This window comes from Rhinolophus ferrumequinum, chromosome 18 (genome assembly GCF_004115265.2).
Source record: "Rhinolophus ferrumequinum isolate MPI-CBG mRhiFer1 chromosome 18, mRhiFer1_v1.p, whole genome shotgun sequence".
Taxonomy (NCBI): Eukaryota; Metazoa; Chordata; class Mammalia; order Chiroptera; family Rhinolophidae; genus Rhinolophus; species Rhinolophus ferrumequinum.
The window spans coordinates 60,719,107-60,851,479 of record NC_046301.1 but is presented as its reverse complement, the minus strand read 5'-3'; the positions used below and the strand labels follow the sequence as shown (position 1 = coordinate 60,851,479).

Below are 132,373 nucleotides of genomic sequence, written 5' to 3'. Positions count from 1 at the left end.
CAGAGGCCCTCCAGGACCCAAGCAAATGCCCAAGGCTCCCCCTGCGCATACAGCAGCGTGGTTGTCACGAGTCACACCCCCAGAACAGACGCTGGTGCGGCCTGCAGACCCAGACGTGCCGCAGACACACTGCGATTTGTTCATCTTTCCAGCCAACCCGTCTCGTCCTGACAGTAATTAGCTCCCAGACTGGCGGGGAGACGGTGAACAGGCTCCGAGTCATCACCGTGGCCCCACGCCCACAGGCCACGGGCACCGGCTGTGTGTTCATCCAGGCTGGATGCCCCCACCCCCTCCACCCCAGGTATTACAGACAGGCCTGGAGAGTCAGGCTAGGGTTTCCCACCGTTCCTAGAGCCAGCCAGGGCTGTAGGAGCCCACCGAGCTGTCAAGCACGATCGTGCCCTGGGGGTTTCAGGACGTGCTTGTGTCCGTGAACTTGTGCTTGCTAACCTACCTGGGGGACGCCCAGGTGTCTGTGCATTAAAATGGTGTTTGTCCCTGCGGTCGCCCGGGCACTCCATACTAGTGGAGCGTTAGCGCGCAGGGCTGGCTGTGCGTGGAGAGGACCACGCGAGCCCTGGGCTGGCGTCGGGGGTGGGGCACCGCGCGAGAGCACGCCCCGCCCCGCGCCTGCCCGGGCGCGGGCCCGGAAGACGTGAGGTGGCGGGCGCTGGCGTCACGGGTTTCCACTGGGGCCCCCGCGCGGAGGCCGGGATTCCCTGGCACAGAAACGCCCGTGACGGCGGCGCCGGCCTGCGTCGGCCGTGCTGGGAGGCTGGACCCGGCTGCGGATGACATCAGCTCCGGCGTTTCTGGAGCGGGCCTGGGCGGGGAGGAGAGACTGGAGAAACCAAAGTGACACCGACTACCAACGCGTGCGCCTGCGCTTTGTACTCGCCCCACCGCGGGCTGAGCGTTGTGCCCCATAGCCACTAATCCAGGTGCTGCTAAGGACTCCCATTTCACAGATGCAGAAAGTGAGGCCCGCGGGCTCTCATCTGTGAAACTTCTTTAAAGCTCTGAACGCATGGCTGGCACATAGGCCGATGCTCAGTTCTCATCGTGGGGTCTTCAGAGAATCCCCCAGTCCAGAGTGAGGGCCTCCTTTGCTCAGCGCCTTCTGGGGTCCAGACCCCCTACGCGCGTGTCTCCCTCTCTCTTCTGAGTGGCAACCAGGCACAGTGGGCATGTGGGTGCCCTGACGTCCTCCAGCAAGGCAGGCGCTGGAGCCAGATCTGTCCACACCGTTGGTCTCTCCCTAGCCCTGGCCCAGGGGTGGCCAAAGGCGGTGCCTGCGTCCCCAGCCAGGGCGCCCGAGCTGCCGCTCCCCGAGCTGCCCGGCGGGGTTGTGCCCCCGGCTGGCTTCCTTTGTGCTGAGGCCTGGGCAATGGACTCTAAAAATAGCCCGGGAGGAGGCAAGGGCTATTTTTAGTCCCCGTGGCTCAGGGCCCTCCCAGTTCCTGGGTCAGCAGATCTGGGCCAGGGCTGTGGGGTGGGGGAGGGGTTCACTTTCCAGGGTCTCCACCCCTCTCGGGTGTCCCCAGCCCCAATCGCGGGGTCAGCCAGCCTGCCCTTGTGCACACAGCCAGGCCTGAGGAGGCCAGCTGGGGAGAAAGCGCCAGAAGTGGGGTAGGTGCCTTGGGGGTGGGGGAAGGGGTCGTCCGAGGCCACCTTTCCTCAAACCACACCCCTCACCCCCCCTTTAGCTGCGGGCCGGCCCGCCCTGGCCTTTTGTTGGGCAAGGAGGCTGCTTTCTATTTTGGGAAGGTGTTGGAATAATTTCCCCGGCTATTTTTAGCTGCTTTGGGGATTCCTCCACCCAAGCTGGCCGCCCCGCCTCTCCGCCTTCTGGTCGTCCTCGTCCTCCCAGCTGACCCAAGGCTCGCCTCGTTCATCAAGGGCAGACAAGGACACACAGCCCCATGAAGCATAGGTGGGAGGGTGTCTCCCCTGGGGAAGGCCTGGAGTGAGGAGACCCCATATTTCCTGGTTGTTGGTGTGGGGGTGGGCTCTCAAGGGCGTTCCCATGTTCCAGGTGAGCTAGACATTTGGGCCTCAAGGAATCTATGACTCCCTGCATCTGAATTCCACCTCCAGGGCAGGGTGGGGGCTTCCTGAAATTCTGACCTTTCACCTCCTTTCAGGGTTGTGACAGTTCCACTCTGCTGAGAACTGAACTTGACCCCCACACGAATTGGTTGGGGGCTTCCATGTCCCCAAGAGGAAGATCTGCTTGGTGAGAGTAAACTGAGGCACAGATAAGATGCAGGAGTGGCCTCATCTTAGGCTCACTCCCTGATGGTTCCATTTCCATCCATATGCTTAACAGCTGGGTGGCCTTGGCGGGAGAAACTTCACCTGTCTGTGTCTCAGCCTTGTTTGGGAAAATAGGGTAATAATCGCAATTGAGTTGTAGTAAAAATGTGAGTGAGTATATTAACCATCTTAGATCCTGGCAGGAAATGGAGCAGGTGGACACAGAAAGGATGCTGAGTCTGCCTGGAGTCCAGAGGAATGTTTTGGATTCTAGCTGGCTCCACACCTTGAGCCGACTCTCCAACTACCTCTGTATTCCTCACAGTGCAGGAGGCAGGTGAGAGTGACCACGTGCAAAAGATGAGGCCTTGAAATAATTTCAAGGAGAAATTATTCTCCTGACTGGGTCTCATGATTGGTGACACACGGGAGGCCGGCACAGTCTCCTGACTATTCTGCCTCTGACCCACACGGTATTCCACAGCTGCCTTTTGCATTCTTTCATCCGTTCCTTCACTCATTCAGTAAATATTTGTTGGGCACTGTATGAGTTTCCTAGCGCTACTGTAACAAGTCACTACAAACTTAGTGGCTTAGAACAACCCAAATTTATTCTAATCTTACAGTTCTGGAGGTTAGATGTCTGAAGTTAGTTTCACCGGGCTAAAAATCAAGGTTTCTACAGGGCTGTGGTCCTTCTGGAGGCCCCAGAGGTGCGCACATCCCTTGGGTCATGGCTCCACAACACAAGGCCTTTTTTCTTGCTCCCATCCTCATGTCACCTTTTCTTTCTAACTGACTCTCCTGCCTTCCTCTTACAAGGACCCTTGTGATGACACTGGGCCCACGTGAATAAGCCAGGATATTCTCCCCATCTTAAGATCTTTCATTTAATCCCATTTGCAAAGTCTGCAAAATACTCACAGGTTCTGAGAAGTAGGACGTGGACATCTTTGGGGGGGCTATTATCTAGCCTACCACAGGCACTTTCTTTGGTCAGACTCTGCTGGGTGCTAGACCACGACGAACAAAAGCTGAGGCGTTCCTGGAACTCACAGTCCGGGGGCCTACTGATAAATTGATCACATGGTCACAATGATGAACAAATAATTATAAATAGGGTTGCCAAATAAAATACAGCACAGCTGGTTAAATTTGAGTTTTAAATAAACATATATTTATTAGTATAAATATATCCCATGTAATATCTGGGGTATACTTATATTAAAAGAAAATTTAGTATATCTCATTTAATATTTGTCATAATTATACTTAAAAAAATTTAGCTGTATAAAATACTGCCACGCGTGACTAGACCACAAGTTAAAATTGATCAGGGCAGGGTTTTAATCAGAGGTAATAAATAAGCCGATATGTATGTTAGGATAGCTCTGGGTGTAGCATGGGGACTAGGGCTGCGTTCTCCACCTGGGTGCCCACTTAGTGCTTTTCTAGAGGGTTATTAAGTGGGCGGGCCCTATGCTGAAGGCTCCACACCTCACACCTGCACGGGTTCACCCCGCCCTTCAGCGTCCTGAGCCCTTGGGCCAATCAGAAGCGGAGCCTTAGCGTTAGGTTCTGAGGATGCGCATACCTAACTAACTCTGGGCCTTCTGCTCAGCCTCCGGGGGCGGAGCCTCGCGGAGGGCGGAGCCTCGCGCAGGCTTCCCGCGCAAACGGCCCTAGTGACACCACTTAGCTGAAGTGCACTGATGGGCAGCGACCACGGAGCTCTGGGTAGGGCTGGGCGGGCACCTGGAGACCGTGATTCGGGGTTTGGGCCCGTGGGGACTCCCGTTACCGCTCTGAGAGCCCCGGCCCGGCTCTGGGCACCAGTCTGAGGAGCGGCGCCCGCTTGGCCGCCATGGCCCCTTACCAGAATGTTGGGCGGTGTCCTCCAGACCTGTTTGTCCTTCTGAGAAAGAAGCCCCCGATCCTCCGCCTGGGTGGGGGGGGGGCTCCTGGATTCGCAGAACGGAGGTGGGATCGCCCTAGCTGCCTGGGAAGGGAGGTGGTTGCCTGGCTTCGCAGAAATGGGCCGGAAACGCAGAGGAAGCAGCGGCGGGCCCAGGCGGAAGTTAGCTCAGCCCGAAGGCCTGGCCGGCCCTGCCTGTGCCCTGCCCCCTTCCAGGGTCTGTGATGGAGGAGCGTGCCCTCATCCTTCCCGCCCTCTGCAGCGCATTGGATCACAGCAGCCAGGACAGCAACAGCGGGCTATGTCGTTTGTTTAATTAATTTATTGTCCGTGGTGCCATTTGAGTTCTGTGAGCCTGTACCTTCTCGCCAAGAGAGGATAGTCTGCCTGCGGAGATAAGACCCAGGAACAATAGTAGACATCGGTCAGCATTTGGCAGGAAATGCTCACAGGAGTCAGAGGAGGCAGTTGTCACTTCTTTGCACCACAGGCCACTTGGAGGGTGAGGGCATTACAGCACGTTAAGACTGTTGGCCAGTTTTGCTTGTATGCTCATTACGTACTTTACGCCTACTACATATCTTCACAACAACCTCCCTGCTACTAATTATCCTCATTTTACAGAAGAGGAAACTGCCACCGGAGCCAGGAGTTGCTGGAAGTCCCCCAGGAAGTTGGTGGCAGAACCTGCCCCGCTGGTTCCTTTTCCATCTCACCTGCCACCTCTTGTTTGAATCGAGCCACCCTGTTCCTCCCCTCCTCCTGCCATAGTCATGGGAAGGTCGTGGTGTTCCCTAATCAATCCTGGGCCAAGCCCCCTGCGCCCTCCAGATCTGAGGTGTCTTCTGAAAACAAAGAGTTTCCGAGAACCCACCAAGGGAATGTTTCAAAGTGTGCTAGCCGGGAAAGAGAGCAGACACGAAGGGCGCTTCCTCCCTCGGTCTGCTCCAAAGGTGGCCCGGATGCCGCTGGCAGACGGGACAAGACAACGGAAGTGTCAGGAGGAAGGCCGCTTCCACTGCTTCCTCCTGGTGGGGGATGTTGCCTGGAGAGTAAGTAGTTCCATGACCCAAGGGTCAGGCTTTGGCTTTTCTTGGCCCCTAAAACAGTGTGTTTCATGCCTTCTACAGCATGGGTGACTGTAGCGCTGACCCCATAGTTGTGCCCAGGTTGTCCCACGAAACTTTTAGACCGTGGTCTGAGAATTCCTCCTTCCCAGAGGCAGCTCCACGTGGCTTTGAGGATGGGGACGTGGGTGTTTGCTAAACTCAGAACCTTTCTAGATTCTCCTGCGACTTGGGGAGGAGGCTGGGTTCAGGTGAACTACCTGGCAGCACTGGCAGTGCATGCCGGGCTTTTCCTGAATGTTCCCGTGAGTAGGAATTCATCTTTCTCCTGCTTAAAGCTGATTTCTTACGTAGACTTGACGCTTTAAGAGAGGGAGTGTCCCTACTACTTGCTCCAGAATCCCAGTGCTGCTCAATGTGTAATTATTCGTTTTCTGGATCACAGAAGAGGAGTGAGACGGTGTCACTGAGATCATCTATGGGAACGAAGGTACGAGAAGGGATGTGGCTGCCATATGAGATCACAGAGCAAGTGAGGGGCAGAGCCGGACACCTGTTAGCCAGCCTAGTTTTCCACCTCACCCTGTCCTGTGTCATGTAGGCCGACAGGCTGTGGTGTTCTGACCAGAGGAAACATTTCTTTCTCAACCTGGGGCTTGGAGTTCTTCCCAGAGTGATACATTCTGGCGAGAAAGTGCCACATTCTTAGGGCTGGTTTGCCAGTGAGGGCTGGCATCACTCTTTCCACTGTAAACCCTGTGCTGACTTCCACACGCCAGCCACACATGTACTGCAGAAAGTGCTGAGCCTGACGTGGCCACCCAGTGGGAACCCCCATCCTGGAGACTTTGCTGCTGCCTCAAGGCCCTGAATGTGGGATATTTTTCCTCAATTCTTTGGATCGCTGGGGGACACTGAATCCTGAACCCGCTGCACTGGCTGTCAGGGCTCCAGAGCCCAGCCATTGCTTGTGAAGGACTTTCTTGGAATCTATGGACGAGCCAGGAGGGTGGGGACTGGCAATGAGGCAGGCTCCTGCAGGACGGAGGGTGGCAATGGCTGGGAGTTGGAGCTGGCAGTGCGTCAGAGGCACAAGCCCCGATAGGACTGAAGTCATCACTTAGAGAAACACTTCTGCTTCTGTACCGCAGCCTTGCAAAAGTCTCATTTACCCTTTCTTTGGTACAAAAACAGACTTACTAATTATTATATTAAATAAAGTGTGTGCAACATGAAGGTTGGTTGGTGATCCTCTGTTACCCTTCTTTCATTTGTATCAGTTTCCAAAGGTTTCTCTTTAGTGCAGTCGATTGGTGCCAAATGTTTACGCACAGAAGAATGTTAACTATGAAAATTAAAGACGGACGAGGCTGGTGGGTGTGGGGAGCGCTGCCCACATCCCTTCAAGGACGAGCTGCCCTGCTTCTGGGAGTGTTGTCAGTGGACACCCTTCAGCTGTCAGCCCCCGCAGTAATTGCTTCAGCTGCAGAGAGCGGCCTGGCCCAAGGTCAGGATCAGGGCGTTCTGGAGGCAGCCCATTCAATGGCTGATCAAGATGGAGGCCGAAAGGCCTGCAGCCCCTGGGCTAGCTTGAGGCATTTCCACTCCCACATGTTTTGATCCCAAAAGTGCTAATAAACATCCTGAACGCAACACCATCTTCTTCCCAGAGAACCCAACCTGCTCATAACACTGACATAACCATGCTTGTGTGTCTGTTTACTGCTTTCCTTTTGTAGGGCAATGAATTGGAAGTGACAGAAATGACAGAATGTGAGGATTAGTCTTCTAGGACTACTGCAGGACCCTTAGAGTTCCTCTTGTTCTGACTTTTGGTATTTTGACGCCGTGTTATTAGTGTGAGAGTTTCATCTTGGTTGTGTCTTTTATCGTTATAAAGAACCCTACAAGGTCTCCTTGGATGTTTCTGACCTTGCTTTCAACTCTAAAATTAAGCACCAGTTGTTAGTGACTTGCCCAAGGTCACAGGAAAGCTGGTCTGTTTCCACTTGTTGAGGTTTTCTAATGTACTTTAAAGAAGAGGAAGAAATACCAAAATAGGATGAAGAAGGTGTAGCAGAAAAAAAATATATAGATTGTAGGAAGAAAAAAATAGAATACGCTATTATCACAAAGCGAGGGCAGGATTTACAAAAACAAGAATTCGTCGTGCCCTGCAGGTGGTGTGGTCTGGTGTGATGAATGTGCTCTTTCAATTTTGTCAATCTATGCCTTTCCCTTCCAGTTTCTTTTGGAGAGAGCACAAAAGTCTAGAGATGTTATCGTCAGTCACAGAGTTGAATATAGGTCTGGATCTTAATTCAGTGGTGTCGCCACCAAATTCACGCCTCCATCCTGCACTGTTCGGTATTTTGTGTTCATAAATTAAAAGAATAAGCATGACGGGCCTGAACAGCCACTGAGCCACTGACCAGGCTGTGAATGCTGCTGTGATGTTGAGAGTTTTTATCTTTAAAAAGTGATCCTGAGTGAAAGATTAGCCTCTTAATGTCATAAATGCAGTCATTTTGATTTGAAAGGTTTTTAAAAAAAATTATACCATCTCCTGAGCAAAGAGGTTTTGTGAACTAGAATGCAAGCTCAGTGAACATTTTTTGCATTTGTTGAAAAGCTGGTTGCATTGCAGGAGGGTTACAGGTTCCCTTGTTCTGAACAAACCATCTTCCAACTTCCTGCATCGAGAGGCAGGGCAGGCTTCGCGGGCGTGCGGACTGTGCAGCTGCCTGGGTTTAAAGCACTACTGTTACCATCTTGATATTCTTAACTTAAAAAGTTTTTCAATTACAGTTGACATTCAATATTAGATTAGTTGCAGGTGTACAGCGTAGTGGTTAGACATTTGTATACCTTCCAAAGTGATTCCCTCCGTTAAATCTAGTAACCCCTTGGAACCATACATAGTTATTATAATATTGTTGATTGTATTCCCTGTGCTGTAATTTACACCCCCCGAAATTCTTCATTTTTGAACAAGGGGCCCCGTGATTCTGTAGCTGGTCCCACTGAGAGGCTGCGACTCAGAATTTGCCATTTCTCCCCTCTTGGTTTCAATGAACTCTTTGAAGGAAGATTCTGAAAATTATACTGGTGTCTTGAGTTTGTGCAGCGAGTGTGCTGATGATCATTTTGAATTTCTTTGTTTACTCTCTGCGGGGCAACGTATGCTTAATTGGGGGGTGCATTCGCACTCAGTTAGGGCATACCCTCCCCCCGCTCAATGCCAGCAGGCCGGACCCCGCGGCCCCAGGCCTCCTGCTTTATGGGACAGGACGCCTGCATTCCTGATGCATGCGTTGCCGTCCATGGCTTATCTCAGCTTCACAACATTCAGTGGGCTTCACCAAGTGGATAATGTCACGTCTCCGCCATGACCATGCCCTTCACAAGTGTCACTGCTGCACCTCTTCTTCCTTCCCCCAACCCCTGATCTTTTTACCTTCTCCATGGTTTTGCCTTTTCCAGAATGTGATAGAGTTGGATTCATACAGTGTGTAGCCTTTTCAGACTGGCTTCTTTCCCTTAGTGTTTCCTTGTTTCCAGCTTCTAGAGGCACTGCGTCCCTGGCTCGTGGCCCCTCCTCCACCGCCACACCCAGCAGGGCAGCCTCTTCCACCTCTGACTCTGAGCCTCCTGCCTCCCTCTTATGAGGACTCTGTGATGACACTGGGCCCCCTGGAATCCAGGGTCGTCTCCGTCTCAGGGGCCTTGACAATCCCACCTGCAAAATTCCTTTCATCCCATGTAAGGGGACAGAGCCACAGGCTCTAGAGTTGATAGGATGTGGACACGTTTGGGAGTCACTCTTCTGATGGCACAGCTTGGGTACAGGTTGCTGTTCTAGAACTTCACAGCATGGAATCACACCGGCCATCCTCTGTGTGAGGCTTATTTCATGGGGCACGAAGTTTTGGGAGTCACCCAGGTCACTGAGCTTCGCACTAGTTTATTCCTTGATATGCTGCGTGGGATTCAGGAGCATGAATGGACCGATCACAGTTTGTTCTCCACTCACCTGTTGCTGAACACCTGAGATGTTTCCAGGTTTTCACTATTATGAGAGCTGTTCTGTACATTCCTTCCAGGAGTTTTTGTGGATATGTTTTGATTTATCATGGGGAAACACAAGTGCAACTGCCGAGTCATAGAGATGTGTGTTGTTTGATAAGAAACGGTCAGACCTTTTCCCAAAATGGTTGTAGCATTCACTCCCCGCAACAAGCGCGGAGTCCAAGTTGCTCCACACCCTCAACAACTCCAATCTTTTACATTTCAGCCCTTTAGGTGGATATTGGGTAAGGTTGTGTGTTTTTCTTTTTGTGGTAAAATATATGTAACATGAAATTTACCGTCTTAGCCAGTTTTAAGCGCACAGCTCAGTGGCATTAAGCACATTCACACTGTCATGCAGCCGTCCCCACCATCCATCTCCGGAACTTTCCGTCTTCCCAGACTGACACTCTGTCCCCACTAAACCCTTATTCCCCTGCCCTCCCCCAGCCCCTGGCCCCACCATCTACTTCCTGTCTCTGTGAATCTGACTCCTCTGGGGACCTCGCATAAGGGGAATCACACAGTGTTTGTCCTCCTGTGTCTGGCTGATGTCACTGAGCATCATGTCCTCAGGGTCCGTCCACGCTGTAGCGTATCAGAGTGTCCTTTATTTCCAAGGCTGAGTAATATTGCAGTGTGTGGACGGCCCACCCTTGTTGCCATGCATCTGCCTCTGTCCGCCTTTGGCCTCTGTGAGTCGTGCTGCTGTGGACACGGGTTTGCAGGTTATCTGTTCGAGTCCCTGCTCTCAGTGCTTCGTGTGCACACACAGCAGAGGGACTGCTGGGTTACCTGGTAAGATTTAGGTTTTTGAACTGCCTTCTAATCTTATACTTTTTGATACACTGGGGATAATTTTTATGTAGTCGAATCTGTAAATGTTTTATACAGAGAAAGTTCTCTGCTTTGAGGCCAGAATCACCCAATTGAAGATATATTATTAAAACTTGAAATCTTTGTGGCCTGCTGAATTGGGCCACGACTCACTCCTTTTCCTGGCTGTCTCCGGTGGTCGGGATGGTGTCTGGGTGATGGGCAACAAGACTGCAGGGGTGAGATTAAGATCTTCTCAGGCTCCCAGGCCTTCAAAGAGCGAGGCGTCTTCTCATGGGCCATGCCAAATAGTCCAGAGCCATGGGACACATGGATCACTCATACGCAGACTCTCGAATAGCCTTTCCCCTACACGCTCCGACTACAAATCACAAAGCCCATCGAGGCTGAAGGCTGCTCGTGTGTGCTGCTGCCTGAAGCGGGTCCCATCCATGTTGCCTCTTCTGGGGGACAGATGGGGGGAGTGGGCGGTGGGGGGCAGCCCCTGCCCCCCCCCCCAGCAGCGGCCAGGGAAAGAGTGGAGGACCCAGAGCTGGGAGAAAAGGACAGTGAGCCTTTTATTGTGGATTAATTCACTTTGTATTAACAATTCCACACAATATTAAAACACTGAGAGAAAGTGGGTGTGACACACCTGGAATTTTTAAAAAATAATAAAAACCACCAGACATCCAAACGCAGATGGGGAAGAACCTGCCAGAACCACAGATTGCTTCTGAAAACTGGGAATTGGTTGTTACAATGTTTGGCAATGGGTTCCATGGATTGAGAAGGAAGACGGCCAAGTGTCCGACATACGGCTTGTTTTCAGGGGACCCTGTGGCAGGCTGGCTTCTTGTAAGTGCTCTGGAAGGACCTTCTGTGGCCTCACCTTGGCCTGGAAACTGCCCCTGGTCACTCATGCTTGGGGTGAGGGCCCCAGGGCCTTCTCCTGCAGCCTCAGAGCTCAGGGCAGGGCTGACTGAAGCTGTTCACGGGGTGGATGAGCTGCCTGGAGGCCCAGCGCTGTCTTGGACAGGAGGCCAGCTGGGACATCAAAGCCACAAAGACAGCACCTTCCCACCAGCCCTGGTTTACATCCCCTGGGGCTGGGGATTACAATGCATCACTTAATTCTTAGCCTCCAGGTCACCTCTGGGAGGTTGGGGGAGGGGTACGCAGACTAGCTTCTTCCTGGAGTGGGGGGTCATCAGATTGGGCAGGCCCACTGGGCACACTGAACCGGCTGCAGAGGACAGGGAGGCCCCATGTCTCACACCCCTGCCTGCTGTGTATGTGTCCTTAATATTTTTCCCCCATGACATGGTTGGGAGAGGATGGTTTCGCAAAGCTCATGCTGCCACCCCGCCAGCTCCCTAATGCGAAGGGCTCTTCCAGGCCACGAAACGCCCCATAACCATGTTTTCATGGCGGACACTGGTGCCAGGAACGCACAAGCAGCATATGTTGTCATGAGTGCTCTGATGCTTCAGGTCTAACTACGGACAGTGACAATTACTTCAAATGAAAAAATAAGGAAAGTTTTGTTTTGTTTTTCCTCAGCCAGAAAGAAAACAATGGTGGGGTTTCTGCCGATCGCCACTTCCCTGGGGTCCGAGGCTGTGGGCACCTGATGGCCAGGCTCAGGGGACAGGGCACTGGGCACCTGGGGGAGGCGCCAAGCAGGTGCGGTGATAGGTGGGTAAAGGGCTTCAGTTTCCCCACACCACCCAGTGTCTGACTGGGAAGCCTCCCCGGCCCAGGACGCAGTTTACTGCAGGGTTGGGGGGTGGGAGACACGTTGGGCGACTGAGCGCAGAGCAGCTGATGGAACTGATGAACTCAGTTTCAACCCCACCTCTGTCAGCCAGGGGGCCTGGGCTTTGCTTCCTGCTGGCTTCTCTGGGGTCACTTGGGTGGGGACACAAGGTGGGGCTGGGCAAGGCCGGGGGTGGAGAGAGGGGAGACTGGGCCCCAGGGTGCTCCTGACACTGATATCAGGACCTCCCACCCTCTTTGGGCCTGGTGGCCAGACAGCAGGGGACGCAGGAGGAAGGATGGGCGTGCAAGGGTCTGATGTGGCTTCAAGGGATTAAGGCTTCTGTCACAGAGCAAAAGGGGAGCACTCATTGCTAGTCACCAGAGGGCTGGTGGGAAGGGCCCGCAGATGCCCCCCACTTCCCACCGGCCCCAGGACTGGCTTTTGTTCCATCCTGCCGGGGATGGTGAGAGGTGCCCAGCCGCCTGCTCCCTGCCCAATGAAACGTGGCTGCAGCACCGGGCGCCTTCACGGCTTACCCCCTCCAACTGCAGGTCTGGAGGTGCCAGGCTCCCCGAAGCCCCTGGTGCTCCCGGACCGGCCGGGGAGAGCTGGGTGTTGGGGAGAAGGACTCGGCCTTCCAGCCTGTGCCCTGGTGGAGCTAGATAGAGGGTCATCCACTGGAGCCATCTCAGCTCTGGCAAGATCTGAGCCTGGGTCCTGGCCCCGGCCCCGCGGCTGTGAGGCGAGGGCCTGGGTCTGGCGGCCGTCCACGACCCCGCTGACACGGGCCTCAGACTCTGACGTCCACTGGGGCCACAGGGGCAGAGCTGGGCTTGTTTCTTCCCACAGTTTGCCTTCAGGCCCAGGGATATGACAGGCAGGGACCTGAGTCGAGGGCTGTGTGGGGTTCTGGTGGGTGCAGGTGTCACTGGCAGGGGAGGGGGGGTGCTCTCAGCCTCTTCCTCCAGCTGTTTTAACTGTCCATGTAACAGAGGAAAAAGTAATTTAAAAACACGGCCCCTGTCCCCACCCCCTGATTCCATGACATCTTAAATTTCCAAGGCTGGTAGGAAGAGTGATGAACTGTTATAATTCCTCTCCCTTCCTCCAATCAGACGTTCTGGGTCTGCAGGGTATGAAAGCAGATCCCCCGTGAGTGAGGTGGGGCTGCAGGCCCTCACTGTCCAGACCTTCCAGCTACTTCCAGACCAGTTACCACCTGTTCACTCGAAGCACCAGGCGGCCTAGCCTACCAGACAGGGCCTCCCCAGGTTGCAGCTCTCTTTGAATAGTGGCCATGCCTCTGACACATGCCGTACAAATGTCATACAGCGGGGTGACACTTGGTGACACAGGGAGTGTTTCCCAAAGCCCCCTCCCTGCCCCCTAAAATCCACTTGTGTGTTAGTACACAGTACAGCTTAGCTGCATGTTCAGCCATCAAAATCTGATTTTAGCAGTATGGAATAACTTTTTTAAATGAAAAGGAGAGATTTTTCCGGAAAAGCTCATTATGTGCCACCCTCCCCGCAATTTTACTCAGCTTAAAATAAAAAACAGCACGGTAGCATCGACCTGGCAGAAGTCTTCACAAATGGGCCAGTTGTGTGAGAACGGCCGGCCAACCAGGTGGCCCAGGTTGGGGGGCCAGCGGCTAACGCACCTGCCCCTTCCCTTCTCCCAGCCCTGCTCGGTTCTGGACCACAGCTCAAGTGGCCACTGAGAGTTAAAAAAATGGTGACCACATTGCTTGGGCATCTCAGTCATTCCTAATCGGAAGTGGCTGTAAAGCCACCATCCCTCTTTTGGTTGGGCCCTGAGGGCTGCACTGTTCCGTCTGAAAATCCATCATAACCCAGAGCATACATTTCACCCCATCTGGGTGGTGACAACTTTTTGCATTTCTTTTGGCTTTAAAAGTTTCAGAGATTCAAAATGTGTTGCTTACTGAATGATGCCCTGACTGAGACGGGGGGGGGGGGAGGTGGGGGGAGAGCAAGAGGGAGAGGAGAACACACAGGAAACAGAGCTATAGAATGGTACAAGGCTTCTTGTCCTTAAAGGGGTTCTCGGAGGCGGGGACTCCGACCAGCAGGGGGTCACTCCGGGCGTGCTGCTCACAGTAACTCATGAGTTCCGACGAGGCTTTGGAGACCTGAGTTTGGGCACAAGGATAAGAGGAAAGGTAAGGGGCTGGTACACGTGTTCACAGCAGCAGGATTCACAATGGCCAAAGGCAGACACAGCCCAAATGTCAATCAACAGGTGATGGACACACACAGCGTGGCCCGTCCACACATGGGAGTGTCACCCGGCCGTGAAAAGGAGGGAGGCACTGACACTCGCCACACGTGGATGGACCTGAACACACGGGGCTCATGAGAGAAGCCGGACACACAAGGCCACACAGTGTGTGGTTCCACTTACGGGAAATGTCCAGGACAGGCGCGTCCACAGACAGGACGTGGGTCAGTGGTTGTCAGTAGCTAGGGAGGGAGATGGGGGCGTGACTACTGATGGGGGCTATTTTGGGTGATGGAATGTTCTGGAACTGGATAGAGGTGATGATTGCATAACACTGAACATACTAAATATCACTAATGGTAAATTTTATGTTCTGTGTATTTTACCACAATTTAAAAAGATTGCAAGAAGAAGGACCGAGCCTCCCTCAGCAGTTGCCCAGATTTTAAACAGAAAGGGTCTGAGCTAGATGCAGTCTCTTTAGGATCCAGCTGAAGACTATCCTCCTCAAGAAAGGGCCGGACAGGAAGACTTCTGCCTGCACATCAGTGCAATTGAGGGGGACAAGACAAGCCTGTCTGTGTCTCCTTTCTGTGCAGTCTGAACCTACTGGGGTTCAGCGACCCCCAGTGAGGGCACTGATCCTTAGAACTACCTGCACAGGGATCCCCAAGAGAGGAGGGAGGAGGGAGGGTGCCTGGGGCAATTGACATGGGTAAAACATGGTGCTGAGCATCTGGGGAGCGGAGGATCACTACAAATGGCGCCGCTCGGCCCCAGGCAGCCCCTTGGCCACACGCCCCGGTCCGCCTGCTCGTGCATCTGGGGTGCTGCAGGGCCGTCCCGGACTTGGGTGAACAGGGCATGTCCATGGGATCTCATCCCAGGGGTGGAAACTCTCTGTCCGCGGGGCTCCCCTTCTCAGTCCCCCGCTTTCTCACCTATAAAGCCAGACAACAGTGGCAGTTGTGCAGCGGTTGCTGGGTGGGACAGATGAGGCAGGCGGAGAGAGCGCTCTTTGAAAAGCCTCCGCAGTGTCTGCGGCCTGCAGAGGTGCGTCTGCATCCTAGGCCTTGCATCCTAGGCCTGCACCCCAAGGACGCCCCAACCTTGCCCTGTGCTGCTGAGGTCTGCACTCTTGCGGGTTCAGCCAGGGGATGCTCCCGCCCTCAGATAGCGACAGTTGCCACTGTCACGAGCATGAGGCTGCTCCCGGGCGGCCACCTCTGATGAGCAGACGGAGCTCGGTGTTCCAGAGTTGTATTTGGAAAGTACCCCTCCCAGATGACAAAAATAGTCTCCAGGCCCTGAAATAGCTGGTGTTGTGGCTCTGGCGTGTGGCAGCCCCCTGCCTGTCTCCGGCGTTGACAGGAAGGCTCTGCCCACAGTGCCAGGGCCACCATGCCCACAGCACATCACAGGCCACATGGCCAGGCTGGCCTTTCAGACAGGCCGACGGTCTGTAGTTCTGGTCGCTGTTTTGGGAGGACGCAAAACCTCAGGCGGGACTGGGAGGGAGAGTGGGTCACGTCCTGACTGCCCTCCTCCCAACTTTCAAAGGGGCGGCCGGAGGCTGCTCCTGAACTTCAAACGGGCGGGATGAATCACCACTCCTCCAGGGCTGGGGGCTGGCACCGCTCACAAAGCAAAACCACTTCAACCGGGCGCTTCTCTTTCTTCAACCCAAAGGAACGCTTTGAATGTGCAGAGTTCTGGTACATTCACCAACCTCCTGGGAGGCACTTCCCCCCATGGGGGCTCAGCCCTCCCACCTGACTGGGTGGAGGCCCGTGGGCCCCCCAGAATCCTTCCCCACTCCCTTCCACTACCTGGCCGTCAGGTGTGAGTCTGTCTGCACCAGGGCCGGCCCGGCCCTTCCTAATCGATTCCTGTGACCAGCCACAACTGAGGAATGACAGGTGCTCAGGAAAACAAGGTCTCAACAAATACGTGAGGTGGTGGTGGATTTTTATGTGTCCACTTGGCTAGGCCACAGCATCCAGATAGTTGACGTAACACCCGTCTAGATGTCTCTATGAAGATACTTTTTAGTGACATGAACATTTAAATCGGTGGACTTTGAGTGGAGCAGAGCAGCCTCTGCAGTGTGGGTGGGCCGCACCTACTCAGTCGAAGGCCTTAAGAGCCGAGACTGAAGTTTCCCCAAAGAGAGAATTCTGCCTCCAGATGGCCTTGGGGTCAAGCTACAAGTCAATTCTTCCCTGGGTCTCCAGCCTGCCGGTCCATCCTGCAGACTTCAGACTTGCCAGCCCCCACGGTCACGTGAGCCAATTCCTTAGAACACATCTCTCTCTATGTAGATATGTACACACAGCCTGTCAGTTCTGTTTCTCTGGAGAACCGCGACTAACCAAGCGCACAGCTGGAGCAGGGCTAAGCGAGAAGCGTAAAGCGCCAGGACCTCCTAGTTGGAGACTCCCTGGCCCTCGCCTGGCAGTCTGCAAGCTGGGGTTGGGGGCAGCAAACAGCCCCTTGGAGGTGCCTCACTGTCCTTTGCAAAGTGTACACGGGTTTCATGAGAGGGTGCCATTGAGCAGCGTCAGCACCTTTCTCATGTAAGAAGCTGTGCCTGGCCCACTGGCCCACGTCCTTGGAAACAGGGAAACTTGCGAGCCTTGGATGCTGTCCTGATGTCCCCTCATGAACTTAAAATTCATGTACACAAGCCCAGCGGGGCCCGTCCACACGCGGGGTGTCACCCGGCCGTGAACAGGAGGGAGGCGCGGCACTCGCCACGCGTGCATGGACCTGAACACACGGGGCTCGTGAGAGAAGCCGGACACACAGGGCCACACAGTGTGGGATTCCACTTACGGGAAACGTCCAGAACAGGCGCATCCAGAGATAGGAGGGAGGTTAGTGCTTGTCAGGGGCTGGGGGAGGGTATAAGGGGCAGGGATAGTCTTTTGGGTTATGGAATGTTCCGGAATTAGACAGAAGTGGTGGTTGCACAACCCTGTGAATGCACCCAATGCCACTGAAATGCACACTTTAAAATAAATGGTTAACTTCATGGTATGCAAATTATTTTTTAAGACCTTTGCTGCAGACCTGCCTGTGCAATGATGCACGACCCTACTTCGCTTTGCATGTTCCTAGTCTCTGACGGGTTAAGGTCTGTGAACAGGAACTGCTGTCCTTTTTCTTTTTTTAGCATAAAAAGCAAATATGTTTATTTCGAAAAATTGAAACAGCGTGGAGGTGAAGAAAACTCTGTCCTCTCCCTTCTCTGGACCACGTCTCTATCTTCTTTCTGCATTTGTTGTCAGAGGGAGAGGATGGGACACAAGACACAAAGCCCCTGCTTCAGGCTGGCCCTTCTGGCAGTTCCTGAGGCGACCTTCACTGGGGCTTCCAGGGAGAGATCCCAGGGGCTGGGGGGGCGAGTTCATGTTTATAAATCACCATGGCACATGGGATCATCACCACCCATCACACACGTTTACATCAGCTGCGTCTTTCTGCTAAGGAAACTGAGGCACAGAGACATTAATTGAGTGGCCTGACGTTGCACAGCGAGAGGCACAGCTGGAGTGCAAGCCCCACCTCCTGCCCAGGCACCCGCTGTGGACCCGTGGGTCTCCCCCGCCCCCACCGCTGCTTGGCTCACCTTGATGCGCTCGATTCCGGCTTCAATGCGGAGCTGCTCCACCAGCTTCCGGGCCTGGGCTATGTTGTTAGTGGCTGACATTGTCTGCCATCAGCTCTGGGCCTCCGGTGTCCAGAGAGCTGTGGGGAGGAAGCAGACAGCGTGAACCAGCTCGGGAAGCCCCAGGACCTCATGCAGCCGAGGATGGAGAGGCAGCACGCACCCCCTTCTTCCGAAGCCCCCTAGTCACCCACCCCACCACCCTGCAGCCCCACTCTGGGGACTGGTCACATTGTGTGTCCTCAATGTGTGTCCTCAAGGTTGGGGGTGGGAGGCCTGGCGGAGCCCCTCTTTTCCTGTAGTCTCCTCCTGTGGCCAGTCACTGCTTGTGACTATCAAGGGTCCCCCAGGAGAGTTCATGAAACCACAGCATCGGTTCCTAGTTGACCCCAGAGGAGGACTCGGTAGGGAAAAGCAGCAGGAGTTTCCTGACCCCTGCCCCTGCTCCACGGTCCCCTCTCCACCCAGCTGACGTGGGGCCCGGTCACTGTCTGTGGGCGGCCGTCCTGGACACTGGGGGGTATGGCAGCATCCCTGGCCTCAGCCCTCGATGCCAGGAGTACGCCCTGTCGTGATGACCGTGCTGGTCACCAGACGGGGCTGTCTCCCCTAAGTGGCAGGTCACCTGGGGAGACCACACACTGTGGCTCCTGGGTCCGTCACCCCCTCTTGGAGGGCTGGGGCTATTTCATTCGTTCCTTCATTCACATGCTTGTTTGTTCAGCAAACTCTCACAGAAAATGTCCTGCCATGTGCCAGGCACTTCTCTGAGAATCAAGCTGATGACGGTCGTCGTGTGTATGTCTGCGGGGGCCCCGTTCAGACTTCTGCCCTGTCTGCTGGCCCACTCCCCACCTGTGGCCCGGCTATTTCTGTAACAAGCCAGTGGCGGGACCTAGTCTTCCACACCTGATTGGCTGTCCGGGGCAGGGCAGGAGCAAGAAGTGCTAGATCTTGTCTTCTGCTCAGGAGTGGCTTTTGGGGCGGAAGGGTAGCCATGAGGAAGGGATTTGTGTCAGAAACTCTGGGACAGTGTGCTTCTGCAGGGTTTCCAGAGCTTTCCAATGAGCTCGGGCTCATGTTCCTCCATTAGTGTCCTGGGGCGGCCGTGACAAATGACCACAGACTGGGCAGCTTAAAACAACAGGAATTTATTCTCTCACATCTGGAGGCCGGAAGTGTGAGATCAAGGTGTCACTGGGCCGTGCTCCCTGAGGGCTCTGGGGAGGGTCCTTCCTGTCTGTCCCAGCTTCTGGTGTGGCCAGCAGTCCTCGGTGTCCCTTCGCTTGTGGCTGCATACCTCAATCTCTCTTCCTCTGCTGTCACATGGACTTCTTCTCCCTATGTGTCTGTATCCAAATCTTCACCTTATAAGGATACCCGTCACGGGATTCAGTGTGACTGCATCCTAACAATCAGATAAGGTCCCGTTCTGAGGTTACAGGTGGACATGAGTTCTGAGTGTGGATGGTGTACTTGGAGTAATGCACTTAGTGTGGATGGATGGTTCCAGATGAGGCCCCCCCACCCGCCCCGCCCCCGGCAGACCTTCAGCTCGTTCAGCTCTAGGACGAGGGGGGCTTGTCTGCACTAAATCCCACCTGTGGACCTGTCTCCCCAGAACCATTAGGAGTTGGGCGTCACATGTCACAGCTTCGGGGGCAGAGAGCCTACGCACCTGCTCCCCCACCAAGAAGAAGGCCCACCCTTTATTACAGCAACGATTCCTGCTTCGCTCTTGTTTGGGATGGCTTTTATGTTCTTTCCAAAATACATTTAGTAATTTATTTGAAATCAGATTTAAAATTTTAAGATGCCTTTAGATTCCCATCAGTTGTAGGAAATGATAGAGAGAGGCCGAGCGCCCTTTGCCCAGCTTCCCCCAAGGGTGACGCCATGAAAACTGTAGTGAGATCACAACCAGGACGGTGACACCGACACAGGAAAGACACAGGGCACTTCCAATCCTAGTGTCCCTGCTATGACCCTTTAATGGCACAGTCACACCTCCCCCAACCCACCTCTACCCCTGGCGACCACTGACAGGTTCCCGTTCTCCACGAGTTTGTCACCTGGATGTTATATACACGCCACCCTGTGGTATGTCCCTGCTTTCTCCCCTCGGTGTGACTACTGGAGCGCCATCCAGGCTACTGCCTGCACGCACGGGTGGCTGCGCCTTCTCACAGCTGACTTGTGCTCCAGGGCATGGGCGTGCACAGGAAAACACGGGCCTGTGCAAGGACATGCGGGCGGATTGCACATTTCGGCTGTCATGGATAAGCTGCCATAAGCAGTCCAGTGAGCATGAGTCTTTGTATTTCTCTGGGAAAAACGCTGAACACTGTGATTGCAGGTTTAATTTTTAAAGAAAATGCCAAACTTGTTTTTTAGAGCGGCTGTACTATTTTATATTCCCATAGTGATGTATGAGTGATGATGTTAACTTGTTTTTATAATTCAGTTATGCAAACTTTTTTCTGTTCTTTAAGGCCATGAAAATTCTATTTTTCCTATCCAGTTTTCATTTAGTGAGCCCTACGGTGTGGTTCTCAACCGGGACAATGTCTGGGGACAACTGTGGTTGTCACACGGGGGGTGCTCCTGGCATCCAGTGGGTGGGCGCCAGGGATGCTGCTCAACCCCCCAGAGTGCCCAGGACGCCCCCACAGACAGTGACGCGGCTCCAAATGTCCAGTAGGACCCTCACAGGCATTAATGCTAGAAGAGTGGGCAGCCCCGGCCCCAGGCGGCAGGCATGTAACGCGGTAACTAAGTAGCAGTCTGTGCTTCTGTCACGACACACTGTATCACTGTCCGCTTGGCAGTCAGTAGGGCCACGTGGCAACAGAAAAAAACTAAAGGCAGATTCAAGGTTTTCAAAAAATTTCTTACTTGGCAATTAAGAGGGACGGTCTATTGATCAGCACGCCTTGGACGGGCTCCACAGAGTTCCGCTGAGTGAAAATTGCCGCTCCCCAGAGGTTACACGCTGTACCCTGCCATTTTATGGGCTATTTTTGAGACAAGATTGTGAAGATGAAAGATAGATGGGTGGTTGCCGGGGGCGAGGGTGGGTGGGGGCCTGGGAGGAAAAGGGCGACAGGAAGGTCCTCGTGGTGCTGGCAACGTCACGTATATATTGAAGCTGGTGGATCCACGTGCTGCCCAGGTGACAAATGTGCAGAGAACTTAATACACACACACAACTGCAGAAATCGGAACAAGGTTGGGGGACTGTTCCATGCCAACATCCTTGCTGCGATATTGACCGGGGACTTTGACAAAATATCACCATTGGGGAAAACAGAGTGAATGACACATGGAATTTCTCTCTCATTTGTCACAACTGCATCTACAGTGACCAAAGTTTCAGTTAAAAAAAAACAACAACCCGTCCACACCACCGGCTCCCTGTGTCCGGCGGACACCCAGCCCACTTTCAGGTCAGAAGAGGCCCGAGTGTGTCTGGACCAGGCTCACAGAACCCACGTGTGGGCTTCTAGAGCTCTGATTCAGCACACAGCTTCAAAGCAGCCACAAAACATCCAACTCAGGGAAAACCGCCCTCCCTTCGGCTCAAAAATACCTAAATTACTCAGTGCTAAATATAGACGCACACAGAGAACAAACGGGGTGGCCCCAGGCGTATTTTCCTTGGAAGGCCGGGGAGTCCTGTTCAGCATCCTGAGTGTCCCCCAGGACCCCCGGCAACCCCAGCTGTGGTCTCCCTCCTGAGCACAAAGCCTGAGGCAGGCGGTGCTGGCTTCCCGCCCAGGCACGCGGCCCCGGGCTCCCTCTGGGCTGGTGACAACCCAGGCCCCGGAGCCCGCAGGGAAGGCGCATCAGGATGCGCATGCTTGTGTGTCTGTGCTATCAGTGTGTGCGTGTGTGCACGTGTGTGCGTGCGTGTGAGAGCACTGAGATGCCGAGACCCAGACACTGGACGCGTCACCGCAGCCCGTGTGGCAGACTCAAATCCTACTCCTGGCTGGTGTCACAACCAGTCACTGACTCAGACAGACAGCCGTGTCCCCCACCTCCGCTAGTGAGGACAACATGCTGAGTCAGCTCGGGGAACATTCCTCACCAGCTGTCTCTTAGCAGGAGGCACCTGCCAGCATGGGCACCTGACCTGCCCAGGGCCCAGCAAACCCTCGGAAGGTCATGGCAGGCGGTAGGTCCTTGGGAAGCTGGGGGGTGGGGCGGGGGGACAGGCAGTTCCAGGAGGGAGGGGCCAGGCGGTCGGAGCTGCAGGCGGCGGTCACATTCCAACTCTGGGTTCTGCCTCTGCAGAGAGGCTGGTTCAGGCCTGGTGAGGCCGAAGGCACGACTTGGGGTGAGTTCAGCCCAAAAACAGAACCTTAACAGATGTCACCAGGCTCTGGGCTGGCCTCCCAGTGAAGGGCTAGGAAGTCCCAGCAGGTTGAAGCTGGCTCCTGCAGAAGCGAACATGCTCAGAGCACGGTCAGTGAGCCCGACCCCGTACCGCAGGCCCTGTGACGCTGTGAGAAAAAGAGGTGGTCACCCCACGTAGTGCACTCAGCTGAGACACGCAGCACCAACGCACATGAGGATTAAAACCAGGGACAGAATTGCCCTTTCTTCAGTAGTAGCTGTGGGGATGACAAAATGGGTTTTGCCCCAAAGTAGTTTAGAACAGTTTTTCCCCCTGGGCACTGCTGACGTGAGGGTGGGACCACTCTCTGTGGGGGGCCATCCTGGGCACTGTGGAGTGCTGAGCAGCCCCCTCGATGCCAACAGCACCCCTAGTCATGACCACCACAGATGTCCCCAGACATGGCCCAGGGTCTCCTGCAGGCAGAATCTAAGGCCTTTAAGGAACTCTGCCCTTGCTCATTTAGGCAAAATGCAAATAGCTTTTTGGGAACTAAAACGGTTCAATTTGAACTGAAATGAAATGAAGAAAAAAAAACCAGAGGCATGTTTCAGAAAGGGGTTTAATTTTCTTAGCATCTAAACCCTCTGTGACTAGAAGTTGCACTGGGTCAGAGCTTCCCCATGATGCGACCAACGACACATCTAAAGGGGGCGAGAGGACAGAAGTGGAAGGTGGAGCCACCATATAAAACAGAAGACCTGAATTCTGCTCCAACCCCAAAGCTGTGTGGCTTTGGGGAAGTTACCTCCCCTCTCTGAACTCTGCTGGAATGCTCAGAGCAACACTCCCTCCATACTGGCAAACCTCCAGGTCTTTAAGCCCCTGTGCCAGAGAACAGGCTGGGGCGCGCCCCGAGGCTGCAGCCACTGAGAGGGCCCTTTTTCAGGGACTCATGGCAGCTGCCAAACAAACACAGCTGCCAGAGAGGTGGAACGAAAGGCAAGGTGACCTAGACATTGTGCCCAAGCGAATGTGGAAGGGCAGGCTTGCTGGAAGCCATTGGGAAATCCTGCTCCTCAAGATCAAGATGGCTACTCTCCTCACCTGTCTGGGGCCAGCTCACAAAGCCTACCTGGCCCAGGGGAGACCTGGCAGAGTTTGAAGTTGGTCAGATTAAAAATATGGAGTGGATAAAATTAGTGGGAGAGTCAGAAATTGAGAGTCCATTTTCATGCTTTCTGACATAAAGTGTGCAAATCCCTTCCTCTTCTGAGCCGCAAAGTGAGACTGGGTTCTTTTAAGCTCTGCAATGAATTCCCAGAGTCCACGGTGGCAGTCACACCCAGGTCACTTCTATGCCATTTTGAGAGACGTTTAGAGCTGTTTTAGCCTCTAGTGACGCTGAGCTGCAAAACTCTCTTCCTGTATCCACAGAACTTTCGGGTATCAGGAAGAAATGTGGCACTTTCCAGGGACCTCATGCCAAGGGACAGAGGCAGCTGGCCAATGGTTCTTGAAGACACACATGCAGGACATGTCTGGAAGTGGGAAACCTGGTTTTGCATCCCGGCTCTGCCCTGACCTGGGTCTTAGCTTCTTCAACTGGAAAATGAGAGGTTGTTCCAAAAGGGTCCCAGTGTGTCTCCTGTGGCTCTAAAGTCCAGATGAGCTACAACTGACCTCCTCCTAAGCCGTCTGGACTTTAGGTAAAACCTCTATCTGCAGATTGTGGCTTGCTCAACAGTACATGGTTAATATGGGCAGACTCCTGCTGAGGGCAACTGGAATAGAGACAGACACAAGCTCGGAAGCATTTGAGGGCGATTAAGATGGTGAAGAATTTCCCGCCAAGATCTGGAGGAGGATGGAAGCCCAGGAGTCTGGCTTTGGGGGAGGGTTTTTCCCAGGTGGAGGGTTTGCTGGGAGGCTGTGACGGCTCTAGTGAGCCTCACAAGGCCAGGGGCTCAGAGGTTTAGATCCAGGGCCTTCGAAGGGGGAAGAGCTCGGTGACCCCCCCCCCCCCCCCGGTCTGCACTGGGACAACAAAGTGTTACACTCTAAGAATGAGGGGATACGGGAAGTAGACAGGCAATGACAGCTACTGGAGCTCAGTTTTGAATAATCTCAGTCTCTGATACTGAACTGAAGTGACCATAGATTGCTAGCAGCCCTGGGTGCTGGGCAGAAGTAGACATCAGTCTTCCCTGGTGGAAAAAAACCCCATCACCTTAGCCTTCAAATGATTTCTACAAACAAGTCTGCAATCACAATGTGTAGCACACAATTAGAAATAACCAGGCACACAAGGAGACAAATGAACACAAATGAGCAGAAACAATGCGCAAGACAAACAGACTCACAGTGGTACCTTTCGTGGGAGACTTTAAAATAATTGTGTTAACTATGTTCAAGGAGATATTTGGGTGAGATTGGGATTTTAGCAGTGAGTCAGAGACTATAGCAGAAAGAATCTGTGGACATGTGAAAAGTGCCAACATCTGAAATGTAAGAACACTGGAAGAAATAGTACTGTTAAAGACAATTAAAGAGAAGATCAGTGGGCTGGAAGATAGTTTAGGGGGAAATATCCAGAATGCAGCATGGAGACACAAGGGGAAAGAAATCATAGCCGAGAAGGTGGATGCAGGGGATGCACTCGTAATTGGAAGTCTGGAAGGAGAGAGAGAGAATGAGGCAGAAGGAATCTCTGGATAGATAATGATGGACCATTTCCCAACACTGATAAAAAAGACCTCCCGCCACAGATTCAAGAAGCCCTGGAACCTCAGGCAGGATAAATATCTTAGAAACAGATAGAGAAATGGCCAATAAGCCCATGAAAAGCTGCTCAATGATTAGTCATCAGGGAAACAGAAATGAAAACCACAAGGAGAGGCTGCTTCATAACCACCAGAGTGGCAGAAATTAAAAAGGCTGAAAACACTAAGTACTGGGGAAACGCTGGGAATTCACACATTACTGATGGGTGAAATAGTACAACCACTTCGAAAAACGGTTTAGCAGTTTATTATATGGCTACACATATACTTAACCTATGACCCAGCAATTCCATTTCTAGGGATTTACCCAGATAAATAAAAACATATTTCCGCAAAAGGACTTGTACAAGACATTTGTACATCTTTATTTAAAACAGCGACAACTGGGAACAACGCAGATGCCCATCAACAAGAGAACGGATAAACAAACGGTGCTATCCACATGACGGAATACGACTGCACAACGGGAAAAATCAACCCTGACAGATGGAGCCACACGTGTGGATCTCAAAAGCATTTTGTCAAGCAAAAGAAGACAGACATTAGAAATGTTCTGTATCTTGATTGAGGTGTTGGTGTACACAGGTGTATCTATTTTTTCAAAGTTCATTAAACGTATATTTAAGATCTGTTCATTTTACTATGAATTATACCTTAATAAAATCAGTTAATTACAAAACACACAGACAAACATAAGTTGTTAGAGGAAAAAGGACCAAGAATTAGGCGGACCTAGTGAAAATTCTAGACCTGGTGAAAATAAACTTCAAGAATTAGGGGAAAATAAAGACATTTTCAGACAAACAAAAACAGACTTTCTCACCAGCAGACCTGCCTTATTAAAGGTAAAAATGAAAGGATAGCAGAGAAAAATGATCCCAGATGAAAGGTAGGAAATTTGAGGACTGAAAACAAATGAACAAACAAACAAAAGTTGAGGTAGGAGAGGAACTTGATAAAATGAGAAAGTTCCTGTGGAAAATAAATGAAGTGAAAAGCCTTTGGAACACACATGAGTCATGAGCCATTAATTCCAACCAGTTCGTCCACAGACGATGTCCTATGCTTCTGCTTTAAAAATTTTCTTAAAAAAAGAAATTTTCTGACACTACTTTTTACCACGCTGTTTTGATGGTTAGATTCCAGTAATTAGAGCCCTCAATATTGTTTTAGGACTTGGCTAGTGACATCTCATTTGAATCGAATGACTTTACACACAGGAAAAAATGAAGTCAGCATCTGAAAAAAAACATGTATTCATCTCCACGTGCTGCGACTGCCCCAGGGCAGTGATGACAGGACCCAAGGCCAGTCGGCCCCTCCCTGCACGGCCACCACAGTGGCCCTCAGTTTCCGTCACATTCAGAACTAGAAAGGGGTTTCATTTCCATTTGTTTCATATATAAAATTTAAAAATTCTCTGAACAGCTTCATACTATAGAAAGTAACCAACACGCACTAAACCGAGCATTCGTAAGCTCCCGATTTGAGGACCGTGGGCATGGACACACACCTGTGGGCCCGTCGCCACACTCGCGAGAATGCCCACATCCATCACGTCCATGGGCTCAGGGCACTGCCAGTTTCTCGTACTGCTCTGAAGCCAGGGGTTTCTGCTCTGTCTTAATTCACGTCTCAGACGAGGGTACTGAGGCTCAGAGACAGTGATCTGTTCAATGTCGCCCAGCTATCAAGTTGCAGAAGCAGAATTAAAAGCAGTACGAATACAGGTGCTGGGCCTGGGCAGTCCTGTGCAGCTGCCAGGGTCAGAGAAAACCCTGAGTGACATTTAGTAGCAAAAAGCCTTAGCTTGGTGCCTCCTGCACAGCGGACTGTAAGGGGCACCGGGGACCCCTGCGTCCTGGACATTTCCTCCCCAGGACTAGAGCCCTCTCCTGCCAGCTTCTGACAGGGCTGCTCAAGTGTGCACTCCCTGAAAGGCATGGTCACCTCTGCGCGACGTGGAGGACCTCTGCGACGGCTTCTCAAGGCTGTATTTCTGTTCACTTTCTCCTCCTTACGTATTTCTGTACCCTTTCTTCTACGGGGTTTTGTGGCAGCTGAGTCCTGCTTCCGTCTTGGAGTCAGACAGAGTAACGGGCACACCCTAAGGCTGCAGGACAGGCTCAGATGTTGTGGGTTCTAAGATGTCATTTGGACTCTGGTTCTTGCCAAGACACTGGGCCGTGTGTCCGCATTGCCCATGGTGGAGATGCACGCCCTTGGGGGCGGCAGGCTGAACCTCGGCATCCTAGGGTGCAAAGCCAAGATGCAGACAGCAAGCCTGGGGTGGCCCCAGCCCCTGCAGGGACCGTGGAGCTCCGCGGCTGCCAGGAAAATGGATGTGCTCCCTGCCTCCCTGGCACGCTCCCTGGCATTCCGGGGAAACTCAAACCTGCCAGGCGTGTCTCGGCTAGGCAGACAAAGGCCCACTCAGGGCCAGGCTGGCATTCCCCCGAGACTGAGAGCTGACGAAGCTCCTCTGTGGGTCTATGATGCCATCTCCACCCTCGGAGGTGTCTTCCGGCTGCACAGGAAGAATGACAGTGAGACACAATAATGCCGGCAATCCCTGTGAATTCCACACATACCTCTCCTAGCCGGGACGAGCGCCACTCCCAGCCGGCTGGATAAACCCGACACGAGCCACTGCCGGGCTGTCTGCTTACCAGAAGAGAAAGAACTGGATGCCAGCAGAGGCTTCTGAAAGTTGGCCAGTTGGGCTGCATTAAAGCAGAAGAATGTGAAAAATGCTCCTGGTGGGGCTGAGGAGGTGGGAAGGGTCTTCGAGGAGTGAGGAGGAGAGAGGCTCCTGGTTCTGGTGGCCCTGGAAGCTGAGCATCCAGGGGCTGCTGAGGACCCCTCCCAGGTGTCCGAAAGGAGGGATGCGAGGCTGAGGCCAGGCTTCCCTAGGGCTGCCTGCCGCGGGCGAACACCCAGGAAGCAGCTGGCAGTTTTGTATGGTCAGTTCTGTGCCCTGAAGGTTTGATGGCTCTGCAGACTGAGCGAAGGACAGGCTGGCCCCTTGCTTCTCTGAGGGGCATTCTCTATGTCAAGGTTCCCAGAGGCAGCCCCAGGGTAACTCCTAAGTTCATGAATAAGGGGGCTGATGGGGCTGGAAGATGAGAAAAGCGGGACTCAGGAATCAGTTCTCCCACCAACCTGCAGTTTGACTGCTGTGTCTCAGAGAGGGATGCCCTTTCCAAAGCAGCATGGCCTCCGGGCCTGGCAAAAGGCCAGTCGGGGAGCCCTGTGGCTCTGAGAGCACTCCAAAAAGGCTACACACTGTCATGAGCAGGACAGACAAGGGTGGGGTCCATTGCCCTCAACCCTGCTGACACTGGGGCCGGGTCTTTCTCCACGGGGGGCCGTCCTGGGCACTGTGGGGTGTTGAGCAGCATTTCTGGCCCCACCCATTCAGTGTCCCAGTTGTAACAACCACAGATGTTCCCCAGACATGGCCCAGCATTCCCTGGGGGAAGGATCACCCCTCAGTTGAGAACTACTGGGTTAGAACCCCTCAAGAGAGCCGCACATCAATGCTTCTTTCCTGAACTTTGCTGTTAAATAGGAGAATCACAGGAAACGGGAAATCAGAGGTTTCGGGTGGTGTGTTGCTAACTAACTTCAGGCCCCATTCGGAGTCAGGGCCTCATCTCACCTGCAGTCACCATGTGCACAGGAGGCCCCCACCTCTCCTGGGGACTGTTGTTTGGCAATTACGAGGCATGTGTCACACCCGTTAGGTCACACTGAACCTTCCCCAGCAACTCAGCAAGGGCTCAGCAGGGTTACCTGAGACAAGGTGTGGTAGGCACAGCTCCATGATGACCCCAGTGACCTTGTATAATCACCGCCCCTAGGGTGCGGCGGGACCTGAGAATATGCTGGGATTTGCTCAGGGCCAAGGCCCTGTCATGTGGCACCGAGACTTTAAGTGAGGGAAACAATCCTTGGTAGGCCTGACCTAACCAGGCGAGCCCTTAAAAGGGAGCAGAAATGATTTGAAGTTTGAAAGGGATTCGATGCAAGGGAGACCCTCTGTTACTGGCTTTGAAGACAGAGGGGCCAGGTGGCGAGGAATGGGGTGGCTGTTAGGGGCTGACGGCCAGCAAGGGCCCGGTCCTGCAGCTGCAAGGAATCGAATTCTGGAACAATCCAAATGGGGTCAGAAGACGACCTCAAGCTCCAGACAAGACATTTCAACTTCAGCCCTGGGAGACTCTGAGCAGAGAAGCCAGCGTTGCCAAGGCCAGGCATCTGACCGCCAGACCTGCGAGGCAGCACATGGGCACAGTTTTATGTGGCTACATTTGAGATAGTTTTTTCTGCAGCCCAGACAGCTCCTCCACAGGCCAGGGCGAGACCAGGATGGCGTCGTCGCCTCACTGTGGGACTAGAATCTTTCTAGTGTCCTCCACGCTACGTCGGTCCTGCAGCCCGGGCTGATCCCAGCCAGCAATCACTGCTGGCCGCTGAGTGTGGACACGACGCTGCGTGTGCGATTCCTGCTCCTCTCCTCTGTAGCAGCCCTGAGACGCAGGAACAGCACTGAGGCCAGAGGGCTTTCTGGTAGCTTCTGCACTGGTGGGCTGAGCCATTCCCTGTGGTTCCCGTAAACTGGGGCGTGAAGGCCCCGTGCATTTAATCCCCATGGCACAGGCCTCAGGGAATTCCAGCTCAGAGAGAGTCTGGCTGCTTGCAGGCAGTTAGTTCTACAACGCTCTTCTGCAGCCTCATCCAGGCAGACGGGGCTTGTGCGGTCGGCATGCTGGTGAGTCAGAGCCCGGGAAAGGTGGCCTTGCTGGGGGCGGGCGGGAAGGGCAGCAGCTGGCAATCCTAGAGGGCTGCAGAGCTTAGCTCACATTTCCTGGCAGCACCTCGGGGAGGAGGGGAGGCGGGCAGGCAGGCGGCACTGACTCCTCGTCTTCAGAGAGAACAGACACAGCCTTCATTTTGCTTTAAAACTTCCGGAACCGGTAGCTTTACAGCTCACCGAGCTTCTGAATTCTTTCCTCCCAGGGCCCCGTGGTCTGACCCCCCACCCCTGCCTGCCATTAAATAGGAAAGAAAAAAAAACAAACCCCCAAACACAAACCTCCAGCCAGATTCGGCAGGAGGACAAAGGATGAGGGTGAGGACGCAGGCTGTTCCCCCAGCCGAGCTGACTGTTCCTGGGAACGCCGTGTTCACAAGAAGAGACAGGCTGTTTTGTTGAAAGAGGAAAAAAAAATCCCAAACCAAAACAAAACGAGACGGAGGTTTGGGAGGAAAGACGGCTCCAAGGTACGATTAGGGCAAGCCGCCTTCTTGCAGGGCCGAGGAGCTGGGTTTGCAGATGGCCCGTCCGCAAGGACCTTGATCAACGTACATTTCTTGCAAGCCTATTGCGTGTACATTTCTTGCACACCTACTGTGTGCACAAAACGGCCCCACACACCTCCAGGGGTAACCTTTGCACCACAGTCCATGTAATAGAAGCTCCTAGGGGTCTCACCCCAGGCAGTCATGCCCTCCGGGGGACATTGGGCCATGTCTGGGGCATCTGTGGTTGTCACACTGGGGGTGCTCTTGGCATGGAGTGAGCGGAGCCAGGGAGGCTGCTCAGCCCCCAAAGTGCCCAGGACGGCCCCCCACGGAGATGACTTGGCCCCGATGTCAACAGTGCTGAGGGGGGACCCTGCTCTAGACTGTACAGAAACATACACACAGTGTGGACAGCACACGCTGGGTGTTAGGGGGGCATCATGTGCTTCCATGCGTCCCCAGCAGCTGGGATGGGGTTGTCTGCCTGCCCCCTGGACCCACCCCATAGAGGGGGGTCCATGGAGAGATGTGGGTACTGCGTTGGCATTTGAACTTCAGTACAAGGCAGACACAAAACCTCTTTGACCCGCACTCCCTTGACAGCCAGGGGCCGAGTGGACTAGCATGGGGAGGGAATGCCACATCAGGGCCTTCTCTGACCCTCTGTATAACTGTGACCTTTTGGTGGGATCGCGGGCGCCCTAAAACCCTAATGGGGACTTTGCAAGGCAGATGCTTCCCAAGAGAAGGCACGCACCCACTGGAGAACGGCATCTTGTGACTCTCTCTGTCACCGGTCCCTTTGTGCACAGGCTAAATCCGTCCCCAGGAAGCTATATTTAGAAAGAGCCAGAGAAAAGGGAATGAATGAGGTGCCCAGAAGCCAGAGAAAAACAGCAGCGGGACAGGCGGATGCTGCCTGCAGCAGGGAGCCTGGAGCGCGGGAATGAGCGGCTGTGGGCGCTGGAGGACAATGAGCCTGCGGTGACGAAGGGTGACGATGCAGCTAATGAGCGGGCAAGAGAAAAGGCTCTCTCTGTCCACCCGGGGCTGATGCAGTCATGTGAGAGTTTGCAAGCCCAGGAACCGGGCGGGGCCAGGGCGCTGAGCATGCATGGCTCACAGCACTCCTGCTCTCAGCTTCCTGGCACTGACAACGTGCTGTCACCCTGGCCCTGTGACACAACAGCTCGGGAGCCACTGGGCAGGAGGGCTGGGGAGGGAGGAGGGCAGATCCAGGCCTTCCCACCTTGGCTCAGGCAGGTCCTTCTCCGCCTGGGCCCAGACAAACTCCTACACATCCTGCAAAGCCCCATGAAGTGCCACTTCCTCTGAGAAGTCCCTAGCCTGCTGTCCATGGACAACCAGGCCACACTAAAACCTCTTCTGCTCCTTAGACATTCCTAAGGAACTGTATGCACTTCTTGTGACTGCTGTCACAAATTACCCCCAACGGGGTGGCTTAAAACCACACATTGATTCTCTGACAGTTCTGGAGGTCGGAAGTCCTAAAATGCAGGTGAGGGCAGGGCCAGTCCTTCCAGAGGCCCCAGGAGAACCATTCCTGGCCTTTTCCAGCTTCTAGAGACACCGCGTCCCTGGCTCGTGGCCCCTCCTCCATCGTCACACCCAGCAGTGCAGCCTCTTCCATCTCTTGAGCCTCCTGCCTCCCTCTTATGAGGACCCGGTGAGGACACTGGGCCCCCTCTAATCCAAAGTCGTCCCCATCTCAGGGGCCCTGACTTACTCCCACCTGCCGGCAAAGACCCTCTGCCATGTGAGGTGACACATTCATAGGTCCCAGGGATTCAGACATGGGTGTCTTTGAGGGCTATGGCCAGGAAGCTGGGGACCAAAGGGCCACGTGGATGGAAAGGACTGGTGGCACCACTGCAGGTACTGACTAAGGATGCTACTTGCAGGAATTCCCACTGTCTCCAACGCCAATCTTGCTCCCAAGACAAGAGCTTCCAGGACCAGGCAGCCCAGGGCAGAGCGCCTGGCCACACCTGATGGCCTGCGTGGGACACACACGCTCTCGAGGATGGACCTGGACCTGGGTCATTGGCTGCAGCTTCCTGCTCTGGGCTCTGGGTCGCTGGTCACACCCATCCAGCACACTGGGTCACAGGATGGTCAGTGCTTACTGAGTGTCTATGGCATCTGCAGGGATGCCCACCCCACTTGTGGTGCTGTTGGAAAGTCCTGGAATGAAACAGATCCAGAGAGGTTTTTCCTAAGGGCTAGTTGTAGGTAGGGTTATTTCCCATGTTAAAAATTAAAAACAAAATAAAAAACAACGCAGCCAGCAATGGGATTAACTGAACAGTTTAGAGATTTCTCACCCAGGGTGGTTCTGTCCCATAGGAGACACCAGGTGATTTCTGGGGACATCTGTGGTTCTCACGACTGGGGTGCTCCTGGGATTGAGTCAGTGGGGCCAGAGATGCTCCTCAACACCCCACAGTGCCCAGGACGGCCCCCCACAGAAAATGGCCCTTTCCCAGTGTCAGCAGTGCCGAGGGGGAGAGACCCTAATCTGAGGAATGTTCCAGCCTGGGGGCCAGTTTCCTGGGAAATGTGTCCCTTGTTTTGGTCCCATTGGGGTCAAGTGAGAAGCCTAGGTGTGCCGAGGCTGCCGACACGGTGCCCGGCACCTGTTCCTGGCTCTCACCTGAATCCTCAGTGTCCAGGCAGGTCCCAACTCTGAGGGGCCCCAGGTGCCCCCAGGTGTGGACAGGAGGCTTTGGGCTCAGATGTCAGGGTGCCCCACCCTACAGCAGAGCACGAGGACAAGTGGATGGAACCCCTACTTGGGTGCCCACTGACGTGTGTCTGGATGGAAACTTGACCCTCAAATGTGGGGGTGGGGGAGCAGAGAAGCAAATATCTAGGTTCAGGATGCAGGTTTTGGCCAGTGCAGGCGGAGAGGGCTTCTCAAGGCCACCACCAAGGAGTCGCTGGGCTGTGTCGTCATCCGGGGACGTGAATAAGGAGTGAAGGATCCATATCAGCTCTGTAGTGGTAAGCATGGCATTTGGGGTCTCCTATGGAACCTCCCAGAGAAGGACAACTGCAGCGACCCTTGCTGAGAATTCCAGTGCACTGAGCCCAGGAGGGAGCGTCCCAATGCCCAGGGGCCCACAGGCGGCAGCAGGCCCTCCGTGGCTGGCTCTGGGTGTGCAGAAAACCCCTTGCGAGAGTGAATTCATCTCAGCTGCCCAGCAGCCTCTGCCCTGAGACGAGGTTTCGATGACCCGCGTGGAATTTCTAACGAGACTGAGTGTCTGCTTCTGTTCACACTGACATCCCCTTTTCTCGTCCGTCCAAATTCTATTACGCCTCATCTTGTTAATGCAGAAACGCTGCCAAGCCCTGGGCTGCCCCTGAAGTGCTGAGGTCTCCCAGGGCACTTGCTGGAAAGGAGAACCGTGGTCGCCTTGGGGCTGGGTGCCCGTGGCTCAGAGCCTCTGCAGGACTTAGGAAGGATAGTTTGGGCCGAAAGCAGTACACAGGAAGGGTGGAGGATGCACAGAATTGGGCAACGCAACCTCTGCCAGCTGGCTCCATGAGGCAAGCAGCTGTGTTTAGGAAGCCCACCTGGCAAGGTGCTGTGGGAGACCCCAAGCGGCTGATGGCAGCCTCCAGCTGCCAGGGGGCAAGCACACAGGTATACAGTCCCACCGCCGCAAGGAGACAAATTCTGCCAACTCCCCGAGGGAGCTTGGGAACAGGTTCTCTTCCATTTGAGCTTCCAGGTAAGAATGCAGCCTGGCTGACACCTGGATGGTGGTGGCCTGGTAAAACCCAGCTGCTGTCCCCGTCCTAACTCTCCCCTGGAAAGTGACCATGGGCATGGGCGGCTCTGAGGGGACCGTCCAGATGGGCACGTGGTCACGCAGCCTGGGAGGCCAGCTGATAGTTACTTTTACATGTCCACTTGGCTGGGCCAAAGAATGCCTTCTATGTGGTCAAACATTGTTCTGGATGCTTCTGTGAGGGTGTTTCTGGATGAGACTGACAATTGAACCAGCGGACCTCGAGTAAAGCAGTAAATGCTGGTGGGCCCCGTCCAATCAGGTGAAGGTCTGAATAGCACAGAATTCCCCCTCCCCGAGCAAGGGGGAATTCTCCAGCGACGGTCTTTGGACTTGAACTGCACCACTGGCTCTCCTGGGTCTTCACTCTGCAGATTTTGGACTTGCCAGCCTCCATGATCAATGCCTTAAAATAAATCTCTCTGTATATACACCTTCTTCTTCTGTTTCTCTGGAGAACCTGGCTAATACAAAACACTAGGTACTTCATGGTCAGACAGAAATGAGCTCAAATCCTGGCCCTGCTGTCCACTGGCCACTGAGCCGTGCCGAGTCTCTCTGCTGCTAGGTCTCAGTTTCCCCACCTGTAAGATGGGGATAAGGGAACCTGCTTCCTGGGGCTCCTATGGGGATGAAATGAGACACAGCAGCTGGCATGGCCCCCGGTAGGTACCCAGTAAGCATCTGCTGAGTCGCTGAGTGGGGTCTGTAGACAGGGGAACGCGGTGGGAGGGACGAAGAAAGGGGACAGCGGTCAGCAGCCGGCATGGCTGGGCTGCCTGGGAGTAGGGCCACAGGGCTCAGCGCTCAGCGCTCACTCACAGCCACAGCCTGACTGGAGCTAGCTGATGTCAGGGGCTGGAGCTTCGTGTCATTCCGCCCCCGTCCGCTGGCAGGTGTTACATGCAGGAACCTAATCCCACAGCAGGCAGCTGAGCCTGCTCTCCTGACATCTGAGCCTGGCAGAGGTGGCCTAGCCCCCCGTGACATCCTCGCATACATGTGTGTCCCAGGGGACCCCACACTTGCTATCGGACTTTAGGCAACCGAGCCTTGCTCTGCCCGTCAGGAGAATGGGTGCATATCTGTGCTTCGCCAATAGAGAGCATGAAAGGACCAGAGACTGCAGCTCCTGGTAACCACAGGGAACCGGCCACCTTTCAGATCATCATCCTCTTCATTGTCAGGCTGGGCTGGGGTGAGGCACTCATCTTGGGACGCAAAATCTAAGGGGCACCTGTAGCTCAGCCACTGGCATAACTCAGACTTTCACGTAATGTTTTTATACAAAGTCAGAATGAATGCAAAACATCCATGTTTTGAATCAATATCAAGTTTTCGTTAGAGACAGGTCCTGATAGGGCCGGGGTGAGGGTGAAGCGAGCCCCTCGTCATTTAAAATTTTGACCTTCACTGTGATCTTTCTTTTGGCATTGATTTTGAATTTTAGAAAATATTGCTACATTAAGATACAATTTATCACGATGGGTTTTTCGGTGCCTTCCCTAAATTCTGTGCCTGGGCCGAGTGCTCGGCTCTCCTCCCCCAGTCCAGGTTCTGCCTGCGACACTTGCAGGCTGCACGAAGCAGTGTGGCACCCTTGGGGCAACTGAGACCCGAGAAGTACAAGCTGGAGGGAGGTGAGCCTCCAGGATGGTGACGGAGGAGCCCGCTGGGGACCAGTGTGTGTCAGCGCCTACAATATTCCTTAGAACCCCCATTCCCAAGCCAACCCTCCCTGCACCTCACCAGTGAGCCCCCAAAGGTCCTGAGATAAGCCTGGGATGGGAGCCAGTTCCAGCCACCCGCCTCTCAATGTCCTTGACTGAGCAAGGCGCCCCAATGCCCTTTCCTTTCCAAATGGATCACAAAACTGGTGGAAATTAGGCAACATGCTCTTAGACAAGTGACAGGTCCCAGAAGAAGCCCCAAGGGAAAGTAGGAAACACTTTGCATGAAAATGGGAACACAAACGTAAATGCCTGTGTTCAGGACGGTCTCCATCCACCACCTAACTTCACATCTTAAGGAACTAGAATGGGAAGAGCAAGCGAAACCCAGAGCCAGCAGGAGGAAGGAAATGACAAAGATGCAGAGAACACGAAACGGAGGCTAGAAAAGCGAGAGGAGAGTCAACGAAACCAGAAGCTGGTTTCTTTGAAAAGGTCGGCAACGTTGGCAAAACCTTAGCCGGGGTGATGGAGAAAAAGGAGGGAAGACGCAGTAATTTAGTTGGGAAGGGAGAGCGGACATGACTGATAGTTTTTTGGAAATGGAAAGGGTTAGAGGAGGAGCCGTGAAGGACTGCTCCCACAAATTAGGTAATCTATGGGAAACGGACAAACTGGAAATACACACGTGACCCAATCCACCACGGCTCCAGGTCCCACACACATCCCAGACCCACTTGGACGCCGGCACCGTGTGTTTCTGTATCTGTGGGCTCCGTAATCTTTGTGACATTCTTGGGAAGTGGGAGGATGCTATTTCCGTGGCAGAGATGAAAAGAGCCCGCCCACACGTGACAGCCGCTCAGAGGCGGACCTGAGGTCTGAACTCAGGCCTCCTGGCTCTGAGCCCAGAGCTCTTTTCACGGTGACACAATTCCCAGTGTGTCATGTACCCGTGAATGCTGTGGCTGTTTGTTCCTTTTTCTGAAAAACAAGAGATTCCAAGCGCATGAAGTAAAGATAAAATGCTACATACCTTTTTTAGTTTTTCCAAGAAGCACTGCTCTACACTGTTGAAAAAAAAAGAGAGAGAAAGAAAGCACGGTTAAATTTTCTTTACTTAACCATCTCCAGGTTTTCACAGAGAAATAATACTTTCCTGTTGCCAAAAATATGGCACGTGTCCTCCAGAGAAACTGGGGGCAAGAGTCCAATTTATTCTTTACGACTGATCCATTCAGAAAGACAACCCTGTTTCTTTGGGTGGGGGGGAAACAAGTCAAGTTTTCTTCTGAAACTTGTATTATTCCATTTCGGAACATGGGGACCCCAAGCCGTGGTCCAGCCCATCAGACGCGCCAGCACGAGAAAAACAAAGTATCCAGGAACCGAGACTTGAATGTAATGCGTGGTGTTTTTCCATGTCTGGTTTTTTACTTTGATGGAAGCCACGTGCCAGGGCAAAATAGGGAGAGCTGGAAAAAGTGAACTCGGGGGCAAACCAATTAACCTCATGAGGAAGAGGTGACAGGTATATGGGTGCAGGAAGGCGCGGGATCTGAGGCTGGCTGCCCGGGGCCAGGAGGTCAACAGGAAAGAAAGGAAGTCCCCGTGATTGGACCCCGGGGGTGGGTGGGCTCCGGCACTTTGGAGCTGCTCCAAGCGGAACCCCGGATAACCCTGGACGGAGCTGCAACTCTCCCTGATTCTTGATGCAAACAGCATGAGGGTCCCTGGAGGCCACCGTGTCCACCTGCTGGGGTGACCCCGAGACTAAAGCCAGCCTACACCCTGCTCTCCACGCTGCACCAGCTGCTCTAAGAATGCACTGCCTGGGGAGGCACAGAGGAAGAGGCACGGTGACCCCCGCTGTCCGGCTGCGGCAACGGCCTCCTATTTGCGGACAAGGAGGCTCCAGGCTACGGCCTGGCTGGAGTCTGCACGTGCAGATGGGCCAGACAGATGCCTGGAGCTGCGCTCCCATGGGACCCCTGCAGCTGCCGGCTCAGATCACACTTCAAAAACTGGCAGTCGACCACTCTCCAGTTCTAGGGGAGGCTGGTCCTTGGGGCTCATTCTGCTGTGGGCTTGCCCTGGGGAGGTCAGCACAAGTCCCTGCCCCTGGGCCAACGCAGGCCAGACTTCCTGAACTGCGAGGAACACTGGCAAGCGAGGCTGTTTCTCTCTGGCTCCGAAGGTCCCCTGTGGCCTCTGAGAGCCGGCCCCTCTTCCTTTGCAAACATTTGCTCTTTCCACAAACCAATGGGTTTTTTCCACCTACACAAAAGGACACACGACGGCTGCCACTCCTGGGTTACAGCTGAGGGCCACTGAGCCTCTCTCAGTGGCTGTGGGCCAGGGGTTGGGGTGCAGTGGAATCAGAAGCAGGGAATGGGGGGACTGAGGTCAGGTGGGACCTCTCACCCTGAGGCTCACCAAGGGAGGCGCAGCCTGAATGTCACAGAGACTCCAGGAAGGAGGTGACTGGGGGCGGCTTTCTGTAAAACAGGGGTCTCTCCCCCTTAGCACTGCGGACTGTCCTGGGCACTGTGGGGATCAAGCAGCCGCCCTACCCTTCAATGCCAGGAGCACCCCCACTTATGACAACCACAGATGTCTCCAGACATCGTGCAGTGTCCCCTGGGGGCAGGCTCACTCTGCCTTAAGGGAGGGCTGGGGACACACACACACACACACACACACACACAGAAACACGGCACCAAGCAGGGAGAGCTCCTGCCACAGCCCCAGGCAGCCTGTGGACCCCAATCCTGCTGAAGGTCAGCACTGGAGCTCCCTGGGCCTGGCGGGGACACAGAACCATGGCCAGGCCGGGGCGCCCGGCATCTGAGAAATCTGCACTGGGTGTGCTGCGTGTGGGCACCAGACTGGGGGTTACAGAGAGTCCGCCCTCATTATCCGTGGATTCTGAATCTGTGAATTCACCCAGTCACTAAAATTCATTTGTGACTCCCAAATCAACACGGGGCGGGGTTCAAAGTCATTCACGGACACGCTTGGAGGGGTGAAAGATCTGAGTTATGACCAGCACACAGGCCTTGCGCTGCCTCCTCTCAGCTCAGATTGTTAAACCTGGGTCCTTGTCCATATTTAGTGTCATGCTTTTTGCATTATAGTCTTTTCGTGGGTAACTGAAATGTCCCCCAAGCGCAGAGCTGAAGTGCTGTCTAGGGTCCCGAAGCCCGAGAAGGCTGTGACATGCCGTCCAGAGAAGATGCATGTGTCAGAGAAGTTTCTTCATGCAGTTTAGGTGTGAGTTATAGCGCTGCTGGCCTGTGTTCAATGTTAATGAAGCAACAGCGTATATTAAATAAGGTGTCTTTAAACAGAAACAGGGTAACACAAGGTTATGCGTCCACCTACTTGACTAAAACGTTGCGACCAGAGGCGGGCAGGAACCTAACTCTATTTTCCCACGAGCAGTGCTTCCATAGCCACTAATTCAGTGTTTGTTGTAAATAACGAGAATCAACTACATCTATCCATAAAAGTGTATATATTACCCTTCTCCATGACTCTGAAAGGAACACAATTTCATTTTAGAAAATCTGGAAATTACACAATCATCCACAACCCCAGCACTTCATTGTTTCCAGGTGTGTACACGTGCCCACCCGTTTTCACACGTGCAGGTCTGATATCCTGTTTGATCACCTGCCTTTCAATTCTTGGTTAACATTACATTGTGAGGCAAACTTTATTTTCCCACGCCATCACAAATTCTTTGAGCATCTGACTTAAAAAAAATAATCTTTATGTTGTAGTAATTTTAGACTGACAGAAAAGTGGCAGAAATAGCACAGCGGGTCCCCATGTGCCCTTCACCCAGCTTTCCCTAAGGCTGACAACTTGTTAAAATGAGGAAACAAATACAGGAGCATTACATGAGTCACATTCTACCTGGATTTCCCCGGGTTTCCCAGAATGTGTTTTCTGGTCCGAGATCGAGCCCGGATACTACGCTGCACTGAGTGACTTCTAAGCCTGTGTCTTATACTTTATGGATGTATCATAATTTATATTATTATTGCTATTATGGACATTACTGCCCATTATCGGGCATTTAGGCCACCCTGGACATGAAGCTATAGGTGTTGGGTTCAGATGCCTTTTATTTTGCCACAGCCTGAAGAATAACAAGCACACAGGCGTGTACAGACCATTCAGGTACAGCTCCGTGCACATGCAAGTGTGCGCACCTGTGTCCCTGTCACCCGCAGCAAGACACAAAACATTTCCTGCACTGCTGATGGCACCCGAGGCCCCTCCTGGACTGAGTCACTACTCTGGGGTGATTACTCTGATTTTCGTCATTATGATTCTCCTGACTGTTGCTCCTGAAAATAGAAAAGAGGGTACAGATGCTGACTGCAGGATGAGATGTCTGGGTGAGAAGGAAGAACTGCCTGTAAGGTTCTAGAAGACAGGTAGGTGGCATGGACTCGGAGGTGTGGACTCGTCAGTCTTCCCAGGCCGAGGTGCAGCGAGGAAATTTGGAGCCAGCCCCGGCTCTTCACTTCTGTCTGGACGCCTGCCACTTGCTCTCTGAACCTTGATGTCCTGTCTGTAACGTGGGAACCCCCCTGCCTCATTCTTGGGGTCACTGGGAGGATGAAATGAAATGAGCATAGTGCCTCGAGCTTCGCAAGGCACCAATTCATGGCAACAATGATAAAATATATAATACCTGGGATGCCAAAAAATGGATACAAGTGGACACTTTGGTCAATGGTGCTCAGGCAGTCGTTCGCTGTAATCAGAAGTGTCTGGACGCTGATGGGAACCACTTTGAGCACCTCTTGTCATTGCAGAATTCAAACGTAACTTGTATTCATTTTCTGTTATCGGTATGTATTGAGGATTACAATTTAAATATAGTTTTCCTTTCTTAAAATGTGTCTCTATTTTGTTGGCACCTCTGTGTATAGCCACAGGTTAATAACCCCAGATTGTTAGAAGCAGGGGCTCTCCGAGGGTCAAAGGCCGATGGGCCTGGGTCGTGGCCAAAGGCTTTCTTTCTGGGGCTGCAGCGGAGAGCCCCCCAGTGCCGGCATCTTTGGTCGGTCCATTATCCTAATTTTATGATGTTGGAGCAGCTGTGAGGGACACAGCTGGGCTGAGGTCACACGGGGTTGGGCTGGGGACGTCAGGCTTACTCAGTGTTTATTACAGGTCAGAAGTTTAATTTCTCTTCTTTCTCTATGACACTGCTCAGGAAGGTGTTCCGACTGCTTTGCACACCCGGCCGGGCAGGGCCCCCAATGCTTCTGCAGACACGTGCTGTTCCCTGGCTCACCCGTTAGAAGGAAGAGAGGAAAATTCCAGAACCCCTCGTTACTTGACTCTGCTGTTTCACGAACAAGGCCTTGCATGATATGCAAAAGTGTGTGTGTGTGTGTGCACGTGCGTGCAGGTGGAAGGGCAGGTCACCAGGTCACCGTCTCTCCTGGGGTAACCCTGTCCCCCAGGGGACACTGGGCCATGTCTGAGGACATCTATGGTTGTCACAACTGGGGGTGCTCCTGGCATCAGTGGGTGGCGGCCAGGGATGCTGCTCAACCCCCATAGTGCCCAGGACGGCCCCCCCACAGAGAATAACACAGGGGTCCTGGTTTGGTCCCTTCACAAGCACTGGTGCCACCATGCAGAGCTGCCCCTGAGCCCAGGACAAGTGACTCTGGGCCTTTGCTTCACCTCTGGTGCCCTCACCTGGGCCCTTGTCCTTGCAGGCCTCAGCCTGGCCTCCCGCAGGAGGGTTTCAAAATAGATCATCTGCTTTTTTTTTTAAGTCTCAGAAATGCCTGAGAGGAGATGCCGGTGAGGAAGCTGCCCTAGGCAGTACATGAAACCGGAAGTGCTGCAGTTTGATTTTTAGCAGCTGTTCCGGGCAGCCGGCGGGTAGTCCCCCCCCTCTGCAGGCATTTCTCCTAGACGGCTCTCTGCTTTCTGCTTCTCAGAACACAACTGGCTCCGCGCTTTCACACCCTTCGCCCACTCGGGGCTTGGAAGGGGTTCAAATTGGAGCCAGGACCCAGGCACCCAAATACTCAGAGTAGCTGCCCACGCCACCCACCCCCTGCCTGTTCTCAGCCCAGCTACGGGCTGGGGGGGGTCCCACCTTGTCCCAGCTGCAGGGAGATACACCTACAGCTGATTCTTTATTTAAAAAAAAAAAGACCAATAAATAAACATCATTTTAGTTCAGCTGAAAGCTATCCTCACTTTCAACAGCTATGACAGGATCCCCCCTCGGCACTGGGGACACTGGGGCAGGTCACTCTCTGTGGGGCCGTCCTGGGCACTGTGGGGGGGGGTTGAGCAGCATCCCCCACCCACTTGATGCCAGGAGCACCCCCAGTGTGACAGATGTTCCCAGATGTCACCCAGTGTCCTCTGGGGCAGAACACCCTTGCCCCCATTCCATTGAGAACCACTGTGCTAGGATTATTGAGCTAATTCCTTTGAACCCCTCCAGTGTATTCACTTACAGTAGGAATTTTTAACATAACTTAACTGTGGACTTACTTTTATTTTATTTTATTTATTTACTTATTTATTTATTTTTAAAGATTTTATTGGGGAAGGGGAACAGGACTTTATTGGGGAACAGTGCGTACTTCCAGGACTTTTTTCCAAGTCAAGTTGTTGTCCTTTCAGTCTTAGTTGTGTCGGGCGCAGCTCAGCTCCAGGTCCAGTTGCCGTTGCTAGTTGCAGGGGGCATAGCCCACCATCCCTTGCGGGAGTTGAACCGGCAACCTTGTGGTTGAGGGGACGCACTCCAACCAACTGAGCCATCCGGGAGCTCAGCGGCAGCTCAGCTCAAGGTGCCGTGCTCAATCTTAGTTGCAGGGGGCAGAGCCCACCATCCCTTGCGGGACTCGAGGAATCGAACCGGCAACCTTGTGGTTGAGAGCCCACTGGCCCATGTGGGAATCGAACCGGCAGCCTTCGGAGTTAGGAGCATGGAGCTCTAACCGCCTGAGCCACCGAGCCGGCCCATTAACTGTGGACTTACTTTTAAAAAATTTATTTGCATTGAGATACAGGGGACACACACTGTTGTATACGTCTGAGGTGTACAATGTACAGACCTGATACTGTATACGCCGCAATGCAACCGTCCACTGATTTTAACATTCCTGCTGATCCTCCCACTCCTCCCTGGTCCAAGATGAATTCGAGGCACTGACACAAGTGCAAACACAAAGAGGAAGGAATAAAAGGAGAGGTCACGACGTGGGAGTGACAATGACGGGAAGGACTGTTTTGTGTCCAGCTAAACAAAGGCAATGTCTGTTGGTTGTAGTGGGTTGGACACGGTCCCTCATATACTCTCCAGGAAGCTCAGCACGCAGCCTAATTTGGAGAAAGGGTCTTTGCAGATACATGATGCTAAGAATCGAGAGATGCACTCGTCCTGGATTTAGGGCGGGTCCTAGACCCAATGACTGGTGTCTTTATAAGAGAAAGGAGTGGGACACTGAGACTCAGACACACGGGGAGAGGCCACGTGAAGATGGAGGCAGAAGCTGGAGGAATGCGGCCACAAGCCCAGGGACGCCTGTAGCCCCCAGAAGAGAAGCTGGGAGAGGCAGGAAACACCCAAGCCTGGGACCTCGGGAGAGTACGACTCTGGGACACCTTGATCTCGGACTTGTGGTCCCAGAACCGTGGGAGGATAGATTCTGTTTGAAGCCACCAAGTATGTGGTCATTTCTCATGGCCACCCCAGGAAATAAATTCACTGGTCATTAAAAAAAAAAAGAGTTGGCTGTAGGTGTGTACCTGTAGCTGTGACAAATTGGAACCCTGAATGAGAAGGATTCCTTTCTTGCTGTTCGACTCACAGGCTCAGAAAATGTACCTAACCACCTGCACCAAGCACGATGCCTGCACCTCACAGGGCTCAATAAATCTGACTGTTTGCACGGGGGGAAGGTCTGGGGTTCCTCCATCCAGGACTAAATCCATAAAAACTACAGACATTTGGGATTGGGAGCCAGGCAGCCCAGGCTGCCTCAACCTTGGAATCACCTGGGGGAGGGCTGCAAAACACACAAACGCCAGCACATCTCGCAGGACAATGTGATGTGGTTGGTCTGGGTGTGGCCTGTTGGAGAGGTCCCAGGTGACCGCACTGGACAGCCAAGGGTGGGTCCCCACGTGAGGCCAGCCCAGCACCCCACAGGAAAGCCAGACCCAGAAGTTCAATGAGTTCAGCCTCCTGGATGGTGAGGGTGGGGTAATACAGCCATTTAATGACAGTAGGAAACAAAGAAATAAAAGATCAAAGTCCTGCCCTTAGGGGGACAAAGTCCTGTGCAGGGGAAGACGGGATGAGGGAGGGATTCTTCAGATGCAGAAACAATTAAAGCATGTGATGTAAGTGCTAAGTAACAAACACTTCTTTTCTGTAAAAGGCCAGATAGTAAATATTTTTGCTTTTGTGAACCACATGGTCTCTGTTGCAAAAACTCAACTCAGTTGTGCCAGAGCCACCATTAACTTCATGCAATGGGTGTGCTGTGTACTGATAAAACTTTATTTGCAGCAACAGGCAGAGGGCCAGATTCAACAGCCTGGCTGCAGTTTGCAGGACCCTGAGCTACACAGAGATGAACAGCCTCTGAGGCTAAGCAACGGAAGCTTCTCAAAAGGTTAAGATGGAGTTACCCTGTGACCCAGCAATTCCACAGCGAGGTACACGTACAAGACAAGTGACAACACACGTCCACATAGAAACAGGTGCACTAATGGCCACACAGCACGGTCCACAACAGGCAAAAGTTAAACCAACCCAAGTGTTCACCAACCAGTGAGTAGATAAATAAAATGCGGTGCATATGCACACACAGGAGTGTCACTCGGCCGTGAAAAGGAGGGAGGTGTGACACTCGCCACAACGTGGATGGACCCTGAACACACGGTGCTCCTGAGAGAAGCCGGACACACAAGGCCACACAGTGTGGGATTCCATTTATGTGAAGTGTCCAGAAGAGGCACATCTTGAGGTTTGGGGGGAGGGGATCCCCTCTGCACCTAAACCACAGGACGGTTGTGGGGGATGGGAAGAGGTAGGCCGAGATTGGGTAAATCAGGGGTAAATCAAGCAGTGGTGAGGCCACCGCCAGACACATCCTTTTTTTCAAGTCACTGAAGCAAGAGGAGCAAAGCCTGGCCCCCAAGCACAGAGGGGCCCCCACCCCGTCACTTGGCGCCCCACCCAGTGGCCTTTGGCTTTGAGTCCAGCTTCTGAGAGCACCGCAGAGGCCACGTGACCAGACTCCCAGTGAAAAGGAGTTTAAAGCAGGCCTCTACAGGATGTTTCGAGTCACTCTCTGTGGCCTTTCACGATCCTGTCCCCACCAGGCCCCATCACCGTCACCTACTACAGTGTCCGCTCGTCAACCCTGACTGAGCCCGAGGACCCTGGCAACCACTAACCCACTTTCTGGTCATTTCTGCGGGTGGCTTTAAATTAATACAATTCTTGCCAATTACCCAGTCTGGCAGCAGCAATCAAATAGAGAAAGTCCATTCTCTTTAAGCCAACACAATCCCGCAAAGCCTAAAATACATGCATTTACTCTCTGCTTTAGCCAAGCAGTGGAATATTATGCAGCTGTGAAAAAGAATGAGACGATCTATATACTGATGTGTAAAGTTCCTGGAAGGGTTTATTCGGGTCAGAAGGACTTCCTTAATTTAACAGGTACCTTACGGTACCGTGGCTCTGAGCACCTCCCCCCATCAGGTTTACACGTTGATGGAGGAGGGGGCGCTCGTCAGAGGGAAGTGACCGGAAGACACAACACCTTTCTGTGTGTGCCCTGTCCCTTCTCATCTGCATGCCCCTGGTCAAATCGCTTTTTTATTTTCTGCAGAGAACCATCTAAACACAGGACTGGTATTTACCTCCCTCATTTTGTCTGAGGAATCCGATGAAACTCAGTCTGGAAGAAGCCAGAAAAACTATGTGATTATGACAGACTGTGGGTGGTCGAGACCAGTTGCTAAGAGGGGCCACGGCCCTGAATTCGGTAGCCCCGAGGAGCCAGGAACACCCCAAATGGGACGTGCTGGGGTCTAGCCAGGAGCATGACACACCTGTGCTGGGCGGAGTCCAGGTAGAACCCAGCCAGCTTCCCCCTGCTGTGGTCCTCTTCCCCTTCTCTGGGGGTCTCTCCTCTAGCTGCACCCACCCTGCCATCCTGCCCTTACACTCAACAAGGTGGGGGGGTGAATCTATGGCACGTGTGCTGAGCTGGAGTCTGAGCTAAGCCTTTCTTACCAGGAAAGCTCAGCTTTTTATCATTGAATTAAAAAAAATTTAATTGTAGTAAAATGCATATAACATGAACTTTACCATTGTAACCACTTTTAAGTGCACAGCTCAGTGGCATTAAGCACATTCACACTGTCATGCAGCCGTCCCCACCATCCATCTCTAGAACTTTCCGTCTTCCCAGACTGACACCCTGTCCCCTTTAAACACTCACTCCCCATCCCTCCCCCGGCCCCTGGCCCCACCATCTACTCTCTGTCTCTATGAATCTGACTCCTCTGGGGACCTCACATAAGGGGGATCACACAGTGTGTGTCCTTCTGTGACCGGCTTATCTCACTGAGCATCATGTCCTCAGGGTCCGTCCCACTGTAGCAGGTGTCAGAACTTCCTGCTTTTTAATGCTGAATACTGTTGCCCTGCATGGCTGGATCACGTTTTCCTAATCCATTCATCAGCTGAAGGCCACACTTTTCGCCTGTTGTGAATATTACTGTGAACAGGGATGTGCAAACACCTCTTCAAGTCCCTGCTGGAAGAAATACCCACAGGTGGACTTGCTGGGTCACAGGATTCGATTCTGAGGTGTTCGAGGTCCCAGCACCCTGTTTCCCACAGTGGTTGCCCCATTGTCCATCGCCACCAGCCACGCTCGAGGGCACCCCTTTCCCCACACCCTGACCAGTTCTAAGCACCCCTGGAATCTGACCCTTAGTATCCTCACCCATTAGGTGGGGCTGGTGGCTCCTCCTACAGTCCTGCAGGAGACCCCGCGGGTGGGAGCTCGTGTTTGTGGGGACAACAAAGGCTGTCTCTGAGCTGTCAGGAACCAGGGAAGAAATGCTGGTTGGCCTTTGTCTTTTGCAATTTTTTTTTGGCCGTCCTTGAGCACCGATCTGGAAGGCCGCCGGGAGAGGAACAAACCAGGAGCAGGGACGCCACCCTCACGCACGCACGCACACGCACACACACAGATACATGTCGCATACATACGTGTTCCCAGAGAAGGGGTCTTGGGGCTGGTGGCCTTGGAGACTGAGTTTCCTAGCTCGACGCCGGGTGGCCCTGGGTGACGTGCAGGCATGCGGCCTGGGTGGTGCCGGAAGCCAGCAACGCAAACAAACAGGCCCGGCGGCTGAGAGCTCCCACAGCCTGCACGTGGGGCGCTGGGACTGTGCTCCTTCCTGCAGGGCCACCGTGGCTCCAGGACACGTGCAGAGCCCACCCTCGCCAGGGCCAGCAGCACAGGAGGGGAGAGGGACTAGAAGCAGCTGCTGGCAGCCCTCACACGTCGTGGGAGCCTGGGTGTCCTTCTGAGTTCATTCATCTGCACCAGTCATCAGGGCCCTCCCTGGTGTGTGCAAAGCTCTGCGACTCCTGGTGGCCCCGCCCATGGGCCTGCAGGCTGGGGCACAAGGTCAGTGCATTCGTTTTCTGTGCTGTGTATGGAAGGAATCACCACAAACATGGTGGCTGCAAACACCACCCTTTTGTGTCTCCCAATTTGGGGTTCAGGAGTTAGGACACAGCTAAGCTGGGGTCCTGGCCCCAGGAGGCTGCCATTTCATCAAAAACACAAACAGGGCAGGGCCCTCCTCAGAGCCCCCTCAGGTTGCTGGTACGATTTACCTCCCTGAGGTTGCAGGACTGGGTTCCCCAAGTTCTTGACGGCTGTTGGCTGGGGTCACGCTCAGCTCCTACAGGCCTCTCTGGGGTCCTGGCCATGTGGCCTCCTCCACCGACCCTCTCATACTTTGGCAGCTGACTTCCTTCTACAAGCCTGCTGCATTGGAGTCTTATGTGACATAACTAACCCACAGGTGTGACATTGTCACCTTTGCCGCATTCTGCTGGTTACAAGCAAGTCAAAGCCCTCTCGCACACGAAGGGGGAGAAGATTACACAGGCATGTGCCAGAGGGGGCGTGCACACTGTCACCTCCCTGGGCCCTGGGTGCACGTAAACGGACAGCTTACCGGTTGCCTGACGCCAGCTGTGCGGGGCCCCCGTGGGCCCGAAAGTGGGGGTATATATACACGTAATGTATATGTAACTTGCATAGACACATACACTTACATATACATATGGTACATATAAATACATAGGTAATACATGCATATAAATATGTAATATATACACACAAATATATATGTACATAAGTACATATTTTTATATATTTAGTATATTTATATATAATTATACATAACTATAAATATATATTTATATGCATATATTACCTATGTATTTATATGCACACAATATTATCTATCTATACTGTATACTTATGTTTATGGATAAATCTAGTAAGATTTATTCTAACCTCATATTCATTAAGATACATGTAAATATGTAATATATGCATATACATATATACTTTTATATATTTTATATTGTTTTATATCCTAGTTAATAGTTATATTTAAATATATATTTACGATACATATAAACATATATATGACCATATATTTAAAATACGTAAATGTTATTTTATGCATACGTTACGTATTTATTCATACGCGCACAATGTTATATTAATACATACCGCACGCTTATATTTGTGACTGAATCTGAACAAATGTAAAAGGCACGCAGTCCCATGACAGCGCTATGGCCCGTCCACAGCACGGCGACCTCACGGGCGGTGGTCCCTTCCAAAGGCGGGGCTCTGAGGCTCACAGATGCTGAATTTCGGGGGAGCCCCTGGAGAAGCTGCGCAGGAAGCTGAGTGCAGCGGGCAGCCATGTGGGCTCCCTGGTCTCGGTGTTATAAAGCCATTTGTATTTTTCTGTCGGGTTGTAGCCCTTCCTGAACGCTCACCTTGGTTCTTTGTGGAACGAAGCACAACATGAAAAACTCAACACAAAACTGCGCTCAGGCATGTGCAGCGAGTGACTGGTCTCGTGGGGCGGAGCATGTCAGTGGGGACACGGGGCGGCCTGGGCTCCGGGTTCTGCTCTCAGAGTCCCCAGACCTGGATAGGAAGCTCCGGCCTGTGTCCCTGTAAACCATCTCGGCACTGGGGACACTGGGCAGCCGTCCTGGGCACTGCGGGGAGTGGAGCAGAATCCCAGCCCCACCCACTCAGTGCCAGGAGCTCCTCCAGTCTTGATGACCACAGATGTCCCCAGACATGGCCCAGTGTCCCTTGGGGGCAGAGTCATCCCAGGTGAGACCCCCTGGGCCAGCGGGTTTGCTGATCCCGGGAGACTACGTCCCATAGCCATCTGACTGAGGTCCTAGGAGGCTGCACACCCTTAATACATACACAGCCTGAGCGGGAGGGGGTGACTCACAGACGCTGGGGTCACCCTGGTTCACCTGGTTTTACCGTCTGACCATCGGGGACTTATTCTGGTGGCTCCTGTGAGCCTAAAGATCTAACTCAATTTTTCCCCCAAATAATGAATGCAGGGTCATCTCCTTGGCACTTGGGGCCAGGTCACTGTCTGTCGGGGCCCTCTTGGGCACTGTGGGGGGTTGAACAGCATGCCTGCACCCCCCCCCCCGGATCATCAGGCCCCAAATGTCAACAGTGTCAGGTGGACAAACCCCATGGTAAAAGATTTCCAAGTCCCACAGCTAGGGAGGGGTGGAAGCACTGCTTCCTGCCTTCTGGGCTGTGGGCATGCAGGACCCAGTCTGCCCCCGGCATGGAGAACCACCAGAACTGGTGGGGCACCAGCTGCGAGGGGCCAGGGAGAGGATGTGAGAGGAACAAGCAGCCCGAGGATGCAGCCCGCGCCTCTGCCCCGGCCGTGCCCGCCAGCCACTGCGTACTCTGGAGGGACCCGTTACTCTGGGGTCCTGCCTCTGCTGGACACATCCAGACGCAGAGGCCACCCAGTGCACTGACCTGTGTCCTGTGGCCCTGTGTCATGCATTAACAAGAGCAAAGAGACACTCCCAGCAGCATGGGCCACCATCCTGGGCCAGGGGTCACCCTGTCCTGCAGAGCAGCTGGCCAGGTGGGCACCCACAGCTCTGGCTGGTAACTCACTGGGACCCTGAAAGGGACAAAAGCCCCCTCCCAGGCCACTGGGCTGGTGCCAGAAGCCGCGTGGCCAGGGAGAAGGGGAAGCAGAAAGTCAAAGGGGGGACACCGGGAAGACGGGCAGGGGGATGTACAGACTGTCTGGCAAGAGCTGGACTCAGGTTCAGGGGCTCTAAGACCTGGGCACACAAGTGGTATCAGTTGGGAAGCTTTGGAGCGTTTGCCCTCGAGGCTGGAAGTGTTTATGGTGACAAGATAGGGAGATACACAGCTCCTTGTGCTGGTTACCTCCTCCGGGACACATCAGGACGGGCCACCCACCTGAGGGACTTTCCAGAAACGAAGAAGGAGGGCAAAGGATGCTTTTCTAGTCACCAAACAAGCAAAAATCCAGTTTCTCAGTCACTCTGTGTCTGGGTTTCCTGGGGGTGGCCGTAACAAGTGCCACACATTTTATAGATTAAAACCACATACATTGATTCTCTGACAGTCCTGCGGTCAGGAGTCCCACACGCACCTCTCGGGGCTAAACCCAGGTGCGGGCAGGGCTGGTCCTTCTGGAGGCCCCTGGAGAATAGTGTCCGGCCGTTTCCAGCTTCTAGGGGCACCGCGTCCCTGGCTCGTGGCCTCTCCTCCATTGCCACACCCAGCAGTGCAGCCTCTTCCATGTCTCTGACTCTGAGCCTCCTGCCTCCCTCTTATGAGGACCCGGGGATGACACTGGGCCTCCTGGAATCCAGGGTCGTCCCCATCTCAGGGATCTCGACTTAATTCTACCTGCAAAGTCCCTCTGCCATGAGAGGTGACGTGGTCCCGGGAATAGGACAGGGACATCTTTGGGGCTGTTATTCTGTCTGCCACACACACTGTTCTAGGAAGATCTTTTTTTTTTTTTTTAAAAGATCACCCATGTTTAAAATCAAGCTGTTGAAACAACAAGGTGTGCCTGGCAGGGAGGCTGGGTATGGTGTGACACCCTGTGGGTCTCCGGGAAGCCTGATGTCCCAGGATGTGCAAACACCAACTGGCCCTGCAGACCACGGAGCACAGGGGCCATCATGACCTGTGGTGTGCACAGAGCTCTAGGGCTCCTGGCTGCTTACATGCGTTTGTGGGTGGGGGGACAGGGTTAGGGGTTGAATTGTGTCTCCCCCAAAATTTACATGTTGTATCTTAAGCCCCCCAGTGGGTTGGTGTTAGGAGGTGGGGCCTCTGGGAGGTGATTAGGTCACGAGAGTTGGGGCCCCCACGAATGTGCCCGGTGCCTTTATAACAGAGGCCCCAGACAGCTCCCTCACCACGTCCCCCCTGTGAGAACACATGATACCCCGCTAGGCTACATCAGGACTTTTACAGATCTTTGCATGCCCAGTGCCCGGCCCTCAGCAGACACTCAAGTAAATGTTTTAACAAACCAAGAAGGCAGCCCTGGAGAAACATGTGCAGGGAGATCAGGGCCCAAACACTGCAGGTGAGTGGGGCCCCCATGCCCGCATCCTGCACTGGTCCTTGCCCCTGACATCGGCCCTGGCCTGCCCGCCCCTCTTAATGTCTTCCATCATGCCCCCCCACCTAAATGCAGGGGACAGAGGCAGTCCAAGTCCCTGAGTCTCTAGAAAGCTCATCTTGCTTCTCTCTTCTTACCCCCAAATCAGGCCACAAAGAAGTTTCAAGGGAAACTTGTCCCCAGGGTGTAGTGCTTTCTTGGGCAATCCAGTCCTGACAAGACATTAGCCTGTAGTTTGGCCCCTCCCAGACCCCTAAAGAGTTTTCCTTAAGGACATAAAGTTCCCAATAATGAGACAGGAGAAAAAAAACAACAAATAAAGGACAGTCTAGGTGACAGAGTGATGGGAGGGGGTGGCCTGGGGAGCCAGGTGGCAATTCCCGCACTTGCAAATTGCCCAGGAGGGCTCACAGGAGGGGTGGGCTGAGTGCTCAAACCACAGGAGGGTGAGAACTGGCCCCTCACTGCGGGGTGGGGCTGCTCCTCATCCCTGCGTTCCCCAAAAAAAGCAGCAAAGTCTCACCTACAGCCAAGCTCCCCACTGCACCCTGAATGCCTGTGTGCCCTGTACGAATGAGGTTTTCTGTGTTTATAGGGACACCTGCCCTTGAGGGAAGAGACCATGAGACATGCCTCCTACCTCTAAGTGTCTCACGGGGTCCCACTCACTCCTCCTCACTCAACAGATGTGGGATCAAAGGGTGAACCCCAATTCGTACAGGTCATAGCTCTGCCCACGGCCGGCACAACTTCGTAGGGTAAAATGTGACGGTTTTTCACAAGGCAATGTGTGGCTGCTTGTTCGCCGTGGCTGGAGGCCAGCGGACGCTGGGCGGGGATGGGGAGCTGTGTGCGGGAGCCGTGTGCGGAGGCCCACAAAGCGGCCTCTGGCCTGCGGGCTGCCTGGCGACTGTTCCCGTCACTCTCCTTAACACGGGTCGCCGCCATCGTCCTATGAGACTTGTTCACCGTCTCCAGCCGGGATTAGGACTTTGGTCTGTGGGATTCCTAATTCACTGCAACACAGTAAAAAGGTAAAATGGGAAATACTTTGCCACAGATACGAAGCACAAAACACTGAGTTCCTTACTACATAAAAATCTCCGATAAATCACTGAGAGGTGAACAGCCGACTTAAGGGATCCTGAATGGGATGGATGACTGAAAAAGTTCATTAGTGGAACAACGGGTGAGATTCCATCAGTTCTATGCGTTACTCAACAGTACTGCAGTAAGGCTGATTTCTTAGTTTTGATAAATGTGCTGTGGTCATGGAAGACGTCAGTGGGGGAGGCTGAATGGGACAGGGAACTCTCCTCTGTAAGTCTCCAGTTACCGCAAAACTTAAAAAAGCGAACTGTTAACAATGGACAAAACAACCCACAAAAAACACTGTAAATGTCCATTGTGAACATTTCAGTCTAATAATGAAAAGATAATAGATAATGCAATGAGATGTTACTTTTCTCCTTTGAATCCAAGGAGACTGACGCCTGGACACAATGGGGGACCCTGGGTGGAGGAAGGGCAGCAAAGCACGGGCGTGATGGACCGCGGACTAGAGCGCTAGGGTCCTGTCAGAGAATGTCCTTGTTCTTAGTAAATGCTCACGGGGCATTCAGGGGTTAAGGGGTATGATATCTCCACCTCAATCTCAAAAGGCTCAGAAAAAATTAATATGCATACGTGTATAACTGCAAATGTGTACCACTGTATGTGTGTAGGTAACTACGTAACTATATACAGTATAAATAGAACTCCATATACATACACACACCTCTGTACATGGAACGTACACACAGACGTATCCACATACAAAGAAGAATAACGGAAACAGCTGGCATACCTGGATATAAAGGGTATATGAAATTCCTGTACTATTCTTGCAACTTTCCAATAAGTCTGAAACTATACCAAAAAACAGTTAGAAAACGTCAGTGTGGAGGATAGTTTAACAGTGGTTACCTCCAGGATGGGATGGCTGATGAACTTCTAATTTTTAAAAAATTGGGATATTGTCCACATACCATAAAACTCACCCTCTTAAAGTGTAAGTTCAGTGATTTTTGGTATTCTTTCTTCTTTAAGCCTTTGTGTGTTTTCTGAAACTTTTTTAAAACCACGAGCATGTATTACCTTTATACATAGGAAAAAAGGTAGTAAAAAAAAACCCAAAACACCTGACCTTCTGTGCCCTTTACGGACTGTTGCAAACTGGACCAAGGGTTGGCCCAGACGTCTTGAGGGCATTGTGATGGCATGAGAATGACCTCAGGAGGGAGGGAGAGGGCAGCGCTTCGCAAGCTTGGCCCCCAGCCCAAGCTGTGTGACAGACGGGCCCATGTTGGTGCAGGTGCCAGGGCTGCTGGCACCTCCCACCTTCCAGAGCGACTGTCACCTCCCTGATGAGTTTCCCATCTGCTCCCAGGGCCATAAATTTGGAGGGAGGGCCACACATGGGAGCTGCCTGAGACTGTGTCTGCCTGGGAAGCTGTGAGCCAGGATATGGGACACGCTGCTGGTGTGGCCTCAGGCCCCTGGAGCCAGCTGAGGCTGACGGACGGGCGGGCGGGGTGGCAGGGCACGCACAGGCAGGGGGGTGGGCCGACCTGGGTGCGAAGCCCAGTTCTGGCGTCCTTGGTCTTTTCTGAGCCTCGATTTCCTCAAATGAAAAGGGAGACAGACAGACGCACATATGTCTGTCAATGGGAACTCAGAATAAATACTGCATTTGCATCCAACTGAATAAGACCTCAAAATCATCATTAGAGTGGAGGAACCTGGCCGACACAACCTCAGATGGGGGTCGAGGTCAAGACCAACGGTGACAGGTCATGGTGACACATGACCCCGGTGATGATGGGATGAGAAGGATCCTGCACTCTGGGGTCTTCCAGAACCCAGCAAGCCAGTCTAACCATGAGAAAAACACCACATAAACCCCAACTGGGGGACCTACAAAATCCCTGCCCCGTCCTCCTCAGAACTGTCAAGGCCACCAAAAACAAGGAAAGTCTGAGAAACAGCCCAGAGGAGCCTAAGGAGATGTGACACCTGAATGTCAGGTGGGACCACAGGACAGGAAGACGCAAGAGCTGGTGACATCGGAATAAATGGTGGAGTCCTGTTAACGCTATCGTGCTGCTGTGGCAACTCACGTGGGGAAGTCAGATGCTGACACACCACGAGGGGAGGCTACGTGACAGGCAGGTGGGGGCTCTGTCCTGTCTTTATGACTTTTCTGTAAATCTAAAACGATCCCCTAGAAAGGAAAGGTTTACTTAGAAGAGGAGCAGAGCTGGCAACACGCTTCACTCGGCATGTCCTACGGCACCGCCCCCGGCCCGTGGCCAGAGAGCAGGACGGTGGGACACCAGACCATGTTCAGCTGAACATTCTCGAGCTGCGCGATGTCTCAGGACATCTGTGGTTGTCACACTGGGGGTGGTGGCCCTGGCATCGAGGGGGTGGGGCCAGGGATGCTGCTCAGCGCCCCCGTGCCCAGGACGCCCCCAGAGATGACTGAGCCCCAGTGTCTGCAACGCTGAGGGGGAAAGACCTGCCTTAGGCCTCAAGCGGCAGCCAGGATGTGTGTGCTCCACGGGGACGCCCACCTGGCTGGGGGGGGGTGTGTGCTCCACGGGGACGCCCACCTGGCTGGGGGGGGGTGTGTGCCCCACAGGGACGCCCACCTGGCTGGAGCGGGTGTGTGTGCTCCACGGGGACGCCCACCTGGCTGGGGGGGGTGTGTGCCCCACGGGGACGCCCACCTGGCTGGAGCGGGTGTGTGTGCTCCACGGGGACGCCCACCTGGCTGGAGCGGGTGTGTGTGCTCCACGGGGACGCCCACCTGGCTGGGGGGGGGGGGTGTGTGCTCCACGGGGACGCCCACCTGGCTGGGGGGGGATGTGTGTGCCCCACCGGGACGCCCACCTGGCTGGGGGGGGGTGTGTGCTCCACGGGGACGCCCACCTGGCTGGGGGGGGTGTGTGTGCCCCACGGGGACGCCCACCTGGCTGGGGGGGGATGTGTGTGCCCCACAGGGACGCCCACCTGCCTGGAGCGGGTGTGTGTGCTCCACGGGGACGCCCACCTGGCTGGGGGGGGTGTGTGTGCTCCATGGAGACGCCCACCTGGCTGGGGGGGGGTGTGTGCTCCACGGGGACGCCCACCTAGCTGGGGGGGATGTGTGTGCCCCACCGGGATGCCCACCTGGCTGGGGGGGGGTGTGTGCTCCATGGGGACGCCCACCTGGCTGGGGGGGGTGTGTGTGCTCCATGGAGACGCCCACATGGCTGGGGGGGGTGTGTGTGCTCCACGGGGACGCCCACCTGGCTGGGGGGGGTGTGTGTGCCCCACAGGGACGCCCACCTGGCTGGGGGGGGTGTGTGTGCCCCACAGGGACGCCCACCTGGCTGGGGGGGGTGTGTGTGCCCCACAGGGAAGCCCACCTGGCTGGGGGGGGGTGTGTGTGCCCCACAGGGACGCCCACCTGGCTGGGGGGTGGTGTGTGCCCCATGGGGACACCCACCTGGCTGGGGGGGCCCAGCCACGCACAGCTTCGGCCCCGACACTTGCCGGGCCTCTTCCAGGCAGGAAGGCCTCGTCCCAGCCGTCTTATCAGTGTTATGACACGCACGGGGACGGTAAACACGGTCAACACAGACCTACTCCTCCCTCATAGAGCTCACAGTCCCAGGAGGAACCATATAATCCTGAGAAAATAGAATCAGAAACCATGATGACACTTCTGAAGGAAAAATGCAGGAAGTCATGAGCGCACATCCCAGCGGTCCTGATTTTGCTTGGGGAGTGTCAAGAAGTGACTTTTGATCGGAGAAGGAGGTTTAGGAGGTGCAGAAGCTCAGGAAGTGGGAGTGGGACGTATTAACCCACGAACCGCATGGATCCATTTTCACTTTTTGGACTTTTGTTTAAAAATGGGGGTTCACATGCTAGCAGCTGGGCTCTGGGACCCAGCAGGAGTGAGGGGACGACTCCCCAGGCCTCAGGAAGTTATAAAGCGGCCACCCACCTGCTGGTAGGTGACCAGAAATTATGCAGGATCATTGGTGCCATTGCACTTGAATTCTATGGGGGCTCAGACCGGGGAGGTGCCGGGGGCTCTGCCCTGTGCTGCTACTGGGCCCAGGTCCTGGGCCACCAAGCAGAGGTCCGCTTCCCCCCTGCCAGGGTCACCCACGGGGTCTGCTCGCCTGTGTGGCTTTGGTGACTCTCTTCCACTCAGCTCTCCAGTGCCCTTTTGGTTTAAATGTCTATGTTTTTAGTTAAAACTTTTTATTTTGAAAACTCATAGAGTCATAGAAGTTGCAAAGGAAAGTGCAGGAAGCCCTGTGGGTCCCTCCTCTAGCTTCCCCCAATGGTAACATCTTGTGTAATACAGCTAATATCACAGCCAGTTTTAGTCTGCTTGGGCTGCCATAACAAAAGGGCACAGGCCGGGTGGCTTAAACTATGGGCAGTGTTTCTCGCAGTCCTGGAGGCTGCGTCTGAGATCAAGGTGCTGGCAGGGCCAGGTTCCAGGTGAGATCCACTTCCTGGCTTCTTCCCACGGTGGACAGAGACTCTGATCTCTCTTCCTCTCCTTCCTGATCCCATCATGGGATTGCTAACCCTTATCACCTCCCAAAGGCCCCACCTCCCTTCCTTGGGGCAGGGGGAGGGCAGGAAGATGAAGTGAAAGTCGTCCAGATTGGAGAGGAAAGAGAACCATGTCTCCTCTTGCAGATGACACGATCTGGTATAAAGCGTCCCTGGGCACACATTTCACGGCAGGCAGCGGTACAACGGGTGCTTAGAACCTTGCGGGGGCCTCTGGAGTCGGAGCTCTTTCCTAAGTTTGGTGGGAGCATGGGACGGGGGCTGGAGGGGATGAAGGGAGCCCTGCTGAACTGCAACTGGCCTTTACCTCCTAAACAGCTCCCCTGGGACAACCAGAGGGCATCAGATTAAAAAGTCACACTGAGATAAGCCTGCGGAAAGGCTATCTGCAGAGACACAGGTAGTAAACAGACCTCTTAAACACGTCAGGAGGGCTTTTTGTTTTTTTTTTTTTTTTTTTTTAAAGTCAACAGCTGCCCAGAGCCCAGCAGGGCAGTCAAAGAGCCTGTTCCTTGGCCGGGAACAGGGTGGGGACAGAGGGCAGCTGGAGCTGGACGCCAGCCCTGTGGGAATGTTGTCCCGTCAGGGGCTGTATTTCTTCTCCATCGTCCTCTGACCTTTGTTCCAAACTGCCTGCTGACGTATCTATGCTTGGCTGTTTTGTGGGAACCTCAAACTCAGAGGGACCAACTCGTCCTGGTTTTAGCCCTTCAAGTGCTGCACTGAGGGAGCCCCTCAGCCCCTGCAAACCTGGACGTCTGGTCCCCCAACCCGCTCTCCAGCTGGTCTTCACCCCCCCCCGGCTCTCCCAGTTGGCTTCGTGGCACCATCTTTCTCCCTGGTTGCTCAGGTGTGACACTGGGGATCCCGTGCTGTCCCCCGGGCCTGTCCAACTCCCAGGTTGCCTTCCTATGGCTCCTCAAAGTGTCCCACCTGCCTCTAGACTGTCCCGCATTGTCCCCGCTTCTACTTCCTGAACCCGGTCCCCGCCTCTCCTGTCCAGGCCGTGGAGAAGGATAATAAAGGAGAAGGATAATAAAACACTGATCTGGTGCTGCGGCCCTGTGCACGGGGGGTGCATGATGTCTGTGATCACTTACAACTGCACCGTACACTCGCTACAACATGGAGGAACCCCGAAAATATTATGCAGAGTGAAAGAAGCCACACACACAAGGCCACACAGTGTGTGATTCCACTTATGGGAAACGTCCAGAACAGGCGCGTCCACAGACAGGACGTGGGTTAGTCGTCAGGGGCTCGGGAGGGGGTGGGGGTGATGCTGATGGGGAGGGGTCCCCTTTGGGGGGGACGAGAATGTCCTGGAACTAGATAGTGGTGATGGTTGTAAACTCTGTAATATACTAAAAGCCACTGAATTATGTACTTAAAATGGTGAAGTTTATAGTATATAAATTTTATCTCAATAAAAGTTATTAGAAAATAAATGATAGGTAACAACATTATCAGGTTGGGCTCTTTATCCAAATAGGCTTTTCAAGCAAATAAATTTTTAAAAGTATCATTAAAAAAAAAGAAAAAGGAAAAAATAGAAGCGCTATGGAAAAAATAGAATAGGTAAGGGAGAGCAGGTCACTTTTCAAATCACTTTATCAAGCACATAATCATTTTCATATATTTTTATAGATGAGGAAACTGAGGCTTCGAAATGGTGGAATTACGTGAATTATATCTTGATAAAACTGTCATATCTGTCTGTCTGTCTATCTACCTATCTACCTCCCTACCTATCTATTCATCCATCCATCCATCCATCTATCCACCCACACATAATGGAAATAAATGGTAGAATTGCAACTAGAATTCAGGGCTTGCAAATCATGGTCCAATACTATTCTTATCCTTTTAAAATGTCAATACCTATTTTGTTTCTCAGAGTTGAACATGACTGTACGTCGTTCTCTGGATTCCTGATGCTCTTGGTAACCTAGCAACTCAACATCGCTCAGAGAACGCAGTGGAACATTCTCGCACAGCATGTTCGACTCGCAAACAAGCATTCCAGGCTCAGAGGGCTTGTGTGAGCCGATGATGCAGATGTTAAAAATAATCCACCCTCCTTGCCACTTCTTACAAGATTTGTAAGGAACACTCCTACGTGCTAATACTATCTGCCAACATGCTACCGCGTCTTCACTCATGCTGTTTTCTCTCCTGTAAGATGCCAGCGAAGCACGCAGGATCTGACTCCGCACTCAGACCGACAGCAGCGGCTAGGAGTGAGGGGCTGCTGCCCACCCGCAGTGTCTGCGAGGACCGGCCGGCCCGCAGAGCTCCAGCACAATCCTTGCTTTGCTGAAGCTGGCTTGAAAATCCGTAGTGGCATTTAAGAGCAAAACACGATTTCTGTTGCTTCTTTATGCCTTTTTGGGTATTTTTAGGTTGTCTAGTAAGGTGTTGCTTTTGTAATTTGAAATCAGATTAAATGGTTCTTAGAACAGCTATTGATATGGAAAAACTGGCATCCTCGTGCATGGCTGGTGGGGATGTAAGATGGGGCACCAGCTGTGGGAAATGCGAGGAAGTATCCTCAAAAAGTTAAGCAGAGAATTACCATGTGACCTGGCAATACCACTTCTGGGTTTGTACCTCCAAGAACTGAGAGCAGGGACTTGAAGAGACGTGGGCACTCCCGTGTTGACAGCAGTATGATTCACAACAGCCACAAGGTGGACATAAGCCAAGTGTCCACCAACAGATAAACAGATAAACAGGGTGGCCCATCCACACACTGCAGTGTTACTCAGCCTTGAAACGGAAGCACTCTGACACCCGCTACAGCGGGGACGGACCGAGGACATGATGCTCAGTGACATCAGCCAGTCACAGACGGACAGACACTGTGATCGCACTCACAGGAGGTCCCAGAGGAGTCAGATTCACAGAGACAGACAGTAGGCGGTGGGGCCAGGGGCCGGGGGAGGGGAGGGGAGGTTGGCATTTAATGGGGACAGGGTGTCATTTTGGGAAGATGAGAAATTTCTGGATTCTGGATGGATGGTCGGGACGGCTACGCAATGGTGTGAATGTGCTCAAGGCCACTGAGCTGTGCTCTTAGAATGGTTAGGATAGTGAATTTGAGGTTGTATGTGTTTTACCACACAAAAAAGTTATATGTATTTGTAAAAGGCCAGACCCTCGCAGGGCCTCACCCCGGGGGAAGAAAGACTACACAGACCCGCGTGGCATGCAGAGGTGCAGTCAGGGTGCCGCCTCGACACGAGTCTACAGGGCTTCTCTGAGGACAGGCAGCCTGTGCTCACCCCACGTGGCTCAGAACCCGGACCTAAGAAACCAACAGAAAATGTGGTCCTGCACATGTGGAGAACCTCCCAGAAACCCAAGCACCGTGAAGGGACATGCTCTCAACCCGGGCCAGCGGGGTCAGCCTCGCTAACGCTCAGGAGGGCCCATGTGCTGTGCACGTGTTCCACGGCGCGTCCATGGGGGTGCGTGTGCCTTGGAAGAGTCTAGAAAGTTTCAGAGGTGACACGGGAATGGTGATGACGACAACGCAAAAGTGGCAGTATTTAGCACCTCCTCTTCTCAGACCTCCTACTTAGCTGTTACTGTCCAGGGTCCCAGGTCATGCTCATGACAGCCCTGTGCAATACACGGCTATTCCTCCTGTGCACACAAGCGTGGGGACGTAAGAAAACCAAGGCACTGGCCCAAGACTCACGTCAAAACCTGTGGACACACTTACACTGCACAGTCCGCCACCTGGCCACTGCGTTAATGGCCGTGAACATGCACCCTCCCCACACGCTCACTGGGGGTCCGTCTTGGGGGCGGGGGTGCGATGGGCGCCTTCTCATTCTCATGCCTGTTTTATTAGATTTGGTTATAAATACATTCTCAACTGACGGGGGCGAAAATCGATTCTCAGGGAGATGAAGAAGACCTTACTCTTTTATGTAGAAAGCACAGCTGTAGGGATAGACCGTGAACAGATACACGGTACACCGAGCTGTTACTATTAGTAACATTTCATGGTAGTAACATTTCATGGGGTTCCACGAGGAGACGTTTTCTCATCAACTCTTTGATTACCAGAACCAGTTTTTCCCAGCAACAAGCAACCTGCACAGGTGAGCAGTTCAGGTTTTTTTTTCAGTATCATTATGAAGTCATGACATTTTGAGATGTGAAGTGTCTTCATCCATTACTGGCATTTTTCTTTTTAATGAGCAATTATGAAGAAAAAGTCCTGAAAAGGGTCCTTAGGGGGTGGGGGGATGGTCACGAAAAAACAAGGTTGAGAAAACACTGATGTATGTTCAGCTGGTATCACTTCTGTATCAATTTCTTTTTTAGTGAAGGGGGAAAACTGGAAGCTGAAGGAAAAGGTCATCTCGCTTCAGCTGGAAACAAGTCTAGTTTCGAGAAGCATTTCCAAAAATGGGAAGTTGAGTTTGCAGCGTGCCACTGAGTGCTGGAGAGGGAAGGGGTTGCAAGGAGGGGCAGGCACAGCCAGAAGTGGGGTGCCCCATGCTTGGCTGGAAAGCCAAATGCCATCGGGCCGTGGGAGTGGGCTTGGGGCGCAGCTCTGGCGCACAAACACGACGTGGCATTTTGTTAGACGGCGGCCCACTGTCCTGGGCTGACCTTGGGCAGCACTGCACTTTCCCTCGCTGACTTGGGGAACGTCTGTCTCCTGGAACATCTACATGAGGGCTGAGGTTTCAATTTCACCAAAATAAACACTGCAAGGGCCCACCCCTTCCTGCGAGCTGGGGCTCCATGAATCTAAACAAACCAGGCGGGTCCTGAGCGTGGAGCCTGGGTTTCCAGGGGAGAGAACGCTGCCCTGCCAGGCTCCAGAACGCAGGACACAGGCGCTGGACTTGTGTGCCCATGTCAGCCCTGCGTGCAGGTGTTCTGTCCCCCCAGTGGTACTAAAATTTGGGGAAGTCTGGGCATTTTTCTAAGGTTGTTAGTGATCACTGAAACGTGGATTTCATCCATAACCGTGAAGTTCAGAGGCAGCATGGAAGCCCCTGTAGGAGAGCATCTGTTACAAAGGAAGGAGCCTTCAAACTCCAAGAGGCAAAGACCCCGGGGTGCGGGGCGGGGAAAGGGGGGAGCGACCACTCGGGCACACCTGGGTGTCTCAGAGCCCAGGGGGTAGGATTTCTAGAAGAGGGTCTCCCCCTCAGCACTGTGGGTATTGGGGCCGGGTCACTCTCCATGGGGGGCCGTCCTGGGCACTGTGGGGGCTGAGCAGCATCCTTGGCCCCCACCCACTCGATGCCAGGGGCACCCCCAGTCGTGACAACCACAGATGTCCCCGGACATGGCCTAGTGTCCCCTGGGGGCAGGCTCACTCCAGGTGAGTGTCCTGGTCTGGAAGAAGTCATGATACACCAGCTAGCATCTGTCCTGTGCTGATTCAGCTCAGGGAGTGGCCACTGTGCAGGTTCTGAAAGGCTGCCTGGTGTCCCCTCCCTGCTGGCACAGCCCTGGGCAGCAGGACACCTTGCAGGGCTGTGTGGGCAGCGCTCCACATGGTGCTTTCTCCTGGAGAGGCCTGGGCATGACTGGATGACAGACACATGAACAGACAGTGAAGAAACAAAGCTGTGGTGACGCAGGGTGTCCAGCTAACACCCAGGTAGGTCGCATACTACACCCTTTTTCTCAGGAGAAGACCGATAATCACAAGAAAAGGTGCTCAACCTCACTAGTCACCAGGACCGCCGTGAGCTAGCGCTTCACCCACGAGGAGGGCCAGCATGGGAAAGACAGACAGTAACAGTGTGGGGGGGTGGGGACAAACAGGGACCCTCAGGCACGGCTCCTGCCGGGAACGTGAAACGGGGCAGCTGCTGTGGGAAAGTCTGCGGGGTCCTCAGAAGGTTTAACATGGAATTTCCACGTGACCCAGCAGCTCCACTGCTAGGTGTCCGCCCAGGAGAAGTGAGAATCCACGTCCACACAGAAACTACACAGATGTTCACAGCAGCCAAGGAGTGGACAACAATTCAGGACAGATGACGGAGGCATAAGATGTGGCCCGTCCACACACTGGGGTGTCACCCGGTCATGAAAAGGAGGGAGGCGCTGACACTCGCCACAGCGTGCATGGACCTTGAACACACGGGGCTCATGAGAGAAGCCGGACACACAAGGCCACACAGTGTGTGATTCCACATGGGAAACGTCCAGAATGGACAAATCTTTAGTGACAGGACAGAAGCTTGTGGTTGCCAGGGGCTGGGGGAGGTGGGAATGGAGAATAACTGTTAATAGATATGGAGTTGTTTTTTCAGTGGAGGACAACATTCTAAAACTTAATTGTGGTGATGGTTGCACAACTCTGAATATACTAGAAATCGCTGAATTGTACACTTTAGATACGTAAATTGTGTAGTATCCGAAAATCTCAATAAATCTGTTCTACACAAATACACAGTATATGTACATAATGATGATAAAAACTTATGAGGGAGGATATGTGGGACAGCAGGGGGCATGAGGGAAATCTCTGTACCTTGCACTCAATTTTGCTGTGAACCTAAAATTGCTCTAGAAAATAAAGTCTATTTTTTTTAAATGACTGAGGACCCCAAACAGTGTGTGTTAAAGAATAAACTATTGCTAACATTTTAGCAGGACTACATTTTTAAATGAAAAGTAATAGTTTATCAGAAACAAGATTTTTTTAGGAGAAGCGTGGCCTTGTCCTGCACCTGAGACCCTCTTTCACATCTGGCTTAACAGGAGACGGTTGGTCTCTGCTGCTGGCTGCTGCGCTCCACGGGCTGTGCTACCTCCTTCCCGCTGGAAAGATCCACCACACAGGCCAGAACACAAGAGTGAAAGGCAGACACCATGTCAGCGCTATCGTGTGACAACAGGGAGGACGCTGCCACACAGGTTTCTTCTGTGCTCGCAGAAAGCACATGAGCAGCACAAACCCACCGAGGGCAGTGAGGGTGGACCTTTCCACCCGCTCTGCTCTGTCCAGGTGGCCCAGGGTACATCTGGGACTTGCGCTGCCTCCAAAGCCCTCGGACATGAAGAGGTCACCCCACATGACCTCCTCAATTCAATCCGACCAACGTCTGACTGCCCTCCCTGGACCAGGCCCTGTGTTGCCATAGCGATGGGATGGGGTCCAGCTGAGGCTCGTGAGGATTTGCAGATAGACACACGTGCATACGTGCAGTGTACGTGCAGTATACGTGTCTGTCCCCCTTGCTCTGCCACCAGGGTCTCCACTGCTGGGCAGCAGGAAAAGAGAAGCGCCTGCAGGAAGGGAGTTGATGTCACCTCCCCAGTGCAAGATTCTGTTGAGGAAGAGAAAAGGCGGCGCCCTCCCATACGGTCATTAACGTTCCTTCCAGAAGCTACAAGGAGCATTCTGGAGGCATCGCCAGGAAGGAAGCCTGCTGGGTCCTGAGACGTGCTCCTGGAGGCTGAACGGTCTGCAGGCCCCTGCATTCTCATACATTCGCTGCCTCCCTTCAGGGCCCCGGGGAGAAGCTGCCAGTAGAAAAGAACAATCTGTGAGAGGGCTCCAGGTTACACTAGCCCCCGCCCCACAAGTCAGCAGAGCAAATGAAGGCGCGGCGGGGGCACCTTGGGTGGGGCCCTGAGCACACGCTCCGAAGCAATCGTAACAGCATGTGCTGCCTCCGACAGTATTCTGAGACTCTAAATTAATCCCAGACACCATGCTGCAGCGCAAAAGCCGATGTCAGCCCAGGCAGCGGGCCACCCGTCCTCTTTCCCCGCTTTCTTAGATCAGAATTGCCTTTTATAGCCAGGCTGGCAGTTAACAACGGGAAAAGGTCAAAGGCCAAGGGAAGTAAGTCCGAGAAGTGTAGGGCCCTAGGCTCTGGGGCAGGTGCTGAGCACAGAAGGGGCGAGAGGTCACGGGCCCAGGGGCTTGCCAGGGTGAAAGGGCAGGACCTGGTAGGGTATCCTGCTCCGTGCTCCTCACTGCGCCGGAGGGAGGGTGTCTCACCCACCTTCTCATATTTTTAACAAGGGGTGACATGCTTCACGCTGTGTCTTGCACCGCTGGGCAGAGCTGAGCTTCAAAGGCAGATCTGCTGTGCTCCTTCCACGCCATGGGCTGCAGAGGGGACAGTGGTGGCTCTCTGGGCTGCAAATGCCAGATGGCGATGCCCGAGGAATCCAACCATCCTGGGCTCGGAAATGCAAACTCAGGACCGTGTTTTCAGAGCCCACAGTAGAGACCGACCGAAAGTATGCAGGGCTCACGGGTTCAGAGGGGCAGCTAAATTTAGGAAACCCAACTGTCTGAGCTTGCCAGCAGCCAACGCCGGAGGAGCAGCCTCTGCCCTGGGAAGAGCATCTAAGTTTGTTTTTATTCACCCTGCACAGATTGGTTTTTTTTTAGTTTCTTGTAGGGCAGTAGAGCTGGGAGGAATGTCAGAGTTTGTGTCACCTTGATTCATTTCACAGATGGGCGAACTAAACTGGCGAGTCAAGGACCTTCTTTTTTAAGAAACTGAAAGGTTTTGGCTTCTGATGGTGGTGTGAAGGCCTTTCCCACGGCCTCCACTTCTCACTTCTCACCACGCCACAGTCACAGATGAAGTGAGGACTGTCGGGACGCTTTTCCCAGGGGGAGATGGAGGACAATGGTGGGAAGAGTGATCCCCAGCCGTGACTTCTCGCCCCTTAGAAATACTTGGCTATGGTTCCAAAGAAAGGCCCCGAACTCTGGGGGTGCATTAGGTACAGTGAGTGGAAGGCAAACCCTTTGGGCAGTTGGTCTTCATTTCCTGGGGCTGCTGTAACCAATCACACTGATTTGGTGGCTTAAAAGAGCAGAAATGTATTCTCTGCAGCTCTGGAGGCGGGAAGTCTGAGATCGGTGTCACTGGGCTGAGATCAAAGGGTCACAGAGTCACGCTGCCCCCAGAGGCTGCAGGGAAGGGTCCTTCCTGCCTCTCCCCCCTGCAGGGGGCTCTAGGCGTCCCTTGGCCTGTGGTCGCATCACTCTAGTGTCTGCCTCTCTTGTCACACAGCTGTGCTCTCTGTGTGTGTGCAACCTCCCTCTGCCTTCCTCTTCTGAGGACACTTAGACTGAATTTAGGTCCACCAGGATCAGTGATCCATTGCAGAATCTTTAATTTCATCCCATCGGCAAAGCCTTGGTTCAGGGATTCAGGACCTCGTACCTTTGGGGGTCATTCTCCCGCCAATAGCAACGTCTGCTTTCAGGATAAACGCACATGCTAACTGGGCACGCCCTGCAAGGGGCAGCAGCCGGGCGGGCCTCCGTGGGAGCTGCTTCGAGGAGCCGGGACGGGAGGAGGTGGTGGCGGCAGTGAGCCACAGTGGCGCGGTCTTTCTGGAGGATGTCCCAAAATGAAGACCGGAAGGCTCCTGTTTCGGCTGATGAGAAAGTTCCAGAACTAGATGGCTGTACAATGCTGCTAATGTGCTAAATGCCAAGTTATCCACTTGAAAAAGATGAACATGGTGGACACTTTCTAAAAAATGAAGCTGGGAGATAAAACCGTCTGATGTTGGCCTCCATCGGGAGTTCAGTGTGGCACACCCCTTCCTTTCCCATGGCAGTGCTGCGCAGGACTGACAGCACACACCTATCATGACTGACCCTGGTCACCACCAAAAACAAGGCACAGGCTCTCGAGGCAGCACCCACTGCGACAGCAAAACTTGCAGCCACAACGAACCGAGGGCGGGCAGCAAAACCGGTTCTTCCCGGCTGGCAGCACACACGGCCTCAGCAAGTTCCTGGGATTGGGGTACTGCTCCTTGAGGGGGCGCCTAAGATCAGGTGGCATTTGAGGAAAAAGGTTAGGCTGAGTCGAACACGACACAGAGCAAACCACAGCAGTTTCCACCCCGAAAAGTCAGAACAATGTGCAGGAGGTGAGTAGGTGGAGAGGAGGAGGAGGAGGGCTGAGGAGGAGAAAAACCGGAACGCGAGAGTAAGGTCTGATTCAGCAAAGCTTCTGCCCACACATGACCTTCCCTTCGAGAAATAGAAGCCCTACGCCATTCACGGGCAGGCCTGCAAACCGAAATGACAAACGGACCGAGGAGGCTTCCTGCACACAAACACACGTGCACACGGGAGGGCGTGGATAGCCCACGGGGGCAGATGGGCCAGCCTGCACGGTGGGAGCTGAGGGTGCAACGATCCCTGAATGACGCAGGTTTGTAATCCGGGGACAGGCGCTGGCTCACGTGTCCCCAGATGCAGGCACACCTGTGCTGTCTTGGACGCATCCCAGGGTCATGAGGCGGGAGCCCTGGCAGATCACCCCCCTGCTTCTGTCGGACATCTGGGTGAAGGTGCTCAGAGCCTCCTCCAGGAACTCCTGCTTCTGATAGGAGCTCAGAGAGAGTCTCAGTCCCCCCTGGGGCGGGCAGAAGTGCAGGACACGGTGGCCCTCGGCCTCCAGGCCTGCGGTTTGCTGCCACCCTCTCGGCCAGCACCAAGACCTCCATCAGGTCCCTGCAGGCCTGTGGACAGCCCAGACCTGCATGCCTGCTCCAACGCCATGCTTCCCTCTACCTTTGCTTTTTCTTTGTAAATTGAGGTAAGATTTGCATAAAATAAAACAAACCATTTTGGAGTGAACATTTCCGTGACATTGAGTGCATTCACAATGTTGTGCGACCAGCACCTCTATCAAATTCCAGAACATTCCCATCAACACAAAAGAAGCCCCGTCCCCACCAGCAGTCACCCCCACCGCCTTCCCAGCCCCTGACAACCATGAACCCACCTCCTGTCTGTGGCTGTGCCTGTTCTGGACATTTCACATACATGGAATCACACACTGTGCGGCCTCGTGTGTCCGGCTTCTCTCACTGACCATCGTGTGTTCAAGGTCCATCCACGCTGTGGCGAGTGTCAGCGCCTCCCTCCTTTTCACGGCCGGGTGACACTCCTGTGTGTGGATGGGCCACGCTGTGTATGGACGAGCCACGCTGTGTGTGTCCATCACCTCTGATGGACACTTGGGTTGTTCCCACATGATTACAAAAAAAAAAAAATCAAAACCAACAATGAAATCCACCATGAACCAAACACCAGCATGTGAGACGGAGGCAGGTGACAGTGCCGTATCGGAGTGCCGTCCTGCAGTCCGAACCAAGAGGGAAAACCAGTAGAACTGACCCTACTTTCATTTACAATTTTGAAATTTGATTCATCGTGGATTTTCACATTGACTTTGGATTTTCAATGGAAGTAATAAACGTTACATTAAAATGTTTTACTTTTACATTAAATCAAATTAGAATTAGATTAAATAAATGAAATTAATTCACATTAGTTACTTTTCATTTTACACTATTTGTCTTGATCACTCAGGTATTTGGTATTTGCTTAGATTTTGCACTAGTGCCTCTCTTGCCACCCCCTGACCCCAGCATTGTGCTTGGGGTCCTGAAGTCTCTGGAGGGAAATCCCAGCCCCACCGGTTCCTTGCTGGGGGGAGGGGTCCTCAGGCTCCTCTCTCTGAGCTACATTTTGGCCGTTTCTAGCCTCCCAGGTGTGCACAGCAGCTGGTGGGTTGAAGCGATGCTTGCGCAGCGTGCCCCAGGGCCCGGCAGGGTCCCACCGCGAGCATCAGGCAGGCTGCCAGGGCCTGGAAGGGGCCGGCACAACGCAGACGACGAGCGGGGACAGGCTGCAAGCTGGGCTTCTGTTTCCTCCTGGTCCAGAGGATCAGGGAGTGACAGTGGAGGACATTATTTCCTGAGGCCCAATTTCATTGTCAACAAAACTGGGCTGATAGTAAAGCTCCCCTCGCTGGGATTGCAGGGGGATGGGAGTCCCAGGCACGGGGCAGGTTCCCATAAATGCCAGACCTTACTGCCTTGGCCTCCCAGGGCCCTTAGGACAAACTTCCCAAAGAAGTGGGCTCAGGGTAGGTGGTCCCCAAAATGCATGCATCCAGATACACCATACTGTTAAGGGTTAATGTCCCTCTAGACACTTCTGAAGAGTCCTGGCATGGGGAGGGGAAGAAGAGGGGCCCCTGGCCTCTCCCCAAGTCAGCAGGGCCTTTGTCAGGAACGTTCTACCATGCTGCCACCCAGTGAGGCTTCAATGAAGGATGTCAGCTCTTTCTTAGAAAATGATCTGTTCTGCAGCTGGCACCAGCGGGCATTTCCCTCAGCCCGCCTGGCCCCGAGCTGCGTTCGGTAAGGTTCTGGCACCTGCCTCACCTTCCTCCTCAGGGCACGTGGCATTCTGGCTCCCAGAAATTAAGGCAGGAGGTGCCATCCGGGGCTGGTTCCCAGCCAGGTCCCCACAGGACAGGTGTCCCAATGTCTGGTGCCAGGGATTGAACTGTGTCTGTGCCCCAAGTTCATATGTTGAAGTTCTAACCTCGAGTACCTCAGAATGTGACCTTATTTGGAAACGGTCTTCACAGGTATGATGAGTTTCAATGAGGTCACCCTGGGGTAGGGTGGCTCTAACCCAGTATGACTGGTGTCCTTATAAAAAGGGGAACTCTGCACACACACACACACTCACACACACACCCAGAGGTAGATGGCCACGTGACAACAGAGGCAGAGGTAAGGTGTGACTGCCAGCGAGCACCAGCAGCTGCGCGAGAGGTGGAACAGACACTCCCGCACGAGCCCAGAAGGACCAGCCCTTGATCTCGGACTTCCGGCCTCCAGAGCCGGGAGAATAAATTTCTGTTGTCTCAGCCCCTCGGCGTGTGGTGCTCTGCTAACGGCCGCACTAGCAAACCATGCACTGGGTTAATAGCCTGGAATGGCCTTCAGAGCCCAGGACCACAGACTGTCCACCTGGAATGTTCTTGTGGGACCTGGTAGTGCCCCAGTGTCTCTCCCCAAAGCCTCAGAGACTCTGATCATTGGATCAAGATGATGACATTTCAGGAAAAGCACCTCTTGAGGGTCTCACCCATAGGGGGCGGGCTGGAGTAGCCTAAGGAAACAGGAAAAAGACCTGCTTTAACTTTGCAAGATGCTGTCCCATTTCAGAAGGGGCTGGCACCAAGGTGGGGCCAAGCTTCTCCCAGGCCTGGTGTGGTTTCAGTGCGGCTGAGGGTGCAGACACCTGTCTTCCGAGCATTCAACCTGAGACTCTCAGTTCCCAAAAAGCAGCAAAGGGAAGAATTCAAGGCCAGACCCAGAGCAGGCAGCTGGGGCCGGGCCGAGGGCCAGCTGGGAGAAAGGCCATGGACTGGCTAAGCTGGTCATGCTGGCCTGAGACCTCCCCGGCTCTGGTGGCGGTTCAGGCTCATCTGTACTAGCTGGAGGGTGGGTCCCCTTTCCTCGCCCGCTTTCCGAGAAGCAGGGCTCCCCCCAGGGTGCTGTGTCCTGGCTGCCCCCACCCAGATCCTTACGAAGCCACTCAGGCGAGACAGCCTCGAACATGCACAGTGGGGATAATGACCGAGAATGAGGATCACGAATGTCTCCACGCAGACTGACTTAAGGAGAGAGGAATCCCGCCGGCGGGTGTCTAGACTGCGGCGTTTCTGGGATGCTGGAACTTGGAGCCAGGAACGGCACCCAGCAGGAGGGCTGTGCTGCCACCTGCTGGCCGCTGCTGGAAGGGCCGCATGGCCTGGGCCCAGCAGCATGTCAGGTGTGTTGGGGTGTTGCTGTGAACGGTGCAAAGGGGGGTGCTGGCCCTCCTAGGGACTGTGGCCCGGTGAGGAAGGGTGTGTGAAACCTGCATTTATTAGGGTGAGACCCCTGGGCCAGAAGAGTTGCTGATCCCAGGAGACTACATTCCATACCCACCTGACAGGTCCCAGGAGGCTGCTCACCCTTAATACACAGCGGGAGGGGGGAGGGGGTGACTCACAGACGCTGGGGTCACCCTGGTTTACACCGCTTACCATGGGGGACTAATTCTGGTGTCTAGTGTAAGCAGGGATCAAATCCAATAGTTTTCCAAATAATTAGCACAGGGTCTGTCCCTCAGCAGAGCTGACATTGGGGCTGGGTCACTCTGTGGGGGGCCGTCCTGGACAGTGAGGGGTGCTGAGCAGCATCCCTGGCCACCCCCCGCTCGATGCCATGGGCACCCCCAGTGTGACAACCACAGATGTCCCCAGACGCGCCCCGGGAGTCGTCCCAGGTTAGAGTCACCGGCCACAGGTAACTACACTTGTTATTGGAGCCAACATCCCTCCTTGCTAAGTAGAAACCTTCCAGACGACCGATGCCAGCGGCACCGACAGAAGGGGTCCCTCTCCTCCCCTCTGCGAGGAGCCCATTCAGGGCTGGACGAGGCCAAACCCGTGCTGTGGGGGTGCGCAGGAGGACCGGAACGCGGACTGCAGGACCCCACCCGCTTGGCCTGGAAGCGGCAGTGGGAGCGGGAGGCAGGCCAGGCGAGCGGCGGCCTGAGGAGGGGGGTTTGCTAGTTCAGAGGGGCACCGGGCTGCGTCCAGCCCGCAGGGTAGCCCGTCACCACACAACTGTTTCTGACTGGTTTTCATGGCCTGTGAGCACGATCTTTCCCTTCTGGCTTGACCTCGCTGCAGGACCACGTGGGGACTTGCGCCGCCTCCCCCACACAGCAATGCGGAAAATTACGCTTCACAACTGCATTGGTGTAAAGGTGGTTATAAACCAGGCTGGACTCATGATTCTATATTCATTAATATAGTATTCGTTTCTTGTCGGCTGATTTTAAAGGAAGTTAAACTTAAAACGTTATGATGGGCCGCTAACCGTCTCTCTCCGTGAACGTGGGCCCCTCCTATGCGGACATCCTACCAGGATGATCTCAGCTGGAATGTCACTTCTCACAGACGCCTCCTGTCCGGAGCCAGGCTGGGGCAGCCCAGTGTGACACTCCCAGCTCCTGGAGGTCGGCTTCGTCTTCGAGGCCTGGGACTCTCCCCTAGATCCTTCTCAATCTGGGGTACTGAGCAATGTCTGGGGACATCTGTGGTTGTCACACTGAGGGTGCTGCTGGCATCGAGTGGGTGGGGGCTGGGGGTTGCTCAGCACCCCACAGTGCCCAGGATGACCCCCCACGGAGATGACCCAGCCCCAATGTCAGCAGTGCTGGGGGAGGGGGGACCTGGTCGGGACCAATAAACCCAGAGCCTGAGGCTTGAGGATTCTCGAAAGACTCACATCGCTAGGAGCTCCGAAAGCGACTGTGGAGCTGGCTGACAGCTGCAGGCAGAGTGACATCTACAGGATGGTACACGTTATACAAAAACTCAACCGAGGAGCCACATCCCCGAGGCCCACCCCCAGGGCTCCTCAGGAGGTAGGGACGATCCACACATTCGAGCAGGAACCATGTGTCCCACTGCGTGAGAGGCCACAGCAGCCCAGGGGGCATCTCTGGGAGCTGACTCAGCTTGGGAGGGCAAGGGAGAGTGGGGAGTTGGTGTTGCACTGCCACCGAGCAAGATCACATGACGCCAACACCCACTCCCTGCCCCCGATGTGCTGTGCAGGGCGTCCTGCACGTTACAGCCCAATGTGCATGCAGTTAAGGCGGGAACCCCTTGGGCACTGCTGACATTGGGGCTGTTCTCCCTCTGGGGGCATCCTGGGCACTGTGGGGGGTTGAGCAGCATCCCTGGCCCCCCCACTCGATGCCAAGAGCACCTCCAGTCATGACAACCACAGATGTCCCCAGACATGGCCCAGTGTCCCCAGGAAGCAGGATCACCCCAAATGAGATCCCCTGCCTTGCTCCAATAATAGAAACGACTTCGGAAGCAGCTGCTTAGACCCTCAGCCAGTGCCCTACGATGGCAGGGGTCCCGTGTGAGATCCTGGCTTCCTGGGCTGCTGTGTGGGAGCTCTCGGCACAGAGGCTAACATCTTTGTGGCGCAGTCCCTGGAAAGCACAGTTCTGGGCCCTCCTGCCGAGGGGCCTGGGTTGTGCTCCTACACTGCAGGCGGCTCTGCTGGATCCCTGCTGCTCCCGGCAGGTGCAGGGAACAGCCCCAGCTGCACAGAAGGGCGGGACTGGGCAGCGCTGTCCTTGTCTCCCCCTTCTCAACAAGCCTGCACTGGAAGGGGTTTTCACCTGGGGTGACTGCACCCGGGGGACACTGGGCGATGTCTGGGGACATCAGCGGTTGTCATGATGGAGGGTGCTCCTGGCATCCAGGGTAGGGCCAGGGGTGCTGCACAGCGCCCCCCAGGGTGCAGGACGGGCCCCCCAGAGATGACCTGCCGCAGTGTGCGCAGTGCTGAGGGGTGCCCTGTGCTAATTATTTGGGAATAAATTGAGTTATGTTCTTAGGTTCACAGGAGACACCAGAATAAATTCCCAATGGTCAGACAGTACAAACCAGGTGACCCCAGCGTGTGTGTGTGCACTCCATCCATCCACAGATCAAGAATACGATTGCTGGGAAGTGGGAAGAAGCTGCAGGCCTGAGGCAGGCAGGGAGAGGTCAGGGGAGTGGCCCAGCTTCTGTCAGGCACCAGGGACGCCCTGCAGGCAAAGCGCACGTCCCCATGCTGCAGCCATCGCAGGTTAGCACACAAGCCGGAGAAGTAAACACGGACGGGCGCCAAGGACAGCCGCTCAGCCTTGCCGCAGGATGACCCTTGTGGGCGCTCATGGGGACGCAGCCTGGCCTGGGTGTCCTGGCCCTGCAGAGGGTGAGATGGTCCTGGGCCTGAGGCCCAGCGTCTTGCCAGAGCCCTCCCCTCTCTGGCCTCACCAGCAGAGTGGACAGGGCTGCCCTGTTCACTCACGCAGGTGCTCAGGGCCCTGCGGTGAGAGCTCGTCCCTGGATGCAAGTGCTGCTTGCGGTCTAGGATCTCCTGGTAATTTCTGAAAAGGGCCCACGTTCTCGTTTGGCGCCAGGTTCTGAAGATTCTGCAGGGGGTCTCTCGGCTACAGATGGGGACTTTCTGAGGCCTGGCTCTGAGCCCCATGTGGGCACGACTGTTGGGGAAGCTCAGGCCGAGCCGGCGGGGGAGGCCAGGGCCAGGGCACTGAGCGAGGAGGGCCACACTCGAGTCCACGCCCTGCTTCACACCCAGGTGTCCAGCGTGAGCAGGAATCGGCCTGATGTTCTTCCAGGTAACGCAGGGTCTCCCCCCGGCACTGCGGACATTGGGGCCACAGCGTTCTCTGTGGGGCGCCCTGGGCACTGGGGGCCTGAGCAGCATCCCTGGCCCCGCCCACTCGATGCCAGGACAACTACAGATGTCCCCAGATATCGCCCAGTGTCCCCTGGGGGCAGAATCCTCCCTGGATTGGTAGTGGCTGGTAGGGAGATGGGGAGTGACAGGTAATGAGGACAGGATATCTTTTTGGGGTGATGGAATGTTCTGGAATTCGAACAATGGTTGTACAACTATGTAAATACACTAAAACCCACTGAAATGTACACTTTAAATGATGAATTGTATGGTGTGTGAATTATCTCTCAATAAAGCTGTTATTAAGAAAAATTTTTTTTTAACTTGAAGAATTAAAGGAGCGGACCCGGCTGTGCTTTGGCGGCAGGACGGTCGGGTTTCATCTCTCCGCCCACGAGGTCTCACGGCTCCGCCTTGCAATGCCCACCACAGACAGTCCAGCCCTCACCCCACCCCCACTAGAGCCCAGAGCAGGGCCCACCCTCTAGGAAACCTGTCACCTCACCGGGTCGTGCAGGCCACAAGATCAACACAATATAAAAGAAGGGGCAAAGCAAATTAGAAAGATCTCAGGCAAAAAGGCACCATTTTAAAGCAGTTAAGGGCAAACGGAAGACGTCAGGGAAGTGTGCTGGCTGCCGGTGGGCTTCAGCGACCAGGGCGCCAGCCACACGGAGAGAGCCCATCAGCACCCCTGGCTGGGTGGCTGGCCTCGTGCACAGAACCCATTCGTGGGGCGGAAACGCTGCATCCACTCAAGGCTGCTCGGTGACCTTGGATAACCTCCCCCAGCCTGAGTTTCTACTTTCATTTATAAAAGACTCCCCCCCCCCCCCCCGCCCCGGCAGTGACCTTTCTGAAGGTCAGAGATTACATCTCAGCTAAATGACTCACATGGGGCTTGTACAAACAGGGTCCTATCCGTGGTGCTTTTACCGGCTGCAGGGGCACCCTCCAGGCTGACCCACCCCCTGCCCTCCTGCACACTCTCACTGGTCCCTTACTAAGGACAAGTTCAACCCACCTCCCCCATGGTGGGTTAAATAGAGTCCCCCCCAAATTAATGTCCACGCAGAACCTCAGAAGGTGAGTCATATGAACTGAACTGTGCCCCTCCCACCAAATTTACAAGGTGGGAGTCCTGAGCCTCAGGACCTCAGGATGTGACTATTTGGAGACGGGGTCTTTACAGGGGTGATCAAGGTAACATGAGGTCACTGGGGTGGCCCTGATCCAATCTGACTGGTGTACTTCTCAGAGGAGATCAGGACACAGACACGCACAGAGGGACAGGGACACGGAGTAGACGGCGTCCACACGCCACGGGGAGAGGCCTCAGAGGGAACCAGCCCTGCCAGCACCGTGACCTGGGACTGCAGCCTCCAGCACCGGGAGACCACATGTCTCCTGCGTAAGCTGCCCAGTGTGTGGCACTTTGCTGTGGTGGCCTCAGCAGACACATACCAGGACCTTATTCGGAATATCATTCTCACTATATACCATCTGCACCTGTGAATTTTTATACCATGGACGAGGTATATTTTTCCCCTAAAGGTGTGTGGGCCCAAGTGAGGGTGGACGAGGAAGAAGCTACCTTGTGGCCCAGGTCCCTGATTACACAGCTCAGACTGGGCTACCCCCGTGTCCTGGGCATGGACAGGTGACCTGCAGGCTGGGCTCAAGGTAACAGGCCCGAACACAAAGGTGTTTCATCCCCAAAAGAATTAAAACCAGGGTCTCAGGTAATTGTATACCTATGTTAATAACAGTATTCACAACAGCCAAAAAGTGGAAACAACCCGAATGTCTATGGACAGATAATGGAGAAACACAGTGTGGTCCATCCACACACTGCAGTGTTACTCAGCCATGAAAAAGGGGGGCTCTGACACCCGCTACAACGTGGACAAACCGAGGACATGATGCTCAGTGAGATAAGCCAGACACAGAAGGACACACACTGTGTGATCCCACTCACAGGAGGTCCCCAGAGGAGTCAGACTCATAGAGACAGGAAGTAGGTGGTGGGGCCAGGGGCTGGGGGAGGGGAGGGGAGTGAGTGCTTACTGGGGACAGAGTGTCAGTTTGGGGAGATGGAAAGTTCTGGAGAAAGTTCTGGGGACGGCTACACAATGGTGTGAATGTGCTTAATGCCACTGAGCTGTGCTCTTAAAATGGTTAAGTAAAGTTAAGTGCATTTTACCACGACAGGAAAAAAAAAGTAAGATGCTCTGAAAGCTCCTTGTTTTTCCTGTGTGGAGCAACGCAGCCCGTGGGTAAACACGGCAGCCCTGGTGCCTCGTGACGCAGGTGACTGTCCCTAGCTGGCATCCCTAGCAGGCTCACCCAGGAGGTGGCTGAGCAAGTCTGAGTGTTCAGGGAAGGGAACCGATTGGCTACCCTTTCCTGATAATTCCCAGGGGCGGGGAAACCTGGCCCCCGCCCCCCATGTCCCGGTGTTTACTGAGCTTGCAGAGGTCCACTCCAAAGGCTGGGCTGTTCCTGAGGACAGGAAAACAAGGTCGGCTCAGGACACAGAGCCCCCGCCTGCTGCCGTCCTTCCTGGTGGACACAGGGCCGGGCTGCAGAGCATGGATTCCTGCTGATCACTCGCAGGGGCTTGGCTCTGCGCCAGGGGGCCGGGGTCCAGGGCTCACCACCAACCTGGGGTCTGGGTCACTCTCTCAGTCCTGGTGTTTCCATGCGTACTAGAGAAGCCGGAAGACTTCCACTGCCTTCGGGAAGGACCGGTAAGGCAGGGTGAGAAGGGATGGGCGTGGGGGCACGGCCTGCAGAACGGATGACGTCATCCAGTCCTTGCAGCAAGCCTGGATGTCAGAGCTGGTTATCACCCCAATTTTATCAAAGGGAAACTGAGGGCAGGAATAGATGCCGGCCTGAGCAAGGGTCTCGGAGCTGGGAGGTGCCGAGGTGGGCGCTCCTTTCTGGGCCTGGCTCCAGTGCCCACACGCGCTCCTACACCAGCCTGGCCAGTGGCACTGTGGAAACAGCCGAGGCCTGCTGGTACCTGTGCCCAGCACCGCTGGGGGCGACTGGGGCACCCTCAGCTTCTGGGCACTTCAGTTGCCTAATCTGTAAAACAAGGTCAACTGATTATTGCCAGGGGTGGGGCTGGAACCCTCTATGGCTCCCTACTGACCTCAGGATAAAGCACCACCTCTGAGTGTGGCTTCCTCGCTCCTTCTCCCAGCCTCTGCTCCTGTGCACACACAGCTCCCACCCTCTGGAGGGTCCGCCCACCCTCACTAGCTCCAGGGCACTGCTGAGGCCCCAGACAGAACCTGCCCCCACCCCCGCCGCCCCCGGGGTGAGCACCTGCTCTCACTCTCAGGCCACGTTACCATCATCAGTTCACTCAGCCAGGGTGGTCCTGCTCCCAGGGGACACTGGGTGCCATCTGGAGACACTGTGGTGGTCACAGCTGAAGGTGCTCCTGGCATTGGCAGCCAGACCTAGGGATGCTGCTGAGCACCCCACAGCACCCAAGACGGCCCCCCCAGAGAATAACATGGCCTGTGTCCCCAGTGCCAAGGCTCCCAGCCCACTCTACCCTGGCACCATGATGCAGGACACCCAGTAATGGTTTGCCCGGGGCACTGGTGCGTGTGGCCGTAATCCCAAGTCCCCGAAGCCACCTCTCTTTCCTCCTACTCTATGTGCCAATCTTCGCACCTGCAGCCCCAGCTCCTGTCAAGAATACCCACCGCTGGCAGCTCGGGTGCCATAAACCCTTGCCTGGACCTGGCTGTCTGTCCCTCCCATGCCTGGGCTTTTCGAGACTTGTGGCTCCGGGAGCTGGTGTCCAGTCCCAGCAGGGCTCTGAATCAGTGGGATGTTAGGGGCCAGGGAACAGCATGTCACGTCCCAGGAACCTCATGAACTCAGACGTCAGGTCCACGGTGACTCGCTAGGGAAGCTCCATGTGATCGCTGCTCCTTTCAAGGTATGACAATTATGTCCTTGAGGTTGCATTCACTGTCCCCGGCGTGTCAGCGGTCCTGCTCATAGGCTCATCTCTGTTCAGGGGGTCAGGTGAGGATTCTTTCATTGTCTCACTCACTTGCCAAACGTCTGGCAGGTGGGTGGGCAAGATCCCTGGCCTTAGGGAGCTTACGGTCTGGCTCGGGTGACAACCCAGCTAATTTGACTATCACAAAACAGTTATTATGTGGCCCTAGGCAAGTGAGCCTCTCTCTGCTACTGTTTTCTCATCTGTGACTAGATATAATCAGCTCTAATTTGCATGGTTGTGGTGTGTTTTAGAATAAATGTGTGAGAAGCCAACACAGGAGGTGTATCAGTCAGCTACTACTGAGTAACAAGTTGTTACAAACTTAGAGGTTTAAAACAATACCCATTTGTTGTCTCACTGCTTCTATGTCAGGAATCAGGGCACAACTGAACTGGGTCCTCTGCTCAGGGTCTCAGAAGCCTGAAATCAAGGGACTGGTTGGGCTGAGTTCCCATCTGGAACTTCGGGTCCCTTCCAAGCTCTTTCAAATGGTGGGCAGAATCCATGTGCCAGCAGCTGTAGGACTGGGGTCCCAATTTTCTTGCTGGCTGTGGGGTAGGGTCTCTCTCAGCTCCTAGTGGCCCCATGGCCTCCTCCACAGGCAGTTCACAGTGTGGCTGTTTGCTTTCTTAAGGCCAGAAGAGAGGGTCTGCCACTATCTGTTTCTCCCCGTCTCTTTTTTTATTAATTGGGTAAAAAGCACGTAACATAAAACTTAGCACTTTAGCCAGTTTTAGTTTTAACAGCTCAGTGTGTTAGTACATTCACACACGAGTAAGAAATGCTCTCTCCACTCTCCAGACGCGAGCTGGTCCTGCACACTGCTAACTCCAGCGAAGGCCGGTCTGCACCTGTGAGGACTGTGGGGCCCTCCGCACACGCTCAGTCCCCGTGCCAATTTCAGGGTCTGCGCTAGTTAGGACGCGCCTCCACCGGGGGAGCTGGGGAAGGGTGCGCCGGACCACCCTGCACAGTTCTTGCAATTTCCTTTGTAATTATTTCAAAATGAAGGTTTTTTGTTTGTTTGTTTTTTTAATTAGGTGAAGACACGGGTATGTTTAGGTGTACCTGGGCTAAAGCATGCCTACATTCTCCAAACACCTCCTTTCTCCCCCACTCCAGACCTCTCCCCAGAGTCCCAGCAATATTCCTCGCAGGGAGGGGCGGAAGGCGGAAAGAAGGGGGAGCTGCCCCTACTCGGCCCCGGTAGAGCCTCAGCGCTGGCTGCCCCGAGCGACTATGGCCTCCTTTCCCCCACAGGCCCGGCAGGATCCTGAGAGACCCCACATCCCTGCCCCCGGGGCACGTGCCCTGTAGATGAGCCCCCGAGTGTGCACAGGCCCTGTGAACACGATAAGATACCCCTGATTGGGGTATTTTGTACAGAAGAAGGGATTTGGAGGATGTAATTAAAGTCCCAAATCAACTGACCTTGAGTGAATCAAAAGGGGAATTGGTCTGGGTGGGCCTGGCCTAATCAGGTGAGCCTCGCAAAGAGGCGCGTCCCTTTGTGACGTGAGAGACTGGAAGTATAAGGGGGCCTCTGGAGGAGACCATGTGGCCAGGACAGGACCTGAGATCCACCCAAAGAGCAGAGAGTCAGGCCACGCCTCACTGGTATCTGGCAAGATGACTGAAAGGCACTGGGTCCTGCCGACAACCTGAATGAACCTGGAAGTGATGAGAACTCAGCCCTGGCCAAGCCCACTGAGACCCTGAGCAGAGGCTCAGCCGTGCTGTGTCCACACTTCTGACCTGCAGAACTGGGAGCTAATGGGCAGGCGTGGTTTCAGCTGCTATGGTTACGGTGACTTGTTACACAGCAACAGCTAGCGAATGCGCTCTGTGTGAGATGGCAGGGCAGAGCACGTTCATGTCAGTCACATACGAGGGACACTCCCATCCCTCCATTAGTTCCAAGCAGTCTGGGGGCTGTGAACCAGGGACCGTGGGTGAAGACCAAAATATGTACGTATTATAAATCACAATTGCACCCCCAAAGGACGCACCTCCAATTAGCATGACGGTGGGGGACAGCTTTCAACATTTGAATTTTGGGGGGACACCAACAGCAATCGGAGCTGATTGGTAATTCGGTTTACGGCAATGAGAGACAAGCTCCCAACACACCAGGTTCCCGCAGGCCCTGCATTTGACCCACCAGCTCAGGCTTCCACTGGGCTGACAGCAGCTCAGGAATCCCCAGTCCCCCAAACCCCCCCGAATCCTGACCACACCCCACCTGGGCCCTCTCCAGGTACACAGGTGTTTGATGACTATAAGAATGAAGTGGGAGGGGCGGACGGGTGGCTCAGCTGGTTAGAGCACAAGCTCTGAACAACAGGGATGCCGGTTCGATTCCCACATGGGCCAGTGAGCTGTGCCCTCCACAACTAGACTGAAGACAATGAGCTGCCACTGAGCTGCTGGTGGGACGGCCGGGTGGCTCATGGCTCAGTTGGCTCAGTTGGTTAGAGCACGAACTCTCAACAACAAGGTTGCTGGTTCGATTCCTGAAAGGGATCGTGGGCTGCACCCCCTGCAACTAAAGATTAAAAATGGCAACTGGAGCTGAGCTGCGCCCTCCACAACGAGATTGAAGGACAAGTTGGAGCTGATGGGCCCTGGAGAAACACACTGTTCCCCAATATTCCCCAATTACAAAAAAAAAAAAAAAAGAAAGAATGAAGTGGGAAGGAAGATGAGGAGCCGAGGCCCACGTCCTTGGTGCCCGACGGCTCAGAGGGAACCAGGTCGCTGCACTGCAGGGCTGGGATGAGCCCTAGGGTGATGTGGGGACCCCTGCTGCCCACCCCAAGGGCGCCCCCCCCCGCCGCATCATGGCTTCCCTACCCGCCCCTGCCTGCCTGTCATATGGGACTGTCACCCTGTGTGTGTTTTCAGTCTGCTGACTCCACGATGACTGCAGGGGTGCATCATCCCATCCTGAGGGAGGCTGACTGTTCAAGTGGTTGCCTAGCAACGAGCACATGCCTGGATGTGGTCCGTGGGTGTGTGTGCCTTTGTTGCCGGTGGGCTGCCTCACTGGTGGATCCCCTCTTCAGTGACCTTGGACATGAACTTTTCTGGGCCTTGATTTTGACTTTCAAACCAGTAAAAGCGGGTGGCAGTGCTAACCAACCTGTGAGAGGACTAGCTGACAGCTTAGCCCACGGGGTCTGGAAGAGCGTGGCCTATTTACTGGGGCCAGGGTGGGGACAATAGGAAGTAGAGAATAACGAGAGTGGTCTTGAGTCACCCTGTGAGGCAAGAATCTCGTGGAGCAGGGTCTCCCCTCAGCACTGCTGACCTCGGGGCTGGGTCATTCCCTGGGGGGGGGGGCCGTCCTGGGCACTGTGGGGCTGAGCAGCATCCTCGGCCCCACCCTGCCGATGCCAGAAGCACCCCCACACACGACAACCACAGACGTCCCAGACATGGTCTAGTGTCCCCTGGGGGCAGGATCACTCTCAATTAAGAATCACTAATTTAGACCAAAACATGCAAAATATACTCATTTCCCTTCGTGGCCCCCTTCTAGGTACTAAACAGCCCCCTGTAGGTAGTGCCTACCACTTTGGAAAGCACAGCTCCGGACAGGGCGTTCAACTCAATGCTGATGTCACCTCCCAAAGGAAAGCTAGCACCACAGTGGTCCGGACCTCTGAGCCAGACGACCCCAAGCTGAGAGGGCAGTGCACTCAGCGCACGGCGACCCAAGGTGTCCTTGTGAAGGCCCAGCCCTGCACGCTGCCATGTGGGAGGGGCTCTCGCTTCCATTCCAGAGGCAGGAATCTGCCAGCTGTGGTCCCGGCCCGCTCCCTGGAGCTTCCAAGACAATAGGAAGTTGTCCCACGTGTGGAAACTTAACCACATCCACTGTTTGAGAGGAACCAGTAAGGCAGGGGTCTCACCCTGTGACCCTGCCACCAGGGGACACTGAGCCATGTCTGAGGACCCCGCACGGTGGGTCCACAATTCTCGCTAGTATGTCAGCTCTGTGCAAGGCGGGGCCTGTGGCGGTCCTGGTCCCTGCTGTTTCCCCAGAGCCTGGCCCGGGAGGACAGGTGGAAGTCCTTGCTCAGTGAATGAATGAAGCCCCTGGGGGTCACCACGTGCCAGGCCAGGCCAAGCACAACTACCCGGTGACTGTGCCTGACGGGGACACCGGGCAGATTCCACACGCCCAAGGGGGCTTCTGAGAGGCCCAAAGGAGAAGCTGCGTGGGGCTGGCCTGGGGGAGGCCTCGCGTGGCCAGACCTCCAGCCACAACAAGAGCCAGTCTTTGAGGGGTGGGAGAGCCCCCCGACCTTGCCTTTTTGCTTCCCTGGTGCAGCCTCCTCCGCTCTAGCCACTGGGTTGTGCCCGGGTACAGGGTGGGTGTGGGGGATGCATCCCCCCAAAACCCCCAAGGCTGAACAGCCGTGCTTTCTGCCTCCCTCCTAAACCCAGCAGAAGGAGATGGCTGGCAGATACTGGTCCCAACCAGCAGAGGCTCAAGGTCTGCCAGGCGGGCGCCACCCGGATAGGGTGACCATAGGACTCTTGGTGCTGAAGCAAAATGATGTCCCACCCAGAGATTGGAGGCAGGGTGATTACAGGGCTCCAAGAGGGGCGAAGGGCTGGCTTAAGATATCTGTGAAGCCTGCCTACACCCACCTTCATCTGCAGTCCCCGCTGGGCAAGGCCCTGGTGGATCCCATGGACCTTCTCTGCCCCCTAGTGGCCGCCAGAGGGAACAGCAGCCCTCTGGCCAATGTCACACAGTCTGAAACCCCTGAAGCAAACCCCACGAGCCCCAGGAATCTGCAGAAATTCAGAGGAGCAGACAGGAGCGCTGGTTCTGCCTCCAGGACCAGCGACCGTGACCCTCACTCAGCGACACACCCGCTTTGCAGAGGGAGACCCTGCCTAGTCCTGTTCGTCTCCGACCTTAATCTGCTCCTCTGCCTGATGAAGATGAACTCCAGCGTGACTCCCAGCACTGTGCGGGAACTGAATTCGAGAACCCCGGAAGACGACTAACACCGCTCTGGCAAACAGGGTGGGCTCAACGAGTGACTAATATTCAAGTTTTAAAAATAATCAGGAAAAGCCCTGCCCACAGCGTGTGGTTCAGCAAATAATTGTCTCCTTCCACAGGGTCCCCCCTTGGCACTGCAGACATTGGGGCCGGTCACTAACTGTAGGGGGGGCATCTGGACACTGTGGGGGGCTGAGCAGCCTCCCTGCCCCCAGCACCTCCATGCCAGGAGCACCCCCAGTTGTGACACCCACAGATGTCTCCAGACATCGCCCAATGTCCCCTGGGGGCAGAATCCAACCCCAGTTGTATATAAAGGGATTAAAACCAAAGAAAATGCATTTGGAATTTTCAGCTACTCTGGGATGCCCCAATGACACGTTACAGTGAAACTCAAACTCCACACTGAGCTCAGACTGCTGGAATGTTCTGTCTCTGGATGATTTTCCCAAATCATCTTCCCTAGAAAAATTCTCAGTAGCACATATGGAAATGTAATTAAACGGCCATTTTTCCTCTGCGGTGATGACACAGTTTGGGTCTGTAATAAAGACAGACGAGTCCCTTTAGAGCTGAGACCAGACGGGCAGGGCCCCAGCACTGCCCTCTGTGGGGGTGTCCTGGGCACTGTGGGGTGTTGAGTGGCCCCACCCACTCATTGCCAGGAGTCCCCCCAGTGTGACAACCAAAGATGCCCCCAGACATGGCCCAGTGTCCCCTGGGGGCAGGATCGCTCCAGGTGAGACCCACTAGCACAGCTGAATTTCACACGGCTCAAGGATGTAAGTGCAAAATACACAATCCGAACACAGTGCAGATGAATTGTGTTTTTATCATTTTGAAGTTGAAGAATACCTCCCAAAACACAAAGGACAACACTGGTGTCCGTGAAATGTTTACAATTCCCTACAATTCCCTGTGGCAGAACTGCCACCGCCAAGTGGAAAGATGCGCTCAGAAAAACAGTCGCATGTGATGGACAGTGTCCAATGGAGAAATATAGAAAGCTGAATAAATTGTGTCCGAGGAGTTCAAACAAGTCCAGGAGAGAAAAGGCAAGCGAAGAACACGGCCAGGCCTTTCCCAGCAGAAGCTCCCAGAGGAAACGCTAAAGTCACGGGTAACCCAGGGGACCCAGCCACGCCACAGTCCCGGCTGGTCGGATTGGCAGAAATGTGAAGACTGTGTTGGGAGGGGAGGGGCAGATGCCTTGGGAGTGAGAACACCCTGATTTAAACACACACACCCCCCACAAACCTACATATAGGAACTTACAATAACCAACCAAGGCCATACAGTTTGCACAAGGGCATGCATCCCAAAGCGTAGCAACAAAGAGAGAGAGAGAGACTGAGAGAAAGGAAAAGAAAAATACCCACAAAAGCCACCACTAGATCAGTCAACTCAATTATAAAATTATTTTAAAGAAATAAGTTATAATTCGTCTATAATGTTAAGCCAATGTCAGGAAAGATGATGGAAATCTAGGTTTATTGACAAGAAAGGTGCCCATCGAGCAAAATGAGCTCATTAAAGTGGAAACCTACTCGTCTAAATTCACGCGTGTGAATGTAACTCAGAGAGACGGGTGGATGCTCACCAGATGTCAGCAATGGTCGCCGCTGGCGGGGTTTTGGTGACTCTGCCTTCTCTGTACTTGCCCGCACCTCCACTTTCTTTTTACAGGAAGTCAGTCTGACGCTGACGTTGAAGAGAACGGATGAGCGGGGCAGGTCCGCCGGCCACCTGTATGCGCGGCTCCCCCACGGGCCTCTGCCTGGCGACTTTGTGAAGAGAGTTAACCCGTTAAATCTGCTTTGGACCTAGGCTGAGCAGAGGAGTCTGACGGACCCCAGGGTTCCAACCTCAGCCTTCGGGTGGTCCTCAGGGATGGCCTCTCTCGCGAGCTTAGCTAACATACCTGTATTTTTAACCTTACTGAAGTGCACGTTACCTTTTGTAAAATTCACTGGCAAGAGCGCACAACTCAAAGATGTTCTAGTAAGTTCACCCAATTGTACGACTATCCTCGTCACGCAGTGTTGGACCATTTGCTTCACCCCGTCACATTCCTGGTGCGGTCACACTCACCCCTTCCCACCCCAGCCCCTGGCAATCCCAAGTCACCCTCCTGTCCCTAGAGGTTTGCTTTTTTTAGAAATGTCACCCAAATGGAATCATTCAATGGTTGTCTTTGGAGTCTGCCTTCTTTTGCAACATTTTTCCTTACACACACACACACACACACACACACACACACACACACACTGAATGGGAACAGCCAACATTATAAAGAGCAGATGTCTCTCAAATTTATTCATAAATGAAACACAACCTTAATAAAAATTCCATCAGAATTTTTGTTAGAAACTGGGAGTTTATTCTAAAAATCTCATCAAAGACAAAACTCCGTGACGGCAGCAAAACGTTTAAGGAAAAAGAAGGCGGAGCTGTGGGGCCTGCGGGCCAGGCAGCGAAGCACAGCGGTTACAGTGAGTCCCGGGCGGCGGCGGCCACGGCGCCCGCACTCTAACTCAGTGCCCGTTGTTTCCTCTCCCCACATTACAAAAGCCGCTCGGAAGCCTTTGGGGAACAAGACCAGAGGTAAACAAACACACAGGAGCTAAGAGACCAGGCCTGAGCCTTAGCTCTGCTCCTACCTTGTTGAAAACCAACCTTCCTGAGGCCACTGTGGAGTCTGCAGGGCGGGCGACAGGTTTCAGGTCACATCCAGGGACTTAGCCCTGCTCCTGACAATGGTTAAGGACGGTCCCCCTCTACGCAAATGGGGAATGGGGTGAAGGGGCTCCCTAATTAAGCCTCTCTAGGACAAAGCTATCACAGCGAAAAGCAGGTGGCACAGCGGTGCACGCTCTGCCCAGATGCCGTCCTGGGATACCCAGGACCAGTCCACGACCCCTGCTTTGTGACGACCGGAGCCAAAGAACAGAAGACAGCCCCTGTTGCTCCCGGGCACTCTTGGCAGACAGGACAAGCCCCTGGAACGAGCACGGCTGGGAAGGTACAGGCGTGCCTTGTAAGGACCACTACTGCCTTGATGGCAAACCAGCCTCTTAACTCTCACCCGGGCCCAGAATGGCCAGCTCAACGCCCGCGTGAACGTGGAAAACAGAAAACCACTGTGACACTGACCTGTGCGTGAGGCCTGGCCGTCTTCAGTGCCGAGGTTCCAGGAACCAAACGTCCGCTCCCTGGAAGAAAAATGTAACACTTCAGTTGAGCGTCTAGTGGCTAGAAATGGGGGTGTTCCTGAGGGCGCCCGCATGGAAGAGTCCCGCACTCACAATCAGACAAGGGGAACAAGCCGTTAGGGGAGCTGTGCCTTTTGGTTACTCTGCCAGACACTGGGGACAGCACAAGTAGGGTGCTTCAAGATGCAGAGGGCAGATTTAAGAAGGCAATTGGAGATTGATGAGGTTATCCTTGATCAAGTTTCCACGTTTTCCAAAACTCAGTTGAATGAGACGATGGCTGTTTATAGGACCTTTTAGAGTTTATAGAAGATGCTCTCTGGCATCCTTCGAACCTCATGGTCCCCTGGGAGGCAGAGGGGGAGACTGAGTCACCCCCTGCCCCAGGGTGACCAACTCACCCGGGTTGGCCTAAGGAGACATGAGGACCAAATGTAAGGTGGGATCTTGAATGGGGTCCTGGGGCAGAAAGAGGGGAAACTAATTAAATCCAGGAGAAGAGTGGAGCTGAGTTCACAGGAATGTCCCCATGTCTGTCTCTCGGTTGTCACAAATGTACTGTGATTATGGAAGATGCAACCATTGGGAAAATGTGTGATGGGTCGATGGGAACTCGCTGTAACATCTCGGAAACTTTTCTGAAAATCTAAGACTACTCTAAAACAAAAAAGTGTATTTAACAAAATAACTCAATAAAAAGTTTTAAGAGCTGGTTCGGTTCTCTGAGTTCAGGCTAATTCGTAGTCAGTGAAAGGCCAAGAGAACTGAGATCCCCACCATCACCTGCAGGTGGCACCGTCGCCCCAGGAACACCCCAAGCCCTCTGGGATCCTGGAGCTGCTAGAATGTCACCGGGCAGGGATTTGCTTTTCTCAGCAGCCACTTAGGAAAGGAGTGGCTGCGGCACTGGGACGAGAGGGGCACCCTGGACGACCAGGATGGGCAGCAGTGGGCAAAAGGGATGAGCGACGAAAGGCCTGGAGCAACACGACCATGGGCCTGGAGGCCAAGATTTGCCCCAACCTTGCAGGATCTGTGCGTATGATCCTTCAAATGTTTATTTTTGAATCAATTAAAGACTCACAAGAAGTTACAAAATTAGTAAAGAGGGGTCCCAGGCACCTTTCACCTAGTTCTCCAGATGTCCGCTCCTTATACAACTAAGGGAGGTTATCAAAACCAGGAAGCGGCGACTGACAAACTAGGCGTCATGTTTTTTAGACAATCTTATTGAGACGTAATTCTCATGCTGCACGACTCACCCATTTTGAAGCACTCAACTCAGTGGTTCTTAGTATATTCACAAAGTTGTGTGATCATTATCCCAACCCATTTTAGGGTATTTCACCCCCCAAGGAAACCCCCTCCCCATGAGCAGTCACCCCCATCTGTGGAGTGTCTGTGGACGCGCCTGTTCTGGACGTTTCCTGTAAGTGGAATCACACACTGTGTGGCCTTGTGTGTCCGGCTTCTCTCAGGAGCCCCGTGTGTTCAGGTCCATGCACGCTGTGGCGAGTGTCAGCGCCTCCCTCCTTTTCGTGGCTGAGTGACACTCCTGTGTGTGGACGGACCACACTGTGTGTGTCCATCACCTCTGATGGACACCTGGGCGGTTCCCACCTTTGGCGGGTGTGAATCGTGCTGCTGTGATCACGGGGGTCTTGTGCATCATTTTAAAGATGATTTTTCACTCCCTGCCCTCACATCCACCACCTGCAAACCTCCCCGTCCCCAGCCCTGTAACACTAGCTACTAGCTGCTGTCCTTGAGCCCTTGAACTTGGACTTGAGCAGTGAGGTGACCACCACAGACCCCCACCCCAACTCTGGCTGCACGCAGCCCAGACCAGCTTGGGCTGGAGCAGGAAGCGGTGTGGACAAAACACAGCCCTGCAGCTCTGAGCCCAGGGGCCAGGGGACGGCAGCTGCGCCACACCAGCTGGCACCAGGCTGTCCCCATGACCTTCACCAGCTCTACCCCTGGACAGAACACTGGGCTTTCACTTTCCCCATCAGGACGGATCCCAAGGCCCTGGAAGGACGCGCAGTGGGATGAGGAGGAGGTGGGACTCTCCACAGGACCTGCTACCGAATTTACAAAGCTGGCGGCAAAATGAAACGGTGGGACCCCTGGTTCAAAAATTTGTGCAAGTTTGAAGATGGCGACAGCAGAGCCCTGGTGCCTGGGTGCCTGCAAACCCCACACAGACCTTGCTGCCCTCAGGAACTGCCCTCCAGGCAGGGGAGACAGACCTCAGGACCAAGCAATGAACACTCCAGGGGGAAAGCACCGGGTGCCGTGAGGGAGAAAAAGCCACGAGCAGAGACCAGCTTCGCTTACAAGGGTGGCGGTCAGGGACGCCTCCCAGATGGTCCTACTGACTCCTGTCGTGGGCAGTGCTTCCTACTGCCTGGGCCCCACCTTGGCCACAGCCTTCTCTCTCTTTTTAAATTGAGAGCTATATATGTATATATATAATTCACATACTAGAAAATTCACTTCTTTAAAGTATCCAATCAGGGGCTTTTAGGACATTTACAAGGGTGTGCAACCATCACACTATGTAACCTCAGGACACTGTCACGGCCTCCGGAAGAAACCCCACGCCAATCAGCGTGTTCTGGTTGGAAGTTGAGTCTCAACGGCAGGAATCTCATGTGCTTTGCTCGCCCTGGCGGTTCCAATAGCTCTCACCGCACCCACCCCCAGGAGGGGTTCAGTAATTCCTGAGATTGTGCTAAGGGACAGCCTGCGTTGTCGGAGGACCTGGGGGAGACCGGGCTGACCCCAGAGGAGGGTGAGGTTGGGCCCGTTCCCACCTGGAGCCCAGCTGGGCCTGACACCTGGGACCCCCACTGCGTTTCTATGGACAGGGTACAGGGATTGTCAGCACAGGCTCAGCCTGGAGCCAGCCCTGAAAGGCAGGCCCGTTCTCAGCTGCAGACTTCAGCTGTGTCATCTGTCACCTTGAACAAGGAACACAGAAACCACGATCTGAAACCAGGAGTGCTCCAGGGTTTTCTCCGTTAATTTCCTGGTGGTTTTGTTTTCCTCATAATTCAGAAAGGGTGCGACAGATTTGTCAGATTGTCAGCCTAATGGCTCCAAGTGGTGGACAGCAGGTGGGAACAGGTGGCTGGACCCTTGCTACTGCCAAAAACAGGGCCATAAACCTGGCTGTTACGGGTGGTGGGGGATCCCTGAGGAGCCGAGATGGGCATGGAGGACTCGATTGCTCTGGGCCCGTCAGAACCTGTCCCCAGTAAGAAGCGGCGGAACCAGTGCTGACAGACATAGGACGGCACACCTGGGCAGGAAGCCAGCAAGTCGCAACCCATTTCTCTAGATCTGAGCTTCCAGAACTTTTTCAAAGGGTTTGTACAACCGACACATATCTGCAGAGGCCTACTGTGTGCAAACGCTGCCGTCCCTCCCTCTAGAATTTGGGAGTCCCCCCACCGCTGACATGGAGCTCAGGTCACTCTCTGTGGGGGGCCACCCTGGGCACTGTGGGGGCTGAGCGGCATCCCCGGCCCACCCACTCAATACCAGGAGCACCCCAAGTCGTGACAACCACGGATGTCCCCATATGTTGCCCAGCATCCTCTGTAGGGTGGACCGCACTGCACGACAGCTTCCTGAAGTTTCTATTTGCGATTCTGGGCCCGTCTGGACACCAGAGCTCATGAGCTGCTGTTCCCTCTTGGAGGGCAAATCCCTTTTCAGGCAGGACCCCGTTATCAATCTCAGGGGCAAAGGGGTGCTCACAGAGAACTTGGGGGCACAAGGGCTTGTGGGCTGTGCAGGTGGGATGTCATGTGGCTTTAACCTGTCAATCCCAAAGCCAGGGGACCCTGGGCAGGTGTCGACACACCCCTGAAACCTAGGATTGATTACACTCTCACGGAGCAGTAGAGAAGGGACATGCTGGCCTGTCATTCCCGTCGAATATAAATACATTCAAATCATGTGCTCTCTACAGAGGGCGTTTGCTTCTTGGTGCAAGAGACAAGGAAATCTCAGATATCACAATGGTTGTGGCCCCCGGGGGCCCCAGCACGTAATAGATACGCAGAATCGGCACTATGAGAATTTCCTACAGGGTGGCACATACACACTGGTTTCTCCTGAGGAAGAAAAAGAGCTTTCTACACTAATTATATGGCAGGAGTCGCTGGGCAAAAGTGACAGTGCCATGTGGCACTGTGGGGTCAGGAAGACGGGTGCTGAGTGCTGGTGATGGTACCTGCTGGCTGCGTGTTTTGAAGTCCCCTGGCTCCATGTTCCCAGCTGAGAAAGAGCAAAGACTACTTGGGGGGGTCGTCTACTTGGGCGGGGGGGTGAGAAAAGAAAACTGAGATCTGACCATGAATGCAAATCCTGCAGCACACAATCGGTGCTCTGTGAGAAGCGCTCCTTTAACCCCAAACAAAAGGCACAGAAACAAACTGTTTCTGTCTGCCTGGCCCCTGTGACCCTGCCTCCTGGTGGTCACGCCTTTGTCTAATCCCTCCCCTGGAGTGTGCTCAGCCAGAGAGGGTGTCACTTCTGCCATTTTGTTGTAGAAGAGTGTGACTTTCACTTGGCTAACAGACTCAGCTGCCAGCTCAGCCTGCACGCTGTGAGGGAGCCATCAGCCAGGTTGGCGAGGTCTGCGTGGCCTCCAGCCAGCAGCTGAGAACAAAGGCCCTAGGGGAACTGAATCGTGCTACAGCCACACAAGCTGAGCGTGGACACTGTCCCCACTGAGCTTCTGATGAGACCCCCCCCGCCCCGGCTGCCACCCTGACTGCCACCCTGACTGCCACCAGTGAGAGACCCTGAGCAGAGGTCCCAGCTAAACCAACACCCAGACTCCTGCACCACAGACATGGTGAGACACTACATGTGTGTTGTTTTCAGTGACCACCTTTGGGGTGATTTGTTACACAGCCCTAGGTAACTAATAATATAACAGGGAACCATTTATCTAAATCATTCATACAACAGAAGAAAAGTATCTTAATACCTACCCCACACATATGTGCCAGTCTCTGGGACAAGCGTTTAACATACTCATATGTCTGCTCATTTAGTTATAACCAACATCACTATTCACTTCACTCAGTCTGTGTGTTTCTGAGGGGCCCCCTCACCACACAACATGGACTGCCAAATTCTCTGTTTTACCCTGGGATAGTGTAGAAAATTATCTGCATGATTAATGAAAATAAAACACACCTCGTGGAGATACCTATATCTATTAGGTTAGTGCAAAAGTAATTACGGTTTAAAAGGTTAAAAAGAATTGTAGGGGTGGCCAGTTAGCTCAGTTGGTTGGAGCGTGGTGCTGATAACACCAAGGTTGCCGGTTCGATCCCCACATAGGCCACTGTGAGCTGCGCCCTCCACAACTAGATTGAAACAACTACATGGCTTGGCTGATGGGTCCTGGAAAAACACACTTAAAAAATAAATAAATAAATAATAAAAATAAAAACAATTGCAAAAACCACAATTACATTTGCACCAACCTAATAACTATCGATAGATATAGATATATAGATGTAGAAATCTCCATGAGGAGTGTTTTTACATATATATATATGTAAATATATATATAGTGTGTATATATATATATATATACTGGGGGCACCAAAAATATATATACAAGCGGACACTTTGGTCAACGTTGCTCAAGCAGTAGTTCACCGTCATCAGAAGTGTCTGGACTCTGATGGTAACCACTTTGAGCACCTCTTGTAATTGCAGAAGTCAAACGTGACTTGTATTCATCTTTTGTTATCGATATATATTATTATAATTTTAATACAGTTTTCCTTTCCTAAAATGTGTCTACATTTTTTTGGCACCCTCTGTGTATCACTTATGAATGAAGAAATTGAGTCAGAGAAAGGAAGTAAGCTGCTAAAGGTCACATGCTAGCACAGTGGGACTTGCCGCCAGGCCAGACAGACCCCAGGCATGAATTCCTAACCATTTCCCAATACTGGGCCGGCAGATAACAAATGTTAGCTAAAGGTAATAGATGACCTAGAGGAGAGGTTGGCAAGCCCTGACCCCCTGCTTGTTTTTGTAATAAAGTTTTATTGGCACACAGCCATGCTGCTTCATTCATCAATCTTTTGAGCTACAATGGAAGAGCTGAGTAGTAATGACAGACAGCATGTGGCCAGCAAAGCCAAATATTTACACTCTGGCCTTTACAGAGAGTTTGACGATCCCTGAACTAGAATTCCATTCCAGAGGGCTTCAAATGCTAGGAAAAGGGAAGTCCCAAAGTTTTCTGTGCAGACAGAGACATTGCAAAAACAACGTAGGTGGCTTTTGTGTGCTGGAACCCTCTGGTGGGGAGGTCCCCCTGAACATGAAGCAGTGTCACAATAATTGTTTAATGATGGTCCTTGAAATTACAAAATAATGGCACTTGTAATAAAAAGAAACACAAAGGCACATATGTATCAATACTGGCTCATCAGTTGTAACAAATGCACCACACCAACGCAAGACGGTGACAACAGGGGGAAGTGTGTGTGTGTGTGTGTGTGTGTGTAGGGGGAGAGGAGAAATACAGGAACGCAGTGTACTGTCTGCTCACTTTTTCTGTAAACCTAAAAGCACTCTAAAAAGTAGTCTATTAAAAGAGGATGTTGAAGAGATAAATTGGAAGTTACATCAAGAACCAGGAATTCTGATTTTAGGGGGCCGGCCCGGTGGCTCAGGTGGTTGGAGCTCCTTGCTCCTAATTCTGAGGTCACCAGTTTGGTTCCCACGTGGGCCAGTGAGCCGCGCCCTCCACAGCTAAGATTGTGAACAACGGCTCCCCCTGGAGCTGGGCTGCTGTGAGCAGCTGGAGGTTGGAGTGAGCTGCCGTGGGCTGCCAAGGGCTGCCAGGAGCGGCCGGTGACCATTGTGAGCTGGCCGGCAGCCATAGTGAGCAGCCGGCTGGCGAGAGTGCTGTGAGCTGCTGTGACTGGCCAACCAACAACCGGCAGGGAGCCCGAGGCTCATAATACTAGCAGGGGCCAGGGAGCTTCGTCCTACACAACTAGACTGAGAAACAACGGCTTGAACTGGAGTTGGGGGCGGGAGAGGTGGAAGAAAGGGGAAAAAAAATCCTGATTTTAGGAAGAAAAGAAGTTAGGAAGGAGGGAGGGAGGGGAAAGCCTGTCTTAGACCAGACAATCCCTAAGTGTTCACATTGTTACCAGCTCACTCCTTCAGTCACTGTTATGAACAAGACCCAGAGAGAAGCCAGGTCAGTCGTGGACAAATGCATTTCCTACTTCTCCCCCTTGTCCCCTACGAGTTTCATAACAATATAATACTGTGAGGATCAGAATCTCCTGGCTGCTTGGGCCTGCATTAACCGACACCAGAGCCCTCGTGTGGCCTGGGGACCACACAGGCCCAGGGGCAGATCAGAGAAGAACCCTGACCGAATCATCGCGTGTGCCCTCCCGTGGATTACTCCCAAGTCCTGTTTGGCCAATGGAAAGCACATGCTGGCCGGGGAGGAGCCACGTCTGCAAGATGGCACTGAGCAGGACACCACCTCCTCATCCTCTTGTTACCAACCGGGCTCTGTGCAGTCCCACCTGACCCTCAGGCCGTCCCTCCCATCTTTCAGCGCGAAGCTCTCAGGGAGACCCCCCTTCCTCCTTCTGCCTCAATCCCACATGGACACATGCCTCTTCTCCACCATCCCGTGTCTGTCCTCCAAGTTTTGCAGGCAGAAGGGTACAAACAGCTGAAGTAAGTGGGCAAAGACATCCCAAGGATGGTTCCAGAAACTGCCATTGTACCCAGAATGCCCCGGGAATCCATCACTTCACATACCACTTCTTTGTGATGGCAGGTGGTGTGCTCTTCTGTTTTTAGGGACATTGGGCAAATAAATTAATGTCTCATTTGACTGATTTTCAGAGATAAGTTCACCTGCTGTAGTAGCCGGTACCCTGATATTCATTCCCTGTGTAGTCTTTTCCTGCTCTGTACCACAGCTGGTCTGTGTGATCAATTACACGTGGCAGAAATGACAGTGAGTCACTTCCAAGACCAAGTCATATAAGACACATGGCTGGGCTGGCCCGGTGGCTCAGGCGGTTAGAGCTCCGTGCTCCTAATGCCAAAGGCTGCCGGTTCGATTCCCACATGGGCCAGCGGACTCTCAACCACAAGGTTGCCAGTTCGACTCCCACAAGGGATGGTGGGCTCCGCCCCCTGCAACTAACAACAGCAACTGGACCTGGAGCTGAGCTGCCCCCTCCACAACTAAGACTGAAAGGACAACAACTTGACTTGGAAAAAGTCCTGGAAGTACACACTGTTCCCCAATAAAGTCCTGTTCCCCTTCCCCAATAAAAAAATTTTTAAAAACGTAGAACATTAAAAAAAAAAAAAGTAGGTCTGAATGGGCAATGAAAATGTATCAGTTGACTTAAAAAAAAAAAAAGACACGCGGCTTCCTCCTCACTCTCTGTGGGGATCACTGGGAGGTCGGGTAGCTGCCACGTTGTGAGAACGCTCAGGCCGCGCTGTGGAGGGGCCCTAGGAGGAGCTGAGGCCTCCCGCCAGCAGCCATGTGGGACAGCCATCCTGGAAGGCGCTCCTTCAGCCCTGGTCGAGCCTTCAGATGAGGCGGCCCTAGTCGGCACGTGCTCTGCAAGCTTCTGAGAGTCTCTGTGCCAGAACCACCCTGTTAAGCTGATTCCAAATTCCTAACCCAGAGAAGCTGTGGGGTAATAAATGCTTGGTGGTTCAACTAAGTTGGGGGTAATATGTTAGACGGCATTAGACAAGTGCTACGGCTGTGCTTGGGCTGATTCACCTGACATCTCCACGCGGAGGTCTGATCAACCACTCCCTGTTTCTAATGACAAGCACTGAACAGCACTGGGATTTTCATTTTCTTGTTTTCTCAGCCTCTATCACCCTGATATTCTGGGGAGACTCAGAGCCTGACAGGATGCAGTAAATTCAATGAGGAGAGAGCGGTAGAACAACTGGGGCGAGAAAGTGAAGGCTTGGGGATGTCACAAATTATCAAGATGTCAATGCCAGCACCAACTTTCTGAAACTAAACAAATCCACTGCCTCTCTCTGCTTCCCTCAAAGCCAGGTTCTTCCCCTCCGGCACTGCTGACATGGGGGCCAGGTCGTTTCTGCGGGGGGGGGGGGCGTCCTGGGCACCGGTGGGTACTGAGCAGCACTGCTGGACCCCACCCCCTTGATGCCAGAAGCACCCCACTGGTGACAACCACAGAGGTCCCCAGACATGGCACAGTGTCCCCTAGGGGCAGGATGGCCCCTGATGGGATCCCCTGCTCTAAGAAGGCCCCTCACAGGCAGGACTGCCAAGGAGCCAGCATTTGGTTACAAGCAGCTCTCCCCGTCCAGGCTGCAGATCCTGCCTGTGGAAGCTGAGTGGGGAGACCGGGGTGCCTGAGCCCCTTCCCTTCCCACACTGACATCCCACACGCACGTTGCAGGAGCACTTCCTCTCATTGGAGGCTCGATATAGAAACAGTGCTGTCTTTACGCACTCGCTGCAGCTATCACCTCAGCCTTCACTTATCACCACAGCAACCATCGAAATATGTCACCCTGACAAGCTCTGACTGCAAAGGAAGGGCGACAAGTGTTGGGGACAGAGCAGTGATACGCTGCTCCAAAGCCACATGGCGATCGCGGGCTCGGCCAGGAGTGACCCAGATCAGGTGCCATCACACCCCTACTCAGACAAGGCAAAAGGGCACGGGTGCTTGACCCCAGGGGAGCCAAGAGGACAGGGGCAAAGAATGCTGCTGCCCCCAGTTCTATGGGCTCGGTGCCTTACAGGCCCGGCCCTCTGCTACGTCAGCTGGCGGGGGCGGGGGGCACCCTGGTTTACACTGACCATTGAGATTCATCCTGGTGTCCAGTGTGAATAGGAATCGGCCTCAATTTTTTCCCAAATAACTAACACAGGGTCTCCCCCTCAGAACTGTGGACATTGGGGCCGGGTTGTTCCTTGGCCCCCACCCACTCAATGCCAGGAGAACCCCCGGTGCGGTAACCACAGATGTCCCCGACGTTGCCCAGCGTCCCCTGGGAGGCAGAACCACTCCACCATGCTAGGCAGCGATCACACCCCCACTGCCTGGGATCGCACTATATGGAGGGACAGGCAACTGATTTGGGAAGAGGACCAATTTTGGACAAAAAAATAAAATAAAATGAGTACAAATGGATTTCTTTTTCCACTCACAATTAAAACAGCTACACTGAGTCCCAAGGGAGGGGGTGGGTGGGGACATATACTCTTGCATCTAACAGGAAGCACAGTGGCCTGCTCCTGCCCTGACTTCACGACTTACTCACTCTTCCACGCCTGTTTCCGAATCCAGAACATGGAGAGGACGGCAGCACCTCCTGGACAGGTTTGCTTTTTGGATTAAATAAATGAGTATCTATAAAATGCTTAAATCAGTGCCTGACATATTGTTAATAGCATCTAATTGCTTTATTATTACAATTTCTTTATTATATATATCATACATATCTGTATCTTAGTGTGTTGTGATGTACAAGATGTGATGTGATGTGATATTACGTTATGTTATGTTAGAACTTCCATTACCTGCCTTGTTGACAAGACCAGCGCCCAGCAAAGTGTTTCTGAAGGGCCAACTGGTAAATATTTTCAGCTTTGTGAGTCAAATGGCCTGTGTCACTACAACTCAAATAGGCTGTTGGAAACAACTGGGTGTGGCCGTGTGTCAATAAAACTTTACTTACAAAACCAGGTGGTCTGCATTCGGCCCCTGGGCTGTAGTTTGCAACCCCTGAACTGGAGGGTGGCCTACAAGAAAATGACACTATTTTAGCCACAAATGCTCCCATCCAGGTGCCACTGCAGACACATCATTCCACTCTCTCATTTGGAAATTAGGTCCCAGGTCATAGGGATAGCTCAACACTGCCCCTTGGCACTGATCCCCGGCAAAAGGATCTCAGACCATCCTGCAACACAAAACCCAACCAGAGGCGTCACTTCTTTTAAATTCAGAAGAGGGCTGCTGCCTCCCCATCACCGTGAAATATCTATCGCCCAAACTTTGGTTAGTAAATACCTTGTCTTTATCAACTGGCTGAAAAACTTTGACTGCAAAAAGCATCCAAAATACCTAAATTCATCGTCAATAAAAAAACAAATAACAAGTGTTGGCGAGGATGTGGAGAAAAGGGAACCCTCGTGCTCTGCTGGGTGGGACTGCAAATTGGTGCAGCCGCTACGGAAAACAGTATGGAGGTTCCTCAAAAACTTAAAAATAGAACACTTTATGACCCAGCAATTCTACTTCTGGGTAATTATCCAAAGAAATCTAAAACACTAATTCAAAAAGATATCTGCACCCCTCTATAAATAACTGCACATTATTTACAATAGCCAAAATATGGAAGAAGCAACCTAATAATCCACCAACAGACAACTGGATAAAGAAGAGGCGTTACATACATACAATGGAATATTATTCGGCCATAAAAACGAAATCTTACTATTTGTCTTACCATCCATCTTACCATGGATGGACCTAGAGAGTATTGTGCTAAGTGAAATAAGTAAGATAAAGACAAATAAAGTATTTTTTCACTTATACAAATATGTGGAATCTAAAAAAAATTTTACAAAAATGAGTAAACAAAAGAGAAACAGACCCATAGATACCGTGTTTCCCCGAAAATAAGACCTAGCCGGACAATCAGCTCTAATGTGTCTTTTGGAGCAAAAATTAAAATAAGACCCGGTATTATATTATATCATACTATACTATATTATATTATTTTTATTTTATTTTTTTTTAAAGATTTTTTTTATTGGGGAATGGGAACAGGACTTTATTGGGGAACAGTGTGTACTTCCAGGATTTTTTCCAAGTCAAGTTGTTGTCCTTTCAATATTAGTTGTGGAGGGCGCAGCTCAGCTCCAGGTCCAGTTGCTGTTGTTAGTTGCAGGGGGCGCAGCCCACCATCCCTTGCGGGAGTCGAACCGGCAACCTTGTGGTTGAGAGGACACACTCCAACCAACTGAGCCATCCGGGAGGCAGCTCAGCTCAAGGTGCTATGTTCAATCTTAGTTGCAGGGGGCGCTGCCCACCATCCCTTGCGGGACTCGAGGAATTGAACCGGCAACCTTGTGGTTGAGAGCCCACTGGCCCATGTGGGAATCGAACCGGCAGCCTTCGGAGTCAGGAGCACGGAGCTCTAACCGCCTGAGCCACCGGGCCGGCCCTACTATATTATATTATACCCAGCCTTATAGTAAAATAAGACCGGGTCTTAATTTTTGCTCCAAAAGATGCATTAGAGCTGATTGTCCAGCTAGGTCTTATTTTTGGGGAAACACAGTACAGAAAGCAAACTGATGGTTGCCAAATGGGACGGGGGTGGTGGTGGGAATACAGAAAAAATAAACAAATAAACAAATAACAAACTACCTAAATTTGGTGAGCAAAATTTTCATACCATTCGACATAGGACAGTTTATCACCTGCAAAATCGCCACTGGTCAGGCTCCCTTATAACCCAACCCTAGAGAGAGAACTGGTTTCTGCATATGGAAAATTTGAGAAACCATCGCAACCCAGAAAGGCCTAAGGAGATGTGAGGACTGAATGTTACCTGAGGTCCTGGACGGGATCCTGGGGCAAAAAAAGACTGTTAGGGGAAAACTATGGAACTCTGAATGAAGCGTGGACGTTCGTTAATAAGAACACATCAATATTGGTTTGTGACGAATGTACCAGAGTGAAGTGTGACGTTAACCAGAGCGGGGCTGGCTGTGGGGTATATGGGGACTCTCTGTACTGTCTTCCCAATTTTTCTGTGACTCTAAAATGAAAGTTTACTTAAAAAAAGAAAAGAAAGGAGTGCCGACTGACAATTAGCTACTTATGCGAGAGAATGTTTGAAGACGTGACTGAGGGAACATGAAGTCCCTGTGACAGCATCTAACAATGACAGGATTATATAAAACCTAGAAAAGAAAGACACTAATAACAGGATATGCTAATTGGCGGGGAAGTTTGCTCTTATGAAAGAGCAAATGAGGAGGGGGAGAACAGACAGGTGGCTGAGTGGCGCCTGCGCCAGCCGTGTTGGCCCTGACACAGGGGCTGCTGCTGGAGGAAGCCTCTGGAACACCCAGGCAGACCCGGGCAGCGGGGCACATCCACTCAGGAGGACAGGGTGCCCAGGCAGCACTCAACCAATGCTTGCTGAGTGTGCAGCCAGGGTCCAGGCCTGGAGGAGGGCAGCGGTTTTATGGATGGAGAGTTCTGGAATATAAGAGTGAAACCGTGGTCCAAAGAAAGAAAGACAACTAACATGAAGTGACTGATATCTTGGTCTTTATAAGAAAATCTGTTAGACACCAAGTCCCCCCCTCAGCCCTATGGATATTCAGAGCTGGAGTGCTCTGGGGGGGGCATCCTGGGCACTGTGGGTGCTGAGCAGCTTCCCTGGCCCCCACCCACTCGATGCCAGGGGCACCCCCCAGTTGTGACAAGCACAGATGTCCCTAGACATGGCCCAGGGTCCCCGGGGGTCAGGATCATCCCGAATGAGAACCACTGCCCTACACTATTTAACAGTCTACACAGAACTCCATTAAGGAGTACGTACAATCATCCCCACTCTACAGATGAGGAAACGAGTTCAGACAGGAGACAAAGCCCTCCTGAGCTTCCCCAGCTAGGAAGAGGCCTCAGAGAAAAATGAGGTAGTCATAAGTGTCAAATACCACTTTTAATACGGGGCCTCTACATTGGGAACGAGAAGGGCCGTGCTGACCTATCATAGCCCACAGGCGACGTCTGGCCCACCATGTGTTTATAAATAAAGTTTCATTAAAACACAGCCAGGGGGCCGGCCCTGTGGCTCAGGAGGTTGGAGCTCCGTGCTCCTAACTCCGAAGGCTGCCAGTTCGATTCCCACATGGGCCAGTGGGCTCTCAACCACAAGGTTGCCAGTTCGACTCCCGCAAGGGATGGTGGGCTGCGCCCCCTGCAACTAGAAACGGCGACTGGACCTGGAGCTGAGCTGCGCCCTCCACAACTAAGACTGAAAGGACAACAACTTGACTTGGAAAAAGTCCTGGAAGTGCACACTGTTCCCCAATAAAGTCCTGTTCCCCTTCCCCAATAAAATCTTTAAAAAAACAAAAAAACAAAACAAAAAAACACAGCCATGCCCATTCTCTTAAATAGTCTTAAATAATGGGCCAGTATCGATACGTTATGATTAACTAAAGTCCACACTGTATTCACATTTCACTAGCTTGTCCCTAATGTCCCTTTGTTGCCCCAGGAATCCATCCAGGATCCCGTGACATTAGTCGCCATGTCCCCTTAGCCCCCTGGGCTGTGACAGTCTCTCTGATGTTCCTTGTCTTTCATGCCTGGATAGTTGTGAGGGGTCAGGTCAGGAGACCGTCTCCTGATCTGGGTCTGTCTGGGGTGTGCTCGTGATCAGACCGGGCCGTGGGTTTGGGGGCAGAGCACGCAGAGGTGAGGTCCCCGTCACCGCAGGTCCCCAGGGCCACATGCCGCCCACGGGACCCGTAACTGTCAGTCGGCCTTGAGCCTGGGCTGAGGCAGAGCCGAGAGGATTAAACTCTGAATCTTGCCAACATTAAAACATCAGGAGATTGTACAATAAAAACGCTCCCAGCTTCTCAGGAAAACGGGAAGTGCTAATGACATCAGGCCCCTTCCCACATGGTGACAGAGCTGCCCTAGGAGCATTGTCCCCTTCCAGCGAGCCGGGGTCATCTCCCCAGGGCCCCGCACTGCTGTCACCTGCCTGCCCGGCGCCCACCTCAAACTCATGACCCCGGGACGGGCACTGGAGCTCAGCCACCCCGTCCTCTGCCCGTGAGGGGAGTGTTCCCATGCAGAGTGTTCCCGGCTGGCAATGAGAAGCACACTGGAATGCAGGTGAGTGCAGGTCACCTGGGAGCACTTTGTGGTCAGTGTGAAGGACACGGCTAGCCACTCCTGGCCATGTGAGCGAGGCCCCGAGCCACCGGCGTCCAGGGAGGCTGCTCAACCCCACACAGTGCCCAGGACGGCCCCCTGCACAGAGAGCGACCCGGCCCCAGTGTCCGCAGTGTGGACCAAGGTGAACTTCAGATTAGAGAATACTCTGTGGGTCTCGCCCCGGGACCGGGAGCTGCGCCTGGGCCGCTGGGGTTCTGGGAAGATAAGCTGCTGCATGTGGCAGTGCCCGTCCTGCTCAGCGTGGTTTGCCCTCCAGGGGCTGACCTTGCAGAATCAGGTGAACGTGGTTCCCGGAGCACCAGAGCTCTGAGCAGAGGCCCCCTCTCCCCCCCATGGGAGAGCTGGGTGGAGATGACAGCGCTGCCCACGCACCCCTGGGGCCTCCACGGCAGGCAGATGGGCTGGCGGGCTGTCAGCCACCTGACAGGCTCCAGGAAAGGCAGATCCCCAGCCGGGCTGAGCAGAGGAACCTGGGCGAGCTCCTTGGCCAGAACCAGGCCGAATCGGGCCAAACTCATTTCACTCCTAGGGAGGCCGCCTCTGCCAACTTCATTCCTTCAACAAAATATTCACTGAGCACACAGACTGAGAGTCTGAAGAGAAAACCCTGTAGGGCCTTATGGTGGTGATGTCAGATCTCTCTTTACGAGGAATCAACAAACTTCTATAAAGGGCCAGAGAGTAAATATTTTCAGCTTTGTGGGCCAGACAGTCTCTTTCGTAGCCACTCGGCTCTGCCTCAGCCAAGGCTCAAGGCTGACTCTGACAGTTACGAGTCCCGTGGACGGCATGTGGCCCTGGGGAGCTGTGATGACAGGGACACCTCACCTCTGCGTGCTCTGCCCCCAAACCCACGGCCCGGTCTGATCACGAGCACACCCCAGACAGACCCAGATCAGGGGACGGTCTCCTGACCTGACCCCTCACGACTATCCAGGCATGAAAGACAAGGAACGTCAGAAAGACTGTCACAGCCCAGAGGGCTAGGGAGACATGGCAACTAATGTCACGGGATCCTGGATGGATTCCTGGGGCAACAAAGGGACATTAGGGACAAGCTAGTGAAATGTGAATACAGTGTGGACTTTAGTTAATCATAATGTATCGATACTGGCACATTAATTGTGACACATGTGCCACACTAACATGCTAACGATGGGAAACTGGCTGTGGGGTACTGGGGGACGCTGACTATCTCTGTGACTTTCCTGTACATCCAAAGCTACTCCGAGACAAGTTTATTTTAAAGAAGAATTTATAAACTATATTGCCATAACATACTGCAGGATATTCACAATTTCCTTATAATATGCTGTTAGAAAACCTCGATTTGTCTTCCAAACTCAATGGGCTTGTTCTCAAAAGTACTGTCAAATAAATATAGTCACGATACACTTTTTAGAAATTACAAAACTGCTGGGTTGGTCAAGCTCCCAGGAGTGAGGGCAGGATTTAGTCTAAGAACCACCAGACCCAGTTTGGGGGAGATGGCACAAATGGTTCGAGGCAGGGAGCCCCTGACGGGGTACGGAGCCCAGCCCTTCATAGCACAGAGGGGCACAGAGGTCCCCGACCCCCAGCAGCCTTTATGCCAAGGAGGGCCACGAAGCCACGTCTGTGGACACTATTCTCAAGTGGAAACAGTGACCGCAGCTGCCGGGCTCTGAGCTGGGGCCCTGCGGGGTCCTGATGCTTCTTGCCCTGACATCAGTATGGCTGTAAGGTCAGGAACCTTTGTATTTCAGATAAGGAAAAAAGCGCTTTAGAAAAAAAGGCAAAAGAAAATATAAAACACTGTCCAAAGCTAGTTAAGAGGAAAAGGAAGGGTTCACACTCAGGTTTAATTCCGAAGCTCGTGAAGGAGATATCTGGTGTAACCCAGCGGTTCCCACATGAGTACACTGCGTGGTGTCACTACTCGGGGTGCTCCTGGAATCGAGGGGGTGGGGACACCCCACAGTGCCCAGGACAGCCCCTACAGAGAGTGGTCCGCCCCAGTGTCAGCAGTGCCGAGGGGTAACCGAGATGAAAAAGGAAGAAGTCCTGTCTTACACACAGACCCTGACACTGACAGAGCCGGGGTGCTGCTGAACCCTGAGAACTGTAACCAGTACGCTGACTTGCACAGCCATTTGGGTTCAAACGCTTTTCCGAAAAGATGAATTTGTATACACACACACAAAAATTCTAGAAGAAAACACAACTGTTAACAGTTCCAATGGTGAGTAGGACGACGGGTGGGGAGTTCATTCTTGGTTTTACGCGCTCACATCTCATTTGAAATTTTACTTACCACGATAATTAAAACTTAGTTCCACTAACTGGAGATCTGATGGTATTCAGGAAAGATATGGCCCTAAACATCAACAGTGCCCAAGTGGAGAAATGCAGATGTGTGGGACAGATGAGGACAGGTTTCAGGTCAAGTGCACAGCCCAGCCTCTGCCTGTCAGGCTGCCCGGTGGAGCCCGCGTCCCCGTGCGGCTCAGCTCCAGGAGGCGGCTTCCTGGCAGACAGCAGGGCAGACACCGCAGTCAGTGGACAGGCTGCCGCATCTACCACACACAGAAGGTGCCTATGCACCCCAAAAAGCAGGCACCACACAGAACTTACTGTGTGTTGGCCACAGCTTTTTTACAAAACCAAACTTGAGGCTTTTCGGCCTGAGATTTTGGCCTCGGTGAGTAGCTTTATAAAGAAAGCACCGAGGCTAACTTTTGTCCTCTGCCATTTTTATTTACCATTCTTATTTAACATTCTGTCATTGGCATTTTCTCACATCACTAGTGTTCTTTGAAAACATGGCTTTTCACAGCAGCCCACATATTTACAGAGTTAATACTCGTGTATCACGACTGATGAACCAATTTCCTTATGAGTGGACATTTAGACTGCCCCCACTTCTTGCTTTATAAATAATGCGCCGTGAGCATGTGTAGGCTCATCTGTAATTAGTAATGTACCCCTTAGTAGGCACATTTAGAGATGCTATTTCGGGATCGGAGAGCAGCAAATATTTTTAAGGTTCTTGAAAACACACTACTAAACTATTGTCGAGAAAAATTACTCCATTTTACACTGTCCTTCTGTCCACACCGTCATCCACACTGCATCACATTTTATTACTTGTCATCTAGTTTAAAAGTGAGAAATAGAATCTTCTTGGCGTTTTCTGTTCATAAACGTTTCACTTGGAAATCATTTTAGATTCGCAGAAGAGCTGCAAAGATAGTGCAGACACCTCCTGTATCCCTCACCGGCCTCCGCGAACGTTAACAACTCACATAACCAGGGCACACTTGTCACAACGGAGACATCAGTGTTGCCACGTTACCACGAACCACGCACACACACCACAGAGGTCCAGAGGTCACGAGTTGCTCCACTAATGGCCCTTTTCTGTCCCAAGACCCTACACTCATTCGTGACACTTCCTGTAAGTTCTCCCTAGTCCTTAAAACAACCTTGTAAGCTAAGGTTTAACATCTCCATTTTGCTGATGAGGAGATGGAGGTTCAGAGAGGTTAAGTGACTTACCAAAGTCACACAGCTGGTGAGGGGCACAGCATGGATGCAACACATACCTGAGGAACTCCATAACCAAGACCACTCCCAGCATGCCTCCCTGCCTCTGATCCTGTCCTGAGTCCCCGTGCAAACAGGCAAGGGCTGGCCTCTCATTGTCCCCTGACACACGAGGTGACCCAAGGCACGGTACTCCAGTGTGTGTAATTAACCACCAGGACAGAATGCATGGTGGCACTTTCCCTTCAAACAGCCACCTTGAGAAACATTCAAAGCAGTATGCCATGACATTTCTGGATGCTTCCTCAGAAACTGCCTTCACACAGTAGAAATGTTAACACTGAGAGAAATAGTCCTGTGACTTGGCAATAATAATATCTCCCGTTTAACCAAAATCAACGCTGCTGCCATTGGGCTTCCACCTCATTCACCACCGAATGGCCTCTGGCTGGGTGAATGGTACTCTAGGACAGTCCCCCAGCCACCCCCAACTCCTCATGCCTTGTGTCATCGCCTCCGGAGCAGGGGGTGACCTGCGCCTGGCTTCTACCCACTAGAGTCCGGCAGAGGTGATCGATGTTGTGGCACCGCTGTCTTACGTGAGAATGTAAGTCCCACCTTGTTAGCAGACTTCCTCCTTTGCTGCTGTGAGGAAGCTGGGATAGCCACCAGCCAAGAGCCAGAAATCTGAGAGTGGCCTCCAGTCAACAGCCAACGGGAAGCTAAACCATGTCAGCAGCTACACAAGCAAGCTTGGAAGTGGCTCCTTCCCCAGTAGAGATGAGGCTGCAGACCAGGCGACAAACTGATTGAAGCCTGAGAGAGACCCAGCTGAGCCGCACGCAGATGCCTGACCCACGCAAGCTGCGAGACAATAAACTGTGTTGTTTCAAGCCACTATATTTGTGCTGATTTGTTATGCAGCATTAGCGGGCTAATACAGGCTGTTTCCCAAATTTAAGTCTACCCTCAAAAGATAAAACTCTAAAACACATTTGAAACATACAAATTTATATATTTGAATATATAAAAGCACAGCAGCTCGTGAAAGGCCGTCACAAGGCAGCACTGTTGGAAGTACAAGGTCTCCCAAGGTGACTGAGAAAAGAGAGGACACCTGCTTTGATGTGAGATCTGGAGGTGGTGACGAAAACAGAGCTAGCCTTTGTGAATGCTCAAAACTCAGATTTTCACACTCAGTGGCCTTTTTCTACATTACCGGGTTTGAAAGCTGTGCTATTGCAAATCCCCCAGAAGAAAAGCTGATTAAGGAAACAATGCTATACGTTATATATATATATCGTACTACTTTCCTTAAAACAGAACTGGTCTAACGCCTCTCCCTCCGGCTGAAACTAGAATAGATAAGAAACCAGATTTTTACACTTGGGACTGGTACAGTTTTAACACATGGAAAACGCTATGGGGTAGCAAACTGCTTTATATTTCTCAAACACACCACCAGCCACGTCAACCCCCCTAACAGCTGGACATGTTCGTAAATTAACCAAAACAGATCACGTTCTTGGAGACAGACGCACAGTGGGCTCCCTGCCAGATGGGGGCCTAATTAAATCCCCGATCCATCACAGAAAACAGGAGTCTGGCTTTAGGGGAATAGAGAGGCTCAGGGAACACAGGGAAAGGAGCGTGCCACAGCCAAGTTCAGTGTTATCCACTGAAAACCTGTCACCGCCAAGACCAGGAAACGCCAGCCGGCAAGGAGAAAGAGAGGTCACCTGGAGGTAAGGCAGCTGGGAACATTATTTACCAAACCAGGCTGGCTGGAGAATAGAACTTCCAGCAAGCATGGCTGCTCTCCTGAGGACAGCTCTGAAGGGCAGCCACGACCTCATTTGATGCATCTGTGGGTCTTGACACGCAAAGAACTGCTGACAAAACATTTCCCCAGGGTCCTACAGGATACAAAGAAAAACATATTCCTTGCACGGGGGTTCTCCATGGGGGAAGAGGCACAAATCTGCCCCCAGGGGACACTGGGCCATGACTAGGGACATCTGTGGTTGCCACACTGGGGGGGCTCCTGGCAATGAGTGGGTGGGGCCACTCAACACCCCACAGTGCCCAGGACACCCCCACAGAGGGCAGTGCTGGGGCCCTGCCCGTCTGGTCTCAGCTCTAAAGGGACTCGTCTGTCTTTATTACAGACCCAAACTGTGTCATCACCGCAGAGGAAAAATGGCCGTTTAATTACATTTCCATACGTGTGACTGAGAATTTTTCTAGGGAAGATGATTTGGGAAAATCATCCAGAGACAGAACATTCCAGCAGTCTGAGCTCAGTGTGGAGCTTGAGTTTCACTGTAACGTGTCAATGGGGCATCCCAGAGTAGCTGAAAATTCCAAACGCATTTTCTTTGGTTTTAATCCCTTTACATACAACTGGGGTTGGATTCTGCCCCAGGGGACACTGGGCGATGTCTGGAGACATCTGTGGGTGTCACAACTGGGGGTGCTCCTGGCATGGAGGGGCTGGGGGCAGGGAGGCTGCTCAGCCCCCCAGTGCCCAGGACGGCCCCCCACAGAGATGACCAGCCCCGATGTCCGCGGTGCCAAGGGGTGTCCTGTTTTACAGGAAATGAGTCTGCAGGACAGTATGGCGTGGAGGGTCAGAAACGTGGACCGTGGAGGTTGTACCTCAGAGTTAATAATGCTGATGAAACCCAGAGAAGCACCCAAAGCGCTGACAATGATCTCATTCCATCCCCGCTGTTAGTTTGAGCTAAGTTTTATCATTTCTCCATTTTACAGGGGGAGGACATGGAGGGAGGCCCCGGGGGTCACTGGACAGAGCTCTGGAGTGGGTTGGTTTCCGGTGTAACACCTGTGGTCACTAAGCACTCACTGTATGACCTGAGGCCGGTTTTACAACTGCCTTAAAACGGGACTGTGATGGCCACGTCAAATGTTTCAGGCAGGGCCTCTCTCCCTCGGCAGCAGACACTGGGGCCACACCTTTCTGTGGTGTGGAGCCGTGTGGTTTAAGGGCTGGACTAACCGCTTGGGTGGCTACCATGGCATTTGGCACATGCAGCTACTTGACGAACAGTTCGGTCCTTTCTCATTTTATGGGGGTGGGGTATAGAGAAGGCCTCACAGCCAGGCCTGGGTGTTGTGCTCCTGACATGGGTTCAGACTGAGCCCTCCACAGACTGTGCGCTGACGTCACAGAATTATCCCCACGCTCTGTCACCCAGATGACTCTCCCAGCCCTGCCGGCCGGCTCCCGGGCAGAGTGCGGTAACCGGACACCACCCTCTGTAGAACCTGTGTGGCCCTGTGCACTGCCATCCTTCATAGACATGAGTGTCAATGTCCCTTTGGCTCAAGGGACAAATTCATCACCGTGACACCGTAAGCCCCTCTTGTCCCCTGCAGAAATATCTAATTCTTCAGCCACGTGTGTCTGACCACCAGGGTCAGCAGCCTTGGGAAACGCTGACTGCGGTCGGGTCCCTTTGGCCCTGAGCAGCAGGGGGGCTGGCTGTAAGCTGATACCAATGCGGTCCGAGCAAGACACTGGCGGGAGGGGACGTGCAGCGGCAGTGGGGATAATAGCAACATATATACTATATACGGACATTAGCTATGACTGAGTGTCAGCACTACCACCATTAACCGCGATGACGGCAATCACGGCGACAGCCTGCCCGCCCCCGCCCAGGTCACTGCCTCGTACACCATCTCGACCTTAGGACGATCCTGAGCGGTGACTCCTAGCCAACTTGGCCCACAAGGTAAAAGAAACAAAGAGGTGCAACGTTTTGCCCAAAATCACAAAGGGAGAAAGTCATCCAGTGGCTAAGCAAGAATTCCAGCCCTCACTATGCCACCATGCTCTGTACATTCCAGAAGGTTCCATAATCCCCAACCTTGCACCTCTCACACATCTTACTTTCTGGTCCCTCTTCCTTAAAGGAGGACAGAACTTTCATCGGTCCCACATCTTCACCTTACTCACTGCTTTCTCTCAGGGACCTGGGCATACCTTCCTTCCAAACCTGAGTTACACGCATGGCTGGTTACAGCCCAGAAGGCTGTGACCACTCAGCAGCCACACACACAGGAATTCATGCCCTTGTGTCCAACTCACAAGGACAAGACTTAAAAAGAGACCGCGCTGCTCCACAACCAGGCTTAACCTAAGGCAGAGGGCGGGGAGGGGATCCCAGGGGAAAAACAGGGACGGCCCCCACGGCCCACTAAGGACAGTCACTGGTCTCATGCCCTGAAATGTGACCACTTCAACCAATATGTTGTTTTGGGTTTTTTTGGGTAAAATACATATAACATAAAATTTACCATTTTAAAGTGTACAATTCAGTGGCATTCACAATGTTGGGCAACCACCACAGCCATCTAGTTCCAGAACATTCCATCACCCGGAAGAAATCCCATCCTCCACAGCAGTCACCCCTCCCCTCTCCCCAGCCCCCGACAACCACGAACCCCTTCCTGTCTGTGGACGTGCCTGTTCTGGACGTTTCCCGTAAGTGGAATCACACACTGTGTGTCCGGCTTCTCTCATGAGCCCCGTGTGTTCAAGGTCCATCCACACTGTGGCGAGTGTCAGCGCCTCCCTCCTTTTCACGGCCGGGTGACACCCCATGTGTGTGGACGGGACACACTGTGCGTCCACTTGGTTGCTGATGGGCACCTGCATTGTTTCCACCTTTTGGCCTTTATGAACAGTGCTGCTGTGAACATTTGTGTAGTTTCTGTGTGGACGTGGGCTCCTGCTGGGTCACATGGAAACTCTGTTTAACCTGCTGAGGACCCACCAGCCTTCCCCACAGCAGTTGCCCCACTTTCCGTTCCCGCAGCCGAGCCTGAGGGCTCTGATTTCTCCCTGATCTCGCCAGCTCTTGCTATTGTCTGTCCTTTTGATTCTCACCATCCTGGTGGGGTGAGGAGTGTCCACTGCGGTTCTGATTTGCATTTCCCTGAGGAAAAGGACGCTCAACATCTTTGCATGTGACCCCGAGAGTTGTTAATACGAGGTAGCAGGTGCACCAAGCCGGCCTCCGTACTTACTCCCATGGCCAGAAGGAAGTGTGGCTGGTTCTGTCACCAAGACAAAAGTGCAGGCAGTGCCCTCAGTAGCCTTGTCTCACAGACGAGCTATGAGGTGGCAGAGGCCAGGGGCTGAGGTCCCTTTTGGCTTGGCTCCCCGTGCTGAGCCTCAGCTTCTCGAGACAGACCCTCAGGGGCCCCTCCAGGCCGTGCTCTGGGGACAGTACAGCTGTGGGTGGGAGTCATTATGCAGAACGTTTACTGAAGACAAGAGTGACAGCAAGTCACGGAAACCGAGACATGGGGCAGGCGAGGGTGGGGGAGAAAGATGCCATTGTAGCCCTGGGGGAGGGAAGGTGTGGAATTAGCCCCAGAAGCACAGGCCAGTGCATTCTGGAAGGGTCAGCCCTGAGCTGAACGAACAGGCACTCCTCTAGAGAAATGCAGCTGACACAGCTCTAATGGGAAGGTCAGGTCCGAGGCCGCAGGTGAGAGCCCCGCGTGCTGGCCCAGCCTTGGGCTGTGGCGGCAGTAAGTGGTAGGAATCCCACCCGATCGCCGTGGTCCAGCACTGCCCATGAGTGGGGGGCACTGTGAGCGTGTGTGATGGATGAGACGAGACGAGAAGCTAAGAGGACACAGAACTTTATCTGTGATGTAATTTCCTAAACTAACTATATGGATTCCCTAGAGCTGCTGTAACAAACCACCACAAACTCAGTGGCTCCAAACCACACACATTGATTCTCTGACAGTCCTAGGGTCTGGAGTCCACACAGGCCTCTCGGGGCTAAACCCAGGTGAGGGCAGGGCTGGTCCTTCCGGAGGCCCCGGGAGAACCGTTTCTAGCCTTTTCCAGCTTCTAGAGGCACCGTGTCCCTGGCTCGTGGCCCCTCCTCCATCGTCACAGCCAGCAGTGCAGCCTCTTCCATGTCTCTGACTCTGAGCCTCCTGCCTCCCTCTTATGAGGACCCTGTGTTGACACTGTGCCCCCTGGAATCCAGGGTCGCCCCCATCTCAGGGGCCTCGACTTAATCCCACCTACAAAGTCCCGTGGCCACGTGAGGTGACACATTCAAAGGTCCTGGGACCAAGATGGGGACATCTTTGGGGCCACCACAGTTTCTACCACAGCTTCTTCTGCCTGTTTCACTCTCCCATGCTTTTATCTGAATAAAAAAGCCCATTCTTCTGCACATTGCCCCCTGCTGGCTACTTTGTACATATTCTGTGAGGTCTTCTCAATGCCCTTGAGGCAGGAGCCTCTTTTACAGAAAACAACTAACCCACCAACCAAAACCTAAAGCTCAGGCGACAGAACACTGCGCAAGGTCCCCCAGGACTACAGGGTGGAGGTGGCTGGAGGTCTGGCAGGTTCGAGGCACGGGGAAATACTGGACACAAGGGTAGGTCGTGGGCAGGGGGAGATGGAGAGGTGACTGCAGGAGGGACAGCTGAGAGTGAGACAAAGTAGAGCTTGTCAGAACAGAGAGCAGAGGTCCTTCCAGGTGAGGACAGGAGTGAAACCCCAGGGCGGCAGGGAGAAGACCCACTGCGCTGCGAGAAAGCTGCCTGGGCGGCGGACGCAGGGTCACTGCTGCTCCACTGGCATAAGCGAGGATGGGGGCGGGCAGTGGGCGTCAACTCCTTCCACAGCCCCCAAGGGCTGAGCAGCCAAAGCAGCAGCAAATGGACAAAAATTCCAGTGGGCACAGAAGCACAAACAGTCCACACGTTTAAAAACAGATGATGGGCCCCGCAAAGCCACTCCTGGGTGTCCATCCAGGAGAACTGAAAACATCCACATAGAAACATACACCCAAGTCCACAGCAGCAGGACTCACAACGGCAAACGGTGGGAACGACCCATGTCCATCTATGGATGATGGACAAAGACAATGTTCATACAACGGAATATTATTCTGCTATAAAACATAAACGTGGATGGACCTGAACACACGGTGCTCATGAGAGAAGCCAGACGCACAGTGTGTGATTCCACTTATGGGAAACGTCCAAACAGACACGTCCACAGGGACAGGACGTGGGTTCGTGGTTTTCGGGGCTGGGGAGCGGGTGATGGGGACGGGTGTCTTTTTAGGGTGCTGTCTGTTGCTGACTTATGTCATTTGATTCTCCACAGTAACTCACTGAGGTCAGCATTCTGTGCCCATTTTAGAGAGGGGAAGACTGAGGCTCTGTCCTGGCTTCCTGGCATGCCCTCTTTCCCCTTCCCCCTCCGCTATTCAACTAACCAGAAGTGATGTAAAGTCCCTCACAAATCTCCCCGGCGAGGGTCACCTAAAATCATCTCATCACCCTCTAAACAGGCTGTCCTTTGATGTTTCTGTCCTCCAACCAGCTGGCCCTGCTTAGAAACTAGCCATTGGACACGCAAATCAAAGCTGCAGTGAGCAACCACCTCCTGCCATCAGGAAGGCTGGACTCAGAAAACCACAAGTGCCCGCGAGGCTGTGAGCACCTGGCGCCCCGTGAGCTGCTGGTGGCAGAGAAGACGGCAGTTCCTCAGTGTGTTAACAGAAGCTGGTGAAATGACCCAGCAATTCCACCCCTAGGAATCTCCCCAAGTGAAAGGACAAATCCTGTGATTCCACTTATACAAGGTCCTCAGGGAGTCAGTCACAGACAGGAGGTAGATGGTGGGGCCAGGGGCTGGGGGAGGGGAGGGGAGTGAGTGTTTGATGGGAACAGAGTGTCAGTTTGGGAAGATGGAAAGTTCTGGAGATGATGGTGGGGACGACTACACAGAAGTGTGAATGTGCTTAATGCCACTGAGCTGTGCACTTAAAACTGGGTAAGATGGTGAATTTGACATTACATGTAATTTAGCACAAGGAAAAATAAAACAAGCAAACTGGAATGGGCAGAAGAGGACACAGGGCGGTGAGCTGGGATGTTCCCGCTGCCCTGGGCAGAGAGATGGAGGTGGTGAGAAGGAAACTGGACGATGTCTGGCATGTGATACATTGATTCATTGATCCACAGTAACTACCATGACCAACAGGTCCCTTCCCCCGGAGGTGGGGGTGAGGGACGTGGCAGGGGACGGTCCCATACACTCAGCACATGGCAACATCCTGCTGTTGTTTGCTGAGTAGAAAGAGGCCACTGAGAAACAGGCCTTGTGCAACAAAGCGTCCCATTCACTGTCCCAAAGTGGCTGCAGAAACTCCTGCCCTATCCCCAGGGAGACCGCCCGTCCGCCCAGTTTCACTTCTAAAGGACACGCCGAACACCTCCCCACAAGACAGCCAGCTTCCCAGCAATGCCCTGCCCTCAAGGAGAATGCAGATGCAGGGCTGACCCTGCGCGAGGGCAGGGGTACCCACGCTGTCACATGGTTTGAGCTTTGGGCCGCCTGTGTTGCAACTGTACCCCCAGATCTAAAGCCCCCCTCATTAAAATACAGCACGTAGGCAAAGCTGTGCTACAATACTCGGGGCCAGCTTATTTCAGTCACCAGTGATGGGACCCATACACGCCTCCCCCAACCCCCACCACACACGGATTTGGGACAGGTGGGACCCATGCGTCTCAAATTAGAAGGTGTGTAAGATGATGAGTTTCCAGCTCCCAAAAGACTACCTGGGCCTGGAGATCAAGGTCATCCTCAGGGTGACATCCTGTGGGGGTCAAGGATCCCCAGGGGGCTGTGACGAGGACACCTCACCTCTGTATTCTCTTCCCCCAAACCCATAAGCCTGGTCTGATCACAAAAAACACCAACAAACCCAGATCCAGGTACATTCCGCAAAACTCCTGAACTGTCTTCCTTACAACTGTCCAGGCACGAAGACAAGGAATATTGGAGACGCTGTCACAGCCCCGGGGAGCTAAGAACATGTCACGGCTAATATCATGAGGATCTCAGATGGGGTACTGGGGCAGCAAAGGGACATTAGGGACAAGCTAGTGAATGTGAATAGTGTGGATTTCATGGCATCGTAATGCAGCCATGTTCATTTCTTAGCACGGCCAAGGTGCTCCAGGAGGGAGTATAAGACGCTAACGAGCTGACGTGGACACTCGGGAACGCTGAGACTCACCGGTACCCCTCAAATTTGTCCAAAGTAAAAAAATTAATAATAAGAAGAAAAAAGCAGGTCCGGTAACTCAGTCTGCTGCCTTTCTTAGAGACGCACGCACGGGCTGCTGTGCCACCTTACACAGAGAGAGGGGTACGGATGTCCCCTTATCCTAGATAGTCCATTTCACAGCAAGGGAGACAGAGGGGAGGAGGGGAGACTCTCTGCTGTGGAAATGAGAGGTGGAGCTAGGGCTGGAACCCGAGGTTCTGGAACCCCCGTCCTCTGTCCCTCTGCGCCCCAAACCTACACAGCTCTGAGGCTGTGGACACCAGGGACACGCTTTGGTTTCCTTTACACTGTCCCTGACAGCCCGCTGAACCCTTTAGTGGGAGGGAGACAGAGAGAGAGGGATGGACGGAAAGAGAGGGGCCAATCAATTTTTTAAACAATAAACAACCCTGACCAGCCCCATTTCTTATCACCTCCTGTTGTCCACTTGAAAGTTAGAAGTCAAAAGCAAGCCTATATTTCATTAAGTAGCAATTTGAAAAAGAAAAAAAAGACAGAAAATCTTCCATTTCTCGCCCCTGCCTCGAATATTTAAAACTCAGCCCACGTGAAGAACTAATGGCCTGTCAATTCTCAACCTAAAGAGAAAGGCATTTCGAAGTTCAGCGGGTGTTGAACAGAGACTGTCCTCGGCACCCAGCCCAAGGAAACGTTTGTCTTCACTGTAACTGGCCAACTTGCAAACCTCGCTCAGGGACAGTCTGCCTGGCAAACTGTGGCTCTTGGAACATGGTCAGAAAAACACCCATCACCGAAGGTCAAGATTGTTTCTCTAAAAATGCGGTCGGATGACCGCTGCTTTACTGTGTTACTGGTTTGTTTTTATTTATGTTATACACTTTTTTCAGTTTATTGCATAAAAGCTATGAGCACAGCACATCTACATAGTTTCACATTTGTATGCCTTTAAGTAACATTATAATAAACATAGCTGACATTTTCAAATGTGCTCTCGATTTGAACTGAGATGCTCCAGCTCATCAAATCTCGGAGCCCTATTTCTAAGATGGGCTGCTCTGTGTTGTAAAACTAAAGAAAATAAGTGTCCATCTTCTTACTAAGTATGTATGGCAAGGGCTGTGGGAAATAGAACCATTCTAAATATCTGTTCCCACACGATGACCCTGCTCACCCAGGCGGCTACGGGAATGCAAGCTCCTAGCCAGACAGCATGAGGGCCAACATCTCGGAAGTTGAATGTTCATTGCTCACCTAGTACTGGTAGTTAAATGAAATGATAAAAACTATGAAGCCACCAGTTCAAGTCCCAGCATTGCCAAGAACCCATGAAACCACTGGGCCTCAGTTTCCCCATCTGTAAACCATGCACGTTACACGAGAGGGACTGACAGACTTTCTGTAAGGAGCCAGAGAATCAATAATTTCAGCTTTTTGAGCCATATGGTCTCGTATGTGGTACCATGAAAGCAGCCACAGGTGACATGTGAACAAATGCGTGTGGCTTTGTGCCAATAAAACTTTATTTCTGGACACTGAAATGTGAACTCCACATAATTTTCATGTGTCACAATTCATATGCTTCTTTTGATTTTTCCCCCAACTATCTAATAATGTAAAAACCACCTCCGCCCAGGGGCCACATAGAAACAGATGACGAGATGGATTTGCCGCATGGGCCATGCCGCCCCCTTGGACTGGACAATCCGGGGGACCGTTCCAGAGCTGACTTTCTAGGATGCTCTGATTCTCAACCCACATTTCCAACCAGCAGACAGATACTTTGAAAGCTCTAAAAACAAGCCATCACATGTCCAAGCGCTCAGCTACACCCATATGCCTCCAGAGGTCTTATTTTCTCCTAAAATTTCCTCTATCTCCTAGACCTGCAATGCCCAGTGTGGCAGTCACTGATTGTCACATGACATTGAGCACGTGGAATGTGACTCATTCTGAGATGTAAAAATCTGTGAGTGTAAAAAACACACCAGATTTCAAAGGCTTCGTACGAAAGAGAATGGGAAGTGTTCACTGACACCTTTACGTTGCTGACATGTTGCAATGCTAATATTCTGGGTGTACTGGGTCACGTCCAATATAGCACTGAAATGAGTTCCACTTGGTTTGCTTTTTGGAATCCTGTTTCTGTTGGAGAGACTGCTTTTTGGAGGGGAGGAGGGTTCGTATAAAGCTCCACAGCTCACAGAATGACGTCTCCCCTCCAGGCACTTGAGGCGACCATGTCTCATCGCTTTGTCCACAAAAACAAAATAATGGGGAGAATGAAGAGGTGGAGCACAGAGAATGTTTAGGGAGGTGACGCTACTCTGTGTGACACTATAATGGTAGGTACGTGTCTTTACACATCTGTCCAAACCCACAGACTGTCCAACGCCAAGAGTGAACCCTGACATCAACTCCCGACGGTGGAGGCAACGATGTGTCCATGTAGGTTCATCAACTGTAACAAATGTCCACTGCAGTGGGGACGTTGACAATGGGGGTGGCTGTGACCATGTGAGAGGCAGGGGGTACGTGAGAAATCTCTATGCCTTCTGTTCCATTTTGCTGTGAACCTCTAACTGCTCTAAAAATACAGTCTATTTTTAAAAAACAAACATCGTTTTACTTCAATGCAATCATAAAATCTTATTAGAAATAGTTTAGCCCAATGGTTCCCAACTGGGGTGGTTCCGTACCCAGGGGATCCTGGGCCATGTCTGGAGACAACTGTGGTTCACACTGCAGGTGCTCCTGGCATCAAATGGGTGGGCCCGGGGTGCTGCTCCGTCCCCCAGTGTCCTGGACGGCCCCCCGCAGAGAAGGACCCGGCCCCAGCATCCACGGTGCCCAGGGGGAGACCCAACAGGAGACAACACAGAAAGACCCAGCCCCAGCTTGGTGCTCACACAGGTGGGCAGCTCCCTGTACCTGTCCCTGGGCTAATCTGTCACTGCAAAGCTCTCTGGTCTCGTCTCCTGATTAGCCACCCTATGCACAGGTGTTACCCCCACCTCTCTGCTCCCTGAAAAACTTACTGCCGTTGCACCTGTGGAGCTCGTGGACGACACAGGCCTGGGGCCCTGGCTCCGCCCCTCCCCACATGAGCACACAAGCATCACATTCCCGGTGCTCCTGGTGCCTGGCTCACATCCTGAAGCCTGATATAGGCACACAGCCAGCCTTTGTTGGGGAGAGGAGGAAGGAAGGAAGGTTTCAAACAAAGGACACAGCAAACCAGCTGTCCAGGAACCCTGGGCACGCACTGGGGTGGGCAGCAGCGGGGAGCGGTTCCTGGAGCCAAAGCGAAGGTCGCTCCGGAAAGGTAAGGTGGGGCCAACTCCCACGGTGCCTCGAAGGCCGTGAGGGATTCTGAATCTGTCAAGTGGGTGACGAGTTAGTAGTGAAGGTGGCAGGGAAATGACAAACTGCTCTGTGCTTCAGGGAAAGGATCCTGGTCATGTGGGGTGGACCCAGCAAAGGGAGAGAATGGAGGCTGATCCAGGGCTGAGATGCTCTCAGCAAGAGAAAGGAAAGTGCTTAACTCAGGGGAAAAGAAACACAGACGGGAGAGGGAGAGAGAGAGAGAGAGAAAACCCAGAGGGGTGACGCCAGACAAACCCCCAACCTGCGGTTTAGTGGCTGTAGAGTGCCCAGGGAAAAACCATTTAAATAGCCGCACGATTCTTCACTTCCAAAGGTCAGAGCAACCCTGATATCTGTCAATGAATGAGCGGTTAAACACAGTGTGGCCCGTCCACACACTGAAATACTACTCAGCCGTGAAAAGGAGGGAGGCGCTGACACTTGCCACGTGGATGGACCCTGAACACACAGGGCTCATGAGAGAAGCCGGACACACAGTGTGTGATTCCACTTAAGGGAAACGTCCAGAACAGGCGCGTCCACAGACAGGACGTGGGTTAGTGACTGTCAGGGGCTGGGGACTGACTGCTGATGGGGAGGGGACATCTTATTGGGGTGACAGGACGATCTAAAATGGGTTTACGGGGATGGTTGTACAGCTTGTTAAACTTACCAAAAAAATGAACTGTGTGCTTCAAATGGCTGAGTTGTATGACATGAAAATTGTACCTCAATTTAAAAAATTAAAAACAATAAGACTTTCCGTTTTGCAAGGTCCTCAAGGAGAACTAGTAGCCATTTCTGTAAGTCTCAGAGCTGCCCAAAGCCTGTGCCCACCTGCTGGCAGGACAAAAGGCACTAACAGAGTGGAGCTAAGCAACATCATGCAGGGAAGAGGACGGAAGTGAGTGGACGTGACCGCCTGGGACAGGTCACCCCTTACAACTCCCCGTCTCAGCTCTGGGGTCTCCAGGGTGACATGTGACACTTTTCTCTAGACCCTGAAGAGAGAGAGGCCTCACCAAAGGGTAGCACGAGAAAGAATTGGTGAAGCACCAGAATGGTGAAAAGGAACAGGGGGTACGAGAGAGGCTCCCCAACAGAGGGTGGGCTATGAGACTGCAGGAGCCAGTCTTTAAAGGACCCAGGAAGGGGACGATGGGACATAAGCTTCACTGCTATGGTCAGTTAAACACACAGGAAGGGTGAGATAAGTGTGTCAACACCCAACAGTCACACAACTATCCTGGTAACCCGTCTCTCTAGAAAGCTCTGCAAAGTGCCAATGTCATGGAGACCAGGCCCAACGACCCTTTCATAAGAAATTATGTAAGAAGTTACAATGGAGCTTCAAGAATATGAAGAACCTAGTGAATTTTAAAGACGATTGTTTCCAGGTGCAAAGGAGAAAACCTGTCATAACACCTTGAATGGAAGAAGCTTTCTATACTACTACATGGCGGACCAAAACACAAATGCCTCCATTCAGTAAACACGGAGCTGAATCGTCTGTGTGTCAGGGTAATTCAGGTTCAGCTGTCTTTCCCTTCAAAGGAGAGGGCCCAGGAGTTACGAAACAAGGGCAGAAAACAATGGTGTCAGTCATAGGATCTTTCCTACAGAAGACAGAGAATTACCTAAGAACTCAAGCCTCCCGCTCTGGATCGAAAACCAAGGAGGCAAATTGCACACTTCGGCATCTTTCAATGTCTGCAGCGGACCAATTAACCCCTAGTCAGTGTAAGTGTTCAAAAACCTCACAAAAGATCCACCTAGAAAGAAGTCAGTGTTTCTAAAATTCTCTAAAAGCAGTGTGATTTTCATTTTCTTTCTTTTTCCTCTCAAAATGAGAACACTAGATGATTTAAAAACAAACTCCAAATCTGGGCCGAACTTCCTAAGCATCTAAGGGGAGATGTGGTCTTTAAAACAGAAAATAACTCAGTTTTGTTTATAACGGGGGTTTCAACTGGGGTGATGCTACCCCCAGGGACACTGAGTAATGTCTAGGGACTTTTGTGGTGGTCACACTGGGGGTGCTCCTGGTGTCGAGTGTGTGGGGGCAGGGGTGCTGCTCAGCCCCCTCAGTACCCAGGATGCTGCGAAAATCAGCTGAGCCCATGGAGGGACGTAGGTTTATTGTATCAAGTTGTAAAGCTCATATATTTAAAGAGCAGACAATTGTGGCCCAACGCTTCCCTTTGGGGTACATAACCGAAGGGCTCCTGTGGGGTGCACCTAAATCAGAATGCCCCGTGAAGCCTTCTCTTAAGTAGACAGCTTGTTCCTTAACAAACCTTCAGAACTTCCAGGCAGATTCTGCTTTTTCTGTTTGCTTTTCCTTACTTTTAATAAGATGGACTAGTTTTTTTTTTTCCGTAGATTCTTTTTGAAAGCTCCAGGGGTGACTCTTACGTGCACCCCAGGGTTGAAAGACTGGAGTCAAGTTCTAACTAATTCCCTCCCTCCCCGCCCTGACATCCAGTCATCATTTTACCCACCCACCTTCCCCCCTCCCAAAAAACCTTAATTTAGACCATTATTATCAAGGCAGCACGTAGCCTCGCCATGTGCCAGGAGCATGCTAGGTGCACGTGTTTGACTTACATGCGACCCTATGAGGTGCTGTGACTGTTCTGTGAGTCCTGTCTCACAGAGGATTAAACTGAACCTCCCAAAGCCTACTCAGCCAAGCACGAGTCCACGACGACACTGTTCATCTGGGCAAGACCTCAGCATCCCACTGATCAAGTCTGTGAACTTGGCCTTTGCCTGGCTGACACCTAGCAACAGTGGGAGCCTTTTCCCTGCCGCTCATCACTCTGCCTTCTCCCGCCCACCTTCCAGCCCATAGCAACCCCCGCTCCCCAGGAAAAACAAAGTGCCGCCCACGTCCCTCAATGTCATCATCCCCAACTCCCACTTTGGTTCCTCACTCCTGAGCCCAAAAATTCCTGAAAAATTCAGTCACCAACACGAGCCTTTCCTGCTTCCCAAGATGCTCTCGTCCACACTCTCCATCCCAGACACAGCCCCAGCAAAGTACGTTGAACCCCATCTCCTGCAGCTCACTGGTGCCAAGGGGTTTCTGCCCTATGCCCCCTACACTGAATGATTAGCCCCCAAAAGTGGGGGCGAGTCCCCTCCACAATCCTTATAACTGACTTCTAACTGAGAACCCCCATTTCCTCCCGAAAAACACCTGCCATTCCTCTATCCAACAATCACTGGGTCCCCCACCTCCTTTCTCATCACCCCATGCACTCCAGACTCCACGCCTCCGGATAGCCCTCCCACCTCTTCTGAAAGGAGCCTGACCCTACCTCCATCCTGCAGCCCTCCCCTAACTCTGCCCTCTCGCCCCTTCTCAGCTCACCCCGACCCTGGGTTCCTCAATCACCCTTCCCTGCCAACTCCGCTCCTCAGCCTCCTCCCCAGCTACCCGCCACCTTCAAGCCCAGTCCCTGTCCCCTCCTCAAATAACTTCCACCCTCAACTCAAACCCTGTGCCCCTCCCCAGCTAATCCCGACCCCCAACTCCATCTCCAGCCTCCTCCCCAGCTACCCGCCACCTTAACTTCAGTCACCTCCCCAGCTGACCTCGACCCCCAACCCAAGCCGAGACCCCCACCTAACAGCCCCAGCCCTCCCCAGAGAACCTCGACCTCCAGCCCCCACCTGCTCCCCTTCCTCAGCTGACCTTGACCTCCAGACCCTGCCCTCCTCCCCAGCTAACCTCCATCTCCAACTCCACTCCCAGCCCCCTCCTCAAATAACCTCCACCCTCAGCTCAACCCCAGCCCCTCCACAGCTGACCTCGACCTGGCCCCATCCTAGCCCGGACACCCAACTCCAGCCCCAGCCCCTCCTCAGCAGACCCCGATCCCCAAGTCCGCAGCCAAACAGGAGCCCTCGCAGTGCCCACTCCCGGGCTGCCCCGGCCTGCCCTCCGCCCAGCCGCGCACTGACCCCCGGCGCCTGAGTTGGGGGCGACGGACCCGAGCCGGGACCGCGGCCGCACGAGCTCCTACCTGCTCTCGGGCCGCCGCGGCCGCCTCAGCCCCGCCGCGCAGCCGAACCCCTCGCGTGGGGCCCGAGCACTCGCTCCTCTCCGCAGGGCGGGGCCGGTGCGCAGAGGGGGCGGGCACTGGTGACGGCGCAGCCAATCGCGGGCCCCGGCGGCGGGAGCCCAGGCCAAGGGCGGGGCGCAGGGCCGGCAGCGGGGTAGGCTGCGCCCAGGAACGGGGGCCGGGCTCCGGGCGCGGGCGGGGCCTGAAGGCGGAGCGCTGAGTGGCACAGTCGCTGGCCAAACGCAGGCCGGGACCGCGCGGAGGGGCTATGCTAATATGCAAATAGAACGCTGTGGCGGACTCCGCGGCAGGGCGACTAGCGGATTTTCAGAGGCGACTCGGTGACGTCAAGGAGGCGCGAGGCATTTCGTGAGTTCGAATCCCGAATCCTAGCTGCTAGGGCTCACTTAAGAAAAGGAAGAATGTCACCTCCTAATTGGTCTCTTGACTTGCAGTGCGGGACAATAATAACTGCTCCCTCTGGTTGAACCCTCTGCATAAGGCTAGGAAAAGGTGTAATCCCCATTTTACAGAGGAGGAAACTGAGTCTCACAGAGGTTAAACCCAAGGTCATTTGCCCAAGCCTATCTCCTAATTGCCAGGGTTTTTCAATTTCCTAACTCCTGGGCCTGGATCTTAAAAAGCAGTTTCCTGGGGCCCCACCCAGATGAAATGATCCAGAATTCTGTAGGAACTGGATCTCTGAAATGTCACTTTTAACACGCTCCCCTGGTGATGTTGGAAAACATTTAGTATGCCTCCAAAAGCATCCGGCGCTCATGGAGGGGAGAGTTTCTTACACAGGAGGATTCAGCCACTCTATTCTGGGCTTAGGGAACTTTGTGCAACGCTGAGGCTCTGTGATCTGAGCAGCTAGCCTCCCAGCTGAGCACCCTATGGCTCCTGTCATCCCCACAGGAACTTCCCAGCTCATCCCCTGCAGCACACAGAGAAAACGAGGCTCCTGGGGTGGGGGTGGGGGACAGCTCACTCCCCGGCTCGTTTTTTCCAGAGGAATTACTGTCTGAACAAAGGATTGCCAACTGGTGGCCCCCTCCCCTTACCGTCTGAACAAGGATCTCAAACTCGTGGCCCCCAGGTGAGATGTGGCCCAAACATCCTTTAAAAATTCTAAATTCATTGTTAACATTAAAAAATCAGGACGTTTCACAAAAATAAATCCAGATTTCCAGGTACTGTTGAAAAATCAGAAGGTCTAGGATTTCTGCAGTATCTGAGTGAAGCGGCTGCACGCACTTCAGGCAGGGCCAGGCCTGGGGTGAGGCAAGTGAGGAACTTTTCTCAAATCCAAAACCCAAAGGGGCAGGAAAAAAAGCCCTCGCCATCAAGATAAATGTTAATGATATATTTTAAAATGTCAAATTAAATGCAGAAATAATCCAAAATGAACAAAATACCAAAATTTTCAAGAAAGATAAGATCTGATTCTGTGCTCATACAAACCACCCCACGGCTTCTCCCCAGCCCAGGCCCTGTCAGATCCTGTCCTTAAAAGATTGATATTTTGTTAATTATGGCTTCCTCTGCATTACATAGTGCATTAAAATGTCTCTTGATGGCTGAATTTTTTGGCACCCCGTCTTAAGATTTGCTCCCATGGCAATTGCCTTGCTCTCCTCACCCTAATCCTGTCCCTACTCAGCCCTGAGCCATTTAGCAGATGGGGAAACTGAGGCCCCGTGGTTCTTCTCCATGTATGCATAACATAGGGCTCATAGTGCCTGCCCGATCCCCTCAACTGGCCGCAGTAAGTGCGGGGTCTAGCTGGCCTGTGAAGTCTCTTCTGGGGGTGACCATGTTCCCATAATGCCTTGATGTCCTCATCATAAAAGTCCAGACTCCCCCCGACAGCCCACTGGGCCCTTGTTGGCCCCCTGCTCACCTCTCTGAACTTCACTTCCACTCTCCCCTCACGCCTCTCCTGACACCCTGGCCTTCATTGGCTCCTGACTCAGGGTCTGTGCTTGTGCTGTTCTCCCAGCCTGAGGCTCTTTCCCAGGTCGTCCTCTTGGGGCTGGCCTCTAGTCCACCTTCCTGTGTCCGCTGACTGTTACCTCCTGACTCAGCGCAGCCTCCCTGACCACCCAGATTCCTGCCCCCATGTAACTTTTGTGGTCAGGTTTCCCTTATCCACAGCACAAATCTGAGATTATCTGATTCAGTTCTGTGTGTGTGTGTGTGTGTGTGTGTGTGTGTGTGTTGGGGGCGGAGGGTCCTGCATGCTATTAGGTTTTGAGCTCTGAGAGGGCAAGAACCCTGGGGTTTTAGGCAGTCATTGCTGTGTGTCCAACATCCAGGAAAGGACCAGGCACACAGTTGGTGCCCATTACATACTGAATGAATGAATGAGTAAATGAATGAATGCAAGTGAATGGTTGGTATCTCAGTTCTTCCTCTCGGTTTTTCCCTGAACCAGGCCTTATCTCTTACCACAGAGACACCCGCCTAGCCTGGTCAGGGTGGGCAGGAAGGAGGCTGGAGTGGCAGATGAGAAGTCACATGGGATGGGTAGGGGGAACAAGGAAGACGGTCCCTCTGCTCAGTTCCCTCCGGGGTTCCTGTGAGAACCCCCAACATACCCCTTCTGCTGCCCCCGCAGGGAAATGGCTCAAGTTCACAGAGTCCAGTCTAGGAAGGTGCCCCAGTCTGGGAACGTGTGCAGAGTGAATGGAGAACCAAAGGCCCCGGGGAGGAAACTGGGCCAGAGCCACACAGGGCCCGGCTAGCAGAACCCAGACTGCTCCTGCCTCTCCCCCTTCCTCATGGTCCTCTCTCTCACCTCATCTGTCCCCTCTCCACCTGTAGCATCCCCACCTCTCACCTGCCCCATACCCACAGGGCTCTCACTGCCCGCCTCTCAGCTCCTCCCTTCTTCACCCCCACTCCTCACCCCTGGCCCTCACCTCTTGCACCCTTCACCTCCATATCCTTCAGGTCCTCATCCTTTGCAGCTAGCCAGCTGACCCCCACCACCACCCCAAAGAAAGCGCACCAGTGGAGAATGTAGGATCCACTTCTTTATTGCAGGAAGACTATTTCTAGAGTGAACACTACACATACCCCACAGTGGGGGTCAGGGGGTACCCACATGCGGGGGGAAAAGGGGTAGGGGTGGAATCACAGCAAGCATGGCCTGGCATGTCCCCAGACCCAGGGATCCCCAGGCAGGATGGGCCAGCAGCCAAGGGAGGCTCTGGCCCCCTCCTACTGCAGAACCCCTCTGTCCCCAGGGTCGGGGCAGGGCCTGAGGTGGGAGAGGCCTGGAGGGGTGGGACCCCAGGGAGATTGTGCTATCAGGGTGTGTCCCTGAGAAAGGGCCGCAGATCCCTGACCAGCCCCACCCTCTCCAGCACCTTCAAGGCCCAGAAACCACTCCCGGAGTGGGGGAGAGGGAAACACCAGCTGCTGGTGGGCCCTGGACCCTCTACAGGATAAGGGGGCTCAGCTGTGCTCAGACAGGAAGCTGCCAGATCTGTGGGCCCATCCATGTGCCCAGTGTCTCTCTCTCTCTCTCTTTCTCTCTCTCTCTCTCTCCCTCTCTCTCTCTCTCTCTCTCTCTCTTTCCACACACACACACACACACACACACACACACACACACTCCTTCTCTCTCATAGTGAGCCCCAGAAACACTTGTGAACAGTCACATGAACAAAAAGAAAAACAAACACACTGCCACCAAGTTGAACACAGAATCCCTCTGACCTACATATACTTCCACATGGCCACACGACTGGACAGCCACATTACCTCTCTCTCTCACATGGACAATTCAGTCTCAGTGTGCACAAGCGCATACAAGCACATACACACAAACAACTTCCTCCCACCCAGTGCTTCGACCGGCCCTGGGGAGAGGCCCATAGGGCAGGGAGCAGAGGGCAGCTCCTGCTGACAACCAGTGAGCAACTGAGGCCCTCATCCAGCAACCACAGGAGACTGAGTGTTGCCAACAACCATGCAAGCTGGGAAGTGGGTCCTTCCCCAGTCAGGCCTTCAGATGAGACCGCAGCCCAGACAGTACTATTTCTGCAGCCTCGTGAGACCCTGAGCAGAGAAGCCAGCTTAGCTGTGCCCAGGTTCCTGGCCCACAGAAACTGGGAGATAACAAATATGTGTGTTTCCAAGTTTCTGAGTTTATGGTCATTTGTTACACAGTAATAGCTGACTGATACAGATTTTGAGCCGAGAACCACCTTGCTACAGAGTCAAAGAGGCTTAGTATTCCTCACACAGTGACAACATACCGGTTCACGGATGCTCCCTGATAAATCATGTCACCTGCTCCCAAAAACACAGTCACGCTCATGTTGGTACATCCAAATATCCAGTCCTGTCGACAACCACACCACCCACCCCTACATGTACCCCACACATACACAGACTGTCACACGCACATACCACCCCAGTGACAGCCACACACAGGTGCACACACAGACACAATCTTACACACAAGCGATCAACCCCTGCACAGCAACTTGCACAAATATACCATCCCATGGTCACTCCCCACTCCAGGCCTACAAGTCAATGTCATTGCCAGACAGCCCGTGGGGTCCCACGAGTGTAGAGTTATCTAGACACTCTCATAAAACACTCAGAATCTCATGGTGGCAGAGACATCCCAATTCTAGAATACACGCCTTTCTGGGGGCTCCCCTGCACCTGGGGTGCGGATGGTGGGAAGAAGTGGGCTGGGCAGGGTTCTGCCTTGAGCCCCCTCAGATTCTGCTGATGGTGATTGCAGTCCTCTGCCCCTGGAGGAGGCCTCAGGCACCCTCCCCCAGCACCACAGACCCCTGCCCAGGGCTTGCTGATGATGTGCTGTGCCAATCTCTGTCTGCAAGCCGTCTCCAGGAAGACCCCCCACATTCATGCTGAGCAGTCCCCAAAGTTGTGCTGTGACCATCGGCTGGTTCTGGGCCTCCCCTGCCTGCACGCCAGGCCCAGGCTGGGCGAGGAGTAGGGTTCTGGGCTGGCGGGGTGCTGCTGCGGGCCCTGTGGTTATTGCCTGGCAGCCTGAGGCCCATCCCGCAAGGTCCCCCACCCCAAGCTGTTGGGACAGAAGTGAGAGGGGTGGTCTGGGACCCAGGGCCAGGCGCACAGGCCAGAGGTCGTGAGGGATGGAGGTGGGTGGGCGGCGTGTGTGTAAACACCAAATAGGAGAAAACGAAATCTGAGGTCCATGTGCATTTCAACTCCCTCCTCCCCAGCAAGGTCACAGTGATCTAATGGGTGGGTGGCACAGGTCTGGCTGGGGACACCCAAGGGAAAGGGACAGAGATGGGGGTCCAGGTTGACACGGAGATGGGCAGAGTTGGGGAAAAACCGGCATCCTTGGTCCCCATGGGGACAGGCAGCTTCTCCATTTTCCCATGTGCAGATCAAGGGGGCCACCTCCAGCACTTGGCTTTGTGAGGTACTGACAGGAGGGTGGGACAGAAGGATGGGGCGGAAGGATATGACAGAGCCGGGTTGGAGCCTCAGACCTGCCGCGGGCTAGGAGGGGCCTCAGTGTCCCCAGTGGGGATGTTGGATGATGTCAGAAAAGTGGAAGAGGTGAGAGAGGGGAAGGCAGCACTGGCTGCAGGGCGGCGTTGGGGGAGGCATGGGGCCGGGCCAGGGGCCAGGATGGGCGGCTGTGGGGCGTCCGGGGCTCACATGAGGACGCATTTGCCCTTGATGCCGTCTGTCCTCTTCTGTTTGCTGGAGTGCTTGCCATCGATGTTGAGACTCATGTTGCGGCGTGTTTCCAGCGTGAGCAGCTCCTGGAAGAGCTCCTTGACGTTGTAGTTCATCTTGGCTGACGTCTCCATGAAGGCGCACTTCCACTCCTGGGCCACGGCCTGAGCCTCACGGGTGTCCACCTCCCGCTGTGTCTCGTCACACTTGTTGCCCACCAGCATGACGGGGATGTCCTCCACGCTGCCCTTGATCTGCACGATGAGCTGGTAGATGGGCCCCAGCTCCTCCAGCGACTGCTTGCTGGTGACGGAGAAGACCAGGATGAAGGCATGGCCCTTGGAGATGGACAGCCGCTGCATGGCTGGGAACTGGTGGCTGCCTGTGGTGTCGGTGATCTGCAGCGTGCACACGCTCTTGTCGCAGCTGATCACCTGCCGGTAGGTGTCCTCAATGGTGGGGATGTAGGTGTCTCGGAACGTGCCCTTCACGAAGCGCAGCACCAGCGAGCTCTTGCCCACACCGCCTGCACCAAACACCACCACGCGGTAGTCGTTACTCTGCTCAGGCATCTTTCACTCCAGGGTGGGGGTCCGTGCCAGCTGCTAGAACCCCAGGCCGACCCTGTACAGAGAGGAGTGTCAGACACAAAAGGCCACCTGGCCAGGAGGGGACAGCTCCAGGCCCAGGGAGCAGGAGGGGCAGTTTCTCGGAGGAGGTGCCGTGTTTCTCCTGCGTCCTGGGAAGGCCCTTCTGGGTGATTGGGCTGACTTTGCAGTTCTGCCCTGCATGCAGGCTCGGAGCCAGCCCCCTCTGCTTGTTCCCCCCGCCCAACAAAATCTGGGGCCTCGGCTCCTTCCCAGGGGACTGTGGGCTGGCAGAAGTATGGAGATGGGTCCTTCTCCACCTTCATGCTTGCTAGACCCCCAGGCTGCATCGGCTTTTCCCTCTCTTCCCAGCGTGGCTGTGGGCTCCCACAAGCCGGCAGGCCTGGCTCTGTGACCTGGGCAAACCTCTCTGCCACCCGAGCCTCAGGTTGCCCCTCTGCAAAGTGGGTGACATGGTGCCTCCCTCCAATAACCACAGGCTCCCTGCTCTTCCCCAGCCCAGAGGCTCCTCAACCTTGTGGGAGCCACATGGTAGGGAAACTTTAAAACGCAGCTTGCAGGGCTTCAGCCCTGGAAGTGATTAATCAATTGGCCCAAGGCCACTTGGGCCCAAGGCCCAAGACCCTGGGAACCTGCATTTTAAAGCCATTCTCCTGCCCTCATCCCATAAGTGTGATCCTAATACTGGAGGTCCAAGCATCCCAATTCGCAAATCATGGCGCTGATTTGGGACAGCAGCCCTGGGAGGCAGGGATGTACAATCCAGGTTGGATATGAGAAAATGAAAACTGAGGCCACAGAGAAAACTCTCCACTCCCTAAACACTGCACCGTGACCATAGTCTGCCTGCCCTGGCCTCCTGTTTAGGTCCAAGGTATCTGTAGGCACAAAACTCCCCAGGAGGGAGTCCTTGTATCATCTCTTCCTCTCTTGTGCTCAGAGAGGTCCAGCAGCCTCAGGAGGTCACACAGCACAGCAATTGCTGAAATGATGGAAGTGGAGGAGGAACTCCAGGCTGGGGTTGGGAAGGCAGGAGGCCTAGCTCCAATATCCAAGTAGTTATTAATAGACAGCAGGAGAGACCCCCCCCTCCCCCTTGCCAGCTGTCTCTGAGGGTTCCTCAGTACAGGGGGTGGTCTACCGTGGGAGAGGAGACACGATAAGATTGCGTCTTGGCCAAGTTCCTTCCCTTTGGTGTGTGTATCAGGTGTGTGAATGTGTGTGTAAGACCCGAGGTGTGAGCCTCGTGGCAGGAATGCGAGCAGGTAAGTTGGTGTCCCCGAGCCTCAGTTTTCTCTGTGAAACATGAGCAGTCGCAGTGCCCACTCCCCGGAGTTGCCAGACAACAGTGTGACAAGCTGGAGAAAGCCCTTAGGCAGGTGCCTGGCACATGGGAGCCCTTGCTAAGGTTGGATAATCAGGATTATCGATTACAGAGGGTCAGGGTGTGAGCCTGTAGTGGGCTAAGAAGGCACGTTCTGAATGATCAAAGGTAACAGGTTTGTCAGAAAAAGGTATATGACGAAAGTCACAGCAGGCACATACCCCACAAATTATGTGCCAGCCAAACTTCCAGGAGCTTTAACATTACTATCTCAAGGTTGACTGCTAGCATGGGAGGACTTTGGGTGGGGAGCTGGCGAGGGGTGCCCGCCAGCTCTGCAGTCACTGCCCTTTCCTGGGTGGGCACCCGAGGGAGTGGGCACACGTTGTGCAGCCAGGCACTGCCATGACTGGCCTGGGACCCAGGGTAGCAGGTGACAGTCAGTTCTGCCATCCCAGACCCAGCCCTGGCCTTGCTCTGGGTGCAGACCCCCTGGCAGGGCTCCAGATCCATCAGCAGGGGTGTACTCCAGGAGGGGCCCTGTTGAGGTCTGGGATCCCTAAGTAGGAGCCCCCATTCAGTAACCCCCAGTCCATGCCAGGCACCCACCTGGTGCTGTTGGAAAACCACCCTAACCTCCTGCAGAGTTGGGGTCGGGGCATCTCAGGGACCCTTGCTCGGAGAGGGGAGGCAATGGCTCAAGGTCACAGAGCGGGGAGGTGGCAGAGCAGAGCAGGATTTGAACCAGCCCTGGTTGGCCTCAAGGCCCGGGGTCTTCTCCCTGTGCAAAACAGCCCACCCTGAGACTCCCAGATAGGGAATCAGCCCAGCCCTGGGTCCCCAGAGCCCAGTGCCAGGAAGTTGCAGCCACCTCAGGTGCAAGAAAGCAGGCCTGACCCATGGAGGGCCTGGGGGACAGGATGCTTGCCCAAATTAGGGGGTGGTCAGACCAAGGGACTACGTGACTAATGAAAGGCTTGGTGAGAGAGCCTGCTGGAGGGGCCTGAGAGACAGGAAACACCCTGGGGGGTGAGGGGGGCCAGCCCAGAGGCTCCACTTGGCTGGAGGAGGATCTAAGTGGTGGGGGAGGGTGTTGACCAGGGAGGTTCTGAGTGAGGCGCTTGGCTTGGCCCAGGGGGCAGGAGGGCTGAGGAAGTCGCGGTGGGGGGAGATAGTCCCACGGCCCAAGTGGCTCCTCGTGGAAGGACCCTGGCTTAGCGGGACCGACCAACCCAGAGAGGGAGGCTGAGGGGCACTGAGGAGGACCTGGCTCGGCCGCGGGGCGCCCTGTGGGTACCGTGGGGGAGGGGAGGATGCGGAGAGGATGCTGTCCAAGGTGGGAGCGGAGGGCGGTCGGGGCAGGGCGTCTGGACCGGAGAGAGGTTCCGGGTGGAGGGCCCCGCCGGGAGGGTGGGGCTCTGACAAAGGAGGGGGCGTGCAGCGAAGGGCCCCGCGGGCCGCGCGGGTGGGATGCAGCAGGCCCACGCCCCAGCCCCCGCCCCGGCCCCGGCCTCCTACCTGGGCGCTCGTCCCTGAGGCGCCGCCGCGGCTGCTGCTGGCCGGCTCCGTGTCCTCTCGGCGCCGCCGCCCCCCGCGCGCCCGAGCCGCTGCCGCGCCCGCGCCGTCCCCGCCCGCCGGGCGCCGCGCTCCGCCCCTCCCTCGGGACCCACACCCCCAGCCAAGGTCACTGCCACCCGGCGCCCCGCCGCCAGCACAGCCCCGCCCGGACACCCACCCAGTGTCCCCAATCCGCGACCCGCGCCCAGCCCTGCTTGCGTGTGGCCCCTCCGGAATTCCTGCCCCGCGCACACGGGCTCCTGCCGGCCCCCAGGGAGGTCGCCAGGACGCGGGGGCGCAAAGGGGGTGGGGTCTGTTTCTTCCCGAGCCCGGAGTGGGAGCTGGCGCGCCCAGGGTCACCCCGACAACTAGGTACCTGGCAAGAAGGGGACAGAGCCCAGGTCACGGGGAAGGGGGGGTTGCGGACAAAGGGAAGGAGCGGTTGGCAGAACTGCAGATAAGGGGGTTTGGGGAGCAGAATGGGACACCCTGGGGTTGGTGGGGTCGTGGTCCAGCTCAGAGCCATGCACCAGAGGAGGTGCCTTAGTGGAATAAATAAACAATCAACCAGTAAACAGACGTATGAGAAGTCAGAGGTGGCCCCAGGAGGCTGGGGGATAGGGGTGTACCTGGAGACTACTCCCCCACTCCAGGGGTTTGTGGGAGGGAGAGATAGAAAGGAAGTAAAGATGGCCAAGGTCTGGGTTGGTGCCCTTACAGGCAGCCCACCAAAGGGGAGATGGCAGGTGAGCCTTTTGATGGGTCTGGAGGGCAATTTGGTGGTGGTGGGGTGGACAAAGGGGGCTGAGGGAATGGTATTCCCATGTCCTGGTGTGAAGATATTTATCTGCCTCCAATAGGTAACTGAAAATAAATGTTCGACTTTGGGAAGCATCTTGTGCATTTGGCATACCTGTGTCCCTGTTCAAGCTCACAAGATGTCATCTATCCCTCCCTCCAGAAGAGACCAGACTTCAGGGTGTAGCCCCCGGGCCAGGGTTGTGCATGAGACAGCCCCAGGCTCCAAGCCTGTTAGAGGACGGTGCCCCTTGACTGTGAGGCCTAAAGTCCCACCAGGAGGGGCTTTCTGGGGTCAGGGCAGTCGGAGGGTGAGAGGTGGTGAGCTCCTCACTGTGAGAGGTGTGAGCAGATGCTCAGCTGGAGCCCAAGGGCCCCTCTGGCTCTTGGCTCTTTGATTCTCGCTGACCCACCATTTCTGTTGCTCTGGCTGAGGCAGATTCTTCTCGGGCTTGATGGGCTCCATTTCTCCCTGACTCAGCGCCTCCACTGCATGCCCAGGCCTCTCCCGCCTGAACCATCCCACCCGCCTCCTTTCCGGGATCATCCTCATCAGCCCTCTTCCATTCGGGCATTCAGTGCCCAGCCTCCAACACAGGCCTCCCCGGTTCTAACACTGCCTGTGGCTCACTTTGCCTCTGGCTCAAGGTCCAGCTTCTCAACCACTGGAGTTTTCCTGCTTCCTCCACCACTGCAGGTCTCCTGCTTCCCCATCCTCACCCTGAATACCTCCCTCCTACCCTGTCC

General features: G+C 53.7%; 2 protein-coding genes across 4 annotated transcripts; both read right to left on the bottom strand.

The window, feature by feature from the left end:
* Nucleotides 1-10,679: 10,679 nt before the first annotated feature.
* On the bottom strand, nt 10,680-121,702 carry GNG7 (G protein subunit gamma 7). Of its 2 annotated transcripts, XM_033133790.1 has the most exons (6): nt 121,598-121,702; nt 86,466-86,524; nt 36,755-36,788; nt 20,697-20,815; nt 17,763-17,881; nt 10,680-14,042 (listed from the first exon to the last, which is right to left on the bottom strand). In XM_033133790.1, exons 5-6 carry the CDS (start codon nt 17,841-17,843, stop codon nt 13,917-13,919), a joined length of 207 nt encoding a protein of 68 aa, XP_032989681.1. In that variant the 5' UTR covers nt 17,844-17,881; nt 20,697-20,815; nt 36,755-36,788; nt 86,466-86,524; nt 121,598-121,702; the 3' UTR covers nt 10,680-13,916. The 2 variants fall into 2 exon arrangements, with proteins under 2 accessions (XP_032989681.1, XP_032989680.1); XM_033133789.1 differs by lacking the exon at nt 20,697-20,815.
* Nucleotides 121,703-125,289: 3,587 nt separating this feature from the next.
* Nucleotides 125,290-130,886, bottom strand: DIRAS1 (DIRAS family GTPase 1). 2 transcript variants are annotated; one of them, XM_033135195.1, is made up of 2 exons: nt 130,790-130,886; nt 125,290-127,963 (listed from the first exon to the last, which is right to left on the bottom strand). In XM_033135195.1, exon 2 carries the CDS (start codon nt 127,909-127,911, stop codon nt 127,315-127,317), a length of 597 nt encoding a protein of 198 aa, XP_032991086.1. In that variant the 5' UTR covers nt 127,912-127,963; nt 130,790-130,886; the 3' UTR covers nt 125,290-127,314. The 2 variants fall into 2 exon arrangements, with proteins under 2 accessions (XP_032991086.1, XP_032991087.1); XM_033135196.1 differs by lacking the exon at nt 130,790-130,886 and adding an exon at nt 129,881-130,037.
* Nucleotides 130,887-132,373: the final 1,487 nt, after the last annotated feature.

Excerpts from the sequence above, each read along its gene's own strand:
- GNG7 (XM_033133790.1), bottom strand. The coding sequence starts at position 17,843 with ATGTCAGCCACTAACAACATAGCCCAGGCCCGGAAGCTGGTGGAGCAG. Across the intron at positions 14,043-17,762 it reads CCGGAATCGAGCGCATCAAG|GTCTCCAAAGCCTCGTCGGA; the intron begins GTGAGCCAAGCA and ends GCCCAAACTCAG.
- DIRAS1 (XM_033135195.1), bottom strand. The coding sequence starts at position 127,911 with ATGCCTGAGCAGAGTAACGACTACCGCGTGGTGGTGTTTGGTGCAGGC.